At 51.2% G+C, this 135,134-nt stretch overlaps 1 protein-coding gene and 3 long non-coding RNA genes across 5 annotated transcripts; 3 read left to right on the forward strand and 1 right to left on the reverse strand.

The window, feature by feature from the left end:
• Positions 1 to 23,609: 23,609 nt before the first annotated feature.
• LOC102575793 (zinc finger protein 135) lies at positions 23,610 to 82,256 on the forward strand. Its single transcript, XM_059725444.1, has 7 exons — positions 23,610 to 23,784; positions 23,892 to 24,518; positions 24,619 to 24,829; positions 26,023 to 26,195; positions 76,381 to 76,507; positions 77,112 to 77,231; positions 79,209 to 82,256. The coding sequence occupies exons 2-7, from the start codon at positions 23,925 to 23,927 to the stop codon at positions 81,371 to 81,373; spliced, it is 3,390 nt and encodes a 1,129-aa protein (XP_059581427.1). The 5' UTR covers positions 23,610 to 23,784; positions 23,892 to 23,924; the 3' UTR covers positions 81,374 to 82,256.
• Positions 37,505 to 48,171, forward strand: LOC109282778 (uncharacterized). Its single transcript, XR_009461446.1, has 2 exons — positions 37,505 to 40,300; positions 40,821 to 48,171. It is a non-coding gene; the product is annotated as an uncharacterized LOC109282778 (long non-coding RNA).
• LOC132249915 (uncharacterized) lies at positions 52,485 to 54,760 on the reverse strand. Its single transcript, XR_009461434.1, has 2 exons — positions 54,475 to 54,760; positions 52,485 to 53,695 (listed from the first exon to the last, which is right to left on the reverse strand). It is a non-coding gene; the product is annotated as an uncharacterized LOC132249915 (long non-coding RNA).
• Positions 65,671 to 71,405, forward strand: LOC109280534 (uncharacterized). 2 transcript variants are annotated; one of them, XR_009461393.1, is made up of 4 exons: positions 65,671 to 67,168; positions 68,737 to 68,959; positions 69,163 to 69,334; positions 70,525 to 71,009. It is a non-coding gene; the product is annotated as an uncharacterized LOC109280534 (long non-coding RNA). The 2 variants fall into 2 exon arrangements; XR_009461392.1 differs by lacking the exon at positions 70,525 to 71,009 and adding an exon at positions 71,044 to 71,405 and having other exon boundaries at positions 65,672 to 67,168.
• Positions 82,257 to 135,134: the final 52,878 nt, after the last annotated feature.

Consider the following 135,134-nt stretch of genomic DNA (forward strand, 5'->3'; position numbering starts at 1 on the left):
AGCTAATTGCATGATTTCACAATGATTTCACACTTAATTTAGAAAACACAATTTTATTTTAAGAAATGCCATAAACATCAAAAACACATTAACTATATATATAAGGAACAATACTCTAAATGCACTTTTTTAAAACAATTACAATTACAACTAACTATATAATTTGAACCTTAAAAGTTATTACTATATTGTACTTACAATCCTAGAATTCCAAGAAGCCAAACACCTAAATATGGTTTCATTCCTCAGTAGTACGGTTCAATGGGCTGGCCTCTGCAGCGATAGGAACAAGTCCGCTTCCTTCAGTCCCACTGGGGTGCTCCGCGGCTTCAGCATGAATGGGAGTTCTTGTTCACAGAGAGGGTGGTTGAGGTGATCGGCTTGATCCGGCCTACACTTGTGATTCTTCCTTCGTTGTTCTGCAAGTGAGGTTACCACCAAATTGGGACTGTAGGTTACAGTTTTTATTGGGTGAGTTGCCATCTTGGGCCCCTCCTACCCAAACCTGTCACTACTCCCAAATTTGGGCTCAGATCCTACTGTTAGAAATTGTGCGCAGAGAAGGGGGTTTCCTTCTCTAGCAACACAGGAAGCACAGCCTGTACCTTCAGGTGCCCACAACTTCCCCCATAGTAACTAAGCATGATAGACAAGCTTAACGGTGGACCTGTGCCTTATTCGGTAATTTTTTTTTTTAATTGTATTGTGATTGGATCTTACACTGCAGGTGGAAGAAGAGTTATGCAGTACTAGTAATTTTCTGCTAAAGCTTTGCTCATGCGAAAATCTCATGTAACGAGAGAATATAAATACGTGTGTGAGAGTGCAACGGGGGCCCCTCTGCCTTTCTAAGGTCGGGGGACCTTCAGCTGAATAAACTGGAAAGACCACACCCTCGTCTCCTGCTTATTTGAGTCTCAGCTGGGAAATGAGCCCCGTTGGGGTCAGGAGCATTCACAGGTGTTCCCTTACCAGGTTGGGAGCTTAAGCAAATAATTTCTCCGACAAATTTGGCGAGCCAGCCAGGAGCACCCAGCTCATCACATCACCGCTGCCGCTTGAACCCAAACCCCGGCTGGCCATAACAGAGGTGAGTTCACCATGGGAGTCTTGGGTTGAGGCTGTGGACATGGTGGGACAATAAGGTGACTCCTTCAATTTTATTGGCATGGTGTGGTCTTTTATATGTTGTGTATGTCTTGTCTAATGTGTTATAGGCCAGTCTGCTCTCTGGTTCCTCAAACCTGGGCACACAGGCAATTTTAGTTAATTGCCCGTTTGACTCTTTTGAGCCGATAAATCTGTGTGGTGCATTTTATGTCTCTATTTGCGCACTGAGGAACCATCTCTGTCTCTGACCTTCTAACTGGATAAGTCCTCCAACCTGTTTGAGGCATCCTAGAACCTGCCTTTCCAGATTGGTTAGGTCTAGGGTAGCCAAGAAAGCAGGGTCCTTGGGGAGATTTATAGTGTATCAGGTTATCTGGGAAAAGGGACGTCCGCCAAGAGTGATGATGGGACAAAAACAGTCAATTCCCGCCAGGAGTCCTCTTGGAAAATTGTTAAGTAACTGGAATAAGTTATCTGGACATGGCCAATTGAGTAAGAAGCACACTACAGCCTTATGCACTAGTGTCTGGCCTGGCTATACTTATAAGAACCCCGACCTCCAGTGGCCAGTATTCGGATCCCTCAGTGTAGATAAATTAAGGTACCTCAAGGGGTTCCTAGAGGAACCCCATCCCCGACAAATGGATTATTAGTATCCCAAATTGGGAAATAAACTGAGATAATCATGAAAGAGAAAGATTACAATTAGCTAGACAGACCTTGTTAGAAGGAATAAACAGGGCAGGACGCAAAACCACTGACTGGACCAAGGTGACTTCTGTGGTACAAGGTCCAAATGAGCATCCACAAGATTTCTACAGCAAGCTGCTGAAAGCCATTGCAACCCATGGAGGAAGTTTCGACATACAGGCGCTGCAAAATCAAACCATTGTAACATCCACATTTGTAGGGGGTTGTATAACAGATATTAAAAAATTACTATTAATTAATAATAATAATTAATAAGTATATAATAATTAAATAACTATAATTATAACGATATAATTATTAAGTATAATTATAATTATATGATAATTATTAATAAGTATAATTATAATTATATAATGATAATTAAACTATAGTTATTAATATTAATAAGTAATGACTATTATAAAATGTAATAACAATTATTATTATTGTTATAGTTGTAATATTATATTATATTAAAATATAAACCTGATTGGAACACAAAAACTATACAACAATTAGTAGATTTAGCTAATCATGCCTTCGATTGGAGACTGGAAATTCAAAGAGCTGAAAAATTAAAAATAAAACAACAAGAAGCTAAATTTTTGTCTGCTGCTCTCAGCTCTCAGTTCCAGTCGAAGAAAAGAGGAAAAGGCAGAGGAAGTTATAGGGAGTACCAAGGGAGGCCTAATACCCCTAGGGAACCGGCCCCCGATGATATGTGTATTTATTGTAAACAATTAGGGCATTGGAAACGAGAATGCCCGAACCGCCCTAGGGGACCCCCGCCTTATGGAGGAAAAAAGGAGGGAACCCAGGGAAATAACCGAGCTGCAAACATCAATCCTACAGACCCCTGGATCCAAGGCTTGCAACAGGACATAAATTTCTCCCAATGAAATGAGGGGAGGCTCTTCCACATGATGTATCTGAGGGAATCTTCATCTTTTGAGTATACCTGTGCCTCTTCATCCCCTTATGTCCCACTTCAAGTAGCAGGAAAAATTTATAAGTGTCTTATAGATACAGGAGCAGATTTATCCTCGCTGGGAGAATCTCCAAAAAGGGCAGGAATTGCGGTCTCAGGAATTAAAATAATTATGGGAGTAACTGGGAAATCTATGCGAGTGCCCCGTGGTGCTGAGACACAAGTGCAGATAGGACCCTTGACTATTAATCATGCCTTCCTATTAGCTGAGGGAACTCCAGTGCACCTCCTGGGAAGAGATTTCATTCCATGAGCTCAAGCATTCACTCATGGTCACTCCAGTCCTAGGATCACCAGACTACCAGAAACCCTTTGCCTTATTCACTCGTGAGAATCGAGGCATTGCTTCAGGTGTCTTAACTCAGCCGTGGGGAATTTCCAACCGTTCCATAGCATACTACTCTGCTCAGCTAAATCCTGTAGCAAGGGCAGCAGTTCCCTGTCTCAGAGCAGTCGCAGCTGCCGCCGTGTTAGTTCAAAAAGCTCAAGATTTAGTGCTAGGATACCCTCTTGTGGTTCAAGTGCCTCATGCGGTGGAAGCTCTCCTATTACAACACAACACCCAACATTTTTCTAACCAGCGTCTGAACAGATATACATCAACCCTCATCAAGACAGAATCCAAGGTTGAGGAAGTAGAAGGATTGTGGGTTAGGCTACATGGGGGGCAAGGAGAAAGGGATTTGGTGGTAGGGGTCTGCTACAGACCCCCACACCAAGGGGAAGAAATAGATGTGGGGCTCCTGAGGCAACTCTTGGAGACTATAAAAGCTAAAGAGGCGGTAGTCATGGGGGACCTAAACTACCCGGACATCTGCTGGGAGACGCAGACAGCAAGGTCCCACTGCTCACGAAGGTTTCTAACCTGTATACAGGACCTCCACCTGACACAGGAGGTACATGGTCCCACTAGGGGGAATGCCATACTGGATCTGGTATTGGCAACGGGGGATGACATGATAGAGGACCTCCAGATCAGTAGCCATTTGGGAGACAGTGATCACCTAATAATAGAATTCAACATAAGACGGCGAGTAGGTAAGGTAACTAGTAGGGTGAAAGTGATAGACTTTCGGAAAGCTGATCTCAATGCACTCAGGCAATTAGTCAAGGACGCACTGCAGAGTAGGAGTTTTGAAGGGATGGGAGCCCAAGAAGGGTGGCTGTGCCTAAAGGAAACAATCCTTCAGGCACAAAGCAAGACGATCCCCGAGCAAGGCAAAAGAGGGAAAGGGGCCAGGAGGCTTCCATGGCTGACCAGAGAAATCCAGGGCAGCCTAAGGGCCAAAAGGGGAGCACATAAAAAGTGGAAACAAGGTGAGATCACTAAAGATGAATATACCTCCTCTGCTCGTGCTTTAGGGAGGCAGTTAGGCGGGCCAAAGCTACCATGGAGCTGAGGATGGCAACCCAAGTAAAAGATAACAAGAAATTGTTTTTTATATATATTGGGAGTAAAAGGAAGGCCCAGGGAGGAATAGGACCCCTGCTAAATGGGCAGAAACAATTGGTGACAGACAGGGGGGACATGGCTGAACTCCTCAATGAGTTCTTTGCCTCAGTGTTCCTAAGTGAGGGGCACGACAAGTCTCTCACTGGGGTTGTAGAGAGGCAGCAGCAAGGCGCCAGACTTCCATGCATAGATCCTGAGATGGTGCAGAGTCACTTGGAAGAACTGGATGCCTTTAAGTCAGCAGGCCCGGATGTGCTCCATCCGAGGGTGCTGAAGGCACTGGCCGACATCATTGCAGAGCCACTGGCAGCAAAATTCGAATGTTCGTGGAGCACGGGCCAAGTCCTGGAGGACTGGAAAAGGGCTAATATGGTCCCCATTTTCAAAAAGGGGAGGAAGGAGGACCCGGGCAACTATAGGCCAGTCAGTCTCACCTCCATCCTTGGTAAAGTCTTTGAAAAAAGTATCAAGGCTCACATTTGTGAGAGCCCAGCAGGGCAAATTATGCTGAGGGGAAATCAGCACGGGTTTGTGGCGGGCAGATTGTGCCTGACCAATCTAGTCTCCTTCTATGACCAGCTTACGAAACGCCTGGACACAGGAGGAGGGGTGGATGTCGTATACTTAGACTTCAGGAAGGCCTTCGATACGGTATCCCACCCCATACTGGTGAACAAGTTAAGAGGCTGTGATGAGGATGACTACACAGTCCGGTGGGTGGCGAATTGGCTGGAGGGCCGCACCCAGAGAGTCGTGGTGGATGGGTCGGTCTCGACATGGAAGGGTGTGGGCAGTGGGGTCCCGCAGGGCTCGGTCCTTGGACTGATACTCTTTAATGTCTTCATCATCGACTTGGACGAGGGAGTCAAATGTAGTCTGTCAAGTTTGCAGATGACACAAAGCTATGGGGAGAAGTGGACACACCGGAGGGCAGGGAACAGCTGCAGGCAGACCTGGATAGGTTGGACAAGTGGGCAGAAAACAACAGAATGCAGTTCAACAAGGAGAAATGCAAAGTGCTGCACCTAGGGAGGAAAAATGTGCAGCACACCTACAGCCTAGGGAATGACCTGCTGGGTGGCACAGAGGTGGAAAGGGATCTTGGAGTCCTAGTGGACTCCAAGATGAACATGAGCCAGCAGTGTGACGAAGCCATCAGAAAAGCCAATGGCACTTTATCGTGCATCAGCAGATGCATGACGAATAGATCCAAGGAGGTGATACTTCCCCTCTATAGGGCGCTGGTCAGACCACAGTTGGAGTACTGCGTGCAATTCTGGGCGCCGCACTTCAAGAGGGATGTGGATAACCTGGAGAGGGTCCAGAGAAGGGCAACTCATATGGTCAAGGGCCTGCAGGCCAAGCCCTACGAGGAGACACTAGAGAAACTGGATCTTTTCAGCCTCCGCAAGAGAAGTTTGAGAGGCGACCTTGTGGCTGCCTTTAAGTTCATCACGGGGGCACAGAAGGGAATTGGTGAGTACTTATTCACCAAGGCGCCCCCGGGGGTACAAGAAACAATGGCCACAAGCTAGCAGAGAGCAGATTTAGATTGGAAATTAGGAAGAACTTCTTCACAGTTTGAGTGGCCAGGGTCTGGAACAGGCTCCCAAGGGAGGTGGTGCTCTCCCCTACCCTGGGGGTCTTCAAGAGGAGGTTAGATGAGCATCTAGCTGGGGTCATCTAGACCCAGCACCCTTTCCTGCTTATGCAGGGCATCGGACTCAATGATCTATTGAGGTCCCTTCCGACCCTAACATCTCTGAATCTATGAATCTAGGATATGAAGTACTGCTGTTAGCAGCAGAAAATGTGCAACTTCAGCGATGTACAGTTCTAAATCCAGCCACTTTACTTCTGAATCCTGAGGATGGGGACCCTCATCACGACTGCTGTCAGTTAGTAGAGGCCCAAGAGAAACCTCGTTCTGATTTATTAGATGTCCCCTTAAGTAATCCTGATTATGTGCTTTTCACTGATGGCTCTTCATTCGTTCGAGAAGGAATTCGGCACTCAGGATATGCAGTTGTTACCCATCATTGGGTATGGGAAGCGCAACCTCTGCCAGCAGGGACCAGTGCCCAGGCCGCTGAGCTAGTGGCACTCCGACGTGCATGTGAATTGGCCACAGCCTCCCAGGTCACTATCTATACTGACTCTAAATATGCTTTTGGGATCTGTCATGTGATAGGACAGTGGTGGTGACAAAGAGGTTTTATCACGTCCTCTGGTCATGCAATCAGTAATGCTACCAAAGTCCAAGAACTGCTAAAGGCTATCATGTTACCGGCTGATATAGCGGTAATACACTGTCCCAGACATTCCAGAGACGACTCTGAAATTGCTAAAGGAAACCATCTAGAGCTGCTACACTACAGACTAAAGAAAGCCTCCTCGCATCTCAAGTTGTTCTTCCACCCTTGTCTGTTGTTTATGACAAAATCCCAGCAGATGAAATTTCCACATGGACCCAAAAGTGGCAAGCTGTGCAAGGAAAGGATGGAGTGTAGCGTGTGCCAGACGGCAGACCAATTGCTCCTCGCACCTTGCTCTGAACTCTGGATCAAGATGCCCACAGATACAGCCACTCAGGAAAAGGAGAAATAGCAGAACAGGTCCTATCCACCTGGTTTGCCCCAGGTATACATTTAGAAGCTGCTCGAATAACTTTGCAGTGTTCGGAGTGCAAAGCCTTCAACAAGTACAGGGGGCACAAAAAACTATGAGGGGCCCGACCGTGGGCATATTTACCCTTTGAAAAACTGCAAATTGACTACATGGATTTGCCCAAGGCTGGAAATTTCAAGCACTGCCTAGTAGTAGTAGATCAACTAACAGGATGGCCAGAAGCTTTCCCAACTCGAAAAGCAGATTCAGTGGCAGTAGTTAAACACTTATTAAAAGAAATAATTCCACGTTTTGGCATTCCAGAAGAGATAAACTCTGACTGAGGAACTCACTTTACAGAAACTGTTTTAAAAGAAGTCTACAAAGTCCTTGAAATAACAGCACACTTCCACACACCCTATCACCCCCAGTCCTCGGGTCAAGTAGAGCGTATGAATCAGAGTATAAAATCCCTTTTAGGAAAGATCTGCTCCCAAACCAAATTAAAATAGCCAGATGCATTACCAATAGTGCTATTCGCTATAAGAACTAAACCCAAGCGACCTCTCAACCTGTCCTCCTATGAGTTGTTGTTTCATCATGCTCCTATTATATATAAAAAATGGGAAAATCCGCATGTTAGTCTACTTGGCGGAGATGAAGCTTTAACTAGTTATGTTTTATCCTTACAGGAGTCTCTCCAGTGTTTACACAGGTCAGCTGCTTTAGCTCAGCCAGTACCTTTGGACTGTAATCTTCACCCCTATCAACCCGGAAGCTAGGTTTGAGTAAAACAACACTGGCGAAAAAAAAAAACACGCCTTAGCTCCAGTCCGGGAAGGTCTATATCAAGTTCTCCTTACTACACACATTGCTGTGAAAATTGCCGAGAAAGAAAGCTGGATTCATCACAGTCACCTCAAACCTGGCACCGAACCCAGTTCTGAAAACAAGACATTGGCAAGTCACGACCAACCAACCTCTGTTCCGCCCCTGTGGCTAAAAAGAATCAGAGAATCGTGGACTGTCCAGACTCCTTAACAGGAATGCAAGAACATTTAATATACGTGTTTTTAGGATTACTTTGTATTACCTTTCTTGTAATATTTTGTGTTTGTATTTCACTGTGGAAGCAGGGGAAATTATAAGTTAATAATGGCATTTCAGTGGGTTATCCTGACAGGATTATTGCTCGGGGCGTATAGGACAAACGCCTATTTGTGGGAAAGTGATACAGAACAGGAAGGTCAGTGGAAAGATAATAGTTACCTGATTTCCACTATAGCCATAGCGCAGGCCCTAGATTTATCTGATTGCTGGATATGTGGCAAACAGCCCCCTTCCACTAACTTTCCACCCTATCCTTTAATCCCCTGGGAAGGAAACTTCTCTAGTCCAGAATGGGCTGATACAGATAAGATTGGAGTGAGTACCTGGCAAAGTAACCCTTGCTCTAAAGAAGTAGTGCTCTCAGATGCCATGTTATTGGCCCAAGTGTGTTGGAAAAGTCCTCATAGAAGAGGAAAGAGATTGTTAGGATGGCAGCCAGGTTGTAAACTAACCATTAATACCACACACCTAATATGGCCAAACAATACTGCGGTAGGGGCCAAGGAAGCTAAAAGAAAAGGGTACCTCCCCTGGAATGTCTCTGCCCCTGCAGCTCCTTACAGCTTCCTTATGTATGGTGGTTTATGGAAGGTTCTATAAAATGCTCCACTTCTAATAAAACTTGGACTTGGAGCCATAACTGTGCCCTATCTTGCATACATGGCCCTTCAAAAAAACAAAACAAAAACGGATTGATCGTATGTTGATAGCCTTACTTCTCAAAGTAGGTCAATCTATTGCCCTGAAAACCCTCACCCCCACAATGCTCTGACAGGGCATTTTATTATTTGTGGTACCAAAGCCTATACCAGCCTACCACGGCTCTGGGCAGGGCGATGTACTTTTGGAGGAGCCTTCCTTGAGCCCGGGGCTATCATTGCCCGTTCAGAACTACCAATTGTCTGGCCAAAACGACAAAAACGGGATTGGAATAGCTTTTGGCAAGGTGCAGCCCATTTCATAGGTGTCTCGGCTCCTTTCTTTGGAAATTTCTATTTAGATCACCGCATCAGCCAACTAGCACATGCATTGGAGCTTGTTGCCAATAGCACAGCAGAGAGCACTGAATTATTGCAAGGACAGGTTTCTGCCAACCGTGCTATGACTTTAGAAAATGGCCTAGCATTAGACTATTTGTTAGCTAGAGAAGGAGGGGTATGTGCTTTAATCCCAGGAGGACCCTGCTGCACCTACATTCCTGACCACTCTGACAATATAACTGCCATAGTAAAAACAATTCAAGATACAGCACGACAGGTAAACTCTTTGCGAAGTTAGTCAGTAATGGAATGGATCGCCTCAAGTCTAGGAATGTGGGGAAGGTATATCTTAGAATACATTTTGTGGAGATTAGGAATTTTCTTAGTTATTATTCTAGTAATTGTTGTAATTAAAGCACGTGTAGTTCACCTTACGCAAAAAGTAATTAATCTCAAGGTCACGCAAACCTGGGAAATGGCCAGCAAGCCATAGGCCTTTGGCCATAAGGGGATTGTTAGAAACTGTGCGCAGAGAAGGGGGTTTCCTTCCCTAGCAACACAGGAAGCACAGCCTACACCTTCAGGTGCCCACAACTTCCCCCATAGTAACTAAGCATGATAGACAAGCTTAACAGCAGACCTGTGTCCTATTCGGTAAAATTGTTTAAGAGTCATGCAATACTAGTAATTTTCCGCTAAAGCTTTGCGCATGTGAAAATCTCATGTAATCAGAGAATATAAATACGTGTGTGAGAGTGCAACAGGGGCCCCTCTGCCTTTCTAAGGTCGGGGGACCTTTGGCCAAATAAACTGGAAAGACCACACTCTTGTCTCCTGCTTATTTGAGTCTCAGCTGTGAAACGAGCCCCACTGGGGTCAGGAGTATTCGCAGGTGTTCCCTTACCAGGTTGGGAGCTTAAGCAAATAATTTCTCCGACACTTCTCAACAGGTTTTTTGCTAGGTGGTCAGTTTGTCTTCCGCAAAAGAATATGCCCACTGAATATTTAGTTTAACATACATTTTGCTTCGGAAGATTTTCCATACCACTGCGGTGACCTTTCCTTTACAACCCCCTTTCAAAAGGCTTCTAGGGTTTTGATCTCTCAAAATGTTTGCTTAAGGGTCATTCTCTGGTCCTAAGGATAACTTGTTAAAGGCCTCTAGATATAAGATGCAGGAGCCAAGACTTTAAGCACATTTGTTGTAAGATCAGGTAAAACAGGTAATGAACCTAGATAAGAAGATGAACCTTGCTCTTTTGTCCAAACTGGCTAATGGGCAGCTATTACAAGCATTCAAACTATTACATTCAATATGACACAAAGCAGCATGCACAGGGAGCAGGGGCCTGCTATCCCAAGTCTGCTTCCACCCAAATCACACTCGTGCTTTCCTCCACACATGGGGCCTGCTTGAGCCCTGGTTCATGCATGTGGAGCCTGGGGTGGGGGCAGCAGGGATCTCAGAGCCCTAGCAAGTGCAAACAAGGGGGTCTAGGCCCACAGGCCAGGACACAGAATATTTGAACACTCATGGCGCGTGGGCCAGGTTCCGGAGACTGGAAAAGGGCCAATGTGGTCCCCATTTTCAAGAAGGGGAGGAAGGAGGACCCAGGCAACTACAGGCCAGTCAGTCTCACCTCCATCCTTGGCAAAGTCTTTGAAAAAATTATCAAGGCTCACGTTTGTGAGAGCCTGGCAGGACAAATTATGCTGAGGGGAAACCAGCACCGGTTTGTAGCAGGCAGATCATGCCTGACAAATCTAGTCTCTTTTTATGATCAGGTTACGAAACACCTGGACGCAGGAGTAGGGGTTGATGTCGTATACTTAGACTTCAGGAAGGCCTTCGATACGGTATCCCACCTCATACTGGTGAACAAGTTAAGAGCTGTGACTTGGATGACTACACAGTCCAGTGGGTGGCGAATTAGCTAGAGAGTTGCACCCAGAGAATAGTGGTGGATGGTTCGGTTTCGACCTGGAAGGGTGTGGGCAGTGAGGTCCTGCAGGGCTCGATCCTTGGACCGATACTCTTCAATGTCTTCATCAGCAACTTGGACGAGGGAGTGAAGTGTACTTTGTCCAAGTTTGCGGATTACACAAAATGTGGGGAGAAATGGACATACCGGAGGGCAGGGAACAACTACAAGCAGACCTGGACAGGTTGGACAAATGGACAAAAAACAACAGAATGCAGTTCAACAAGGAGAAATGCAAAGTGATGCACCTAGGGAGGAAAAATGTCCAGCATACCTACTGCCTAAGAAATGACCTGCTTGGTGGCACGGAAGCAGAAAGGGATCTTGGAGTCCTAGTGGACTCCACGATGAACATGAGTCGGCACTGTGATGAAGCCATCAGAAAAGCCAATGGCACTTTATCGTGCATCAGCAGATGCATGACGAACAGATCCAAGGAGGTGATACTTCCCCTCTATCGGGCGCTGGTCAGACTGCAGTTGGAGTACTGCGTTCAATTCTGGGCGCCACACTTCAAGAAGGATGCAGATAACCTGGAGAGGGTCCAGAGAAGGGCCACTCGTATGGTTAAGGGCCTGCAGACCAAGCCCTATGAGGAGAGACTAGAGAACCTGGACCTCTTCAGCCTTCGCAAGAGAAGGCTGAGAGGCAACCTTGTGGCTGCCTATAAGTTCATCACGGGGGCACAGAAGGGAATTGGTGAGGATTTATGCACCAAGGCATCCCCGGGGGTTACAAGAAATAATGGCCACAAGCTAGCAGACAGCAGATTTAGATTGGACATTAGGAAGATCTTCTTCACAGTTCGAGTGGCCAAGGTCTGGAACGGGCTCCCAAGGGAGGTAGTGCTCTCCCCTACCCTGGGGGTCTTCAAGAGGAGGTTAGATAGGCATCTAGCTGGGGTCATCTAGACCCAGCACTCTTTCCTGCCTATGCAGGGGGTCGGACTCGATGATCTATTGAGGTCCCTTCCAAGCCTAGCATCTATGAATCTATGAATCTATGACACGGCCCCCACTCCTGCCCCACAGATGCAGTCCCAGGAGGTGCTCCTGTTTCCACATGGCCTTGGATGTAGCCTGGACCGGAGCCACATCCTGGGCTGAAGACAGATGCCATGTCTGGGTAGCACCCACATGTTGGGAGGGGGCAGAGGCCATGGCACTAGTCAGCAGTGCCAGGGCCCAAAGCACATCTTCTCTCCCACAGGCCCAGTCTCCCTCAGCCCTTGCATACACAGAGCACACACCTTCTCTTATCCAGCCCTGGACTATCCTACTCCTTGCACACTCAGATCATACACCTGCTCTGCCCCCGGCCCAGACTCCCCTGTCCCTTGCACACTGAGAGCACACAGCTTTTCTCCCCCAAGCCCAAACCCCATTGCCCCTTGCACATGCAGAGCACATCCCTCCACGAGCATGGAGCCCTCTTCCTCCTCTCCAGCCTCGATTTCCCCAGAAGCAGGCAGCAGTGTAGGCCCAGTGGGGCTTGCACTGGGACAGCAGGAGCAGGCGGTGGCAGTTGCCTGGCACCTGACCCCTGCCCCCTCCCCCAGCTCCCCTTCCCCTCCCTCAGCTTCGCCGTCCAGTTGTGCTCACCTGGGAGCAACCTGTGGGGGAGGATTTGGGTTTGTGCCTGTCCGCCACCCTTTATGGGGTGTGCATGTGTGTGTGCATGCCCTCCTGCATGGGGGTGAGTGTGCATGCTGTCCTGCATCATGGGGTGGGCATGTGTGCACACCCTTTCTGGACTGCTGGAGGTGGTGAGCAGGGGTGGAGAGGAGGTGCAGGGCCAGTCTTCCCCTGTAGTGGGGTGCTGCAGCTGCAGACCACTGCTCCTAGACCTGTCTCTGACAGCCACAGAGAAGTGCTTGTCTCCATCTTCTCTTTTGATGCCCCAAGACTAGGGTCAAACCCCACTCAGTCCTCTCTTCTCCAGACTCAATCACCTGAGCTCTTCCACCTCAGCCCGTGCCACACCTGCCCCAGTTGAACACATATCTCACAAGGGGGGGCAGACACTAGCATCTGCATCAGGTCATTGCATACCCCGCCCTGCCCCATCTGGTGCCCCCCACCCTGCAGGGCATGGGCAGTAAAGCTCCCAGATCCAGCCCTGCCCCTGACTCTGCAGGGGTGGGTGGTGCAACCCACCAACCCCCAGAGGAGGCAAATTCAGTCTGATTTTCCCATACTTGGCTGGACAGCCTGTGCCCAATGCCACACCCCAGGCCCAGCACACACCACCTGTCCTGATCCTTATACCTCCCCCAGCACCACATGTTGTGGAGATGCTGGCATGGGTGCTGGCAGCAGTGTGGAGAACCTGCTCTCCCAAGGGGGAGACACCCCTCTTAACCTGGCAGCATGCATTGACTGCCCCCCACAACCCTAGTCACCTCCGTGGTGCAGATGGGTGGCTGTGGAGGGTGAGGGCAGGAACAGGGCAGACGGGGCTGGCTCGGGGCACCTGTTGAGCCAGTTGCCAGTCACTAGCCCAGGGTTGCTCACCCTGTGGCGCTGGCTCAACCAGCTCCGGGTCCTGCTGTGGGAAGAGGGCAGAAGTGGGTGGGAGTAGTCAGTCAGGGAGCAGCAGAGTGGGTAGATCAGACCACCTCCTGCTCCCTAGGGTTAGCAACGTGGATATAAGTCCAGGCCTCTTACTTGATTAAGAGGAGAGACAAAGAGAGAGAAAGAGAAGAGAAAAGGATGCTGATGCTATGAATTTTAAAATGTTCTAAGATAATGAAAAACCTTCATGCCTTGTTTTGTCTGTGTGTAGATGGTAACCTCCTCCTTTCTAAGAACCAAAAAAAAGCCCCAGAACACTGAGCCTCCCTGGCTCACTAAGGATGTCTGGGAATGCCTGGTTGCCAAAAAGGCGGTGTACACCTGGTGGAAAGGCGGGGCGATCTCCAAAGAGGAGTGTACCTCTACCCTCTTGGGCCTGTTAGGAAAGCTAAGACAGACATAGAACTAGGATTAGCTTCCAAGATCAAAGATAATAAAAAGTCCTTTTTCAAATATATAGGGAGGATGAAGAAGGCGCCAGGAAATGTGGGGCCCCTGCAAGTTACGTTGGTGCAATCTGGTGGTTGAGCCAGAGGAGAAGGCAGACCTCTTTAACAAATTCTTCACCTCCGTTTTCTTGTGCAGGGACAGGGTCTCCCTCACTGTGATTCCAGACAGACTCAAGGGGAACGCCTCCAGACCTAAGGTTCAGGACAACCAGGTTAGAGTGCTACTGGAGGGGCTGGACGTGTTCAAGTCAGCAGGTCCAGATGCTCTCCACCCCAGGTGTTGAGGGAGCTAGCAGGGGTTATTGCTGGGTCCTTGGCACAGCTTTACGAGCGCTCATGGTGCTCGGGCCAGGTGCCAGATGATTGAAAGATAGCCAATGTAGTCCCCATCTTTCAAAAAGGGAGGAGGGAGGACCCGGGCAACTATAGGCCCATCAGTCTTACCTCAATCCTGGGGAAATTCTTTGAGAAGATCATCAAGGAGCACATCTGTGATGGGCTGGCATCAGGGATGATGCTCAAGGGCAACCAGCACAGTTTCATTAGGGGCAGGTCATGTCAGACCACCCTGATTGCCTTTTACAATCAGGTCACAAAAGCATTGGATGCCCTCAGGGCTTGGTCTTTGGGCCCGTGCTGTTCAATTTCTTTATCAGTGATTTGGATGATCGGGTGAAAAGCAACCTGTTCAAATTTGCTGATGATACCAAAATATGGGCAGAGGTGGGCATGTTAGCAGGGAAAGAGAGACTGCAGAAAAACCTGGATAGGTTGCAGGGGTGGGCTAACAAAAACAGGATGTGTTTCAATCCTGACAAGTGCAGGGTGCTGCACTTGGGCAGTAGTAACCAGCAGCACACTTATAAGATGGGAAACTCCCTTCTTGAGAGCACAGAGGCAGAAAGGGATCTTGGAGTCATTATTGACTTCAAGATGAACATGGGCCGACAATGTGAGGTCACGGTCAGCAGGGCTAACCAGACCTTATCATGCATCCACAGGTGCATCTCACGTAGGGCCAAGGAGGTGATCCTCCCCCTCTACGCGACACTGGTCAGGATGCAGTTGGAGTGCTGTGTCCAGTTCTGGGCACCCCACTTCAAGAGGGATGTGGACAACATTGAGAGGGTCCAGAGGAGGGCCACCCGCATGATCCGGGAACAGCAGGGCAGACCCTACAATGAGAGGTTATGGGACCTGAACCTGTTCAGCCTTCACAAGAGAAGGCTGAGGGAGGACCTGGTGACCGTCTATAAACTCACTAGGGGGACCAGAAGGGTTTGAGGGAGACCTTGTTTCCCCTAGTGCCCCCCGGGATAACAAGGAATAATGGCCACAAGTTATTGGAGAGTAGGTTTAGATTAGACATCTGTAAGAACTACTTCACAGTCAGGGCGGCTAGGATCTGGAACCAACTTCCAAGGGAAGTGGTGCTGGCTCCTACCCTGGGGGTCTTTAAGAAGTGGCTTGATGCCTACCTGGCTGGGGTCATTTGAGCCAAGTTTTCTTCCTGCCCAGGTACGGGATTGGACCTGAAGCTCTGCAAGGTCCCTTCCGACCTGACTTCTATGATTCTATGATTCTATGATAACTGTTCCCAAAACACAGTGTTTGTTTCTGAATAAGTAAACTGCTTACGTGTGACAAACGAATGATCAACATCTTTCTGTTTCTCTCAAGGTTGCTTTGTCTGAACCCTGCATCTTTTCTTGCTCTCTAAAGTATAAATACACTTGTAAACTTGTAGAGGTCAGAGTTCCTTTGAGAGCTCTCCCTGCGATCACTTGTATAGCTCTAAATAAACCTAGATGGCTCTGCCAATTCTGATACAACCACAATGCAAAGTTTGATTTCTTCCACAGTTTGGTGCCGTGACTCGGATAGAGGCACCCAGAGTGATCGGTTGAGATACAGACCGTCTCCTCACTGATGCCCTGGCGCCAAACTAAGGTAAGAGACCTTTTGAAATCTCTATTGGGGCTTTTCAGTGAGAGACTGCCTGTGTGTCTTCCTGCTTGTTGCTTGAGGCTTACCCTATCTGACACTTTTGCTGCCAGAATTGCCAGACCCACTATGTAAGTAGGAACTGTGAGTAGAAAAGAGTTTGAAACAGTGTTGCTGTTGTCAGTGAATGTGTTTCCCCGTGTGAATTGAGTTACGTTCTGTAAAGAACTATGAGGTCTTTCTGAAGCTAGGAGAGGAAACCTTGTGCAGCCGCCCTGAGGACACCAGACTTGTTCTGTGTGCTCTTCGAAAGCAAGGGTGCAAGGTGGAAACTCTTAGACTGAAGGAGATCAGGGTTGTGTGATGAATTTTCCCTACCCCCACTCTCATGAATGAGCCATGTCTAACAGTGAGTAACTCCATTGTGTGCCAGTGCTGCAGAGTCTTGTCTTTGGACATTAGCCACAGCATTTCTGTGCCACTAGCATATCTCATGACCTGACCGGACACCCTCAATAAGCCTCTCCTGTGTGAAAGACCTGTGTGAATTAAGCTTAAAAACATGGGGAGTGGAGGGTCTAAAGACGTACCAGCTCTGCCAGCAGGGACTCCAGCATTGTACATGTACACACACTATGGCCATAAGAGTTGTAAGTTTCTAGGCAAATGGAATTGGTATACCAGAGATGATTCTAGCTTGCAGTTTCCCCTGGAGGGAACATTTGATTTAAGCAAAATCCTTCATGTCCGTGGAGCCCTTGAGTCAAGAGGCAGTAAAACACCACAGACTCACTGGGACACAATTTTGATTAGTATGCAGAAGCTTCCAAAAGACATCAAGAATCTCAAGTTCAGAGCCTTAAGGACTCCCAAAAAAAACTAAAATCTCAGATAAAGGAATTAAAACAGAAAAATGCACCAATAGGGGATCCCCCATTAACAACATTATCAGCACCAACACAACTTTATCCACAATTGACTGAGAATGAATCTGCAGAAGACATAATTGATTTTTTTTAGTGTGCCACCCCCATACCAACCCCAGGAGATCTCTCAAAGGGCTTCCTGAAGTCTAAGTATACAATGTCATCCCCTACCCCTGCATCCAGGTGTTTTGTAACCTGGTCATAGAAAGAGACTAGGTTAGTCAGGCAGTCCCAGGAGATCTCCTAAACCCTGTTAAGCAATTCCCCAATATCAGGAAAGAGCCCCAGAAGTTTAGAGAGGAACCGGAAATTGTAATCAATTGTTATGATCCAATGTGGGCAGATTTAAACCAATTAATGAGAAGTGTTCTGCCCTTCAAGTTCCGTAACTGCCTCATCGCACAGGCTAATTGGCTTCCTCAAGACCCCAGAATGGGAGGTCGCTCAGTAGGTTCCCAAGAATGCCTTTTTGAGACCGTGCTTAAAATCTGCCCCAGGAAAACTGACTGGGCCAAAACAAATAACTGTAAGCCAAACAAAGGAGAATCCCCAGCAGACTACATGGATCACTTGAAACTCATATTTGAAAGACAGTCTGGCATTGAAGATGCAGCTGAAACTGCCCCAGAAGCAGTTGCCACTTTTGTCGAAGGACTTCTTTCTAAAGTCCAGAAAGAGCTGTGTATAATTGCTGTAGGTTGGCAAACTAAGATGCTTACACAATTAGTCACCATTGCTAATCATTGTACAGCCTGCCAAGAAAAGAAAAAGGTATCCACGGAAACTAAGCTAATGTCTTTACAAATACAGACTTTAAGCAGAGGGAGAAGCTGAAGTTTCTATTGAGGACAATTCAGAGGCAGGGGACGTGGTCATGGGATGGGACAAGGAGAATTTCAGTCCCAAAATAATGACAGTTGTTATTATTGTGGCCAACCAGGACACTGGAAGGCAATGCCCTCGCCGGCCTGGCCAGCTGGAGATGACATTTAACCAGCCACCACCTCCTCTCACTCAATTTTCTGTCCCAAATCAAAAAGCCTCCTCTTAGGACAGCCTGAGGAATGATAACATCATCACAGCCCCGCTTCTCTCACTTAATCAAGAGGATCCCTTTGTTTCCTGTTTAATATGTGGCACTCCTACAAAATGTTTAGTAGATACCGGCACAAGTCACTCTACTTTCCGAGCTGAAGAATTTTCTACAGCCCCCCTCTCTGCTGTTGCAAACGCTGTAGGAATTTCTAACCAGATAGTTCCTCATCCTGTTTCCCGACCCTTACATGTTTCTCTTAGCCCTGCTTCTGATCAACATGCTTTTCTCCTCAGTCCTTGTTCTCCTGTTAATTTGTTAGGCAGAGATTTGCTTTGTAAACTCGGCTGTACTATTTATTGTTCTCCTCATGGTGTTTATTTGGATGTTCCTTGTGTTAATGAAATGGCTGTACATGCTACTCTAGCTAGCTCACCTCCTGAGCCTGAGTTCCCTAATCTTTCTGTGTTACAAGAGGAAATCATAAAGGCTGTTCCTCCATTTCTCTGGTCCCAACATGCTAATGAAGTAGGGCAAATCCATACTGCCCAGCCTGTAAAAATTAGATTAAACCCAGCTAAGCCATTACCTAAAGTTGAAGAGCCCTCGTAATACACCTATTCTTCCTGTAAAGAAACCTAGAAAGAATACCTATCGCTTTGTACAAGACCTCCGTGCAGTAAATTCTGCAGTTTTACCTACTTTTCCTGTTGTACCAAATCCAGCCACTATCTTGTCCTGTATTCCTCCTAATGCCTGTTATTTTACTCTTGTTGACTTGTGTTCTGCATTTTTTTCTATCCCTATACACCCTGATAGCTGGTTTCTCTTTGCATTCACCTATCAGGGACTTCAGTATACCTGAAATTGATTGCCCCAAGGCTATACTGAATCCCCTTCTCTTTTTCCTCAAATTCTGAAGAAGGATTTAGATGATATAATATTTAAAGAAAAGTCTGTGCTTGTGCAGTACGTTGATGATCTGCTCTTAGCATCTACCTCCCTTAAAGCCTGTAAAGCTGATTCTTTAACTCTCTCTCCTCTCTTGCCCTAAAAGGCCGTAAGGCATCTAAAGAAAAGCTACAACTTTGTCTCCCTCGTGTCCACTATTTGGGTCGTGATATTTCTGCTGGAGAACGACTGCTTTCTTCTTCCAGGAGAGAAGCTATTCTTAAAATCCCTAGACCAACTGCTGTGTCCCAGATGCGTACTTTCCTAGGCATGGCTGGCTACTGCCGCCAGTGGATACTTGGCTGTGCCTCTATAGTCAAGCCACTGCAAAACTTGGCTCTTGTTAATACCCCTAAGCCTTTGCCCTGGACTTCGGAAGCCAAAGCCACTTTTGCCTCTATTAAACAAGCTCTGTCACAAGCTCCTGCCCTAGGCCTTCCTGATTATACTAAACCATTTATTCTATTTTGTCATGAAAAAGATGGATTTGCACTTGCTGCGCTCACTCAAGCACATGGAGACAAGCACTGTCCCATTCCTAATTATAGTTCTGCTCTTGACCCAGTTGCAGCCAGACTTCCTCCATGACTTCATGCTGTAGCTGCAGCTGCCAGTATTGTTGAACTGTCCTGTACCCTTGTATTAGGTTCTACCCTTACTGTTGCTGTCCCACATGCTGTAGCAGCCCTCTTACTAAAAACTATAACTCAACACCTTTCAAATGCTAGATTGACTAAGTATGAAATTTTGCTGTTTTCTGCTGGAAATATTACTTTAACTAGATGCCCTGTTTTAAACCCTGCCTCCCTGTTGCCTACTTCTTCAGATGGTGATCCCCATGATTGTATTGCTGTTACAGCCCACCTAACAATGCCCCACACTGATCTAAAGGACAACCCCTTGCAAAACCCAAATCTAGTATTTTATGTTGATGGGTCATGTCAAAGAAACTCAACAGGTTCTCTTGTTGCAGGATATGCAGTATGTTCCCAATATGATGTTATAGAAAACCATCACTTGCCCAATGTGTATTCAGCTCAAGTTTCTGAGCTTGTGGCCCTTACCAGGGCTTGCACCCTAGCCTCTGGTACCTCTCTTCATATTTACACTGATTCTCGCTATGCCTTTGGTATTGTACACAATTATGGTCAACTTTGGAAGCAAAGAGGCTTCCTCATGTCAAGAAGTGCCAAAATTAGTAATGGTCCATATGTAAATGCCTTGTTAAATGCTTTACAGTTACCTTCTGCTGTCGCTATTATTAAATGCCAAGCTCACCAGAAACCTTATGATGATGTTACATGTAGAAATGCTCTGGCAGACTCCACTGCCAAAGCTGTGGCTATTTCCACTTCCCAGGCTACACCTGTGTTTTTGTCTATCTTGACTAACCAGTCTCCATTGGCAAGTCTTCACAAAGCTGCCTTCCTCCAAGATCAGGCTCCAGAACCAGAAAAATATACATAGAGACTGGCTGGGTGTTTGTTACACCCTGCTCATTTGTGGCTCTCCCCGGACAGCCACCTGTTTGCCCCAACGGTCCTTCTTCCCTATCTTGCTCGCATATACCATGGCATAGCACACATGAGCAAAGGGGGGATGACAGAAGCTGTTAAGCTTGATTGGTTTGCTCCAACTTTTCCATCTGTGGCTCAACAATACTGTTATACCTGCCCTTTTTGTCAAGTCCATAATGTGGGAAAAACTGTAAAAACAAAAAAATCAGCACATCCCCCACCTTGGGGGCCATTTTTAAATTTACAAATAGATTTTATTTAAATGCAGAAATGTTGTTCTTATGAATATGTTCTTGTTATTGTATGTATGTTTTCTGGATGGGTAGAAGCCTACCCATGTGCAAAAGCTGATACCATCACTGTGAGCAAAAAGTTGCTCAGAGACTTTATTCCAAGGTTTGGTATTCCTTTATCCATAAACTCTAAAAGAGGAACTCATTTTACTGGGCAGATAATGAAAGAAGTTTGCAAAGCCCTGCAAATCCAGCAGCACTTTCATTGCCCGTACCATCCCCAGGCCTTGGGCCAAGTAGAACGCCAAAATGGCATTTTAAAAAATAAACTGGCCAAAATTTGTACTGAAATTCACTTGAAATGGCCAGATGCACTTCCTATAGCCCTTATGAGTATGAGATCTACTGTCAATCGAAAGACTGGGCTTAGCCCACATGAAATCCTGATGGGAAGACCCATGAGGCTCCCTGCCTCCATACCTGCTGCCTCCCACTTTTGCGATATACATTTACTTGATGATACTATTCTAGACTACTGCACGGCACTAATGAAGTGTGTCAAGGCTTTTCTTTCACAGGTACAAGCAGCTCTCCTCAAAGAACCAGATGAGCCATGCCAGTCCATCCTGCCTGGTGACTGGGTCCATGTAAAAGTCCATCAATGGAAGTCATCGCTGGAACCCCACTGGAAAGGCCCATTCCAGGTACTCCTGACAACCAACACTACAATAAAGTGTCAAGGACTCCAACCGTGGATCCATGCTTCACACACTAAGAAAACATCAGCCCCGTTAGACTTAGAGTCTCCTCCATATCAACCTTGTAATCAGCCTCCACAGACTGGTAGTGAACCTAGCGCCTGCCAACAGGAGAGCTCAAGACCAGTAGTGAGCCAAGCACCTACTGGCGAAGAGGATTTGCCACTACAGAGCGAAGAGGATTTACCACTACAGAACAAAGAAACTGTACCCCCACGACACCTCTATGCCCTTTGGGAAAGGAAAAAGGCCTCTACCTAGTTCCTGGTTCCCGAGGTGGGGTTGGTTAGTCGTGACTTGGGTACTTTTCAGTCTTTCCTTTTGGATCATCTTATATGAACTTAAAGACTCAGCAGCTAAAAGAAACTTTGTAAATCAGACTAGACTTCAAAACAGGTTGAAAAGATCACTCCCACACTGGCATGCTCACCAAAATGCTTTTCTTCAACTGTCTTATCAATATGCAAAGGACTTAAATGTTTCTAAATGTTGGGTATGTTCCCACTTGCCTCCTAGTACAATGACAGGGGTGCCCATGATTGCTTTATCCCTTAATTGGACGACTTTTGTGATATGTATGATAAAATAGTGAAAAGGTAAAAAGAAAGAAAAATTAGAAGTTAAAAGACTCATGGCTATAAATATCTAATATGTTGGGCCAAAAAGGCCCAAAAGGGGGGAATGTGGAAATAAGTTTAACCAGGCCTCTTACTTGACTAAGAAGAGAGAGAAAGAAAAGAGAAAAAGGTGCTGATGCTGATGCTATGTGTTTTAAAATGTTCTAAGATAAGGAAAAACCTTCATGCCTTGTTTTGTCTGTGTGCACATGTTAACCTCCTCCTTTCCGCCGAACAAGAAGCTGATAACTGTTCTGAAAACAGTGTTTTTTTCTAAATAAGTAAACTGCTTATGTGTGACAAACGAATGATCAACATCTTTCTGTTTCTCTCAAGGTTGTTTTGTCTGAACCCTGCATCTTTTCTCGCTGTCTAAAATATAAATACGCTTGTAAATTCGTAGAGGTCAGAGTTAGACCTCAAATGCTTAGTGGTCTATCTCGCAATCGAGGGGTGGACTGTAATAGTAAGCGCTTTGCAACTAGCAAGAGCTCTGCACGCTGATTCCATCGTAGGCCGGTGAAGCGGCACGTAGCCTCCTGCTCCGTGAGCGTGACCGAACCATGAACCTAAACAGTAGTATGCTGTAATTCAGCGGAGTGTGGTAAACACCAGGTGTGGTGGATCACGACTCATCCCCTGATTCCTAGCTTGAGATAAAGTTATTTATTCCAGACTATATAAACTGTACATTCTTAAATTAGGATGGGTTCCTCAGCTCTGGCAAGAGATCGGGCTTGCGCGCAGCCCAGCACAGGCTATCGCATCCCCGGAACCGGGGCGCTCCGGGGCCAGAAGAACCATGTGAAGTGGCAGCTGCCACCTAAGGCCGATGTGAAGTGACCGTCCTCCCTGCTCTGCTCGATCGCCTGCCTCTGCGAGTATCCATGAATAAAGCTTTGCAAGAGTGAAAACAATGGTATGTCCTGTGTTCAAGCGCGGAGAATCTTCTGAACCCAGTAGTTCATCCTAAGACATTCGTTCCGTCTATCTGTTGTTACCATTCACTGTTAGCTCTTTATTACTGTACTTGCTGTTTGTCGCATTAACCTGTCTGTTAACTGTTGTATGCTGAGCTACAACTAAATTTGCCTTTGCTTCACTCCCAACTCGCCTCCTCGATCCCGAGCCCAGCAGCCCAACGGCTGACACACTCAGGGCGCCTCGCCGGCCTGTGCCCGGGCATGTAGGGGACACGTCTCCCACACCAGCCAGACGCAGCTGTGCCCAGGCAGCCAACATCTGTGTGGCAGGACTGCCGCTCTCCCAGGGCCCAGGCTGACGATCTGCATGCTCACTCCCGCGTTACCCCTCCGTGGTCACGGGCAGGAGCGCGTGGGGTTGCTCTACTCCGCGCTGGGGGAGGGCGGGCTGCGCTGGGCAGGGCGTAAACGCCGTCCGCGGGTCTCATTTACATCATTTGCATATGCAGATGAGGGCGGCGCTGAAGCTGCTCTCCAGGGGGAGAGGGGGGTCCAACAGGCTGCTGGCTCCCCCAGTCGCGGGGGGCGGGGCTTGCACAGCAAGCGGGGAACAGTCAGGTGCTGCCCCGCCCCGAGCAGAACGCGCTGCGGCGGGGAGGTGGCTTCGTCCCGCCCCGTCCCTCCTCCTCCCCTTCCCCGCCGAGCCCGGGTGCGGGGTCCCGCTGCGCGCGGCCCGGCCCGCGGTGGCAGCGCTGAGGGGTAACGGGGGGGATTTTGGCAGCGGGGGTGACCTTATCTGTAGGGCTGGTGCAAGAGGGAGCAGCCGATGGGCTGGGGAAGGATTGAGAGCTGCGGCTGACCCGTTTCTCCAGCCAGCCCGTTGCCCGCATCCTGCGCTGGGGCCGGAGGGGAAGGAAGGACGGCTCCGACACTGCTCAGGGTGCGGTGATCAAGAGCATCAGGGCCGGGCAGACCACGGACTGGGGCAGGGTTACGGTCCCGGGTCTTCGATCCATGGTGAGATTTCTGCTGTCTCCTTTCCCACAGGTGTTCCTGGAGACTGGACACTCGACAGGCGCCATGCACGACTGTACAGAGGGCGAGAGCCCAGGCCCCCGGCTGGTGAGACCCCTCCTGGGGAGATGTGGCTGCTGCGCTGGAGCCCATGGCAGCCGTGGGCCTCCCCTTCACGGCCGGAGCTGGAGGAACGGGACCCAGGAGGCGTGCAGGCAGGGGCTGAGGGTGCAGAAGTCCCTCGTGTCGTCCAGATCGGAGCCGGTCCAGCACCAAGAGCTGTGGGGGCAGGACGCGATGCAGGCCATGCAGCCCCCTTGCGAGGCCGAGCTGCCCTCCGCGACCCCACAGCTGGCAGCGCGGGATGAGCTCCCCACCCCAGAGCCCTGGCGCCAGCTCTTCCGTGGCCTGTGCTACCGGGAAGCCGAGGGCCCAGGGAAGATTTGCAGCCGCCTGCGGGAGCTGTGCCGGCGCTGGCTGGAGCCCCAGCACCGCAGCAAGGAGCAGATGCTGGAGCTGGTGGTGCTGGAGCAGTTCCTGGCCATCCTGCCCCCGGAGATGCGGAGCTGTGTTTGCAGGTGCCGCGTGGAGACCTGCGCCCAGGCCGTGGCCCTGGCCGAGGGGTTTCAGCTGGGAGAGGTGGAGGACGAGAAGCTCCAGGTGAGAGCATTTGTTTGCTGCCATCTGCACCTCCACGTGTTGGGGGATGTTCCCCCCCCCAGATCCCGGCTCCCCAGTCACACGTGTATCTCGTCCCCAGGTCACCGTGCGTGTGAAGGTCGAGGAGGGGTCCTCAGACAAGATGCAGCCCGTGGGGGCCCTGCCGGAACCTGGTGATTCCTGGGGGCAGCAGCCGAAGGCCCGTGGTGAGGACAGGCCTCTGGAGGAAGCAGAACAGCGGGAAACCCCGGGGCCTGAGGATGAGCTGCCTCATGTCACCAAAGAGGAGCCCCCACCCAACCCGGAGCCAGGTCCTTACCAGCCTTTTTGATGTATGAGCTTAAAATGGGCTCAACACCCAAAGAGCATCACTTACCTCCCCACACCCCCCGCCATTATTAGTGTTGGTGATAGAGTTTAGGTCAGTTGAGTTTGGGGGACAGCTAAATAGAAAACAGGGCTGGGAGTGGGCTCACAGGCTCCAAACAAGTGCTGCATGGGGGGACAGCAAGCGGAGCAGAGCGGGCACTACCCGGTGGCTCTTGAATGAGTCCAAGGAGCCAGGGGCAGGTGAGGTGCGGGATGAAGTCCTGGCATGCAGTTAGGAGCCTGAGCGGCTGTCCTGCGGTTGGGGTGAGCGGCTCCAAAGCCCACCCCTGCCCGGGACAGGGCCGCAAGGTTTGTACCTGTGTGCCTGGGGTGGGACAGGACTCTGGTCCCTGTGGGTGGTCCGAGGCCCAGGATCTTTCTCACTGCCTGCACCGCTGCTCTCAGAAAGATGCTTTAGGTGACTGTCTCTTGCCTTGCTGCCATGGTCACAACCAGTGATCTATTTGCTGTTCTAATGAATAGTGTTGTAATAATATCAGTCAATAAGAGGCTGGTGCAGGTGATGCGGAAATGAGTCCCCAGTGGCCTCTGGTTGGGCCAGGTGCAGTTCACCCAGGCCTCTGTCCTGCTGCAGATCCCCGGGACAGGGGAGACCTGGGAGCTGTCAACACGTGGAGGGTCCCCAGGCAGGTGCCCCGGACCAGGCCCTTCCCCAGATGAGGTGAGGAGCGGTGGGTCTCCCCTTCCTAGTGGCAGGAGGCCCCGTCCCCCGGTGCAGAAATCTCTCTGCCAGAACAGTTTGATGGGTCCGTGCTCCAGCGGGTCGGCAGCTCTTGTTCTCCTGGTGCCCCTGGGAGCATTTCACATGTCCTGGTGTAGACTGACCCTGCATTTCCTGCCCAACCCCAACACATGGATGTTACCCAACACCAGCATCCCTACAGGTCCTTTCCCAGTGAGCAATGTCACGGTGCCATGATCGCCACCGGCGCTGGGGCAATTCTAAGGGATTGTCTCCAGCCTCTTGCTAGTGGAACAGTGAGTCTCCCTTCTCTCCACTCTTCCACACACTGCAGCCTCCAGCTCCCTTCATCCCAGGCCAGTCCAGGAGACGAGCAGGGCTTTTCCCTGTCACCACCCCAGGGCTCACCTGTGCACTGTCTTCCACCCGCAGGCGCTGGGACCCTGAGCAGAGCGGATCAGCAGCCTCCCAAGGAAGGGCCTGTAAACCTGGAGCTGCAGAGACCCTCCCCAGGGACATGGGGACAGAGCGGCTCCCTGACACCTGGGCTGGGCCAGCTGCAGGAGGGGCAGGGCAGGCCGGCGAAGCAGGGGGAGAGCATGGAGGTGAGCAGAGCACAAGCTTGATGTGGAGGTGGGAGTGCAGCTGGCGCAGAGCCCAGGAGGAGCCAGGGGTGCTGTCAAGAGTTTGGGGAGCAGAGACCAGAAGAGTGAGCAGGGGTGCTGGCACGGGAAGGCCTGGTCAGAGTGCAGCCAGCCAGCACCAGGGAACCCGGGGCAGTGGTCTCTACAGCTGAGCCCAGCAAGTCCTCTCCTGCCTGGCTAGGACTGGGGAGCACAGAGGGTCTCTGCAGTCAATGCCAGCAGGCTCCCCAGCCCATCAGTTTGGCAGGAGTGAGCAGCACACCTGGCTGCTGATTATCTGTGTCAGTGTGAGGGAAGCAGAAGCCAGGATGGATTTGCAGCTTACAAACGACCTGTATCAGAGGCGCAGCACAAGTTTTTTCAGTTCCACACTCATTTGAAAAATTGGAATTGAAGGATATGCACAGACCAGACTATTAAATAGAGAGAGTCTTTTAAATACCAAGTGCAGGGGGGCAGCATGGTGGGAAGGGAGACAGTGCTGGGAGAGGGGGTGTAAGTAAAGACCCCCCCACACAAAGGGGACACAGCAGCTAATCCAGTTAATCGGAGAAGACTCCACAGTCCCTGTGTGGACTGTGCGTAACACAACCCAGCCTGCAGATGATTTCTGGTTGCACAACTCCATGTGTAAGTTTGTGTTGAAGTGTTTGGTCTATGGACAGCTGCTCTGAGGTCAGCACTGGGAAGTCCAGGGAGGTGAAAGTGTCCTGCCACAAGCCTTTGTCTCTTCCTGGACCAGATGTCACCAGCAAGGCCAGGGGACAGGGTGGGGTGCAGGGTGGGCACCAACGCGGGGGGGTGGGGGGGTGGAGGGCTATGGGTTGGGAGCAATTTTTTCTTTTATGAGAGAATTTGCACTTTTTAAACTGAAAAAAACCAGGATCCTTGTATATCATGTGTCAGCTGAGTAGAGTACCCGTGCCTGTCCTGGCTAAGCATGCAATGCCCTGTAGTGGAGAGTGAGTGCAGACAGGGCTGGGTGGGCTGGGGGCAGCTGGGACAGGAGACACTGATGCTGTAACACTTGTGCCTGCAGCTCCGGGAGGCATTTGGGGACGTGGCAATGTATTTCACACGGGAGGAGTGGGAGCTGCTGGAAGAGGAGGACAAGGGGCTTTACCGGGACCAGATGCTGAGGAATCACCAAACCCTCGTTTCCCTGGGTAAAGCTGTGGTCCTTGCTTTGCCCTGGAGCCATGTGAGCTCTGGAACGGTGTTGTCTTCTTCCTGGTTTTGACAGTTTCATCCTCGTGAACCTTTGGCCGGTGGCTTAAATCCTTTTGTTCCATAGTTTCACAGTTGGTCAGGTCGGAAGGAGCCTTGACAGATCATCACGTCTGATCCCCTGCCATGGCAGAGCACTGGGGTCAAATGAGCCCAGCAATGTGTTCATCAAGCCTCCTCTTAAAGACCCCCAGGGTAGGAGCCAGCACCACTTCCCTTGGAAGTTGGTTCCAGATCCTAGCTGCCCTGACTGTGAAGTAGCGCCTCTGAATCTACCCTCTGCCAGCTTGTGACCATTATTTCTAGTCACTCCTGGGAGTGCTCAGGGGAACAGGGACTCCCCCAATCCCTGCTGGTCCCCTCTGATTAGTTTGTAACAGGCCAGTAGATCCCTGCTCAGCCTTCTCTTGTGGAGCCTGAACAGGTTCAGGTCCCGTAGCCTTTCCTTGTAGGGTCTGTCTGCCTGCCCCCTCGTCATGTGGGTGGTCCTCCTCTGGACCCTCTCTATGCTGTCCACATCCCTCCTGAAGTGCGGCGCCCAGAACTGGATGCAGTACTCCAACTGCAGCCTGACCAGTGCCGCATAGGGGGGGAGGATCACCTCCTTGGCCCTGCTCGAGATGCATCTGTGGATGTATGAGAAGGTGTGGTTGGCCTTCCTAACCGTGTCCCCACACTGTCGGCCCATGTTCATTTTGGCATCAATAATGACTCCAAGATCCTTTTCTGCCTCTGCACTGACAAGAAGGGAGTTCCCCAGCCTGTAGGTCTGCTGCTGGGTCTTCCTCCCCAGGTGCAGCACCTTGCACTTGTCAGTGTTGAATCTTCCTGTTCTCATCCGCCCACCCCTGTAACCTGTCTAGGTCCGATTGCAGCCTATTCCTCCCTTCTAGCGTGCCCACTTCCCCCCCCCCCCCCATCTTAGTGTCATCTGCAAATTTGAACAGGGTGCTTTTTACTCACTCGTCCAAGCTGGTGATGAAGATGTTGAACAGTGCGGATCTGAGGACCGAGCCCTGGGGGACCCCACTGCCCACATCCCTCCAGGTCTAAATGACCCATCCACCACCACTGTCTGGGTGCAGCCCTTGAGGCAGTTAGTGACCCATCTGACCGTGTAGATGTGGATGCCACAGTCCCCTAGTTTTTTTAATGAGAATGGGGTGAGAGTTAGTGTCCAAGGCCTTCCTGAAGTCCAGAAAGACTACGTCCACTGCTACCCCTGTGTGTAAGGACTTTGTGACCAGGTCATAGAAGGCCACCAGGTTGGTCTGACAGGACCTGCCTCTAATGAACCCGTGTTGATTGGCTCTAAGCATAAACTCCTCTGCCGACCCCTCGAGGACAAGTGTCAGGATATTTCTCTCAAAAAGCTTCCCCAGGATCGAGACTAACGGCCTATAGTTGCCTGGGTCCTCCTTCCTCCCTTTTTTGTAAATGGGAACCACAGTGGCCCTTTTCCAGTCCTCTCACACCACACCAGAGCACCATGAGTGCTCGTAAAGCCATGCCGGGGTCCCGCAATGACCTCTGCTAATTCCCTTAGCACTCGGCGGTGGAGGTCGTCAGGACCAGCTGATTTAAATACGACCAGTCCCTCCAGAAGTTCCCTGACTAGATGCTCCCTGCTCTGTCCATGATCTCACTGCTCCCCTCTGCTCTGTCCATGGTCAGATGTCTCACATTTCAGACTTGTATATATTCCTCCTTCATTTGATCCAGCCCCCTTGATAACATGATTTCCCATTGCCTTCTCACCATGACCATATCATTTGCCATTCATTGTGCCTAAAAATGCATTAACAGCTGTTCCTTGGGCAGTTATTCTGATTTCCCCCCTCTCTTGCCTAGTGTGTCCTGTCCAAACTCATTTCCACTCATTTGCCTGGAATTGCACTGGTGTTTGCTTCCTATGCCCATACGTCCACTACCTGGATGAAAAGGGCCATCCTCTTCCCCCTGCTATACCTTCCCTTTCATCCTAAATGTCCATCCTCCCTTGTCCTTCAAGTCCTTAGTCTAATCCTTGACTTCATTGGCTCCATTCCCCAAATTTCAGTTGCTTATTCTGCATCCAGTACCAGTGGATAAACTCTCTTTAACCACTGCCCAAACAGGGTATCAAGGCCCTGCCCCTAACTTGATCTGCTGCATCCAGCGAGGACAGGTGAAGCTCTGGGTCTGTGGTGATGAGGACTGTGGGGCACTCTCAAGGTCAGAGGACGTGCTGCCAGGTGAGTTTGTGGCTGTCCCCTCCACCCGACTCCCCTCTCACAAATGCTCCACGCCCAGGGTGAAAGGGAGCCTGGAAACTACAGACCTGCCCTGTGCTGCCATTTCAGGGTGCTGACCTCAAATAGCTTATGCTGTCATGTGTGCAGACGGGTGTTGTTCCACCCCCTGAAATTCAAACTGTGGAAACTGTTAACAACAGGATTGTTTTCACCAAAGACCCCCAATGTTTGACATGGCCCCTTGCTGATTTAATATCAAATAAACCTTAATAGTAATTATTACAAGTTTTGTCCTTGTAATACGACCTGACAAGTGGCTTCATTAGACATTACAGCAGCAACCTTTACTGGTGCCGGCTGAGTGTGGGAGATGTTTGTTTCTGGTTTTCCTGCTGTTCAAGCAGAAATTGTACGACCACCCCCCCAGCTCCCCAGAGTAAGAGCATGCACACAACCCCCTCTTCCTTTGTCCACTACTTTAATAACTTTCTCATGCCAAATTGCCTAATCCCCAAGTTCCTTACCAGCCAAACAGTTTTTCACCAGCGATAATTATGGGTAAGTCTTTTAATTTCCTCCAGTACTCAAATGATGGTATTCTTTAATATTTAAGATGGCTTTCTGGATCAGACAAACACCCCATGATCAGGGTTTTTGGGGACCAGACATGTTCTCAGTAATTCTACCCCTTGTTGTTTAAAATGGAAACAACACTTTCCTTGTTGTTTCAAATGGATTGCTTTGTGCCACGGGAGCACTCCCAGTGCCCCTCTGCCATGCAAGATGCTGGAGAGATGCTAAGGATCAAAAGGAAACCAACAAAAGGATGACAATAAAAACAAATGGTCAATCCGTCCTTCTCAATTTTTGACATGACTGATATTTTTGAGGCCCAGGAGGCCATGCTCCAGGGATGTACCATTTTCTGTAGCCACTTTGCAGATATTCCAGAACCCATCCAGAACTTGTGCTTACATTTCCTTGTCTAGCATAGTTAAACACCACAGCCACTTACAGCAATAACGGTAGACAAACACAGCCGCGCAAGCAAGACAATGACTATGCAGAACACAGTGAAGCTCGAATCTTCTTTGTACCAAGTGAACTTCTTGATGATTCATTGCTTGTCTACATCCTGGAAAACACAAAGACAAAAAAAGGGAAGGGCTAAACCCCCTTTAAGTTTGTTCATGTCTGTCGCAGCGCACCTCGCTGCCCTGCTCCTAGAGAGGGGAGAACTGCTGGGGAAAAGCCTTAGCAGAGATAATGAACACAATTGCAGGTTGCCAGGGTAACTTATGAGAGTCAGCTGATCCTGAGGGGGCAGGGCCTGGCTCCTGTAAAGCCTAGAGCCAAGGCCAGGCTGGCAGTTCCCTGCCAGCAACCAGAGGGGCAGGAGCTCCTGGAGCTAGGATGCGAGCACTGCAGGAACCGCGCTAGCTGAGGGAAGGATGGCAGCTCTGAGAGGTTTGAGCACCATGGTTTAGCCATGCAGCTTTGAGTTAAGTTATGGCCAAGAGGCTTGTGTTTGTTTTGTGGTTGTTTATTACACCGGTGGTTTAGGTGAGGCTAGAAGGGGTTGGAGGAGGCCTCATAGGGACCCCCAGAGGGGTGGGGGCCCCAGTGCCTGAGGAGGGCGCAGTGTACTCATAAAGGGACCCACGGTGGCGTGGGGCCCTAGCGCCAAGAGGGCACATTATCCTCATAGGGACCCCCAGAGGGGTGGGGCCCCTAGCGCTTGATGAGGGCGCAGTACTCATAGGGGGGCTCACAGGAGTGTGAGGACCCTGGCGCCAGTAAGGGCGCAACTTGCGGGGTGTGTAGATCCCAGTCCCAGATGGGGGGTATTTCGAGGAGCCCAGCATGGGCATGGCGAGCCCCGGAGAGGGGAGCGCACTTTCGAGGAGCCCAGCGTGGGCACAGCAAGTCCCAGAGAGAGGGATGATTTTTATTAGGAAGCCCAGGGTGGGCATAGAGAGCCCCAAACAGGGGGTGGTATTATTAAGGAGCCCAGCGGGGGCCCAGAAGGTCCCAGAGAAGGGGCACCATGTGAGAAGCCTGAGAGGGGGCACCATGTGAGAAGGCCAGAATGGGCATGATGATCCCGGTAACAGGCTAGCACTGCAGAAAACCCAAGAGAAGGGCAGGGTGCTGCGGTGGTCCCCAGGAAAAGGGGATAGCGGTACAGCGTCCAGAAAAAGGGGAAGCAGCGCGGTGGGCCTGAAAGACCGGAGGCTCGATATAGAGTCCCAGAGCAGGCAAGGGTCCCTGAGCAGGACAACACTTTAAGAGAAGGCCCAGAGTGGGCACCGGGAACCCTAAAGAGAGGGTAGGATTCAAGAAGTAGCCCCAGCGAGGGGCAGTATAGTAGACAGGGAGCCCAAGAGCGGGCTAGATTACAGAAGAGGCCCGGGAGAACAGGCAGGTATGTTGACAGTCCAACGTCTGGTACATCTGCGAGGCTTGGGGCGTGGTATTAGGGGTTGGTAGGAGCCACGCATAGCCCATAAGGCTAGGGTGTCTGGAACGCACCCAATGTACAGGGTGACCCCCCCCAGTGGGTCCTGAAGAACACGGGGACAGAGGTCCCGATACGCCGTGCCCAAGGCGGTATAAGGCAGCCTCCCAACATATACTAAACAGCACAGACGTGGCAGACGAGAATAGAGGGTGCCCTTGGGCCGGCCTTGACACGGTGAGAGGGACCTTAAGGAGATCACGGCCCTCCTGGAGGACCTCGCTGTGACAGTGTCATGGGATCATTTTTGACACTGGCTGGTTTGAACCCTCACTCTGGCCCTGGCCCTGCTGGAGCTCCTTCACAGATTCCACTCTTTGCAGCTGCAGAGGCTGGTTTGTTTTGGTTTTTTTTTTTTTTGCAATCTTTTCTATTTCAAGGGACAGCTGCTGCCAGGTGTACCCTGTAACACACTTTCCCTCCTTGGCTTTCACCAGGGGTTTTCTGTTGGGGTAGGCTCCCCCTGTCCTTTTCCCAGCCAAAAGTAGCCCACAAGGCAGTGGGAGCCAAGGTTTTCAGGTGCTCTGCACTCACCTTTCTCAGGGGTGGCAATGTGGCATTTTGTAGAGACTGCCCTGCCACAGGTACCTCCACCACACTAACTAGTCCCAGGATGGTGTAGTATTTGGACCTTACCCAGGACTAATCTTTAGGCTCTTCTGCCCTGGTTATCTTCACCCATCATGGGCACAGTCTCTCACTTCTGGGCTTTTGTTGGACAAGAGAGAGGCTGGGGCTGTCCCTGGTGTCTCCTGGTCCGGTTGACCTGGAGCACCGGATGTGTGTCATCCTGGGCTCAGGCTGCATGAAGTGTGTTGGTGGGATGGGTGGGATTCAGAAGATTTCATGTTGTGGGGGGAAGTGAATCCCCCACTGCTTGCACCAGAAACTCCCCTGTGCCATTTCCTCTCTGGGGCCCCGAGTGTCACAAAGCCTGAAGCTCAGCCCAGAGTCCGTGTGTGGGTTCGTGCCAAGGCCTTTGTCCCAGTGCAGCTTCCTGTGATGTGGAGGCTGCCTAGGATTCATTAGCAGAGGAAAGTTCCATGGGCTCATTCCCTGCACCAGACATTGCCCCTGAAACAGGTAGGTAGCAGATCACTGCTCTCAATCCTCCACTCCCAGAACATTTTTTGGAGGGATAATGCATGAAACATGATGGGTTTTGCTACCAAGCAGTGTAAGGCAGTGCTCATCACACACTCCTGACTGGTGACAAGCCCCAGAAATGCACCCTGAGACTGTTCACCCTTGTACCCAGATGCTGCTTTCAGGACTGCCAGAGACCAAGGGCAAGATGGGTCTCACCAAAGCACTGGGGCTTGTGGAGCATGTCAGCCCAGTCAGGTGGAGGGCTCAGCACCATCTCCCCCTGGACCCACCAGTGCTGTGGGATACAGCAGCCCTTTGAGAGCCTCATTTTTCCTTTTATTAGATCCTCCTGGTTTCATCCTCAGCCTCTTAAAACATGAACCTATTCAGGTACAGTCCAAACGAACGTGTCCCGTGTGTTTGTTGGAGCAGTGCCTGAGGTGATGGGGCTGAGACCTGGGCCAGAAACCTTGAGAGTCTGCCTCTTAACTCCACCAAGTAGGGAAGATGAGACTGGCACAGGGACCTGGCACTGCCTCACCCCCAACACTTGGGCCTTTGGCCAGAAGACCTAGTTTTCTTGGGAAAACACAAGTACCAAGTCCTGTCCTGCTCTGAGGCCCATCCCAGCAGAAGGAATAGCAGTGTTTGCCCCTTGGCAGCAGGGCAGGGACTAATTTGGTGTTTCTTCCTCCCATGCAGGACATGCCTGGTTGCTGAGCAGAACTGAGGAGCAGGCTGCTGAGGAAGGGCCTGGGAAGCTGAAGCCACCATGGGCTTCCCTGGGGAGAATGGGTGAGGTGGATTCCCTGAGCCCAGAGAAGGACCAATGGAACAAGGGTCAGGGGATGCCCCAAAAGCAGGAGAATGTAGCAGTGAATGTGGTCCCATCTCTAGTTGGGCATTGGAGTGAAGAAGGTAAAGAAGCCAGTAAAAGCCCAAGGTGCAGGGATGAATATGTCATGCTGAGACAGCTGGAGAGGCAGAAAGCAAAGGTGCACTGGAGAGACACACTGCATGCAAGGCAAGGCAGTGTGGGGGGCCTCAGAGGGAAGCAGGAGCTCACTTCCAAGCCCAGGTGGAGAGCCCACTACTGCTCTCAGTGCAGGAAGAGTTTCAGCTGCCCCTGACTCCCAGCTCTGCACAAGATAAGGCATGGTGGGGAAAAGCCTCATGTACACGCCACGTGTGGGAAGAGCTTCACCTGCCTCTCAACCCTGGCTGCTCACCTCCAGATCCATTCTGGACAGCTCCCCCACCACTTCACCAAAAGGGGGAAGAGCTTTGTGCACAGCTTGGAGCTGCTCAAAACCCAGGTTGTGCACAGGAAGAAGAGTCAGTACTGCTGTGTCACATGTAGTAAGACCTTCACCCATTTCTTCTCCCTGGTTCAGCACCGACGTGCACTTGTGGAGGAAGACACAACTCTGCAACGAGTGCAGGAAGAGCTTCATCAGCTGGCAAGGCCTGTCCCAGCACCGGCGTGTGCGGAGAAGGCAGCAGCCACACAGCTGCACAAAGTGTGGGAAGAGCTTCAGGCAGCCCTCCAGCCTGGCCAGGCATAGGTGTATGCACACAAGGGAGAAGCAACATCATTGCTCTGTGTGTGGGAAGAGCTTCATCTCCTCTTCTAAGCTGGCCCAACACCGAAGTATCCACTCAGGGGAGAAGCCACATCAGTGCTCTGCGTGTGGGAAGAGCTTCACCATCCCCTCCACCCTGGCCCAGCACCAGCGCATCCACACCGGCAAGCAGCCATATCATTGCTCTGAGTGTGGGAAGAGTTTCAGTTATCCCTCCACCCTGGCCAAGCACAAGAGCATTCACATGGGAGAGAAGCCACATCAGTGTGATGAGTGTGGGAAGACCTTCAACCAATACGCCAGCCTGGAGCACCACCACCTCATTCACACAGGAAAGAAGCCATATCAGTGCTCTAAATGTGGGAAGCGCTTCAGTTATTCCTCCCACCTGGCCAGCCACCAGCGCGTCCACACAAGGGAGAAGCCATATCAGTGCTCTGAGTGTGGAAGAGCTTCACTTGCTCCTCCCACCTGGCCCAGCACCAGCGCATTCACACAGGGAACAAGCCATATCAGTGCTCTGAGTGTGGGAAGAGCTTCACTCAGTCCTCCCACCTGGGCCTGCACCAGCATGTGCACACAGGGGAGAAGCCATATAAATGCTCTGAGTGTGGGAAGAGCTTCACCCAATCCAACAACCTGGCCAAGCACCAGAATGTCCACATGGGGAAGAAGCCATATCAGTGTTCTGAGTGTGCAAAGAGTTTCAGCATCCTCTCCAGCCTGGCCTGGCACCAGCGCATGGACAAAGAGGAGAAGACACATCAGTGCTCTTAGTGTAGGCAGAGCTTCACCTACCCCTGCAGCCTGTGCTGAACACCAGTGCATCTACACAGGGGAGAAGCTACGTCGGTGCTCTGAGTATTGGAAAAGCTTCACCCATCTCTGCCACCTTTCCTGGAATCAGCACATGCACACCCAGAAGCATCCCTAATTCTGCCAGTAGTGCAGGAAGGCCTTGGAGATGTCTGCCTGCTCATCACCCACCAGTCGTGCATTCAGAGAAGCACCCTCATGCTGGTGGCCTGCAGAAAGATTTCCCCCAGGCTTTGTCCCTTGTACGGTAGAGTGGAAGACGAAAGCCCAGGTGCTGGCCCAAGATATGGTTGTGGGGGGCAGGGGGCTAAGAAGAAACACCTCAGGCTGAGGTCAACACTGAAGTGGGAGGAGGAGACGAGGAGGAGATGATCTTTGCATCAGCCTTGGAGCCTGTGCATTCCCCATCATTCTCTAAAAGTACTCCCAGGGGAAGAAGTGCCTTCATGCTAGGTTGCCCTCTCCCAGACATCTGACTTCAGATGACACCCAGGGACTTTCCTTGGCTGCCTCCCAGCTTTCTCCTTCCTCATGGTACAGGGGTTCTGGTATATGAGCCCCTGAGTTGCAGGGAGGAGTGCATTTATGGCTGGGGAAGCATTCCCTACCCTCCTTCCTGACCTCACATTTCCTTACCACCACATCACCCCTCTTCCAGACCTGCCCGTGCCCAGTGGGGTTTTCTAGGAGCTGCTTTTACCACCTCCTGAGCCTTATTGGCCTGTTTTGCTTTTCAACCACTGCAGAACGCTGCATGACGGGGGCTGTACTGCTTCCCTGCCCTCCTCCCCTTGGTTGTATTCTCTCTCATGCATTCCCTGCTACTAAAGTAACAGAACTGGACATGCCACCCCTGTGGTTGATCTCTGTGTCTTCTCCCAAGCTGTGCAATGGGAACACACCCAGCCCCACAACCCTTTCCAGGGCAGATCTCTCTGTGCCTTCCCAGCCCCTTCCCTTTCTAAATGATTCACCACAATCCAGAGGTTGTTGCTAACCCTTGCTAACCACCCTGCTACTGCCACCCACTTCTGCCCTCCTCCCACAGTAGGACCCAGAGCTGGGTGAGCTAGCACCACAAGGTGAGCGACTCTGGGCGAGCAACTGGCTCAACAGATGCCCCAAACCATCCCCACCTGCCCTGTTCCTGCCCTCACCCATCACAGCCACCCATCTACACCGCGGAGGGGACTGGGAGAGTCGGGGGCAGTCTGTGCATGGTGCCAGCTCCAAGGGGGTGTCTCCCCCTTGGGAAAGCATGTTCTCTACACTGCTGACAGCAACCCTGCCAGCGTCCCGGCAACATGCAGTGCTGGGGCAGGTATTAGAGTCAGGACAGGTGGTGAGTGCTGGGCCTGGGGTGGGGCATTGGGCGCAGGCTGTCCAGCCAAGCATGGGGGAATCAGGCTGAGTTTGTCCCCTCTGGGGGTTGGCGTGTTGCAGAGATGCCAGCAGCAGAGTTAGGGGCAGAGTTGGAGCTTGGGGTATTACTTGCAAGAACCTGACACACATGCTGGTGTCTGCCCCATTTGGGATCTGTGTACCCCTTGGGCAGGTGTGAAGGGAGGCAGGGTAGGTAGGGGTGATACCTCATTGCCTTGCAGGGGGCATCATCATTGGGGGAGCACAACTCCACCTGGGGCATGTATGAGGTACACCTACGGGGGGGGGGTCAACACTTACCCAGGGCAGGTGTGATATGGGCTGTAATGGGGCAGAGGGTGCTATACCACCATTGTGCAGCAGGGGGTGCTGTGGGGGTGTCTGTGCTCACGTGGGGCAGGTGTGGGGTGGGCTGTCATGGGGTAGGGTGATGGGTGGACCCCCATCTCTTCCTCTCTCTCCTTCTACTTTCACTTCCACCTCTGTGCCCAAAAAAGCCCAAGCCCAACTGGTGACCCCACTCCCTGCAGCCCCAGGGGATCTCCAGGGAGCTCAGCTCCATCTCAGGGATTGCTCCTCAGCCCCACAATGGATCCGACCCCCTGGTCAGACCAGTACAGACTGGGGAGCTTTGCCTGCCTTTATAGTGTGATCCCGGCCTCTGCCTGGGATCCCTGGGGTGTGCATTACCAACCTGTGGCAGCAGCAGGAGGATGAGCACCGTGGCCCCCCTGCTTTTTCTGGGGCAGGACCAGGTGCGAAGTATGCTGCCGTGTGAGGCTTGTGGCACTTTCGCTTAGTGCGATGATGGGTTTGTTTGGACAGGGCTGATTCTGACTCAGGTGGCAGCTGGACTGGAGGTGAGCTCTGCAGGCCCCCTCAGCCCCTCTCTTCTAGCATTTCCATGATGAGAATGTCCCCTAGAGCCGTGGCTCCCAACCTTTTTAGACTGCGGACTGGCAAACCACGAACGAAAGCAGAACCTTTCATAGATGTAATTGCATAGACATTAGGGCTGGAAGGGACCTTGTAAAACCATTCACGTCGGCCCTCACATTTTCCATTTATTTCTTCATGGTGGCTGGCCATGGAGCTGGTGCGCTTATTGAACTTTCTGCAATCACTCCCAGGTCTATTTCCTGTGTGGTAACAGTTCACGTGGAGCCCGTCATGGTGTCAGTCTCATTTATACAATTCTCATTCAAATGTGTTCCTGGCCCATTTCACTCAGATCATGACCCAATGTCCAACAGAGTAGGGAAACTGAGTCGTGGGCGACCAGTGCAAAGCCCCACGCTTGAGAGGGAATAATTGCACTCACCAATCCAGCCTGAGGAACGTATAGCCGGGTTGTAGCCCTGCAGAGATGACCTGGGGGGTGGCAGGGGCCATGAGCTGGCTCCGAGCCAGCCATGTGCTTTAGTGGTAAAAGAAATCAGAATCCTCCTGAGCAGCATGAGCAGGAGTGCCCCTTGCAAACCAAAGGCAGGGATCCTCCAGCACTGGGGAGACCTCCCCTGCAGTCCTGGCTCCAGTTTGGGACCCCACACTTCCAGAAGGAGGTGGAGAGGTTGGAAAGAGGCCAGCAAAGAGGGACCCAAAGGATGAGGGGCCTGGGAGTCAGGGGGGGTGGGGAGAGGCTGGAAGAGCTCAGTTGCTTGAGTCTGGAGAAGAGAAGACTGAGAGGGGTTTGACCCCAGTCTTGGGGCAACACCAGAGAAGATGAAGACTGGGATTTCTGCATGTCTGTCAGGGACAAGACTGGGAGCAGCGGTCTGCAGCTGCAGCAGGGGAAACTGAGGCTGGAGAGGAGGAGGAATGGGCTGGCAGTGCCCCGCTGGAGCTACATAAGGGTTCATTGAACTCAGGAGATGCCAGGCAGAAAGTCTACCCCCACTACAAAAGAAGACTGGCCCTGCACCACCCCTGCTCACCACCTCCAGCAGTGCAGAAAGGGTGGACACACATGCCCACCCCATGATGCAGGATAGCATGCACACACACGCACGCACACACACACACACACATACACACACACACACACACACACACACACACACACACACACACACACACCCTCCCCCCATGCAGGAAGGTGGGCATAGAAACACATACAAGCCCTGTGCAGAAAGGAATGCATGTGTGTGTGAACACACATCCTGTACAGGAAGGCAGACATGTGTGCACCCCTGTGCAGGGGTATGGGGACACCCTCACATGCAGGAGGGCATGCACACACACACGTACACCCCCTGCAGGAGGGCAGACAGGCACACACCCACCCCCTCCACCACAGGTTGCCCCCGAGGTGGGCACAACTGAACAGCAGGGCCAAGGGAGGGGAAGCAGAGCTGGGGGAGGGGGCAGGGGTCAGGTGCCAGGCCACCCCCTCTTTCTGCTCCTGCTGTCCCAGTACAAGCCCCACCAGGCTGGCACTGCTGCCTGCTGCTGGGGAAACAGAGGCTGGAGAGGAGGAGGAGGGCTCCGTGCTTGTGTGGAGGGGTGTGCTCTGCGTGTGCAAGGGGCAATGGGGTTTGGGCCTGGGGGAGAGATGATGTACACTCTGGATGTGCAAGAGGCAGGAGAGTCTGAGCCTGGGGGAGAGCAGGTATGTGATCTGAGTGTACAAGGAGTAGGGTAGTACAGGCCTGGGGAAGAGAAGGTGTGTGCTCTGTGTGTGCAAGGGGCAGGGGAGTCCAGGCCTGGGGGAGAGAAAGTGTACTTTGGGTGGGAGCAGATATGGGGACGCAGGCCCCTGCTCCCTGTGCATGCTGTTTGCTGCAGCTGAGGCTGGGTGCCTGGGGACCATCCTTTCTATGCTGGAGGGAGCTGAGGCTCAGGCAGGGCTGTCCCGGGACTGGCTCTGAGATGTATCAGCTTCCCCTTCCTCTCCCCGTGGTGTCAAGTCATCACTGTTAAAATACTGCACAGCTTTTTGTTGATTTTTACCAAGTCAAGGAACCAAACACCTCCCATGCTAAGAAAAGAAAAGAAAAGAAAAGAAAAGAACCTGGCTGCCAGGGATCAACTGAGCAACTCCTCACCTGAAGGTTCTCTGCCAAGAAGGATCTGGAGGGACACTCTGCACTTCAATATGTATCCAGGAAGAGGCAATTGCCATTCCATACATGTGGTGTTACACTGACAAGTGAATTTCAATAGTATTCTGCTTTGTCGTGTGTAGCCCCAACAGATCCCAGCCAGCGGTGTTGCACGGTATGTACATCTAAAATTTCTAAGCATTATAACAAAGTTCCTTTGTGAAAACACCAGACATGAGGAATAGGCGGAACATTTTTTTACACAATATTTACAAGTGTACAATGGTGCCCTTATCTGAGGATTCAGGGCTGCCATGAGGAGGTGGGAGGTAGGACTGAAGCAAGGACCGGAGGGGCACGGGACTTAGTCTAGTTTCAGAGCTCATAAAAAGCCTTAGAAATGATGTTTGCACAAAGTTTTTGTTACAATGTGGACATTGGGGTTTTTTTAAGGGGGAACATTTCCTTCATATGAAAATCCATCTCTCCAATGCAGGAATTAATATTGAGATGAATTACAGCATTCTGTGTGTTTCTGACATTAATATATAGCAGCTGGTGTTTTTTTCTTTAAAAATGTTTTTCTGGTGTTTTTCTTAAGCATGTTTTTCTTTAAACAAAGCATTTTTTTTCTGGAAAATGAAATATAATTGCACATCCACAGAATATAATGTGCCTTCCTTCTATATTTTCAGGTCAAACACTGAAGACGGAGCCAGTGGCTGTCTTACAGGAGGTCTTGCAGGAGCACTCCTCAGAGAGGTTTGTTTGCCCATTCTGCTGCTTGTAAGACTGATGAACCCTGTGAGCTCCTAAAGCATCTAGGGTGATGGGACACACAGGGCTGAGGGAGAAGCTTGCATCCTTAAAGAGGCAGAGTGTGACTCCAGTGTTGTTGTTGTTGTTGTTATGTTATGTTATAGCCCAGGGGCTTATATTTAAGTTGCTAGTTGAAACTGGTGGACCGGACCGAGGCTTTTGGGGAGAAGGAGGCCTCATAGGGGCACAACACCACACAGAGCCCCAGCACCAAAGACAGCATGCAGACAGGGCTGGAGACAGTCCAGCGCCAGAGAGGGCAAACAGACAGGGCCAGAGAGAGCCCAGGGCCTAAGAAGGTGCTGAGACAGATCCAGAGAGGGTGCAGAGACAGGCTGGAGAGAGCACACAGACCAGGCCGGAGAGAGCCCAGCGCCAGAGAAGCCAAACAGACAGGGCTGAAGAGAGCCCAGCATGGAGAGGGTGCACATACTGGGCTGGGGAGGGCACACAGACAGGGCTGGAGAGACCCCAGGGTGTGAAAACAGGTGTCAAGGGCCCAGTGATGGCAGAAGGCTGAGCTAGATTAAGGCCTCAGAAGTACAAAGTTCGAATATCACCTTTGAGGCATGGGGCATGGTAAAGGGCCAGTTTTGGAGCCACACATCTAGCCCATGAAGCTCAGGGTGTCTCAAGAGGCATGGACTTTGAATAAGTCCCAGCAAGGGATCCATGGGCAGCAGGATCTGCTGTGGGGGAGCAGAAACTTAACCACATAAACTCATGGGCAGCTTCCCATCTTATTATTTCAACAAACAAGATGTGGCAGATGAGACTAGAAGGTGCCCGCAGGGTGAAGCTGGCACAGTCATGGAGTCCCAGGGGCATCACAGCCATCCCCGAGGACCCAGCATCATGACAATGAGAAAGATACCAGTACATTAGGGCTGTGCAAAATTTCACCAGCAGTTTCATTTTGACACTATTTCAACTAATTCCAAGGTTGAAACAGCAGAATTGAAATGAAAAAAGGGCTTCAAAAGAGCCTAGAAACAAAACAAGGCTAGTCAAAATGTTTTGACCATAGCACTGGGAATGGGAAGTCAGGCCAGCTGGGCTGACTTCCCATCCCTGAAGCAAGATTGGGCTGGGACAGGAGATCAGCCCAGCTGGGCAGTGCTAGATCCAGCCACCGACAGGGAGTCAGCGCAGCAGCGCTGACTTCCCATCCCCGGTGCTAGATATGGCTGGGGATGGAAAGTCAGCCCAGCTGGGCTGACTTCCCACTCCCAGGCTGCTCTAGTGTCAGGGATGGGAAGTCAGCCCAACTGGGCTGACTCCACACCACATGCCCTACTTAGTGATGATGAAGGGTCAGCTCAGTTGGGCTGAACCCCACCCCCCCCCCACACACACACACACACACTAGCACTGACCCCCTCCCCTAGCCCGCTCTAGTGCTGGGGATGGGAAGTCAGACCAGCTGCACTGACTCTGTGTCCCCAGCCAGATCTAGCACTGGGGATGGGCAGTCAGCCCAGTTGGGCTGAAACCACACAGACAACCTACCTAGGGTTGGAGATGAGAAGTCAGCTCAGTTGGGCTGAGCTCTGCCACCCCCTGCACACCCCAGCTGGGCTGACTTCCCATCCCTGGCACTAGATCTGGACAAGGATGGGAGATCAGCCCATCTGGGCTGACTCTCCATCCCCCACCCGCTGTAGCACTGACTGCCTGCCCCCCGCCCAATCTAACATCAGCAATGGGAAGTCAGCCCAGCTGGACTGATATCCACCCCACCATCCCATTTAGTGCAGGGATTGGGAATTTAGCCCAGCTGGGCTGACTTCCCATCCCCTTCACCCGATCTAGTGTCGGGGATGGGGATTCAGCCCAGATGGGCTGATTCTCCCCTGCCTCTCCACCACCACCCAATCTAGCACACAGTTTGGCGAGTTAGACCAGCTGGACTGACTACTAACCCCCTACCCACTCTAGTGCTGACTCTCTGCTCCCAGCCTGATCTAGTTTTAGGGATGGTGAGTCACCCATGCTTTAAATGTGCATGCGGCCCAAGAAATTGGCAAGGCATTCAATGTTGCAGGTGACCAGGTTTTGGAAACAGCAATGCACAATCTGCTCCCAAAATTAAGGAAGTGGAAGTACTTTTGGATGCCTTTGACAAAGCCCAGGAGGCAATACATGAATCTTGCTTCCATTGTGCTCCAGTGTACAAGCACGATCACAGAGGGAAACAGGGACTCATATCTGGAATCATTTGCCGAAACATTGCCTTGGTTTGCCAATTTTGAACACGTGCATTATCTCAGATGGGGATGTGTTTTCTTGGTGGACATGAAGCAACTGAAGAACACAGCAGCTGAAGTGCATGCTGGCTTCCAGTCCAGTGACTTCGTTCTCCAAGAAACAAACCGGAGGTTCAGCCATGTTCCAGATGACCAAGGACTTGAGCATGTAAACAACATTTGGAAAATCACTGGAGGACTGATTGGAATAAATCAGAGTCACCCCTCAGTCAATGGGGTTTGACGTAGGTAGAGCGAACCAGGCCTGCCAATGACACCAGAAAAATGCTTGGAGTAATAAAAGGAAGAGGGACCACACAAAGAATTGGGGAGAACCAGAAGTCAAAGGGATGAGGATTGTGTTAAAAAGCTGTCCACTGAGTTCAAATTATTCAGTGTTGAACAGGGAATCCCCAGAGCTGGATTGCCTCACTACTGGTGACATTCCCAAGAACCAATTATACAAGCCCTCCTGAATGAACAACAGTTAGGACAAAACATCGTAGAGACATTTGTCACTGCTCAATTTGTTCATAAAACTGTCAGTATACATGCACCAATCCCAAAGAAAAAGTTTCAAACTCTTGCTTCCATATATACAGTACAGGTAGCAACAGAAAAACTGAAATAACAGACCTGAGTCATGAGAGCTCATCGTGATCTTTTCAGATGCCTACTTGTATCTATGGATGCTGGCAGGGATATTGCTGTCGAGAACCTCCTGCGGCAAGAACTCTGCACTGTACCGCTATCACTGACTACAACAGGTGGAAACGTGAAACCAGCAAACAAAGCTCAACTACTCTCCATTTTGGAAGAGAATATTTTGCAGCCAAGTTTGAAAGAAACCCTGACTCCAACACGTGTAATAATTGATGGTATGGCTGTGGTTCAGGCCATGGGAAAACCCAAGGACGCAGTGACCTTTGGAGACTATGCGGATGCTTTTGCGGTGAATGTGATGTCCAATTTCAAGGAACTCTGCAGCAGGGTAGATGCTGTGTTCAATTGCTACACAGGCCCATTGATCAAGGATGTTACTGGAAAGCTTTGAATCATGAAAGGAAGGGAAATGAGAGGTGAAATGAGCAGCAGGGACATCATGTTGCCTGTGCAATGGAGAATATTCCTTGAATGCAAGGAAAAGGAGGCATCACTTGCTATGTTCATCAAAAGGGAATTCTTACAGCAAGCATCACATGGTGACAAAGAGCTAATAGTCAGTGGTGGTAATGATGGTTATGCTGCCTCCTCAACTGGCAGAAACCTGGCCCATCTCCACTCCACACAAGAAGAGCAGACACCTGTGTGATCTTGCATCTCTCTGAGACAAAGTCAGAAGGCCATGACAGAGTCCTGGTCACAAGCAGTAGATGTCCTGTTGCTACTGTCTGCATTCTGGCCAGTCTCAGCAGTGAGCCATGGATGAAAGCAGGCACATCAAAAACTCAGTGATGCATTGCTGTGCACAAGGTGGAATGCTGTGCTGAAGGAAGGGATAGGCTGCTGGCCACCACAGGGTGCGATACCACAAACCAGGTTGCATGAATTTCTAAGAAGTTTGCTTGGAAGATCTTCTGTGAAACTCTGCATCTCCTGTCTCAGTTTGGAGTATCTCACATGCCAGATGCCCAAGTGCTGGCCAGAGTCAAGGAATTTGCATATAAATGGTATGAGCCTACAAGGGAGACAAATTCCATTCACACTCTGCAATGTGCTCTGTTCAGAAAGGGAAAGAAGTGCAAGCTTGAAAACCTGCCACCAACACAAGGTGCACTTCTTCAGCACATCCATTGCACCCACTAACAAGCCTTAATTTGGCCAAATGCAAGGGTGGCAAATCCACAGATTCCAAGTCCCACAGAAAGTGGATGGCACATCCACACTGGAGTACTGTGTCCGTTCTGGAGTACTGTGTCCAGTTCTGGACACCCCACTTCAAGAGGGATGTGGACAACATGGAGAGGGTCCAGAGGAGGGCCATCCACATGATCTGGGGACAACAGGGCAGACCCTAAAATGAGAGGCTACGGGATCTGAACCTGTTCAGCCTTCACAAGAGAAGGCTGAGGGGGGACCTGGTGACCATCTATAAACTCACTAGGGGGGACCAGAAGGGTTTGGGGGAGACCTTGTTTCCCCTAGCGCCCCCAGGGATAACAAGGAATAACAGCCACAAGCTGTTGGAGAGTAGGTTTAGATTAGAAATCTGTAGGAACTACTTTACAGTCAGGGTGGCTAGGATCTGGAACCAACTTCCAAGAGAAATGGTGCTGGCTCCTACCCTGGGGGTCTTTAAGAAGCGACTTGATGCCTACCTGGCTGGGGTCATTTGAGCCCAGTTTTCCTCCTGCCCAGGCAGGGAGTTGGACCTGAAGATCTACAAGGTCCCTTCTGACCTGACTTCTATGATTCTATGACCATGGCACACTGTTGCCTCTACTGATGACAACAAAAGGCCTTACAGTTGAGTGCTTGGACATCACAGCCTGTGGATGTAAAGCAAGTGGATATCAATGTGTTACAGGGCATTGTTTGTGCCCTAGACTCAAACTGGGATGCACAGCAGCTTGCACATGTGTGGATTGGCTCCAAAACCACACAATAATGACCATGACAGTGACTAGGTTTATGCATGAATTGAATGCTTCCAGCGATATGGTTTAGAAAATGTAATGTTTACTTGAGGATCAGATTTTAATCCAAAAATTAAAAAATCAACCAAGAAACATTGTCTGTTACTTGGTTGATTTTCAGACCGCTAACTCCAGGAGCTCTAGTACTCATTAGGCAGCATGTTATAGCCTAAGATCATATTTTGGTGACATAAGAACATGAAATGGATACTTAATTTTCCCATATTTAAATTCAACATCAGCAAATACGTATTAGTTAATGTTGGAAACCCACAGACTGCTGTAACTCATCTCAGTAGTGATTCCTGCAGTGGATTTTCTGATCAAGGACATGTTCCCCTATTACAAAAAAATCCACATCCACAATGTAACAAAACATTTGCACAAACTTCATTTTTTCAACCTGACAGCCTGTATCAGACTAACAAATAGCAATGTGACATAGGAGGTCAGGGGAAGGAAGACAAGCTCTTCACATTCACTGGATGAGGGTTGGAGTTTCAGGTGACCATGAAGCCAGACTACAACAAGAGGGAGATGTTCCCCTTTTTTGATGCTGTGAGAGGGGAGCCATGATAATTCCAAAGAGTAACAACTTTAATTTTGCAACTCAGTTTTAAGATAAAGTGTCAAATTCTCCATCATACTTATATTAATGTAATGAGGGATTCTGCTGGAATTGGACACAAAAATGCCCAAGAGAATGCAGGAGACAATTACACCTGGGCTGCAGACAAAAGACTACAACTTTTGATTTAAAAATGATACCTTTTAGTAGACCAACTGGAAAATCGCAAGAAAATTGTCCTTTTCTGCAATTTTCTTTTGCTTTCTTGTGATTTCCCAGTTGGTCTAATAAAAGGTGTCATTTCTGAACCAAGAGTTCTAGTTTTGTGTATGTCTTCTTGTCTCAGACCAACTCGGCTACCAGGTACACTCGTGAAACCCGGGCTGCATGGAGTTTTTCTACTAGATTCTCCATTTCAGTTAAAAGTGCAGTATTGTTTATGTTTATAATCAAAATAGTTGGATAAGAAAAAACCGTCACATGAGCAACAACTTGTTTGATATAAAGTTGCCCCCCGATGCACCATTACACATGTAGAAGCCCAGTTCGTTCCTACAGGCTCTACCATTGGAAGAGATCTTTGCACCATGCTAGTCCTTCTAATACTCAGGGGGTGACCTGACTGTATTATACCTTTTACAAACACATGCATTTAGGCTAGGTACAGACATTCAAAAAGTCCGAGGCAGACTTGATCTGAGTTCTGTGGTTGTCTGTACGTGGAATCGTTTAGATAGGAAAGGTTGAAGGAAGCTTGTAGCTGGGATAGTACAGGAAGTGTGGAGATGCCAGGACAGTCTATTATCTTTCATTGGATCAACTGGAGAGTTGGGAGAGCTGTTGAGCAAGCTTTTGGGCTGGGAAAGGGCACCTGGTGCCCAAAAGTTTCCTAGCAGCTCTCCCAACTCTGCACTTGGTCCAATAAAAGATATCACAAAAAGTCCGCCCTCACTATAATTCAAGCAGCATTGCACAAACTGTTTGCACAAGCCCTGGGGACTGCTCTGCCCAGCAGCACAGCACCTTTATCCAACTGCCAATTTGAAGATACCATATAGACTAACTGAATCAGTGATACAAAAGGGGCTTCTCTCCTCTGCCCTCTTCCTGGACCTCAGACAAATACATCTCACTGCTCCATCTGCTAATGTTTTAGACTTTCCGAGCAGCACTTTGGCAACAGCAGGAAGCAGACTGCCACACCGCAGGAGGAGTGGATGGACTTGTTTCCTTTTTGACCCTGCTGATGGTTTAGGAATATAATCTATACCAGGGATTCACAACCAGGGTGCCATGGCATGCTTGGGTGTTGTGGAATTAAGGGTGCTACTCAATAGTACCACTCTTAGCCATGCACACACCAACACAGGATTCACAGACAAACCCAGAGATTTCTAGTAGGAAGCCCTAATGTTGAAGAAAACTGTTCTTGCCAGCTCTTCTTCTCTTCCAAACCCACAATGGGTGATTTGGTTAACATGCATGTCACAAAAGGACTCATGCAAGGAGGATCTTGCATAAAGCACTGAATTTCCATTTACAGGGCTGACGTTATGAAGGGTGAGCGTGCAACTTAAGTGAACAGCGTTTGATTAACACATACAAATCCATAGACCTTCCATCAGGCTGTAGGCATCACAACCATAGCAGAGATGCAAGACCTCTAGGAGTAGAAGTGAAAGAACATTACAGGCAGTGATAGTCGAGCTTTTGACCATATTTTTAAAATATATGCTACCACAGCTGTAAATTAATAAAAGTCTTGGTGGTTTTTGGATAGTCTGAACTGTTATTAGAAACTTTGGGAGAAATGTTCTGCTTGTATCAGACATATGTGTTATATTCTTTTAATATTACAGTGATTAAAACTTTTATAATATATAACAAAAATATATGATTAGAACAGACTACAAATTCATTCTTGAGAAAGACAGAGGCTAAATAAGTCTTCTTACCAGGAGAGGGTTTCTTTGACTGCTTCAGTTCAAAGGCCTGGCAATTCTTTTCAGACACTAAAAATATGAGTCTTTGTGTCACAATGAATTTGTTGCCACCAAGATCTGACTTTGTTTGGTTCAATGAGATTAATCCCACCCCAGATATGTGGACACACTGAAAAAAGTGACAAGAAATAAATGTGATTCCCCAGGAAATGAAGACAAAGGCCATAGGCAGGTAAAGTGCCTGTATAAGAGCATAGCAAAGGGGAGCGATTGTCAGAGACTTGACAGTGACCGCAGGATGAAGATAGGACACTCGGTTAGATGCCCAAAATCTTTATAAAGTAATGCGAGGATGTGGGAAACAAAGAGGAAGAATCGGAGGTCCTAGTACAAGCCCAGAACGATGATGTAACTGGGAACGTGGAGACATGGTGGGATATTTCCCGTGACTGGAGTACTGTTATGGATGGTCACAGCTTCTTCAGGAAGAACAGGCAGGGAAAAAAGGAGGAAGTGGTGCCCTAACAATAAGGCAACGTGCATGTATTGTGAGGTATGGTATGAACTGGGAGGTGGGCCAGCTGAAAGCCTCTCAGGAAAGGTTACAGGGGAGGAGGATGTCACGGCAGGTCTCTGCTACAGGCCACCAAACCCAGAGGAGGAGGCAGACAAGGTCTTCTCTCAACAACTGAGGGAAGCTTCCACTTCGCAGGACCTGGTTCTCCTGAGGACTTGAATTATATTGAGACCTCCGCTGCGAGGGAGACACAGCAGTATACAGCTGTGCACAACTCCCCCAGCCTGGTCGGAGTGGAGCTATTTGCTTTGGGGCTTTTTAAATACGGACATTATTTCTCATTCAAAAGCAAACCAGATTGGGTGTATGGGATACAAGACGATGCAGCAGAAGGGCCCACCTTGTTCTCTGTGAGGTTCAGATACACAAAGTTAAACACTTTGTCCCACGCGTTTGTGATTTCTGAATTGCAAGTGAAAGGCGTGTCCGATTCTGGATGCCAAACACAGCCAAATAAAGGCCCCTCATTTGATAGGAAAACAGTCCCTGTATTTCTGAGCAGACTGAGATGGGATGAGCTCACACAGGATAAATACAGCTTGGGGAGTAATGCAAGTTGTTCCATAGTGTATTTTTCAACCGAGTTTTCATTTTCTATATGTGTTATATTTAATCCGTATTTTGGCATATGTACATAAATCCGGCAGGCTTCTAGAGATCATGCTATCTCGTGAGCTCCTGACACATTAACCAACATTGAAATTTGGCAAATCTCCACCCAGAAACATGCATGTGCTTCCATTAGGCAGATGAGCAGAGTGACGCCCAGATAGCAAGTGACTGCAGCTCAGCTCACAGTTTGCACAGAAAGTTGATGGGAGATGTAGGAACAGAGCCCGGGAGTCCTAGCTGCAATGTCACTGCCTTAAACCACTGCGGCCCATCCAGACAAGCAGGGATGCTTCTTTCCCCAGGGACAAGTAGCACCAGCACACCCGTCCCTGGGGAATGCCCATGTCACATGCACTCTGGCACATGGCAGGTTACCCCAGGGTGGGGTGGAGGAGGCTGGGGCCACAAACTGGGCTGGTCCCAGCAGCCTTATTTGAAGTCCTGGGGGCTCCGGGAGCTGCAGCGATGGTGCTCCTGCATCTGGGAGCCTGGCTGGCAGCCACAGTATGGCTCCAGCCAGCCAGGTTCTGGGTTTGGGTGGCAGTGCATCGCAAAAGCCCTGTGCTGTAATGTATCCTACGTGACTACAACTCGTGTGCTGCCCTGATTTTTTGAAAAAGGGGTTTTTTGACCCCGGGATCTCAGTGCAGGGAACACAGGCAGCAGCACTGGGAACACGTGTGTGCACTTTTTATATTTCCAACCCCTTCTCTCTCTTTCCCCCCCCCCCCCCCAGCGTGTGTCTCACCCACTGACTCCTCAATCTACATTTTCACTGACTACCTGTCTTGTATGCACACCAGCCCAGCCACTCACTTCTTTACTTTTCTTTCCATCCAGGAAGAGCACACACCAACTGCTGAAATTTCCTTAGCCTGATGAAGGGTTTTTGAACTCGAAAGCTTGCTTAATAATTGTTTTCCAACTATTTAAGTTGGTCTAATGAAAGATATCAGATTCACCCAAAGAACCTTGTCTGCCTATGTCTTTAGACCAACACAGCTACAACCTATACCCCTTTTTATATTTGACATTCTTTGCAATGAAATGCATGATATCTGACTCTGCAGGACCTCACCAGCCACAGACAGCTTCTGTAGTGCAGAGTAAATGTGCTTGTGGTTTCCATGATGTCTTTCTTCATTTGTCCCAGCACTGTGACTGGGGGTTGTTCTTTTTCCTGGGTTTCCTCCAAACATCCTTTCTTTGAAATGTGGCTTCCTTTCTTCACATCCAGAATTGCTGCAAAGGAAAATGTAGAGAAGAAGTTGTCGAACTCAGTGAAGAGGCTATCTATCATGTGGGAGAAGGGGGATGCTGGGACAGGAAAGGAGAGGCATTCTCTAGGAGAGATTGTTGCTAAGGGACATATCATAAAGGGTCTCTGGTTATCTAACAAGTACATGACAAATCATGTGAATCCCTTTTCAACTTGTCCTTATCCTACCTATCTTTTTTGTCTGTATGATGAGGATGCTTCCCTGTCTGCATTATGGGTTTTTCTTTCTGGGCCACATCATTCTTGTCTTTCATGGTTCCTGTGTGATTGCCCTTCAGTTTCCTTCTTCTCAATGCTGGAAGCAAGCAAAAGATGTGACCTTTTACTCTAAAGCTAGCATCTAAAGAGAGAGCCCTGCTCCTGCTGCAGGTTGCTAACCATCTCGTCACACCCCTACAACAGAGCTCCTTGAATGACTGCTGAGGATGGAACCTGTTAGGCTAACTAGTTCAGACAGGCAGGAACATTTTTTGCATAGCACCTTGTTTCATCAGATGTTATGCTGCAAGTTGTTGCCCACAAAAATTCACGCCCCTCTGAGCCAGTTAATCTCCAAGGTGCCATCTTGCCCTACTTTCTACTTGACTTAGACTGAAATCCCTGATCATCATCACAAAGACTGATCAACTTTTAAAGGCTGATCATAAAGAACCTGAAGGAATATGCAACTCCAAGGATTTATATTGGACAGTAGGAGCAATACCAAGTAATGAGCAGTAACAACAATAAAACCAGTCTTGATGGGGTCTTTCCTGAGGTATGAGGTAGAAAGAAGTCAATCTAGCTAATTATTGCAAGTGACTTATCTCCATCCAGGTCTCTTGACCCTGAAAGATGCCAAAGATCAGTACTGAAGCCTGAACAGCATGTGTTTGGATCTGGGCCATACCATAACCATGCCACGACATTACTGGACTCCTGTGTAGCGTATCTTCTCCATACACCACTCACTTCAGAAACCCCCATCCTTCTCTCATGGATTCGGTTCGTACTCTCAGACACTGGGAGCAGAGCTCCCTTGGTAGCCCTGTCTGCACAGGGCTTAGACCCCAATGCTAGGTGCTAACAATCTGCAGCAAAGTGGGAGCTGAGCTGAACAAGCCAGTCAGCAAAGTGGAGAGGAAGCCACTTGGAAAGGCCAGAGGTCTAGCCTTATGGGAAGGAGAAGGTATTTGTCCACAAGCTGATTCTCTTGGCATTGTTGAAGAGGGTCTTGGTGAGTTTTGTTTCACAGGCTTCTGCTGTAACAAGAGAAAATACAGATGACTCCAGAGATGTCAGCAAGCAAATAACAAACAAGGCAAACTGCCCTTCTTCTACAAGAGCAACCTGCTCCTGGTGCCCAAAAATCCTGGTACGAAACTCTCTCTCGATAACAGTCATCCTTGTTGAAGTTTTGTGGCCCAGTCTGTGGGCTCCTTCCATGGTAAGAGAGCGTCTAACAAGAGACAAGGAGCAAAACTCAGAGAAAGACATTGTCTGGGGATTCAGAAGATCCCAGCTCAGACTATGCCACAGACTTCTTTTGTGTCCTTGAGCAAGTCACTTAAGCTCAGACCCTCCAACATAGTGATGCATGCAACATTGAGTGATTGCACTGGGAAGCAAGGATAAAAAGGCCTTTGAGGATCTGGGCCTAGGAACAGAGCACATTACAAAGTAACATGGAGCCAAACACATTGGGGTGTAGAGGGATGTATTTTTAGAGCATAGGTTGAAACTACGGAATGTCCTGGAAAAGCTGCTACACAGAACTTATCACAGAGCTCCACACCAGCAAATGCCAAAACAGCCCCAGTTAGAAAAAAAAGCTGTCCCAGATCTCAGTGAATTATTGATGGTGCTTCACATGAGTTCATTCATGGTGGTTCTTCCACTAGATTCTCAATTTCAATTAGGAGTACAATCTGTTTTTTTCATAATGAAACTGTTCAAACCACAGCTAGATTGATACAAAGATACCCAATACACCATTAGATACGTAGAAATATAGCTCACTCCTATGAGCTCGACCAGGAGAAGAGGGGTGCGTTCTGTCTACACGGGTTGAGAGCCACTGATCTACACCATCCCTCCTCGTTGCAATGCAAACACCGTGGCACTGGCAGAAAACTGCTTTCTTTCCAAACAGATACCACTGTATCTGTACTTCTAGAAACCACTGTTCTTGCCAGCTGTGTTTCAAGCTGATCCCATAACAAATGATTTGGCAGACTGTAGGCATTGTGATAATAGCAGAGCGATGAGATTCCAGGAACAGAAGTGAGAAGAACATTTCAAACAGAGATGTTCTGACTTGGGACAGTATTTTTAAAAAGTATACAACCAACCCTGGCTGTGAAGACATCGAGTCTGGACAGAGTCTAAGCTGTTGTTAAAATCTTTGGAAGGAATGCTCTGCTCATCTCAGACACAGCTGTTCTTACAGGCACGCCCCCCCCCCCCCCGCCCAAATTAATTTTCATTGTGGTGTGTTAAAAATGAAGTCCAAGGAAAGGCAGAGGCTGTAATCAGTCTTCTTACCAGCAGTGTGCTTTTCTCTTTGTTTCAGCCCGTAGGCCTGGCAAAGTTTCTCAGAAAGGAGAAACACGGGTTTTTGTGTTACAAGGAATTTGTTGCCGCTGAGATCTAACTTGATTCGGGCAAATGGGAATATTCCCAGCCCAGGTATCTGGACACCCTGAAAAAAAGTAGCAAGAAATAATGAGGGTAGGAAAAAAAGTCTTCTGGAAGAGGTTTGCCATGTCACATGTTATATCAGAGCAGTGTGATGGTGATGTGGTGATCTCTGAACACATCCGTGTTTCCTGTGCAGAAGAGCTGGTTTGGTTCCACCTGAGCGCCCTGCGGCAGGATGGGATATTTCATAGGTTTTTCCTCTCTCTTCCCTCTGCAATTGAAAAGTTGATGTAGTAACATGGGAATCAATGCAGCTAACAGAGAGGAGGTGGGGGGCAGGGGGCAGGTTTGCTGGCACTGGTCCAGCCTGGAGAAAGGAGTTGCGACTGTGACATCTTCAAGCAGGGGTGTATAGCAGAGCTACCCACCCCTTAGGGAGGGATTTTCTGACTTAAGCTCTGTGAAGGTGTCTGAAAATTGGGACACCCAAACTGAGGCAACCCAAGTCACTTGTCATCAATGAAATCTTGGCTCTGAAGTTGTACATGGTCACACAGCAAGCCAGCAGCAGAGCCAAGGGTGCAGTCTTGAGGTCCCCCTCGATCACATGAGCTGTCAGATCCATTTAGCAATCTGAAAGAAGTTCTAGGAGCAGGAAAGATGATTACCCCGGCTTACAAACATTCCCCCTTCCTCCCCCCCCCACATTGCACACTAGCCCATTCACAATCGGGTGTGCTTTTACAGGGGCTCCTTTACAATTCTCTCCCACCTTTCCAAATGCCATATCTCCCTGCTTTGCACTTTATTTAAGAACAGAAATTCTTCTACAAACAGATCCTTACTGCACAGCAAGTCAGGGGAGAAGGAGGCACAGCTGGGGGGGGGAACGAAGGGGTGCAGCGGGGGGGGAGAAAGGAGGAAACAGGGGGAGAAGGGGGTGTGAAAATAAGTGACTAAGAGGAGAGACAAAGAGAGAGAAAGAGAAGAGAAAAAGATGCTGATGCTATGTGTTTCAAAATGTTCTAAGATAAGGAAAAACCTTCATACCTTGTTTTGTCTTGATATATTAAGCTCTGTGTGCAGATGTTAACCTCCTCCTCTCCTCTGAACCGGAAGCTGATAACTGTTGCCAAAACACAGTGGTTTTTTTCTGAATAAGTAAACTGCTTACGTGTGACAAATGAATGATCATCTTTCTGTTTCTCTCAAGGTTGCTTTGTCTGAACCCTGCATCTTTTCTCGCTGTCTAAAGTATAAATATGCTTGTAAACTTGTAGAGGTCAGATTTCTTTTGAGAGCCCTTCTTGTGATCGCTTGTATAGCTTTAAATAAACCTAGATGGCTCTGCCATTTCTGATACAACCACAACGCAAAGTTTGATTTCTTCCACAGGAGGGACAAGGAGGGATGAAGCCCCCACCCCACTGTGGGACTCAGTGCCTCCCCAACACCCTCCCAGGTGAGGCTTGGAGGGAGAACGGAAGAAGGCCAGTGGGGGGAGGCACTTCCCCCCTCCCCGTTCCCCAGTGCCTGGATCCCACGGTCCCGGCCTCCCACACCAGGCTGGGCTTGCCCCTGCCCCCACAGTGAAACACGCAGCCCCCATCATGTGGGGGTTGAATTTTAATTGGAACAGTAACAAGGAGCTGAGAGCACCCTCCCCCCTCCCACCACTGCACTCGGGGTCTGATGCTGCGATGACTCCTTCCCGGCACCACTACACTTCAGTGTGGCCCCCCAGCACCAGCCGGTCCTGATCTGGGAAAAACCCAGTGCTACAGTTTTGCTACAGGTGTTAAAAAACGGGACATAAATGCAGTGTTAGAAACACACAGGGCTATGCTTTCCTTACACAGAAAGAAAACATCAGTCATATTTTTGCTACTAACCATAAAAACACCCTCAAACGTTGCTAGAAAGCGCACACCTTGCAGTCAGGAGAAGTGGCACTGAGGTTTTCTCCATTGTTTCGAGTCCCTGGAAGTGGTACTGGCTTTGGCCTGCATGGTTTGGCCCCCCACAGAGGTGTCAGCACCGTGGCAAGGGCGGGTGAGCCCTCGAGAGGGGCCAGAAGAGCCCACTCGGGCTCACAAAGACTGGTTTAAAAAGGAAACCGGGAGGACGAGAACGAACAGCCCCCGGGCTGGAGTGAGATGGGGACAGGGCGTGCAGTGTCCAGAGACACTGCAGAGATGGGGGCTGCACAGGACCCCAAGGGTCACATCCCGTCTGACCCATGCCTGGGGCAGGATCAGCCCATCCAGACCAGCCCAGACAAACCCTGTGTCTGGCCTCTGAGCTGCACAACACGGCACCAGACATTGCACTTGCCCCAGGAAAATGAGGCTGAGACTGCCAACATCCTGCTGCTGCAACCTTTCTCAGACTTTGTAGGATCAGCACCACCTGACCCCAATCCCCACCTCCTTAGCGGTTATAGAAACACATGTGTGACGGCTTTGTCATGCCAAAATCAGTTTAAAAATCCAGGACTAAGTTAACTCCCTACCATGCTCCAGTCCTTCATAGAAAGGGAACATATCAGGCTCTGGAGCAGAGCAGACCTGCTGCCGTCCGGCTGCCTGGGGTGCACGTGCAAGGGCAGGCTCTGGGGACACTGCTGCTCCAGCTGCGTCTCCCGTCCTCCTCCATGCAAGTGTATTGCCTAGATGTGAGGAGATGGCTGGAAACTCCCAGGACACGTACGCAAAACCCAGGTGTCTGGGGGACACAGACCAGCCTGCCCCCCAGCCAGTCCCCCCCACCAGCCTGCTTGTCCCAGCCGGCGCTCCTAGACATCACTGCATAGCAGCAGGTGCACCCATGTCCCCCTTCCTGTCCTCAAGGTGCTCGCCCAGAGCCGCACCAAGAGCCCAAGGGGGCAGAGAGCAGGGCAGCAGCAGGGCGCATGGGGGGCTCATGCCTCCCCCCAGACCAGACCAGACCAGACCAGACCAGACCTGGGGCACCAGGCTCTGCAATGGGGGCAGCATGGTTCATTCTGAAGTCAAGAGCAGATGGGGCCAGACCCAGGTCCCCCTCCCAGCCCCAGCACAACACTCACCCAGGCTCAGCGTTCACAGTCAAGTTGGCCCACGTGCTGTGGTGAGCCCTCAGCTGCTCCTGCAGGGAGAAACAAGATGGTCTGTGGTGCTGGATGCCCACCCCAGAGCCAGCTGCATCTCAGTGCTGGTTCTCTCCAGGATACCTGCCTTGCCATGTCACAGGACATCAGCTGCCAATCTCGCCCTTGACAGAAGATGACATGCAGAGCAGTTGGGTTCCTGGGCTGAGCTGCAGCTGGCTCTGGGGTGGTGTTGGGGCTGGGTATAATGGGGTCAGTACTGTTAACCCAGGTGTCCAGGCTCCCAGCTTCCTTGCCCTGAGAGTCCACTGCATGGTGTTTGGGTCATGCTGGTTCCCATTCTTGCCATAGTACAGTATCAGTGTGACCAGCATCCCCAGCATCTCTCATGCAAAGCAGACTGGGAGGAGAAGCAGGTATCAGAAGAGGCAGCGAGTGCAGCAGAAGCAACTCCCTGCCACCCGGGTTCCCCGGCCCAAATCCCACAGCCAGGGGCTATAAGGGACCCCAGGGTCAAGTGCACCCCAACTCCCACCTGAGGGGCCCCATTCACCCCCACCCTCCAGCCCCTTTCTACACTTGCCATCACCCCAGTGGGGTAGCGAGTGGGGGGCGCAGGCCAGAGAGGTTGGGGCACCTGCCACGTTCCAACTGCCTGGCGGGTTGTGCTGTTCTTCAGCCATTCCAGCCAGCAATCACAACTGGCGTGCCACAGTGGTAATTCCCCCGTGGAAGTGTCCTGGGGTGGGAGGTGGGCCCCGCACAGGCTGATTTGCCTTGGGCCCCGCTCTGTGTTTGGATTGCCCCGGGGGGGCTGGAGTTGCAAGTGCAGGCGTTGGCCCCCTGGGCACCAAGGACCCTCAGTATGCCACTGTGTCACCCCCAGGTCTCTCCCCTGCCCCTGCTCCGGAGACAGCAGGGGGGCCGTGACTGCCATGTCGTGCTGCTGCCGAGGGGTCAGGGCTGGAGACGCTGCAGAGAACCAGGCCCAGGACATGCCCCTGTTGCAGAGGCAGGGAACCCCCCAGACCAGGCCAGGCTGAGCAGGGGGCAAATGCCTGCCTGAAGTAGAAAGCCCCCTTTTCCTCTTGCCTGCATTTGCTCTCCCCCCTTTGGATATGTTTCTCTTCTTCTACCTTTTCTTCCTTCCTCTTTCTTTCACTATAAGATAAGGAATTGTGTTTTTTGCACGTGTCTATTTTGTATCTCCCCTTGTATTTTGGTATTTTTATCTATTTGTGTGCCATGGCATTACTCTTGTAGCTTATATTTTATACTCTTCACCTTTTAACTAAATGTGTTTAGTTGCAGAAGTAAGTTATACACTGTAACAATGTTAACAAGGGCAGGAATCAAACTGCTGCTACCCTGTATCAGGCGGGCCCTGAAAGAGCGAGCGAGTCAGTGATTGCATGTGTAACACAGTAGCAAGATTCAGTAACAAGGGTCAATTAACACCTATGCAAAACGCAGATCAGCCAACGGAAGGAATCAATAGGAGACAATGTAGCAACCCAGAGTTCTCTCAACCTCACTGTTCAAGGGCTAGACTCCTCAGTCTGAGTTAATCAACGCCGAGGATCAACTTTTGGGGCTGAATATCTCCAGATCGACTGCTCCCAGAGCCCTATTCATGACAGTGGTAAATTAATCAAGTCATCAACGGACTTCCAAACCTGCACCTACATGCGGACGACCCCTGGGTCTGACAGATGCCATCCAATAGCCACTGAGGGGAAGTCCCACAAGGGTCAAAGACCCCTGGATTGGGAAAACCTGAAAATTGGGGAGTCACCAAAGTCTGCCAGGAACAGATAAAAAGCAGTGAAAAGTGACCTTCAGCGGCGCCCTCTTGATCTCCAACTTGACTGTCTCTAGTGGGTTATGGAATAGAGAAAATCCCACACAATTTACTGATTCGTTTTGATGCACTGGCTGGGGGAGTAGTTAGCTGATTGCACGATTTCACAACGATTACACACTTAATATATACAACACAATTTTATTTTAAAACTCTTTGCTACGTATATAACACTGCTTAGCTTTAAGAAACACCACAAACATTAAGAACACAATAATTACATATATCAGAAACAATGCTCCAAATACACTTCCTTCCCAAACAATACTATAAGAATTAGTATTACAAAAACAACTACAATTACAACTAAAAGTTAAATTTGAATCAATACTATTATTTTTCATATTATACTTACAATCCTAGAATTCTGAGAAGCCAAATACCAAAATATGGTTTCATTCCTCAGTAGTACGATTTAATGGGTTGGCCTCAGTAGTACAGTTCAATGGAATGGGCTCGCCTCAGCAATACAATTCAATAGGCTGGCCTCAGCAGTGATAGGACTAAGTCCCCTTCCTTCAGTCCCTTTCAGGTGCTCCGCGGCTTCAGCGTGAACTAAGAGATTCGTGTTCACGGAGAGAGTGGTTCAGGTGATCAGTCTGACCCGGGCTATACTCGCGATTCTTCCTTCGTTGTTCTACAAGTATAGTCACCTTCAAATTGGGACAGTAAGTTACAGTTTTTGTTTTCCCTGATTTTCGTGACTAAATAGCATAATTATTTGACTATGACATTCTACATGAGGTATATGTCCAGCATCTGTGAATTTTTTCTTTAAATTTGTTACAATAAGTTGTTCAAAGGTACTGGATTCATGAAATTGTGTACAGGTGATGAACTGTAATCTAGCTTGGATTTTCCTCATGTTAGAATTAGTGATATTTTCATTTCAATTAATGTTATGAAATTTTGCATTCTTTGTGTAATGTTTTTTGTAATGGTTACATGTGTAGTGGCAAATCCCAAAAGTGACATGAATTCAGGTTTTACTGTTTCTTCCCATTCTTTATCTTGATTTTGCTGTGCCCAGTCCGTCCAGACTGACCTGAGTTTTCTTTGTGGTTGTGTGCAGTTAATGTTATATGTAATGCGCATGGTAGTGCGGGAATATTCAGGAGATTTTAAATGCCAGGCTATTGTGCTTTGTTCTTGGTGCGGTGGATCCCTTATAATTAAGAGATAAGGTAATATCCCTTTTCTAGTATGTACTATAGTCCGACACCAAGTGCTAGTGGTAAACAGGCCACTGTTCTGGACAGTGTTAGGTTTCCAGAAAAGTTTATTCCACTTACATTGAATGATACCATAGGGGTCTACTGTAGCATTTTCAAATAACCCTACTGGTATAATAGTTAATTTTACCCCAAATACACCTTTTTCTGGGTGTGTTCTCACAAAACCCCATGGTGTTGGATAGTACTCAGTTTCATTTATCCCTGCTTCTGTTAATTTAATGCCATATGGATATGGTCCATTAATTATATCATGAGGATTTAATAATTGAGAGGGGTTCCATGGTCCTTCCCAAGGAATATTACATTTAAGGGAATAACCTGGTATTGTGAGATTCCATACATCAGCATTATATCCCAGAATCACATTGGGTGGTCTATGTACTGGTCTGCATAATGTTGCATTGGTCAGCCACATCCAGTTTTCATCTCTGGGATCATTTTCATCCTTGATCTCCCACTGATGCCACTTCAATCCTTGACACCTGTAACAAAATTAAATGATTGCTTAGGTCCTTGTGAGGCCTAGCTTCGTGAGGTTAGCCAACTTTGGTGTACTAATATTGTTTGATTTTCCTCAGTTAAACAAAAATAAGTGTTGGGATGTTTCCCCAGTTGATCAATTACACCTTTTGTTACTTTTTCTTCTTTGGGTAGGTGTTGCCACACTTTATCACCTTTTTTATACTTATACGTCCACACTGGAAACTCTTTCTTTTCGTATTTCAACCACATGGTCTTATCATTGTGGTGGGAGAAACCTCCCTAAGGTCCGTTGTTTAGCTGTAATTTGATTGACAGACAACGCGGGTAAAGAAAGACAGCTGTTTATTTGCTCGAGCAAAGACCATAAAGCCAGCAAAAGGCAAAATGGCCCCCCCTCAAGGGTGAGGCGATCTTTTATACTTCTTACAACAAAGCAAGACTATATGGTTAACAAAAAGCAATACTTGGGGCGGTGCTCTACAAAGCTTTGTAACAGCATATTTCTATTAAGCTGAACTAGCACTTTTTAAAAGCTAAAAGTTAAGTAACAGTAACATTGTTAGCAAAACCTTACACAGTAGAAGATACTTTTCAAGGACACAACCAGTAAGCTCAAACAATGGTTTCTCTATTTTATCTTACTTTTAGCTGTAGCTGATTTTTTTTTTAGCACACAGACACAGATTCACTTTTTAACTCAGAAAATGCTTGTTGCAGTTAAAATGATTACTTGACACAAGCAAAGGCCTAGCTATCATTCTGCCTTGTGGTTAGCTGCATTACTAGGCCACAGGTCATGCCTTGTATTCAGCTGTAAAGCTAATACTTCTTAAAAATCCAAATTATTGTAAACCTAACAGTATGCTTTCAGAAAACTATTCTATTTCAGGGCAATGACAAACCTGCGGACTACATCATTATTGCACTGAATTAAGGTTACATGCAATACTGCATCCCAGTTTTTAAAAGAAATTGATTTTAAATTTGTTTTCAATTGTGTCTTCAAAATACCAATGTGTCTCTCCACAACCCCATTAGATTGTGGATGATAAGGAGTGTGCACATGGTGTTCTATATTGTTAATTTGGCACCATTCAGTAAATCGTTTACTTTGAAATGGCAGACCACCATCTGTAGCAATTTGTTTTGGGATCTTCCATGAACCACCAATTTTTTCTAATCCCTTTACAACATCATTAGCTGTGGTATGTTTTAGTGGAACACAATTAATCATTCTTGTTCCTATATCCACTACTACCAGTCCACTTGGGAACCTTTTTGCATCTGTTAATGGCCCCATTAGATCCACTTGCCATGTTTCACCTGGGTTGAAATAGTCACTTTTAAGATAATTATACGCATACTGATTTTTGGGTGAAATTTTGAACTGGTTACATACTTCACACTGTTGTCTAATTCTTTTCCTTAGATTATAGGCATTTATTGGCCCCCATCCATTAACTTCTAAAATTCGGTTTTCCTGTACTTGGTTCCAATGCCCACTGTATTCATGTAACCATGTAAGGTATGGTTCTAATTCAGCTTCTTGGTTCTTTTCTATGCTAGAATTTTGTACTTCTTTATCCAAAGCTTCATGATGTTGGTTAGTATTTCTTGTATGACTTTTGGTGTGGGTAACAAATGTTGGGATTCTACGTGTAGTTAACACCTTCAATATATTTTCCCAAATTTCTAGATGTACTACTGGCTTAGCTCCCTTTGTTAGCACTTGCCAAATGTACTTACTATCTGTTACCAGCTCCCAGATGTCTGAACCATAATTCAACATACAATGTTGTATTAATGCTTGCATCCCCTTCAATTCTAATAATTGGGCATTGCAGTTATTAATGTTATTGGTTAGGTGAGTTACCTGACACTTGGTACACTTCCAACCAAATTTATACCCATTTTTGGTTGAACCATCACTGAATCCCCATCCTTCCATAAACATGCCTCCATCGTGTGTCCATTGTGGCATTATTTGTTGGCTGTCATTTGGGATTGTTCGCCCTTGCCAATTCTTTCCCCAGTTTTGCATCAGGCTAGAGGCTAACTTTTCCCAGGTGTTCTGATTTCCTTCAAAATCAACAGGTGGAGCATTAAGATTTACAAGCTCTCCCCCTGCAGGATGGTGGATCTTTGCATTCTCTGTTAACTCTCTGCTATACCTTTTGTAACAGTGGTGTAACCCAAGTAATACTTTACCTAAAGTTCCATATCTAGCTTCAGATCCTTTAAGTGTGAGACATCATAAGTCTATCACGTTACTTCCTTGGACTGCCTTTCCACTTACGCAATCTATACCTGTCCTGATGTATAATTCCATTGGTAACTGATTATGTATTCGATGTAAAGTTAATTGTTTTGAACTTAAATCTGCTACTATTCTTTCTACTTGGCCTTGAGCTGCTGCTGACCAGTGCTTACTTTTAATTGCTGCCCTGATTAGCTTGGTTTGTACTGTGGCATTTTCAATCCAGTCTCTTAACCAATTAATAATTCCTAATACTGCTTGCATTTCAGTTACAGTCTTTGGAGGTTTTTCTATTGCTTTCTTTAAAGCTGTTACCCATTTATCTTCTGGGGTTATTTCCTTTTCATTCATTTTTCTCCCCAAGAAGGTGAAACTTGTAGCTGCACATTTTGTTTTATCTGAATTTACCTTCCAACCTTCCTGAGTTAAATGTTTAATTAACAGCTTTAGGGTTTCATTAACCTGTTTCTCAGTGGGTCCAGTTATTAGTATGTCATCTACATATTGCCAGATCTTTATTCCTTCAGCTATATAATTTGTGTTTGCCTGAAATTTGATAAGCGTTTTGCCTATACAACTATTAGCTATAGCTGGTGAATTTTTATACCCCTGTGGACATACCTTCCATCGGTATGTGTTCCCAGTAAGGTTCATATTTAACAAACCTTCTTTGTCATTTATGGGGATTGAGAAAAACATATTCTTCAAATCAGTACTTGCTCCCCATGGGTGTTCTTCTAAGTTTCTAATAGAATACAATATTTCTTGTGCAGTGTGATTTTGCATAATACGCACATCCTCTATTCTTAAATTTATTTCTCGATAATCTACTACTAATCTGACTTTCCCATTGCCCTTGTCTATAGTCCATGCAGGACTAACATATTTGCCTGGGGTAGTTAATTCTATGGCTCCTTCATCTATTAGCTCTTTTATTAATACTTGAGTTGGGCCTGATAATGAGTCCTTAATTTACAATTCAATAGGTTGGCCTCAGCAGTGATAGGACTAAGTCCCCTTCCTTCAGTCCCTTTCAGGTGCTCTGCGGCTTCAGCGTGAACTAAGAGATTCGTGTTCACGGAGAGGGTAGTTCAGGTGATCAGTCTGACCCGGGCTACACTTGCGATTCTTCCTTTGTTGTTCTACAAGTATAGTCACCTCCAAATTGGGACAGTAAGTTACAGTTTTTATTGAGTGAGCTGCCGTCAGTGGGCTCCTCCTACTCAACCTGTCATTACCCCCAAATTTGGGCTCGGATCTTATTCAACAGATTCTTTTGCCTTTGTTGAGCATTTTAAATTACCTTTGGGAAACTTCCATATCATTGCAAATGCCCTTTTCTTACCAATCTGGGCAAAATGCCTTAGGGTTTGATCTCTCGGAATTCAGGATATTTGCTCTCTTTGTAAAAGACTTCTAAAAGATTCAAATTAAGACTTTAAACAAAGTCTGGACCTTTTGCACGTAGTCCCAAAACAATGACTTGGATAAGGAGATAAATCTTATCTTCTTCCTGAAACTGGCTAATGGGCAACCATTACAAACATTCAAACTATTTCATTCAATATGACAGACATCATCCCAGCCGAGGCTTTGTCTACCTCTGTCTTAAACACCTCCAAGGATGGAGACTCCACCACCTCCATGAGAAGCCTGCTCCAATGCCTCACCACCCTCCTCCTGAGAGTTCTTCCTAATATCCAAACTCAACTGGATCAGCCCCTTTCATGAACCACGCCTGTCCCTGGAGGGTAGCGGGGCAGGGCAGCCGCTCGCAGGGGGTGGCGGCAGGCAGCCGCAGCAGTGTCAGCCGAGGGACGAGCAGTGTGTGTGGTGTTTCCTCCGCGTTATAAATAAGGTGTTTTGCAAGCTGAGGGGCAGAAGGGCGGCAGCGAGCCCCGGGCAGCACCGTGCAGGTACAGGCGGGCAGCGAGGAGCCTGCCTGGCACGGATAAACCTCCCCGGGAGGGGAAGGCGGGCAGCCCCAGCAGAGCCCACCCATTGCCCCCAGCTCGTGCTGTAGGCGGGACCGGAGCCGCGGGCGGCGAGTGCCAGCAGGTCGCGCTGGGCCTCAGCTCTCCCCCCTCGGCCCTGTCTTCTCTCAGCAAACCCAGGGGTCCGGCCCCAGCCACCTCCCCAGCCCTGCTGTCACCCCAGTCTCTTCAACCTCTGAAAACCCCGGGGTCCGAGCCCCCAGCCCCCAGCCCCCCACCCCACCAAGCCATTCCCCCGCAGGTGCCGGAGAAGCACAGCATCCGGCCCCTAGCCCCTCTGCTCCCCCCAGCTCCTCCCCCTCAGAGGACCCAGGGTCCGGGTCCGGCCCCCGCGCACCAGTGGTACCGTGCGCACCCGCGCTGCTGCAGCCCGACACGCGCGAGTACGAGAGGCGGGTGGGGCCGGGCGGGCCGGATCAGCGCATGCAGAGCGGGGTCACGCGGGACCGGCCGGGTGTCTGCGGGCCCGTGGGGCGGGGGCGCGCTGGGGCGCGGGCAGAACAGTTTTGTCCCGTGATCCCGCTCGGGGGCAGCTCCTCGCCCTTCCGGGGCCGCAGACACCCGGGCTCACACCCCGTCCCACTCAGGACCGGGTCCGAGCGACCCGCTCGGCAGCGCCGAGGCCGAGTCGGAGCGCGGAGCAGACCGACCGCCCGGGCAGCGCCGGCCCCGGCCCCGGCCGCACTGAGCGGGGCCGCGTCGGGGTCGAGCTGCGCCCGCTCACCCCGCCCGGCCCGGCCCCGCACACCAGCGCCCCGCACCCCGCGCCGGAGACGCCGCCCAACCGCTCTCTTCTCCTGCCCGGCCCGCCCCGCGGAAGGGCTCGGGTCGCGCGAGGCCGGATCGGGGGCGCGGAGCGAGGGGGCGGTAGGGCCGCCAGCACTGGACGGGACGGGACGGGGAAGAGCCGGCTGGGTGCGGGGCAGGGCAGGGCCGGGAAGGAGGGACGGGACCCACCCCGCAGGGCACAGGCCTGGCCGGGAGGGGCCGCACACCGTGTCCCACCGCCCAGTCGTGCTGCCCCGCACCCCCGTCCCCGGCACGGCGCCGCACAGCCCCGCACTCGGCCCACCCCGCTCCGGGGCAGGGAGCCGTCGTGAGCCCGCGTCGGGCCGGGGTGCCCTGCACGAGGGGAGGTGCTGGGTGCCCTGCCCGGGGTGCTGCGCGGAGGTGTGGCTCCGGGAGCAGGCAGCTCTGTGCTGAGGTCTGCTGTGTGCGCGGCGCTTGGACTGATCCAGCCCCGGGCTGCCCTTCTCCTTCCCACAACTCGGACAAGGGGGGGGGGGGGGTCGTAGCAAGGTACTGGGTGCACTGGGGGATACCGGGAGGGTATTGGGACATACTGGGGAATACTGGGAAGCACTGGGGGTGGGGAGCACTGAGGTAATGTGCAATCCTGGGAGCCTACTGGGTGGCTTAAGAAGATACTGGGAGACACTGGGCATAATGGGGAATCCTGTGAGTGTCCTGGGAGGCACTGGTGAGGGAGCACTGGCAGTAATGCAGGATCCTGGGAGGGTACAGGGAAGCACTGAGGGATACTGGGAAGCACTGGCGGGGGGCACTGGGGATAATGGGAGATCTTGAGATGGTACTGGGAGATACTGGGAAAGACTAGAATCTTTTGGGACATACTGGGAGGCACCAGGGAAGGGTACAGGGGTATTTGGGAGATACTGGGAGGCACTGGGGGATACTGGGATGTACTGGGAGTGGGGGTAATGGGAGATCCCAGGAGGCTACTGGGAGATACTAGGCAATAAGGGGAGGAAGGAGGGCCTGGGAAACTATAGGCCAGTCAGTCTCACCTCTGCAGGTCTCACCTCTGCAGGTCTCACCTCTGCAAGGGGGTGCAGCCTCCTACCTGCACCCCCTTGCAGCCCAGGTCCTGCCGGAGGAGATGTCCCTGCTGCACCAGAGCCCCCCCCCCAAAGTCACAGAACAGACAGGGGTAGCCTTTGGTGGGGGGTCTCAGCCATGCCAGCCCCCTCCCCATGACAGGCACATCTGGGGGTGCCGGGACCTGCCACTCACTAGTGCCCAGGGGCCAGGATGGGCAGGCGAGGCTGAGGGAAGGGGGGGGGGGGGGGGGGGACCCTGTTGCATGGGGCTTTAAACCTGGTGCTCTGAGAATTGACGCAACACTGGGTTGATGAATAGCAGAGCGGCTTGTCTTAATAACTACCAACACGCTACAAAGCTGAGCGGCAGAAAAAGCCTCTTTCCCAGTATCAAATGAGCTATTAGTCTTGGTATTATTTTAGCTGACCCACGCAGGCAGGAGGCAATTCTTGTACTGCCTCAAAGCCTGGGTGCTTCACCTTTGGCTGGGTGCAGGACAGCTGCTTGGTCTTCCCTGGACTGCACGTGCCTTGCTGGCAAATCTGCTTAGTTCATATACTGTTTAATTGTCCAGCTTTGAAGCATTTTCCCTTGATGGTTGGCCAGTCAAAAGTCTGAACAAAACAGGGAAAGGGTACCATGACATTACAGCTGTTAAATTGCCTGGCTCGTTTTGGATTTGTCTAGGTGTGAAGACGTGTGTTTCTCTAAAGCCGCTGCAATTCTAGATTAATTACAGGTGACAGGTTTTGAGTGGTTGAACAGGATGCTTAGAGGCAAAACTGGCTGGACCATCAGGCTCAGAGAGTAGTAACCAATGGCTCAATGTCTAGTTGGCAGCTGATGTCAAGGGGTGTGCCCAGGGGTCCGTCCTGGAGCTGGTTTTGTTCCATATCTACATTAATGACCTGGAAGATGGGAAGAGTGCACCCTCAGCAAGTTTCCAGATGACACCAATCTGCGGGAGTAGTGGATGTGCTGGAGGTAGGCCTGGGATTCAGAGTGACCTCGAGAAATTGGAGGATTGGCCCAAAAGAAATCCCATGAGGTTCAACAAGGACAAGTGCAAAGTCCTGCACTTAGGACTGAACAATCCCATGCACTGGGACAGGCTAGGGGTGACTGGCTGGGCAGCTGAACAGGACCTGGGGGTGACAGTGGACAATAGCTGAACTGGAGCCAGCAGTGCGCTCTTGTTGCCAAGAAGGCTAACAACATCCTGGGCTCCTGCATTGGCAGGAGCGCTGCTGGCAGATGGAGGGCAGTGATTCTTTCCCTGTGTTCAGCACTGGGGAGGCCACCTCTGGAGTCCTCTGTCCAGTTGTGGGCCCCTACCCCCACTACACAAAGGATGTGGACACATGGGAGAGAGTCTAGCGGAGAGTAATGAAAATAGCTGGGGAGCTGTGGGACAGGACTTGTGGAGAGAGGCTGAGGGAACTGGGCTGACTGAGTCTGGAGAAAAGACAACCGAGGGGGATTGAATAGCAGGCTTCACCTCCCTGCAGGGGGTTGCAAAGAGGATGGAGCTGGGCTGTTCTCCGTGGGGGCAGATGACAGGACAAGCAGGTGGCTCAGAGTGCCAGGTGAGGCAAGAGTGCCTGGCCCGGCCTAGCACCAGCGCCATCTCTACCAAGGCAGCCATGGCCAGCAGCACCCATGTACAGCAGTGTCCTGGGGGAGAAGGAAGGAAACAGGGGGACCGGGCCCCCAAGCACCCCCAATTCCCAGACCCGCCACCAAGCTGCAGCACGGGAACCTGAGGTTGGATATTAGGGAGAATTTTCTTACAAAGAGGGTGGTGAAGCACTGGAACAGGCTCCCCAGAGAGATGTTGCAATTACATAACACACCTCCCCCCACCAAAACACACTGGTATCCAGGACACACACACACACATGTGCGTGCGCGAGAGTGTCCAGACTATGCCCTCTGGCTCTGTAGGGGCTGGGCAGCAGGGGACAGATGTCTGCCCACCAGCAAGTCTCCTTGCCCCTCTCCCTCCCCCCGGCCCCATGTGGAGCTCCCAGCCAGCCCCACATAGCAGCAGCTGGGCCTGCCGTCTCCTTCTTGTCCTGCCTCCAGCCCAGAGCTGCATTAAGAGACCTGGGGGGAGGTGGGCACAGAGGAGGGCAGAAGCAGGGCCCATGGAGGCGCACACCTCCCCCTAGACTGGGTGCACTGGGGTCTGTGGTGAGCTGGGGGGCCGAAAGCAGAGGGGGGCAGACCTGAGACCCATCCCCACCCCTGAGCCAAGCAGGACCCTTTAGCCAGGGGTGGGAGCCAGGATTGTCATAACACTGCTCCTGCAGGAAGTAGTTGAGATGGTGCCAGGAGGGGCACCCACCCAGAGACTGCTGCACTGGGGTCCTGTTATACCCAGCCTGGTGCCCACCCCAGAGGCTGCATGGTCTCAGGCCCTTGTTATACCTCGCTGTGACTGCCCACCCCAGAGCTAGTCGCACCACCCACCCATTTCCCTCCTGCGTGCATACCTGTGCTGCCTTAATGCTGATCCCCCGCCCCCCCGCCCCCTCCCGTCTTGTTGACAGCACTTGAAACAGTCTGAATAGTTGAGATGGATGGCTGGAGTGGTCGGAGATGGTCCTTGTGTGGTTGGTCACTGTGGAAGAAACTGGAGAAGTAGCTGCAACCTTAGAAGACGTGGGAGCTGCAGGAGATGGAAGGAGGGGGAGAGTTCAGGCAGACGTGGACCGCCCCCCACCCCCCCACAGCACCCCCAGGCAGCATGTGGGGTGAGACCCATCCCAGCAGGTAAGGGAGCACTGGGACTGTGTACAGCAGGGGACTAAGATGTGGCTGGCTCTGGGGTGGGCACTGGGGGCTGGGTATAACCAGGCTTCCCAATGCAGCTGGCTGTGGGGTGGTGCTGGGACTGTGTATAATGGGGTCACCCCCTTGAACCAAGGGGCTCAACTCCCCCTGCTCCAACCAACTAGTCTCCCTTCCTATCCCAGAGTTGGGGGAGAACCCAGGGGTCCGAGCTGTCAGCTCTTCGCCTCCCCAGTCTTTACAGGGACTGAAAGAAGGCACCAGGGTGTGGATCTTCTGTATAGGTGTCCCATTTGTTCCTGATGTCTTGGACAGCACCAGCGTTACCAGTATCCCCAGCACTGGGAGGGGAAGCAGGTATTAAAAAAGGCAGAGAGCAGCAGAAGCAGCTCCCTCCCTGCTCCCAGACACCTCGGTTCCTCGCCCTAAATCCCTGAGCCAGGGGCGGGAAGGGACCTGCAGAGGCACCTCCAGCCCAAGCCCTGCCTGAGGCAGCAGGATCAGCCCTGTGTAGCCCAGACACCCCCGGCCCTGTGCTGGGGCAGTGATATCTGGGGGGTGTACAGCCAGCACAGCTCAGCATTGCTCCATCCAGGTGATCACCCTGCCCCAGACGCCCCCAGAGAACTGGAGGAGCTGGACTTGGTGGCTGGGGCCTGCAGCCCTAGGGGTGGGGCTTGTGCATGGGGAGGGCATAGTGGGGGTCCCTTAGGGGTGAGAGAGGCACGGGCAGAGCTGAAAGGGCAGGGGATGCGGGTCAGGAGTGGGGGGCACCAGCAAGGCTGGGGCGGTCAGGGGCAGCAGGTCGGAAGTGAGGGGCACCGGTAGGGCTGACTCAAGTTTCCATCAGCCCTCCCCTCTGCGTGTCCCCGGCCCCGGGAAATGAGAGGAGGCGATTGGCTGCTCACTGCCCCAGGGGCGGGGCGGTGGCAGCGCGGTCCTAGGTGCATCACTGACACTTTAATTGCAGTTTGGGGTGATTTGAAAATGGTATTTGTTGTAATGCAAGTGAAAATTAAAATTAATGGGTTAGATTATATGATTTTTACAGGCAAACTGAAGATTTGTGCCTGCAGGGTTCATGACAGGGGTGCGGAGAGGAGACTGGGGCGCGAGAGCAGGGGCCCAGATGCCTGGGTCCTTGTGGGGCCAGGGCGGTGCTGAGGGCCTGAATGCCTGGGATCTCTGAGGGATGGGCTGGGGGTGAGATCTCGGGGCCCAGATGCCTGGGTCCTCAGGGGCTGGGGGTGAAAACAGTGCATTGTTGCTTCTGGCTCTGGAGTCTAGGGTAGGAATCAATCAGTGTTTAGACCAAAAAAAGCTCACTAAAAAGCATTTTTCCAACTCCTTGAGTTGGTCTAATAAGATATTGGAAAGTTCCGTGTGTGGGGGGGGGAGATCAGAGCTGTAAGGCCATCTACGTATGCATGTGACCGAGCCTCCATCCCCTTCGTTCTCTTCCCTTTCCTGTTTTTCACCTTTTGCTTCTTTCTCCTTTTCTCTTTTCTCCTTCCCTTTTTCTCTCCCTTTCCTTTCTCCTCCTCCAGTGGGTGCAGTCGTCTTCCCCCAGAAAGGACAAACAACATACACACACACACACACACACACACACACACACTTCTCACATAACACAGCAACACACCAGGGGTGACACGACTGCACGTGCACAGTGCCAGGCTTACATGCGCGGGGATGCAGGGTGCTGGCGCTGCGGGAGACTGGACAAGATCTCATGGCCATACACATGCCATCCCCCCTGTGTCAGCTGGGGTTTGGCTGAAAGCCTGGGCGCTGTCGCAGGGAGATGGGCACCTGGATGCCATTGGCCGCCCTGTTATGTGTGCCCGCCCCCCCGGGAAATGGCAGGAGGTGATTGGCTGCTGCCGGCCCAAGGGGTGTGGTCACTGGCAGTGTGGTTCCATGTGTAGATCTGGGTGTGGGCAGATGGGTGCGGGGGCATAGGGGCAGCCCGGGGGTGGGCAGGGCCAGGGGTAGCGAGGTTGGGGCATGGGAAGCCAGTGGTGATGGCCCCACCCGGCCCCACCCTGCTGTCCCTGCTGCTGCAGGCATCCCGGCTCCGCTCTCTCTGTGCCCGTGGGACATGGCTGCACCGTGTGCACTGCTCGTCCTGCCCGTGCCCGTGGCAGCCACAGCTCTGCCCGGACCAGATCCTGAGCAAGGGAGCTTCCCGGTGATCCCTCGGACAGCGTTGGTCGGGGACACCTGACTTCGCTGGAACAACTTACCGCGCACCTGGCACAGAGGGACTGCCAATAAGTTGCCAACCCCATGTGGGAACTCTTTGTCATCTGTCTATCTGTTGTTATCATTCACTGTTAGCTCTTTATTACTGTACTACCTGTTTGTTGCATTAACCTGTCTCTTAACTGTGGTATGCTGAGCTATCGGTAAATTTGCCTTTGCTTCATTCCTGACTCGTCTCCTCGATCCCGAACCCAGCAGCCTAACGGCTGATACACTCACGGCCCCTAGCCGGCCTGTGCCAGGTGATGCAGGGGAAATGCCTCCCACACCAGCTAGACGTGGCTGTGCGTGGTCAGTGAACGTTTGTGTGGCAGGACAGCTGCTCTCCCAGGGCCAGGGCTGACTACCTGCACTCTCACTCCTGTGTTACCCCTCCATGGACACGGTTAGGATGGCTGTTGGGCTCTGACTCCTGGCTTCCCGTCCTATCCCGGGTGGGGTTGCTCTGCTCTGGTGCACATTACCTGGTCCCCCACGTGGTGGAAGACTAGACCCCTCCACCGGTGTGGACTAATTGCCTGGGGGTTTTTTGTCCGCACCACAGTGATGAATGTGTGCGGTCTCAGGGCAGCACAGGGCTTGGGCCCAGAGGCAGCTAAGGAGCAGGCAGGTCACCCCAGGCTCCTGTGCAGCGCCCCCAGGCAAGAGGAGCCTGTTCCTCTGTGCCGTGGGCCCTGCAAGGGGCTTGGTGTGGGCGGGGGGCCTCTCCCTCCCGGAGCGGTCAGCCGGCGATGGGCTACGCGGGGGGGCGGGGCTGGGAGCCGTTTGCAGCCCGTACGTGTGCTCGGTCCGGGCCGTGGCCGCGTCCACACCGCGCTGTCACGTGTGTCTGCGCCCCGCCCCCCGACAGCATGTGGGGGTGGGCTGCGCTGGGCAGGGGGTAACGCCGTCCGCGAGTCTCATTTACACGCGATCTGCATATGCAGATCAGGGCGCCGCTGAAGCTGGTCCCAAAGCGGGGCGGGGTCCAACGGCCTGCTGCCTTTTCCAATCGCGGCGGGCAGGGCTTGCAAAGCAGGCCGGGAAGGGCCAGGAACCTGTCCAGAGCGGTACGTGCCGCGGCGGGGAGGCGGGTTCGTTCCGTCCCGCCCCTCCTGCTGCCCCGCTGAGCCCGGGTGCGGGATCTCGCTGCGCCCGGCCGGGCCCGCGGAGGCAGCGCTGAGGGGTAACGGGGGGCGGGGGAGCTTGGGGCCCCGCAGGGTTGGGAAGGAGGGCCCCGCCCCGCGTGCGCGCGCACACGCTCCCCCCACCCCACAGAGATCTGGGCTGGCACATGTTCCCCTCCCCCCCCCCCCGGACCTGCCCTGCGCTCCCTCTCCCCTCCCCCTGGGGCCTCCATCCACCCCACTCCGCCCCACAACACCTCTCCCGCCCCCCGCCCCTCCACACACGTCCCTGCAGGGAGCTGCTCTCCAGCCTTTCCCAATGTATTCATGGCCGGGTGCTTGTGTGCAGGCGTGCAAGTGCCCTGGTGCCCCTGTGTCCCGCTTCTACCAGCCCCTTCCACACCTACATGCTGCCTGCCTGCAAAGGGAAAGCACAGGTTCCCATCCCTCTACACTTTGTGAATTTGGGACAAACCCTGTCCTGGGGTCATGCAGCCAACTACCAGGATTTGAGGTTCCTCTTTGGGCACTGTCCCACTCAATCAGGGAGCTGGGATCACCCTAACTGCAGGGCTGGGGCAGGAGGGAGCAGCAGGGCTGGGGAAGGGGTGGAGAGCTGCAGCTGCACTGTTTTTCTGGCCAGCTTGGTGCTCGCATCCTGCACTGGGGCTGGAGGAGAAGAAAGGAATGGCTCCGAGACTGCTTCGAGTAGGGCGGTTGGGAGCATCAGGTCTGGGCAGACCTCGGGCTGGGGCAGGATTATGGTCCCGGATCTCAGATCCATGGCCAGATTTCCACTGTCTCCTTTCCCACAGGTGTTCCTGGAGACCGGACACTGCCGACAGGCATCGTGCACAAGTGTACAGAGAGTGAGAGCCCAGGCCCCTGGCCGGGTGCGACCCATCCTGGAGAGACGTGGCTGCTGCACTGGAGCCCGTAGCAGCCGTGGGTCTTCCCTTCACGGTGGGAGCTGGAGGAGCAGAACCCAGGAGGTGTGCAGGCAGGGGTTGAGGGTGCAGAAGTCCCTTGTGTTGTCCAAACCAGTACTGGGGCCTGGAGTCTCCAAGGTGGTCGGCACCACAGCCAGTAAAGCAACAGCTGCAGGACGAGCCAGTCCAGTCACTTGTGTCATCCAGGCTGGAGCCAGTCCAGCACCAAGAGCTCTGGGGTCAGGACGTGATGCAGGCCATGCAGCCCCCTTGTGAGGCCGAGCTGCCCTCTGCGACCCCACAGCTGGCAGCGCGGGATGAGCTCCCCACCCCAGAGCCCTGGCGCCAGCTCTTCCGTGGCCTGAGCTACCGGGAAGCCGAGGGCCCACAGAAGATTTGCAGCCACCTGCGGGAGCTGTGCCGGCGCTGGCTGGAGCCCCAGCGCCGCAGCAAGGAGCAGATGCTGGAGCTGGTGGTGCTGGAGCAGTTCCTGGCCATCCTGTCTCCGGAGATGCGGAGCTGGGTGTGCGGGTGTCACGTGGAGACATGTGCCCAGGCCGTGGCCCTGGCTGAGGGGTTTGAGCTGGGGCAAGCGGAGGATGAGACGCTCCAGGTGAGAGCATTTGTTTGCTGCCATCTGCACCTCCACGTGTCGGGGGATGTTCCCCACCAGATCCCGGCTCCCCAGTGACACATTTATCTCATCCCCAGGTCACCATGCGTGTGAAGGTCGAAGAGGTGTCCTCAGACAAGATGCAGCCCCCGGGGGCCCTGCCGGAGCCTGGTGATTCCTGGGTGCAGCAGCTGAAGACCCATGGTGAGGACAGGCCTCTGGAGGAGGCAGGAGGTCTGGAAACCCCAGGGCCCAAGGTCAAGCTGCCTCATGTCCCGAAAGACCCTAACCCTAACCCCGCCCAACCCAGAGCCAGGTCCTTACCTGCCTTTTTGATTTGCGAACTTAACATGGGCTCGACACCCAAAGAGTAGCAGTTACCTCCCCACACCCCCTGCCATTATTAGTGTTGGCTACGGGGTTTAGGTCAGTTGAGTTTGGGGGACAACTAAATAGAAAACAGGGCTGGCAGTGGGGTTGTAGGCTCCAAAAAAGTGCTGCACGGGGGGATAGCGAGTGGAGCAGGGCAGACAGTAGCTGGTGGCTCTTGAATGAGACCAAGGAGGCAGGGGCAGGTGAGGTGCGGGATGAAGTCCTGGTGTGCAGTTAGGAGCCTGAGTGGCTGTCCTGCAGTTGGGGTGAGAGGCTCCAATGCCTGCCCCTGCCCGGGACAGGGCCACAAGGTTTGTCCATGTGGGTGGTCCGAGGCCCAGGATCTTTCTCACTGCCTGCACGTGGAGGGTCCCCAGGCAGGTGCCCTGGACCAGGCCCTTCTTCAGGCAAAGTGAGGAGCGGTGGGTCTCCCCTTCCTAGTGGCAGGAGGCCCCGTCCCCCAGTGCAGAAATCTCTCTGCCAGAACAGTTTGATGGGTCCATGCTCCAGCAGGTCAATGGCTCTTGTTCTCCTGGAGGCACTGGAAGCATTTCACACATCCTAGAGTAGAGTGACCCTGCATCCTCCCCTCCCCCCCAACATACGGACGTGACTGAGCACCAGCATCCCTCCAGATCCTTTCCCTGGGAGCAATGTTACGGTGCCATGATCACCAACGCACAACAGCACTTCTAGGGGCTCATCTCCAGCCTCTTGCCAGTGGGACAGTGAGTCTCCCTTCTCCCCTCTCTTCCACACACCCACCCTCCAGCTCCCTTCACCCCAGGCCAGTCCAGGAGACGAGCAGGACTTTTCCCATGCCACCACCCCAGGGCTCACCTGTGCACTCTCTTCCCACCTGCAGATGGTGGAACCCTGAGCAGAGCGGATCAGCAGGCTCCCGAGGAAGAGCCTGTAAACCTGGAGCTGCAGAGATCCTCCCCAGGGAGACGGGAACAGAGCGGCTCCCTGACACCTGGGCCAGGCCAGCTGCAGGAGGGGCAGGGCAGGCCTGCAAAGCAGGGGCAGAGCATGGAGGTGAGCAAGGCACCAGCTGGAGGTGGGGGTGGGAGTGCAGCTGGGGCAGAACCGAGGAGGAGCCAGGGGTGCTGTCAAGAGTGTGGGGAGCAGAGAGACCTGAAGAGTGAGCAGGGGTGCTGGCACGGGTAGGCCTGGTCAGAGTCCAGCCAGCCAGCACCAGGGAGCCTGGGGCAGCGGTCTCTACAGCTGAGCCCAGGAAATCCTCTCCCGCCTGGCTAGGACTGGGGAGCACAGAGGGTCTCTGCAGCTGATGCCAGCAGGGTCCCCCCAGCCCATCAGTTTGGCAGGAGTGAGCAGCACACCTGGCTGCTGATTATCTGTGTTAGTGTGAGGGGAGGCAGAAGCCAGGATGGATTTGCAGCTTACAAACTAACTAAATCAGAGGCACAGCACAGGTTTTTTCAGTTCCACACTCATTTCATAAGTTGGAATTGAAGGCTATGCACAGACCAGACTATTAAAACTATTAAATAGAGAGAGTCTTTATTATACCAAATCCAGGGGGTCAGGGTGGTGGGAAGGGGGACAGTGCTGGGAGAGGGGATGTAAGTGAAGCCCCCCACACACACATAAAGGGGACACAACAGCTAATCCAGTTAATCGGAGAAGACTGCACAGTCCCTGTGTGGACCGTGCGTAACACAGCCCAGCCTGCAGATGATTTGTGGTTGCACAACTCCATGTTCAGGTTTGTTTTGAAGTGTTTGGTCTAAGGACAGCTGCTCCGAGGTCAGCACTGGTAAGTCCAGGGAGCTGAAGGTATCCTGCCACAAGCCTTTGTCTCTTCCTGGACCAGATGTCACCAGCAAGGCCAGGGGCTGTGGGGGGGAGTGTGGGGCACCAGCAGGGGTGGGGGTGCTATGGGATGGGAGCAGTTTTTTTCTTTTATGAGACAATCTGCAGTTTTTAAACAGAAAACCAGCATCCCTGCATATCATGTCTCAGCTGAGTAGCATACCCCGTCTGTCCTGGCTAAGCGTGCAAGGGGCTGTAGTGCAGAGTGAGTGGAGACAGGGTCATGGGGGCTGGGAGCAGCGGGGACAGGAGACACTGATGCTGTAATGCTTGTGTCGGCAGCTCCGGGAGGTGTTTGAGGACGTGGCAGTGTATTTCACACGGGAGGAGTGGGAGCTGCTGGAAGAGGAAGACAAGGGGCTTTACCGGGACCAGATGCTGAGGAACTACCAAGCCCTCGTTTCCCTGGGTAAAGTTCTGGTTCTTACCTTGCCCTGGAGCCATGTGAGCTCTGAAGTGGCGTTGTCTCCTCCCTGTTTTTAAATCGCATCCTTCTGAACTTTTGGCTGGTGCCTTAAATCCCTTTGCTCCCCATGACTCTGTCCATGATCAGACCTCTTACACTTCATACTTGTACATATTACTCCTTCATTTGATCCAGCCACCTTCCTTAGAGTCTTCCCCCTTGATAACATGATTTCCCTTTGCCTTCTCACCATGATCATATCATTTTCAATTTATTGTGCCTAAAAATGCACTACCAGCTGTTGCTTGGGCAGTTATTCTGATTTCCCCCCTCTCTTGCCTAGTGTGTCCTGTCCAAACTCATTTCCACTCATTTGCCTGGAGTTGCACTGGTGTTTGCTTTCCTATGCCCATAAGTCCACTACCTGAATGAAAAGGACCATCCTTTTCTCCCTACTATGCCTTCCCTTCCAGCCTAAATGTCCATCCTCCCTTGTCCTTCAAGTCCTTAATCTGATACTTGAGTTCATTGGCTCCATTCCCCAAATTTCAGTTGCTTATTCTGCATCCAGTGCCGGTGGATAAGCTTTCTTTATCCACTGCCCAAGCAGGATATCGAGGCCCTGCCCCTGACTTGATCTGCCGCATCCAGCGAGGACAGGTGGAGCTCTGGGTCTGTGATGATGAGGACCGTGGGAAAATGCGGAAGTCAGAGGACGTGCTGCCAGGTGAGTTGTGGCTTTCCCATCCACCCGACTCCCCTCTCACAAATGCTCCATGCCCCCAGTGAAAGCGTGCCTGGAAACAAACAGTCAATCTGCCCTTCTCAATCTTTGGTGTGACTGATATTTCTGAGGCCCAGGAGGCCATGCTCCAGGGATGTACCATTTTCTGTAGCCACTTTGCAGATATTCCAGAACCCATCCAGAAGTTCTGCTTACATTTCCTTGTCTAGTGTAGTTAACACCACAGCCACTTACAGCAATAACAGTACACAAATACAGCCATGCAAGCAAGACAATTACTATGCATAAGACAGTGAAGCTTGAATCTTCTTTGTACCAAGGAAACTTCTTGATGACTCACTGCTGGTCCACATCCTGGAAAACCCAAAGACAAAAAAGGAAAGGGCTTCACCCTCGTTAAGTTCATGTCATGGGATCTCTTTTGACAGTGTGGCTGGCCTGGCCCTGGCCCTGCTGGAGCTCCTTCACAGATTCTCCTCTTTGCAGCTTGAGAGGCTGTTTATTTAGCAGTGTTTTCTACTTCAAGTGACCGGTTCTGCAAGGTGTACCTGCCACACACTTTCCCTCCTTGGCTTTCACCAAAGGTTTTCTGTTGAGGTCAGCTCCCCCTATCCTTTTCCCAGCAAAATGAAAACCACAAGGCAGTAGGAGCCAAGGTTTTCAGGAGCTCTGCATTCACCTTTCTCAGGGGTGGCAACATGGCATTTTGTAGAGACTGCCCTGCCACAAGTACCTCCACCACACTAACCAGTCCCAGGATGGTGTAGTGTTCAGGCCTTACCCAGGACTAATTTTTAGGCTCTCCTGCCCTGGTTACCTTCACCCCTCATGGACACAGTCTCTCACTTCTGGGCTTTTTATGCCCCAGCCATTCTTGTTGGACAAGAGAGAGGCTGGGGCTGTCCGTGGTGTCTCCTGGTCTGGTTGACCTGGAGCACCAGACGTGTATCCTGGTCTCAGGCTGCATAAAGTGTGTCGGTGAAGTGGGTGGGATTCAGAAGATTTCATGTTGTGGGGGGAAGTGAACCCCCCACTGTTTGCACCAGAATCTCCCCTGTGCCATTTCCTCTCTGGGGCCACGAGTGTCACAAAGCCTGAGGCTCAGCCCAGAGTCCGTGTGCGGGTTCTCGCCAAGGCCTTTGTCCCAGTGCAGCTGTCTGTGATGTGGAGGCTGCCTGGGATTCAATAGCAGAGGAAAGCTCCATGGGCTTGTTTCTGGCACCAGACATTGCCCCAGAAACAGGTAGGCAGAAGATCACTGCTCTCAATCCTCCACTCCCAGAACATTTCTTGGAGGGATAATGCATGAAACATGATGGCTTTTGCTGCCAAGCAGTGTAAGGCAGTGCTCACCACACACTCCTGACTGGTCAGAAGCCCCAGACATGCACCCCGAGGCTGTTCACCCTTGTACCCAGATGCTGCTTTCAGGACTGCCAGAGATCAGAGGCAAGCATCGCAGATGGGTCTCATGAAAGCACTGGGGCTTGTGGAGCGTGTCAGCCCAGTCAGGTGGAGGACTCGGCACCATCTGCCCCTGGATCCACCAGTGCTGGGGGATACAGCAGCCCTTTGAGAGCCTCATTTTTCCTTTGAGCAGATCCTCCTGGTCTCATCCTCAGCCTCTTAAAACATGAACCTGTTCAGGCACAGTCCAAACTCACGTGTGCCACATGTGTGTTGGAGCAGGGCCTGAGGTGATGGGGCTGAATTCTGGGCCAGAACCCTTGAGAGTCTGCCTCGTAACTCTACTGACTAGGGAAGATAACACTGGCACAGAGACCTGGCACTTCCTCACCCTTAGCACTTGGGCCTTTGGCCAAAAGACCTAGTTTTCTTGAGCAAACACAAGTGCCAAGTCCTGTCCTGCTCTGAGGCCCATCCCAGCAGAAGGAATAGCAGTGCTTGCCCCTTGGCAGCAGGGCAGGGACTAATCTGGTGTTTCTTCCTCCCATGCAGGACATGCCTGGTTGCTGAGCAGAACTGAGGAGCAGGCTTCTGAGGAAGAGCCTGGAAAGCTGAAGCAACCTTGGGCTTCCCTGGGGAGTATGGGTGAGGTTGATTCCCTGAACCCAGCAAAGGACCAATGCCACAAGTTTCAGGGGATACCCCAAAAGCAGGAAAATGTAGCAGTGAACGAGGCCCTGTCTCTAGTTGGGCATTGGAGTGAAGAAGGGAAAGAATCCAGAAAAAGCCCAAGGTGCAGGAACAGATGTGTCATGCTGAGACACCTTAAGAGGCAGAAAGCAAAGGTCCCCTGGAGAGAGACACTGCATGCAAGGCAAGGCAGTGGGGGACTCCTCAAAGGGAAGCAGGAGCTCACTTCCAAGCCCAGGGGGAGAGCCCGCTCATGCCCTCAGTGCAGGAAAAGTTTTAGCTGCCCCTCACGCCTGGCTCTGCACAAGATAAGGCATGGTGGGGAGATGCCCCATGTACGTGCCACGTGTGGGAAGAGCTTCACCTGCCTCTTGACCCTGGCTGCTCACCACCAGATCCATTCTGGACAGCTTTCTCACCGCTTCAACAAAAGGGGGAAGAGCTTTGTGCGCAGCTTAGAGGTACTCAAAACCCAGGATGTGCGCAGGAAGAAGCATCAGTACCGCTGTGTCACATGTGGTAAGACCTTCACCCATTTCTTCTCCCTGGTTCAGCACCGTCGGATGTACTTGGGGAGGAAGATGCACCACTGCACCGGGTGCAGGAAGCACTTCATCAACTGGCAAGGCCTGTCCCAACACTGGAGTGTGCGGAGGAGGCAACAGCCACACTGCTGCACGAAGTGTGGGAAGAGCTTCAGGCAGCCCTACAGCCTGGCCAGGCACAGGTGCATGCACACACGGGAGAAGCAACATCATTGCTCTGTGTGTGGGAAGAGCTTCATCTCTTCTTCCAAGCTGGCCCAACACCAGATTGTCCACACAGGGGAGAAGCCACATCAGTGCTCTGAGTGTGGGAAGAGCTTCAGTTATTCTTCCAATCTGGCCGAGCACCAGCGCATCCACACAGAGGAGAGGCCATATCAGTGCTCTGAATGTGGGAAGAGCTTCAGTTATGCCTCCGAGCTGGCCCGGCACCAGCGCATCCACACTGGTGAGAAGCCATATCAGTGCTCTGAGTGTGGGAAGAGCTTCACCCAGTCCTCCCACCTGGCCCGCCATTACCTCATTCACACAGGGGAGAAGCCACATCAGTGCTCTGAGTGTGGGAAGAGCTTCACCCAATCCTCCCAATTGGCCCAACACCACATCACCCACACAGGGGAGAAGCCATATCAGTGCTCTGTGTGTGGAAAGAGCTTCAGTTATTCCTCCCACCTGGCCCAGCACCAACGCATCCACACAGGGGAGAAGCCATATCAGTGCTCTGTGTGTGGGAAGAGCTTCAGTTATTCCTCCCGCCTAGCCCAGCACCAGCGCGTCCACACAAGGGAGAAGCCATATCAGTGCTCTGAGTGTGGGAAGAGCTTCAGTTATTCCTCTTCCCTGACCAAGCACAAGCGCATTCACATGGGAGAGAAGCCATATCAGTGCTCTGAGTGTGGGAAGAACTTCATTTATTCCTCCCAATTGTCCCAGCACCAGAGCGTCCACAAAAGGGAGAAGCCACATCAGTGCTCTGAGTGTGGGAAGAGCTTCAGTTATTCCTCCCACCTGGCCCAGCACCAACGCATCCACACAGGAGAGAAGCCATATCAGTGCTCTGAGTGTGGGAAGAGCTTCACTTGCTCCTCCAGCCTGGCCCAGCACCAGCGCATTCACGCAAGGGAGAAGCCATATCAATGCTCTGAGTGTGGGAAGAGCTTCACCCAATCCTCCCACCTGGCCAAGCACCAGCGCATCCACAGAAGGGAGAAGCCATATCAGTGCTCTGAGTGTGGGAAGAACTTCACCCAATCCTCCCACCTGGCCCAGCACCAGCATGTCCACACAGGAGAAAAGTCCTATCAGTGCTCTGAGTGTGGGAAGAGTTTCAGCATCCTCTCCAGCCTGGCCCGGCACCAGCGCATCCACACCGGGGAGAAGCCATATCAGTGCTCTGAGTGTGGGAAGAGCTTCACCCAGTCCTCCTCCCTGGCTAAGCACCAGCGCATCCACAGAAGGGAGAAGCCACATCAGTGCTCTTAGTGTAGGCAGAGCTTCACCTACTCCTGCAGCCTGTGCTGAACACCAGTGCATCTACACAGGGGAGAAGCTACATCGGTGCTCTGAGTATTGGAAAAGCTTCACCTATCTCTCCCACCCATCCTATAATAAGCACATCCACACCCAGAAGCATCCCTAATTCTGCCAGCACTGCAGGAAGGGCTTTTAGATGTCTACCTGCTCAGCACCCACCAGTGGTGCATTCACACAAGCACCCTGATGCGTGTGCCCTTGGAAAGAGTTCCCCCAGGCTTTGTCCCTTGTAGGGTACAGTGGAAGTCCAGATTCCAGACGCTGGCCCCCAAGGTATGGTTGTGGGTGGCAGGGGGCTAAAAAGAACCACCTCAGGCAGAGGTCAGCCCCGATGTGGGGGGAGGAGGCAAGGAGGAGATGATGTTTGCATCAGCCTTGGAGCCTGTGCATTCCCCATCATTCTCTAAGAGTACTCCTAGGGGAAGAAGTGCCTTCACGCTAGGGTGCCCTCTCCCAAACGGCTGACTTCAGATGACACCTGGGGACTTACCTTGGCTGCTTCCCAGCTTTCTCCTTCCTCCTGGTACAGGGGTTCTGGTATATAACCCCCTGAGTTGCAGGGAGGAGTGCATTTATGGCTGGGCAAGCATTCCCTACCTTTCTCCCTGACCTCGCCTTTCCTCACCACCACATCACCCCTCTTCTAGACTTGCCCATACGCAGTGAGGTCTGCAAGGAGCTGCTTCTGCCACCTCTCGAGCCTTTTTAGCCTGTTTTGCTTTTTGGCCTCAGCAGAACTGTGCACCACAGGGTGCATGCTGCTCCCCTGCCCTCCTCCCCTTTGTTGTATTCTCTCTCATGCATTCCCTGCTACTAAAGCCCCAGAACTGGACATGCTACCCCTGCCATTGATCTCTGTGTCCTCTTCTGAGCCATGCAATGGGAACAGACCAGGGCCCACAACCCTTTCCAGGGCAGATTTCTCTGTAACTTCCCAGCCTCCTCCCTTTCTGAATGATTCACCACAATCCAGTGGTTGTTGCCAGTCCTTGGGAACAGGCGGTAGTCTGATTTACCCACCCTGCTGTTGCCCGAGTGGCTGCTGTCACCCATTTGTGCCCTCTTCCCACAGCAGGACCCGGAGCTGGGTGAGTCAGCACCACGGGGTGAGCAACCTTGGACGAGCTACTGGAAACTTGCTCAACAGGTGCCCCAAGCCAGCCCCGTCTGCCCTGTTCCTGCCTTCTCCCACCACAGCCCATGAGTGTGGTGCACCTGGGGCAAGTGTGATAGGGGCTGTAACAGGGCATAGGGTACTATACTGCCATTGTGCAAGATGGGGTGCTGTGGGGGTGACTGCTTACCTGAGTAGGTGTGGGTTGGGCTGTCATGAGGTGGGGGAATGGGTGGACCCCCATCTCTTCCTCTCTCTCCTTCCAGAGTTTGTCCCCTCTGGGGGTTGTTGGGTTGCAGCAGCAGCCCCTGCAAAGTCAGGGGCAGGGCTGGAGCTGGGGGCATTACTGCCCATGCCCTGCAGCTGTGGGGGTCTGCACTGATCTGATGCAAATGCTGGTGTCTGTCCCACGTGGGATCTTTGTTCACCTGGGGCAGGTGTGAAGGGAGCTAGAGTTGGTAGGCGTGATACCTTATTGCCCTGCAGGGGCTTCATTATGGTGGGGTGGTACAACTCCACCTGGGATATGTGTGAGGTACACCTACAGGGGGGTCGACACTTACCTGGGGCAGGTGTGATAGGGGCTGTAATGGGGCAGAGGGTGTTATACCACCATTGTGCAGCAGGGGGTGCTGTGCGGTTCCTATTGTCACTTGGGGCAGGTGTGGGGTGGGCTGTCATGGGGTGGGGGGATGGGTGGACCCCCATCTCTTCCTCTCTCTTATTTGTACTCCCCACCCCTGTGCCCAAAGAAGTCCAAGGCCAACTGGTGACCCCACTCCCTGCAGCCCCAGGGGATCTCCAGGAGGCTGTGCTCCATCCCAGGGATTCCTCCTGAGCACCATGATGGATCTGACCCCCTGGCCAGACCAGTACAGACTGGGGAACTTTGCCTGCCTTTCTAGTGTGATCCTGGCCTCTGCCTGGGATCCCTGCGGTGTGGATTAACAACCTGTCACAGCAGCAGGAGGATGAGCACTGTGGCCCCGCTGCTTTTCCTGGGGCAGGACCATGTGCGATGTCTGCCTCTGTGTCAGGCTTGTGGCAGTTTGGCTAAGAAGTGCGATGATGGGTTTGTCTGGGCTGGTTTGGACAGGGCTGATTCTGACTCGGGTGGTGGCTGGACTGGAGGTGACCTCTTCAGGCCCCCTCAGCCCTTCTCTTCTAGGATTTCCATAATGAGAACATCCCCTAGAGCTGTGGCTCCCAGCCTTTTTAGACTGCGGACTAGCAAACTGTGGACTGAAAGCAGAACATTTCATAGATGTAACTGCATAGACATTAGGGCTGGAAGGGACCTCGTAAGACCATTCCATTCCTCATCAGCCCTCACATTTTCCATTGCTTTCTTCTTGGTGGCTGGCCATGGAGCTGGTGCTCTTATTCAACTCTCCGCAATCACTCCCAGGTCTCTTTCCTGTGTGGTAACAGTTCACATGGAGCCCGTCGTGGTGTCAGTCCCATTTATACAATTCACTTTCAAATGTGTTCTTGGCCCATTCCACTCAGATCATGACCCCATGGCCAATAGAGTAGGGAAACTGAGTTGTGGGCGACCAGTGCAAAGCCCCACACTTGGTAGGGAATAATTGCATTCATCAATCCAGCCTGAGGAATGTATAGGCGGGTTGTAGCCCTGCAGAGATGACTGGGGGGGGGGGGGGGGGGGGGGGGGGTGCCAGGGGCCATGAGCTGTATCCGAGCCGGCCGTGTGCTTTGGTGGTAAAAGAAATCAGAATCCTCCTGAGCAGCATGAGCAGGAGTGCCCCTAGAAATCCAAAGGCAGGGATCTTCCAGCACTGGGGAGACCTCCCCTGGAGTCCTGGGTCTGGTTCGGGACCCTGCACTTCCAGAAGGAGGTGGACAGGTAGGCAAGAGGCGAGCAAAGAGGGACCCAAATGCTGAGGGGCCTGGGAGGCAGGGGCGGGGCCGGGTGGGACAGGCTGAAAAAGCTCAGGTGGTTGAGTCTGGAGAAGAGAAGACTGAGTGGGATTTGACCCCAGTCTTGGGGCAACACCAGAGAAGATGGAGATGGGCATTTCTCCATGGCTTTCAGGGACAGGACTAGGAGCAGTGGTCTGCAGCTGTAGCAGGGGAAACTGAGGCTGGAGAGGAGGAGGAATGGGCTGGCAGTGCCCTGCTGGAGCTGCAAGGGGGTTCAATTAACTCAGGAGATGCCAGGCAGAAACTGTGCCCACACTACAGGGGAGACTGGTGCTGCACCCCCTCTCCATCCCTGCTCACCACCTCCAGCAGTCCAGGAAGGGTGTGCACACATGCCCACCACCTGCAGGAGGGCAGACAGGTGCACCGCAGGTTGCCCCAAAGTGGGCACAACTGAACAGCGGGGTCAAGGGAAGGGAAGCGTAGCTGGGGGAGGGGCAGGGGTAGGGTGCCAGGCCACGCCCTCTGTCTGCTCCTGCTGCCCCAATGCATGCCCCACTGAGCCGGCACTGCTGCCTGCTGCTGGGGAAACCGAGGTTGGAGAGGAGGAGGAGGGTTCCATGCTCGTGTGGAGAGGTGTGCTCTGCATGTGCAAGGGGCAATGGGGTTTGGGCCTGGGGGAGAGGTGGCGTGCACTCTGGGTGTGCAAGAGTCAGGGGAGTCTGGGCCTGGGGGAAAGCAGGTATGTGATCTGAGTGTACAAGGAGTAGGATAGTACAGGCCCGGGGAAGAGAAGGTGTGTGCTCTGCATGTGCAAGGGCTGGGGGAGTCTCGGCCTGGCGAAGAGGAGGTGTGTGCTCTGTGTGTGCAAGAGGCAGGGGAGTCCAGGCCTGGGGGAAAGAAGGTGTGCTTTGGGTGAGAGCAGACTTGGGATAGCAGGCCCCTGCTCCCTGTGCATGCTGTTTGCTGAAGCTGAGGCCGGGTGCCTGGGGACCATCCTTTCTATACTGGAGGGAGCTGAGGCTCAGGCAGGGCTGTCCCGGGACTGGCTCTGAGGTGTATCAGCTTCCCCTTCCTCCCCCCACTGTGGTTTCAAGTCATCACTGCTAAAAATACTGCACAGCTTCTGGGGTTTTTTTTACCAAGCCAGGCAACCAAACACCTCCCATCCTAAGAAAAGGAAAGGAAAGGAAAGGGCCGGGCCGGGCCGGGCCGCCAGGGATCAACTGAGCAACTCCTCACCTGAAGGATCTCTGCCAAGAAGGATCTGGAGGGACACTCTGCACTTCAATATGGATCCAGGAAGAGGCAATTGCCATTTACACTAGTCTAATGTATGTACAAAGGACAAACCAGAGTACAGGGCAGGTTCATCTTAGAAAACTGATCCATTTTTTATCTGCAGATCCAGAGTCTTTACCTGCACCCATCAGCCTGGCACATGAAGGGCACATGTCCTCGCAGCCCACCCCTGGGCTCCCTGTACGCTATTGCAGGTCTCCTCCACTCCATCTGCCTCGGCACATTTATTCTGGTGGGAACCTGACAGGCTTCAGTATCCAAAAGGAGGTGTGAGGAGAAGAAAACACCAGGTTTAGAGAAATCCACTTGCGGAAGAGAAGGGCAGGGGCTTTTGGACATCCACGAGCCATCAGGTGAACAGTGAATAAGTACACGGCGAAATACAGGTGTCGTTCCCCTGATGCACATCCAGGAAAGCAGGCTGGTATCTGCTCTCCACCCCAGCCCAGGAGCTTCAGGTGTCAGGAGCAGGGGATGCAGCGACCCTTCAGTGCAGCTGGGTTTTATGGTACAATCGTGTCGTGGCTGTAAAGTCCAGGCAGGCAGGGCTACAAGAAGGGACCTTAGCACCTGAACCACCCACAGTCTCTTACCTTCACGTGGCTGGTGATGGGCTGGAGGAGCCCCCTGAGCACAGGACACTCTGCTTCCATCACAGCCTCCATCTCCCAGCTCCATCACACCAGGGGATGCAGGAACTGCTGCAATCTCACATCCAAAGCCAAGAAGAGTCACCCACAGCTCCCACCTCTCACTAAACTCTCAGCAGCTCTAAAAGAATAAAGTACAAATAAAAAGGCAAGCTACAGGCAGCCAACACAGTAACTGCATTCCTTAGCTCTGCATGCGCCTGTGCCAAAGAAAACTCATCTCAGTGGTACTAGTCAGTCCTGCTCCTACCAGCAGCTCCCAAGAAACCCCCCAAAATGCCCTGAGATTTAAAACCCAGCTGTTTTTACCCGTCCCCCACTCCAACAAAATCCACCGTGGGGCAGAACGGATCGTGCCCATGGGCAGGATCTGACCTGCTATTTTGATTGACACCAACACAGTAAAACAGGAGGCAGAAAGAAAAGCAAAGCCCTGAATGCACCAGACCAGAGAGAGAAGTCGAGCACATCTCGGTGGGATGCCACAACCCGAGGGCTGCAGGGGGACCAGAGCTGCTGCCCGCACTGACCCCAGCCCAGCCCCGGGCACATGCAGGACAGCGGACACCTGCCTGATGTGGACGGCGCAGCCCCACCACAGCCACCTGCCTACACCCACCTCATCCTGTCTGGACTGGCCCAGCCCAGGGGGCACTTGGATGGGGACCCGGGCAGGACATGGGCAGAGGGGGAGAGCTGTAGATGTAGTTCTAGATCTTGGTACAGATGCACCCCTGTCTCCTCCAATATAACAACACCATGTCTGTGCCTCTCTGTCCCCACGTTCAGGAGCCGTGGGGCAGGGGGCAGGAGGGCTGGGGGCTGCAGCCGGGGGTGGGGAGAAGTTTGCAACCCAATACCCGCTCCCACTCGAGGGCTGCAAACCCTGCACCTGCTCCACCAGGCACCCTGGGCACTGTGAGGAGGGGCGTTTGCAGCCGGCAAGGCCCGGATTCGTGTTCATGAAGAGGGTGGTTCAGGTGATCAGTCTGATCCAGGCTACACTTGCGATTCTTCCTTCAATATTCTGCAAGTGAGGTTACCTCCAAATTGGGACAGTAGGTTACAGTTTTTCTTGAGTGAGTTGCCATCTTGGGCCCCTCCCACCCAAACCTGTCACTACTCCCAAATTTGGGCTCAGATCTTTCTTAATAGATTCTTTTGCTTGATAATCAGTTTCTTTGGGGAATTTCCACACTACTGCAGTGACCTTTCTTTCCAACCTCTTTTCGAAGGCTCCTAGGGTTTGATTTCTCGGAATGTGGGATGTTTGCTTAAGGGTCGTTTTTAGGTTAACCTTGTTAAAGGCCTCTAAAGATAAAATTCAAGAGTTAAGACTTTAAGCAAAGCCTGAACCTTCCGCACGTAGGCCAAAACAATGGCCTAGATAAGAAGATGAATCTTGTCTTCTTCCTGAACTGGCTAATGGGCAACTATTACAAACATTCAAACTATTACATTCAATATGACACAGGTGAGTGCACACGTTTGTGTGTACGTGGTGTGCATGCATGTGTCTTCATTATGTGTGTGCATGTGCAGGTCTGCATACATGCATGTGTCTGCATGCATGTTTGCACTTGCATGCATGGCTGTGTGCTTGCATTTGTCTGCTCGCTTGTGTCTGTGTATGTGCATGTGTGTGCAGGCATGTATCACCGTGCGTGCATGTCTGCATGCATGTGTTTGTGTATGCATGCAGAAGTCTACATCCCTGCACTAGTGTGTGCTTGCATGTGCTTGTCTGCATTCATGCAAATGTGTGTGTGCATGTGTCTGTGTGCACGTCTGTGCATGTCTGTGTGCATGATGCATGCATGCATGTGTGTGTGCATGTGTTTCTGTGTGCATGCACGGACATGTGCCTATGTCCGTGCATGTTTGTGAGTGCATGCATGAGTCTGCATACATGAGCACGTATGTGCTTGCATGTGACTGTCTGCATTCATGTGTCTGCATACATGTGTGCATGTGTCTGCATGCATATATGTACATCTGCATGCGTGAATGTGTATGCATGCATGTGATTGTGTGTACTTGTGTGTGCGTGCACATGTCTGTGTGCATGCATGAATATACACGTCTCTGTTCATGTGTGCATGTCTGCATGAATGCATGTGTCTGCGAGCATGTTTGTGTGTCCATACACGACCGCATGCATGCACAAATGCATGCGCACATGTCTGCTCGCATGTGTCTCTGTGTGTGCAAATGTGTTTGCATGCATTTATCAGTGTGTTTGCATGTTTCTGTGCATGCATGTGTGTGCGTGTATGTACATGTAGTTGTGCACACATATGTCTGCATGCACATGTGCACATCTGCATGCATGTGTGTGTGTTTGAGTGTGCGTGCACATGTCTGTGTGCATGCACGAGTGTGTGCTTGCATGTGTTTGTGTGCATGTATCTGTGCATGCATGTGTGCATGCAAGTGTCTGTGTGTGTGCATGTGCGTGCATATGTTTGTGTGCATGCACACATCTGTGCATTCATGAGTCTGCATTTGCATGTGCCTGCATGCATGTGTATGCACGTGCATGTATCTGCATGTGTGCATGTCTGTGCGCACGTGTATCTGTAAGTGTATGTGTACATGTGTTTGTGCATACAGATGTGTGCTTGCATGTGTCTGTGTGCATGCATGTGAGTGTGTGCATGTGTGTATTTTTCTGTGTGCATGTGTGTGCATGTGTGTGTGCTCCTGCATGTGCATGTGTCTGTGCAAGCATGTGTATGTGCATGAGTCTGTGTGCATGCTTCTGTGTGCATATGTGCATGTGCCTGCATGTGTGTGTGCATGCATGTCTGTGTGTGTGTGCGCATGCATATCTGCATGCATACGTGCATATGCATGTTTACGTGTCTGTGTTTATGTGTGTATAAATGTACTAGCATGTTTGTGCATGTGCTCATCTCTGTATGTGCTCATGCCTGTCTATGTGTGTCTGTGTTCATGGCAGGAAGAGTGTATTCGTGTCTGTGTCTACGTACAGAGAGTCAGTGTGTAGAGTGCATGCCTGTCTGCATGCGTGCGTGCATGCGTGCGTGCATGTGTGCGTGCGTGTGTGTGAGCATGCATCTGTGTTCATGGCATGGAAAGCATGTTAATGTCTCCACGTGCAGAGTGAGTAGAGTGCACACCTGTCTCTGTGTACATGTGCATATGTGTGTGTGTATGTGTCTGTGTTCATGGCAGGGAGAATATGTTTGTGTCTGCGTGCCCATGTGCAGAGAGATGGTGAGTCTTGAAGGACACATGCTCACGACGGTGAAGGGAGCACAGCGGTGGTGGCGGGATAGCGGTGGTGCTAAGTGGGAGCTCCCGCAGATGGCACTGGCAGCACTCAGGGGGTGGGGGAAGGTGGCGAGTGCTGACCAGGGGGCAGCGACCACCCACAGACCTTGCCGGCAATGTTGGCAGTGCCTTTTTGTAGGGGGTGCACCTCCACGCTCAGAGGGTACATGTACACCTGCGTGCACCCCCTACACATCGCACCTGTGATAGTAGAGTGTGTGCCTGCCTGTGTACACACCTGTTTGTGTGTGTGTGTATTTGGCCGTAGTGGGGGTTGAGGGGGGTGGTTAGGTAGCAGGGAGAAGAGGAGGGCATTTGCCCCCCACCCCCAGCCCGGCAGGGTCCCCCCAGCCTCCCCAGCCAGCACCAGGAGGGGAAGGGCCCCTCCCCCACTCCCCTGTCTCCCAGGGCCCCAGTACACATTAACCCACGGGAGGGGCAGATCTGGACCCTGAGCCCGTCATTGCTGATGGGCAATTTTCTAATATTATCTCTAAATGTGCAAGTTAAACATTTCATTTAAAAATCTGTTTCATGCCAGCTAGGGAAAGCACACGTGTGTTCATGTTTGCTTGGAAGTGTCAATAGGAAATATCCCGTCCACCTCTTGGAGCTGCAAGTCTGCACTGCCCATGACATTGAAATCTACCTGATAGAGGCAGTTTTGCCAGACATTTCACTGTACCTGGCACTTAAAAAAAATGCAAGAAAAAACCTGGCAGACATACACAATGGCAAATTTCAGCCCTAAAGTGAGGTATACATTATGACAAGGAGTATTGGGTCCATTTTTATGAGTATTGCGTCCAGTTTTGGGCACCGTACTTCAAGAAGGATGCGGATAGAGTCGAGAGGGTTCCAGGGCGCCCACTCCTATGGTCAAGGGCCTGCAGGTGTAGCAGAAAGCCCCCTTTTCCTCTTGCCTGCATTTGCTCTCCCCTCTTTGGATATGTTTCTCTTTTTCTACTTTTTCTTCCTTCCTCTCTTTCACTTTAAGATAAGGAATTGTGTTTTAAAGTTTGTATGTGTGCATTTTGTATCTCCCCTTCTATTTTGGTATTTTTATCTATTTGTGTGCCATGGCATTACTCTTGTAGCTGATATTTTATACTCTTCAGCTTTCAACTAAATGTATTTAGTTTCAGAAGTAAGTTATACATTGTAACAATGTTAACAAGGGCAGGAATCAAACCTCGGCTGCCCTGTATCAGGCTGGCCCCTGAAAGAGAAAGTGAATCAGCGATTGAATGCGTAACATAGTAGCAGGCAGCATTTTAACACCTAGGAAAACCGCAGATCAACCAACGGAAGAAATCAATTGGAGACAACGTAGCAACCGGGAAATGTCTAAACGTCACTGTTCAAGGGCTAGAAGCCCTGGTCTGAGTTAATCAACGCCAGGGGCCAACTTTTGGGCTGAATATCTCCAGATCGACTGTTCCCAGAGCCAAATTCAAAATTCATCAATGGACTCCCAAACCTGCACGTACATGTGGATGACCCCTGGGGCTGACAGATGCCATCCAGTAGCCACCGAGGGGGAAGTCCCACGAGGGTCAATGATCCCTGGATTGGGCAAACCTGAAAATTGGGGAGTCACCAAAGTCTGCCAAGGACCAATAAAAAGCAGTGAAAAGTGACCCTCAGCGGCGCCCTCTTGATCTCCAGCTTGACCAGCACCCGACCTGTCCAGCCAGAAGGACCAGCCGGCGACCCCCCTTCTGGAGGATAACACCACGCTGGAAGAAGCCTCGACTGCCCATCGACAGCAGACTCCAGCGCCTGTGGGATAAGTATACCCAACTCTTGAGCTCACTACTGTGTTTGTGCATGTCTGTGTGTGTGTGTGTGTGGGGGGGGGGACCAGCCCCAAGGTTTATGATTTAACTTCATTACAGTGTTTCAATCCACCTAATAAATGTGGTGGGAGAAAACTCCCTAGGGTTCATTGTCTAGCTGCATAGGAACCAGACAACACGGGTAAAGTTTTACTGCAGTATATTTGCTCGAGCAATGACCATTAAGCCAGCAAAGAGGCAAAATGGCCCCCCAAGGATGGGGTGATCTTTTATACTTTTTACAACAAGGCAAGACTACAGGATTAACAAAAGCAATACTTGGGCGGTGCTTCACAGATCTTTATAACAGCATATTTCTATTACGCTGAACTAGCACTGTTTAAAAGCTAAAAGTTAAGTAACAGTAACATTATGATACCTTAGCAAGAACTTGCAGTGGTAGATACTTCTTAAGGACACGATCACTGTACTTAGAACAATGGCTTCTTTGTCTTATCTTGTTCCTTGTTGTAGCTGATTTTACAGCACACAGACACAGATCCACTTGCTGCATTTTACTCAGAAAATGCTTAACACAGTTAAAATGATTACTTGACACAAGCAAAGGCTTAGCTATCATTCTGCCTTGTGGTCAGCGGCATTGCTAGGCCACAGGTCATGCCTTGTATTCAGCTGCAAAGCTAATACGTCTTAATAATCCAGATTATTGTTAACCTAACAGTATGCTATCAGAAAACTATTCTATTTCAGGGTAATAACAAACATGCTCACTACATAAACCAGAATTTTAAGGATTCTGAGTTGGATATTTGTAGCCAACACAGGCAAGGCCCTACGAGGAGAGACTGAGGGACCTGGACCTCTTCAGCCTCCTCAAGAGAAGGCTGAGAGGGGATCTTGTGGCCGCCTGCAAATTCATTAGGGGACACAGCAAGGGATTGGAGATGCTTTCTTCACCAGGCACCTCATGCGGTAACAAGGAACAATGGTCACAGACTGACAGAGAGCAAATTTAGGCTGAATATCAGGGAAAACTTCTTCACAGTAAGGGTGGCCAAAATTTGGACTGCACTCCCAAGGGAGATGGTGCTTTCCCACCTCGGGGGTCTTTAAGAGAAGGCTGGATAGGCACCTGGCTGGGGGCATCTGGCCCAGCGCTCTTTGCTGCCCAGGCAGGGGTTTGGACTCGATGGGCAGGGGTCTGGACACTTCCAGCCCAAATCTCTATGAAATCTATGAAATCTGTTGACATACCTTCCGACCCGAGCATCTATGAATCTGTGAATTAGTGCTTAAAGTATACCATTTTATCAACCTGCAGACCTAGGAGACTTCACATTTTCTCATGAGAGCACACTCTACTAATATCCAAGGTGTTTAGCATGTGGGCACTACTTCATAGTTATTTTTTTAAATGTTTGAGATGAACTGATCTCTCCAAGCTCACAAAATGACTTTTTATTCTTCTACTTTGTCATATTGAATGAAATAGTTTGAATGTTTGTAATAGCTGCCCATTAGCCAGTTTAGGAAGAAGACAAGATTTATCTTCTTATCAAGGCCATTGTTTTGGTCTATGTGCGGAAGGTCCTGACTTTGCTCAAAGTCTTAACTCTTGAATTTTATCTTTAGAGGCCTTTAACAAAGCTAGCCTTAAAATGACCCTTAAGCAAACATCCCACATTCCAAGAAATTAAAACCTAGGAGCCTTTTAAAAGATTGGAAATAAAAGTCAATTCAGTGATATGGAAATTCCTCAAAGTAATTAAATGATCAACAAAAGAAACTGATTACCAAGCAAAAGAATCTGTAAAGAAAGATCCGAGCCCAAATTTGGGAGTAGTGACAGGTTTGGGTAGGAGGGGCCCAAGACGGCAACTCACTCAATAAAAACTGTAACCTACTGTCCCAATTTGGAGGTAACCTCACTTGCAGAACAACGAAGGAAGCATCACAAGTGTAGGCCAGATCAGACTGATCACCTGAACCACCCTCTCCATGAATACGAATCTCTTAGTTCACACTGAAGCTGCAGAGCACCCGAAAAGGACTGAAGGAAGGGGACTTAGTCCTATCAGTATTGAGGCGAGCCCATTGAACCATACTACTGAGGCCAACCCATTAAATTGTACTACTGAGGAATGAAACCATATTTAGATGTTTGGCTTCTCGGAATTCTTGGATTGTAAGTATATCATGAAAATAATAGTATTAATTCAAATTTAACTTTTAGTTGTACTTGTTGTTTTTGTACTACTAATTCTTATAGCATTGTTTGGAAGGAAGTGCATTCGGAGCATTGTTTGTGATATATGTAATTATTGTGTTCTTAATGTTTGTGGTATTTCTTAAAGCTAAGCAGTGTTATATGCATAGCAAAGAACTTTAAAATAAAATTATGTTGTATGAATTAAGTGTGTAATCATTGTGAAATTGTGCAGTCAACTAACTACTTCCCCAGCCAGTGCATCAAAATGAATCAGTAAATTGTGTGGGATTTTCTCTATTCCATAACCCACTAGAGACATACTTCACCCCCCTTTTCCAAACAAGGCCATGGAGCCTGTATAAAAAAATGTATCCTGTGTTTCACTCTTATGTGACAAAAGGGATTTTATCTAATCTTCTTATGCCGCTGCTTTTCTCCCTTTAGTAGCACACCAAGAGTTCACTGAGCTGTAAAACATGGGACTGGAAGAGACATTGGGGCCGTCTAGTCACCCGCTGCTCAAGGCAGGATCACCCCCTGCAAACCCTTCCAGCCAAGCATCAACCCTGCTTTTTGTCACAACCCAAGGATGTGATTTTTGTTTTGTGTGTGCTTTGACACCACTGAATTATTTTCCCGCCAAATTGTAGCTTTCTTTGCAGTGTGCATTTCATCTTTGCAGCACAGAAATGCACGGTGCAAAGAGTTCCTGCCATTTGTATTATAATTTGAGCCCCATTATTGGCTTGCGTGAAATTATTCACACGTGGTGGCTAGTGATTGGCTTGCTAGCTGTATAAGTAGCTTAAGTGGTTTCCGCCCAAGTTGGAGGACTCTACGAACACCAGGAGGAGGAGACTTCACGCTGTGTGAAGATCTCTAAGAGCTGCAGAGCCTATCGGACCCAGCGCATTTCAAGCAGGCAACAGAGGTCTGATCAGCCTCTAGCCTCTCCCCGTCGCCATTCGCAATCCTTGACGTATCCCTCTCCCTGCATGCAAAAGGATCCACGGAGCCTTGACAACTCCATGGGAGTGATCCGAATATTGTCTGAGTCCTCAAACGAGGATTTAAGTGGAGCTGTGCCTGGGAAACTGTCCAGCCTACACCGCGACCATCTTCGGTGTAAGTAAACAATCTTGAATCAACCACTAAGCGTCCATGCCTAATTCTAGTGTGTCGCCTGTTTTCTCCGACCCAGCGTGCCCGGGCTGCTGGCCACAGCCCGCACGGCACGAAAAAGGGCCCGGATCGCTTCCGGCCCACACACTTTTATGCATTGGCAAGCATGGAGATTGCACAACTCTCTTGGTAGCCTGTTTCCATGCTCAAAAACTAAAATCACCCTCGTATAGTGTGACGTCAGTGGGCCTCATGTCCGGTACCACCCTTCGTCTGGTAGCCCCTCCCCCTCATCGCGCCTGCCACGACTTGGATGTTAAGTGATTCAAAGGAGGGGTTCAGTGGAGATCTTCTGCCAGAGGGGCTTGCCCGACGTGAAGGGGGGTACTCACGGTTGGGTCCTCAGATGTTCCACGGGGCTCTGCCACCCCTACACCCCGTCCACTTGCCAACCGGTCACTTGTTGATGAGGTGGTCATCCTCCGCTACTTGCAGCCCTTCTTACTGACAGGCCTCCCCGAGACCAACGGTCATCTTCAGGCGGCCTGGCTCAGCCTCCACCTGACCTGGCCGCTAGCTCAGGTCCTTTCCTTTCTTCTCTCCCCTGTTCTCAAAAATACTGCTCCTCGGGAATGGGGGAACTTCCCGAGTTGCCGCTCTGATCCCAGCAACCCCTGGGAGTCACTCCTCCTGCCCCCACCGGGGCTTCTGGCTCTCGCCTCAGCTGCTGGGCTGATGCCCAGTTGCCTGCCTGAGGCTCTGGTTTTGGGGAAGCCACAGCAACGTGCTGCACGCCTCCTCTCCCCTCCTCTGGCTTCCCCCCTACCGCGGGGTTTGTCAGGGCTTTTAAACTTCCCGCGGCAGCCACAGTGGCTGCCGCGATTGGCTCAGCTGCTCCCCTCATCAGGAACAGCTGTTTAAACAGCTGGCATAGCGCCAGCTCGCGCGGCCGTAATGGCGGCCGCGTCTACTGCTGCAGTCCCAGCTCCGATGCCACCATCCCTCCTGGGGGTGAGTAGCCCAGCCCGTGGCTTTCTTGAGGGGGTGTTGTTGCCCCCCTATCCTGCCTATCCTCCACCTGCACCCATGACAGCGGCCCGTCGCCATCACATATAGTGTGAAAGGTCTTATATCAAACCTAAATATCCCCTGCTGCAATTCTTGAATGGCTCTGAGTCTGTTTCTGTGGCTGAAGAAAACAGGACACGTCTCCATCCTCTCCATGGCCACCTCTCGGGGATTTGAAGACATCGAGCTTTCAAGGACTAACCTTACAACACAGTCGTTCAACCAAGATACATCCATCTTCCAGTCCATTCATCTAAAAAGAAAGAGATACTGCCATTGTCGCTAAGGAACCAGGCAGGAAAGGTAAAATCAGGACGGTAGAGAAGGAGCATTCCCTGAAGGTGCAGTAAGCACATGATATCCATGAAAGAGCCTTGTTAGCCACCACTTTGGTGAAAGGGCTGTTTGACCAAAGGCAGAAGAGGGAGGTCAAGGACACGGCTCTGCTTAAAGAGTTTGCCCTTCAGAAAGGGAAAGGGTTTTAAGGGGAACTGAGGGAAGTTGCCCATGAAAGCGGTAAATTGCTGAAAGACTGGGAAGATCCACACCACCAAAGGGCCAACAGCAGGCAGCAAGTAATCCAGTGTATTTCCCCCAGCTCAGAGCTGGGGAGCCAGTGGGAACCAGTGGGAGCACCCCCCCTCCCCAGCCTACAGAAATAGAGGTTACAGTCACCGCAGGGCACACGTGTGAGACAGACCTGGGCCATATGTTCTTTGTGCACAGACAATAAATGGTATTAGTTAGGAGTTGTTGTTGGAGTCCCTTTCCTCATCCGCTGTCACAGTGTCCTGGAGGGAAACCCTTGCAGGGTCCAGTCCTGGTTTAAGTCCCTCTTTGTGACTACCATCGGGTCATGTGCAAGCCAACCCCTGGTCTCACACCCAGTGGCTGATGCAGTGGTGTGGCAGGAGACGGCCGAGAAATGCACGTGGGGAGACCTGGAGAATGTGACACGCAACACAATGGCCCCTTCTAGAACTGGCTTGTCACTGTGTGGCTCTTGGAGATGCTCACAGCAGTTGAACTGCTCCCAAGCCAATGCTGGTTGGGGGCCAGGTCACAACTATGTCTGTGCCATGGCCCTGACCACAAGGGTAAGCGTGGGCACCCGGCTGAGTATGCTGCCCAGTGGGCAATGAGGGGGTGTTTGCACCCACACTTGGGGCATCCTAGGGGTGGGGGTGACTTATGGCTGGGGGTATTGTCACATTTATACTTTCATTTCTTTCCTAAACGTGACTTCAGTCTGCTTCAGTACAAGCCAAGGACTGAAGTCTGCAGTGTGCTTGACTGACATGGGGGTGGGTGGGGAGGTGCTTGGAGCTATGGTATTTGGCTGGGCAGGCATGGTGAGGGGTTGCAGCAGAGTAGGCAGTGAGGATGCGGATGTTGCTTTAGGGTTACCATATTTCCAGGACCAAAAAACAGGACACCTGTCACATGGTGGAGAGGGGATATGATGGGGGTGTGGGGCAGTGACATGCCAGTGCCCTGTCCCTGCTTATGCTGTTGCCCCTCACTGCCAAGCCACAGCCCGCGCTAGCAGTTTCTTCCAGCAGTTTCAGCTGCCTGTCGGTACGCACAACGCAGGCGGTCCTGAAGCTGTTGTGCATATTGACCATGAGTCAAATGTTGTTGGTACACTCGTTCTACCCCAAAGGACAAATCTGTGAGTAACCGGGGCTTCCTCCCGAACATGAGTAAATACGGACTGACCCCCATTGCATCATTCCTAGTAGAGCTGTAGACATGCATCAGGTATGCGATATGCTGGCTCCACGCAGCCTTCTGTTCCTGCTCTAAGGTACCCAGCATGTTCAAGAGAGTGCGATTGAAGTGCTCAGGTTGGGGATCACCTTGGGGGTGGTAGGGTGTAGTCCTCAATTTCTTTATGCCACCCACTGTAAGTATTTCACACAACAATCGGGCTCTCAAAATCTTGCCCCTGGTTGGAGTGGATTCTTGCAAGCAGCCCAAACACAGAGAAGTACTTTTCCCACAGTACTTTGGCAACCTTTCTTGCTGTTTGATCTCATGTACAGAAGGCCTGGGTATATCGGGTGAAGTGGTCTGTCACAACCAGCACATTCCCCTTTTGGTGCCTCTCCCCTTCTATGGCTAGGAAATCCATGCACAACAGCTCCATGGGTTTTGAGCTCTGGATGGTGTGTAGATATGCAGTTCGAGCTGGCAGGGTCTTCCACTGCACACACTGATCACAGTTTGAGCATTTAGTCCTTATGACTTCAGTCATTTGGGGCCAAAAGTACCACTTACAGGCAAGGACCAGGGTGCGCTCCACCCCCATACGCCCAAAGTCATCATGCAAGGCACATAATGCAAGGGCCTTCTACTTCTGAGGGAGGACTGGCTGGCAATATTTCCATCCTTCTGGGTCCTGCACCTCCCAATGTAGCACTCCATCAAACAAGTGAAGCCTTTCCCACTCCCTCAACAATAATGCTGCTGGGGTAGCATTATTAAGGGTCATGGGGTGGGTATTCCCTGATCTCCAGGCATGCAGCACCTCTCACACATCTGGGTCCTGTTCTTGCGCTGTCCGCCATTCTGTGGCCGTATCCTGGGGCAACGAGGAGGGAGCCAGCGTGGTGTACTGAACCCAGGCCTGTGGGATCCCCTCGGGGCAACCCCAACTCCTCAGCCAAGCAAATGGTACTTTCCCTCATCCCTACAGGGTCTTGTAGCTGCAGGTCACAAATAGTCTTCACTGTCTCGGGGCTCCAAACACTCCTGGGGTTGCTGGGGAGTTGTCGAGACAGGGCATCAGCATCCATGTTCTTTCGTCCCACTCGATAGTGCAGGCTGAAGGTGTAGTTGGCTAGTGCTGTGATCCAATGTTGGCCAGTCACATCCAACTTAGCACTGGTGAGCACATAGGTAAGGGGATTATTGTCTGTTCACACCTGTAAGGTAGTCCCATACAGATAGTCTTGGAATTTCTCAGTGACGGCCCACTTAAGGGCCAGGAATTCAAGCTTATGTACTGGGTAGCGCATCTCACTGGGTGCCAATCCTCTGCTGGCAAAAGCCACTAGTTGCCGGTGTCCATCATGTTCCTGGTACAGTACAGCCCCCAGTCCTGACAGGCTAGCATCCGTGTGCAAAATATAGGGGCGGTAGGGGTCAGCATATGCCAGCACAGGTGCCTGAGTCAACCGCCGGATCACCTTCTGGAAGGCATCTTCACACCGTGAGTCCCACTGGGGACCAAAGGGCTTTGTGGGGCTTTGTGTCACAGGAAGTCCATTTAAGCCATTGTTTTGCAACTTCTTGCGAGGTGACTTTCCCACCTGGTGTTCGAGAGTCAGGGCATTTAAAAATTAAGTTATTGTAGCATAGTCTTTAATGAATCACCAATAGAAACACACAAATCCCAGGAACCTTTTCAATTCCCTAAAGTTCTTGGGTCAAGGCCAGGTGGTCACAGCACTTACTTTCTCCAAATCAGTACTGACCCCTTCCTGTGACACAATATGTCCTACGTACTTCACAGAGGCCTGGCAGAACTTACATTTATCAATGGCTAACTTAAGTCCAGCGGTCTCCAGCTGATAGAGTACCCAGAGTAGCTGTTCTTCGTGTTCCTCCAGGGTCTTTCCAAAAACAGTAATATCAACTAAATAAACCAGTACTTGGGTCATATGCATATCCCCAACCACCTTCTCCATTAGCTGCTGGAAGGTGGAAGGAGCCCTAAATATCCCTTGGGGCATTCGCTCAAACTGATAGAATCCCAAGGGACAAATAAAAGCAGTCTTCTCTTTGTCCTCTTCCCGCACAGGTATCTGGTAGTAGCCACTTCAGAGGTCTAGTACTGAAAACCATTTGCTGCCTACTAAATAGTTCAAAGCCTCCTGCACCCGTGGGACAGTGTATTGATCAGTGATGGTCCGCGTGTTCAAAGTCCAGTAATCAATACACATACGGAGTTGGCCGTTCTTCTTCCACACAATCACAATGGGAGAGGCATACGGGCTCTTAGATTCCGTACTGATGCGGTGGTCCCTGAGCTCCTGTAGATGACGTCTTACTTTCCCCCATCTCAGCAAGGGGAATGCACCAAGATCTTTCATGAAAGGGTCGTGGGTTGCTCAGATGAATGTGATGCTCCATCCCCTTATCCTCCCCCACATCCCAGTCATGCAGGGAGAAAACACGGGCTTGAGCCCAAGTTTGTCCCTGAGCTGAGCTTTACAGGCTTGAGGCACCAGGGAGTTCCCAAAAAAGAACCTGAAGGGTCAATTGGAGGGGGCATTCCCTCCTGCTCAGGGCTCACCACTTCAGCTCACTTTATCAAGGCCACCTTCTGCCCTGGGTGGACCACAATATCTTTCAAGGTTGGGTTAACCACTATCACTGTAACCGGGTCTTGGTTGAGCCCTTTTGTCTCGATCACGCCATCAGGGACCCTCAGTGTACCAGGTCTCTCTCTCCCAGTGGGGGTCTCCACTGCCAGCAGCTTATTCTTTTCAGCCCTCTCAATCCAATTGCGTACAGCAGGCAAAGCCCATTGGCCCTTTCCAGGGACTCACTGGGGCTTTGCTCCAGAGAAGTGCAGGGTCCCTACAACCTCAGGGTGACCCCACATTTCTCTATGCTTCCATCGGTCATATGCCTCTGAGCACAAAGCATGCATCGTTAACCGCTGTTGGTAACCTGGGCCAGCCTGTTGTTTACAGTAGCAAGCGAGAACCTGAAAAAGGCTGGAGTTGGTCCCTACAATGAGAGTGGCCCCTTTCATCCACCCTGGATCAGGGCACACTAGAACGATGGTTGACACTTCTTCCTCCACCTCAGCTACCTCAGCAGAGAATTTAAGCCTCACATTCACATGACCCCTGTAAGGATACTGTTCCTGGCTTAAGCCACAAAGTCCCAGCCCCGTAAGGGAAAGCAAAGGCAAGTGTCGCAGATGTTCCTCATAGAAGGATTCAAATAGGATGGTAACCTGGGACCCACTGTCTAGAATGACCTGGCACAGGCGACCATTCACCATCATGGGGACCTCTGCATGGGGTCCCACTAGCCCTTTGGCAGTGAATTTACTGAGGGTAATGTGAGGGAGTCTGTCTGGGTCCAGAGCAGAGCCGACTCCATTGCTCTGCCCCTTCCTTGTTTCCTGCTACTTTTCAAATACCATTTCAGGGTTCTCAGGCTGGGTGCACTCCCAAGCCATGTGCCCCGGCTCCCCACATCTATAGCAGAACCCTAGGCCCTAGAGCAGATATGGGGCCAAGGTCCTCCCGAGGCATGATGACAGGGTGAGGTATGACCCTGGTGGGCGGGGGGAGGGGGGGGGGCTGTTCTGGCCACAGCAGCTGCTAGTGCTGGAGCCACCCAACAAAGTGCCCTCATGGGGAGCCACCACTAGCACCTAAGCCATGGGTCCTCTCTGGGGGAAAACATCCTCTGGGACCCACATAGTCTCTCTGAGTCTGGATATCTCTTCCTCTTCACAAATCTCTCGGAGGAGGTGACTGAAGTCAGGTGGGCTGCTCCTGCTCCCCTCTAAATTGAGGTTCTGGAGTAAGTCCTAGCTATACCATGCCCCAATACAAATTTGCTGGAGCCATATCTGATTAGTGTCGATGACACTAAGTGCTCCTTGGGTCACCAGGCATTGTAACACTGGCTCTAAGCAAAGGACATATGCTGAAAGAGTCTCACCCTTGTGCTGGAGAGTTCCCAGCAATTCGTAGTATGCCCCCCACATTCCCTGTGGGTTGGCCAAAAGCATTCTGAAGGACCTGCATGCATTGCTGGGTGGTGATAGTAGGGTTCCGGAGTTTGGCAGTCCTCACAACCCCAAAGGCAGGCTCCCTAAGGACCTCCAGCAGACAGCGTTGCTTATCCTCATCAGGTATTTGACAAGTCAGTAAAGTTTCTTGAATATGGGAGAGCCAAGAGTTGAATCCTTCTGCCCCTGCAGGGATTGGAAGGGTTCTCGAGAAACTCTGGAGTCTCTTATAGGCCACCTGGTCACTGGAGGAACAGGTCACCTGCCGCAGAATCTGCTGGAAAACCCTCACCCATTCCGGGATAGCCTCAGTACCAGAAGTTTGCCCCACTCCCCCCTGCACAGTCCCATCACTCCCAGAGGGTATGGCAGACTGGTTGGCATTGGACATGTCTCCTGGTGGCTCTCTCTCTCTCTACAGGGTTACACAGCACTTGAATAATATTCTAGCACCCGCTATGCGGGGATTCCAGATGAGCCCCCAAAATGTAACACGGCGGTACTCCAAAAGGTACCCCTCCCCAACTGAAAGGATCAAAGCAGGTGCACAGGTGCTGTGGGAGGTGTAGGGACTCTCCTCCCCCTATAGAGCAGAGCCAGATCACTAACGGAGACTTAACCATATACCTTTTAATGAGCAAACATACTGGGTGTCATGACCCAAAGGGTATGATTTTGTGTGTGCTTCGGCACTGCAGAATTATTTCCCGCCACGTGGAGCTTTCTTTGCAGGGTGCAATTCTCAGTTGCATAGAGAAAACCCTGGTGCAAAGGAGTTCCCGCCACCCGTATGTAAATTTGTTTCCCACTATTGGCTGTTTCTAAATTATTCCCACGTGGCGGCTAGCGATTGGCTTGCTAGCCATGTAAGAGGTTTGAGCAGTTCCGCCCAAGTTGGAGGACTTCACATCCATCTCGTGAAGAACTCGGGAACCAGCAGCAGGAAGGAGAGGAGTCAGCACACGTGTGTCCCGCACGCACGTGTGCCCCTTTTACCAACTGACTGACCGGACACGGTGGCGGCAGCAGCAGCAGAGGAATCGGCAGCGGGAGCAGCAGCAGCTGATCCCCCGAAGGTAAGTGGGGCGAAGGGACCCGGCGCAGCTGAGCCGGATCCGGAGGGGAAGCCCCCCGGGTCCCATATAGCTGAGCCGGTAGGGAGCAGCGCTCCCGAGCCGCGCGGCGCGAACAGAGCGCGCAAACAGGCACGCTCTGTAAGAGCACGCCGGCGTTTGCGCAGGTGTTCGCGCCGGCGGGAGGGCAGGAAGGGCCAGGAGTGAGACTCCTGTAGGGGTAGGGCGTAGACACCGCACAGGTTTACAAACAGCAGCTTATAGAATGGTGTCTACGAGGAGTGCTGCTAGGGCCCCTGCCCAGGGGGACAAGGCTACCCGGGGCAGGTCTGAGGCCTCCACCCAGACCGAGCCCATGGGGGAGCTGATGTCCCCCTACCTCCTGGCCTGTGGGGGATGCCCAGCAGGGCCGGGGGGGGCAGAGATTGGGGGCCCCCACACCTGTCTAGCAGGTGCCTGTCTTAGGGCTCTGGAGGCGCAGGTAAGGGAGCTCCGGGAGGAGGTTAGCAGGCTGAGGGGGATCAGGGAGGCAGAGGATGAAATTGACAGTTATTTTCTTTCCCTGCAGGCCCAGGCACCCAAGGAAGAAGCAGCCCGGGGACTGCCCTCCGCAGCAGAGTGGCAGATGGTCACAGCCAGGACCGGAGCAGCTCGCAGTGAACCGGTACCAGCTTCTCCAGTCCGACTGGTGAACAGGTACGAGGCCCTGGCGACCCTGCAGGAGATGGAAGGGGAGGAGGAAACCCTTGGGCAAGAAGAAACACCACGTTCTTCACACTCCGAACACATCAAGAGATCCACGAGGACCCAGAGGAGGAGGCGACGAGTGCTCGTCATAGGCGACTCCATCCTGAGAGGTACGGAAGGACCCATCTGTCGCCAGGACCCCTCGGCATGAGAGGTATGCTGCCTCCCTGGAGCAAAGATTCGGGATGTGACGGTGGTAATCCAGGCCAGGATCAAGCCCACCGATTACTACCCCATGGTCCTAGTCCATGTGGGTACTAATGATGCAGCCAGAAGAACCCCCGATCACCTGATGGCGGACTACAGTGCTCTGGGCGGCGTGCTGAAGGAGTTCAGTGCGCAGGTGGTTTTCTCTTCCATCCTACCAGTGACCGGACGAGGAAGACAGCAGGAGAACTGCATCCGAGAAACCAACTGGCGGCTTCGGCAGTGGTGTCTCGAGGCAGGCTTCGGCTTCCTGGACAATGACCCGCACATCACGACGAGGGACATGCTCAGCTGGGATGGGCTTCACCTGTCCCCCAAAGGTAAGCGTGTCTTTTCTACTAGGTTGGCGGATCTCCTCCGGCGGGCTTTAAACTAGGCTCGTCGGGGGGAGGGGAGTACGAGGGCAGGGGAAGCTGTGGACCACCAAACCATGTGGCACCCACAAGGACAGCCCAGCCCGAAGAAGGAGAACATTGGAAACCTGAAAGCCATGGGAAGACCAGCACTACAGAACAGGTAAGAAACAAGAAAGTGAGAAACAATGAGCCCCTTGGGACTCGGAGTGGGGGGGCAGCAAAGGCACCAGTCGCAGGGCTCAGGTGCCTATATACTAATGCTAGCAGCATGGGGAACAAGCAGGATGAATTAGCGTTCCTGCTTGCACTAAACACCTATGACTTAGTGGGGCTAACAGAGACCTGGTGGGATTCATCCCATGACTGGGCGGTACATATTGAGGGCTATAGATTGTACAGAAAGGACAGGTCAGGGAAGAAAGGGGGGGGGGGTTGCACTTTATGTCAGTGAGCAATATACATCAACCCTCATCAAGACAGAATCCAAGGTTGAGGAAGTAGAAGGATTGTGGGTTAGGCTACATGGGGGGCAAGGAGAAAGGGATTTTGTGGTAGGGGTCTGCTACAGACCCCCACACCAAGGGGAAGAAATAGATGTGGGGCTCCTGAGGCAACTCTCAGAGACCATAAAAGCTAAAGAGGCGGTAGTCATGGGGGACCTAAACTACCCGGACATCTGCTGGGAGATGCAGACAGCAAGGTCCCATTGCTCACGCAGGTTTCTAACCTGTGTACAGGACCTCCACCTGACACAGGAGGTACACGGTCCCACTAGGGGGAATGCCATACTGGATCTGGTATTGGCAACAGGGGATGACATGATAGGGGACCTCCAGATCGGTAGCCATTTGGGAGACAGTGATCACCTAATAATAGAATTCAACATACGACGTTGAGTGGGTAAGGTAACTAGTAGGGTGAAAGTGCTAGACTTTCGGAAAGCTGATCTCAATGCACTCAGGCGATTAGTCAAGGACGCACTGCAGAGTAGGAGTTTTGAAGGGATGGGAGCCCAAGAAGGGTGGCTGTGCCTTAAGGAAACGATCCTTCGGGCACAAAGCAAGACGATCCCCGAGCGAGGCAAAAAAGGGAAAGGGGCCAGGAGGCTTCCATGGCTGACCAGAGAAATCCAGGGCAGCCTAAGGGCCAAAAGGGGAGCACATAAAAAGTGGAAACAAGGTGAGATCACTAAAGATGAATATACCTCCACTGCTCGTGCTTGTAGGGAGGCAGTTTGGCGGGCCAAAGCTACCATGGAGCTGAGGATGGCAACCCAAGTAAAAGACAACAAGAAATTGTTTTTTAGATATATAGGGAGTAAAAGGAAGGCCCAGGGAGGAATAGGACCCCTGCTAAATGGGCAGAAACAATTGGTGACAGACAGGGGGGACAAGGCTGAACTCCTCAACGAGTTCTTTGCCTCAGTGTTCCTAAGTGAGGGGCACGACAAGTCTCTCACTGGGGTTGTAGAGAGGCAGCAGCAAGGCGCTAGACTTCCATGCATAGATCCTGAGGTGGTGCAGCGTCACTTGGAAGAACTGGATGCCTTTAAGTCGGCAGGCCCGGATGGGCTCCATCCGAGGGTGCTGAAGGCACTGGCCGACATCATTGCAGAGCCACTGGTGGGAACATTCGAACGCTCATGGCGCACGGGCCAAGTCCCAGAAGACTGGAAAAGGGCTAACGTGGTCCCCATTTTCAAAAAGGGGAGGAAGGAGGACCCGGGCAACTATAGGCCAGTCAGTCTCACCTCCACCCTTGGTAAAGTCTTCGAAAAAATTATCAAGGCTCACATTTGTGAGAGCCCGGCAGGACAAATTATGCTGAGGGGAAACCAGCATGGGTTTGTGGCGGGCAGATCGTGCCTGACCAACCTAGTCTCTTTCTATGACCAGGTTACAAAACGCCTGGACACAGGAGGAGGGGTGGATGTCGTATACTTAGACTTCAGGAAGGCCTTCGATACGGTATCCCACCCCATACTGGTGAACAAGTTAAGAGGCTGTGATGTGGATGACTGCACAGTCCGGTGGGTGGCGAATTGGCTAGAGGGTCGCACCCAAAGAGTCGTGGTAGATGGGTCGGTCTCGACCTGGAAGAGTGTGGGCAGTGGGGTCCCGCAGGGTTCGGTCCTTGGACCGATACTCTTTAATGTCTTCATCAGTGACTTGGACGAGGGAGTCAAATGTACTCTGTCCAAATTTGCAGATGACACAAAGCTATGGGGAGAAGTGGACACGCCGGAGGGCAGGGAACAGCTGCAGGCAGACCTGGATAGGTTGGACAAGTGGGCAGAAAACAACAGGATGCAGTTCAACAAGGAGAAATGCAAAGTGCTGCACCTAGGGAGGAAAAATGTCCAGCACACCTACAGCCTAGGGAATGACCTGCTAGGTGGCACAGAGGTGGAAAGGGATCTTGGAGTCCTAGTGGACTCCAAGATGAACATGAGCCGGCAGTGTGACGAAGCCATCAGAAAAGCCAATGGCACTTTATCGTGCATCAGCAGATGCATGACAAATAGGTCCAGGGAGGTGATACTTCCCCTCTATAGGGCGTTGGTCAGACCGCAGTTGGAGTACTGCGTGCAATTCTGGGTGCCACACTTCAAGAAGGATGCGGATAACCTGGAGAGGGTCCAGAGAAGGGCAACTCGTATGGTCAGGCTCCTGCAGACCAAGCCCTATGAGGAGAGACTAGAGAAACTGGACCCTTTCAGCCTCCGCAAGAGAAGGTTGAGAGGCGACCTTGTGGCTGCCTTTAAGTTCATCACGGGGGCACAGAAGGGAATTGGTGAGTATTTATTCACCAAGGCGCCCCCGGGGGTTACAAGAAACAATGGCCACAAGCTAGCAGAGAGCAGATTTAGACTGGACATTAGGAAGAACTTCTTCACAGTTCGAGTGGCCAAGGTCTGGAACGGGCTCCCAAGGGAGGTGGTGCTCTCCCCTACCCTGGGGGTCTTCAAGAGGAGGTTAGACGAGTATCTAGCTGGGGTCATCTAGACCCAGCACTCTTTCCTGCTTATGCAGGGGGTCGGACTCGATGATCTATTGAGGTCCCTTCCGACCCTAACATCTATGAATCTATGAAAGTCCCAGAGGACTGGAAAAGGGCTAACGTGGTCCCCATTTTCAAAAAGGGGAGAAAGGAGGACCTGGGCAACTATAGGCCAGTCAGTCTCACCTCCATCCTTGGTAAAGTCTTTGAAAAAATTATCAAGGCTCACATTTGTGAGAGCCCGGCAGGGCAAATTATGCTGAGGGGAAACCAGCACGGGTTTGTGGCAGGCAGATCGTGCCTGACCAATCTAGTCTCTTTCTATGACCAGGTTACGAAACGCCTGGACACAGGAGGAGGGGTGGATGTCGTATACTTAGACTTCAAGAAGGCCTTCGATACGGTATCCCACTCCATACTGGTGAACAAGTTAAGAGGCTGTGATGTGGATGACTACACAGTCCGGTGGGTGGCGAATTGGCTAGAGGGTCGCACCCAAAGAGTCATGGTGGATGGGTCGGTCTCGACCTGGAAGAGTGTGGGCAGTGGGGTCCCGCAGGGCTCGGTCCTTGGACCGATACTCTTTAATGTCTTCATCAGTGACTTGGACGAGGGAGTCAAATGTACTCTGTCCAAGTTTGCAGATGACACAAAGCTATGGGGAGAAGTGGACACGCCGGAGGGCAGGGAACAGCTGCAGGCAGACCTGGATAGGTTGGACAAGTGGGCAGAAAACAACAGGATGCAGTTCAACAAGGAGAAATGCAAAGTGCTGCACCTAGGGAGGAAAAATGTCCAGCACACCTACAGCCTAGGAAAGGACCTGCTAGGTGGCACAGAGGTGGAAAGGGATCTTGGAGTCCTAGTGGACTCCAAGATGAACATGAGCCGGCAGTGTGACGAAGCCATCAGAAAAGCCAATGGCACTTTATCGTGCATCAGCAGATGCATGACAAATAGGTCCAGGGAGGTGATACTTCCCCTCTATAGGGCGCTGGTCAGACCGCAGTTGGAGTACTGCATGCAATTCTGGGCACCACACTTCAAGAAGGATGCGGATAACCTGGAGAGGGTCCAGAGAAGGGCAACTCGTATGGTCAAGGGCCTGCAGACCAAGCCCTACGAGGAGAGACTAGAGAAACTGGACCTTTTCAGCCTCCGCAAGAGAAGGTTGAGAGGCGACCTTGTGGCTGCCTTTAAGTTCATCACGGGGGCACAGAAGGGAATTGGTGAGTATTTATTCACCAAGGCGCCCCCGGGGGTTACAAGAAACAATGGCCACAAGCTAGCAGAGAGCAGATTTAGACTGGACATTAGGAAGAACTTCTTCACAGTTCGAGTGGCCAAGGTCTAGAACGGGCTCCCAAGGGAGGTGGTGCTCTCCCCTACCCTGGGGGTCTTCAAGAGGAGGTTAGATAAGCATCTAGCTGGGGTCATCTAGGCCCAGCACTCTTTCCTGCTTATGCAGGGGGTCGGACTCGATGATCTATTGAGGTCCCTTCCGACCCTAACATCTATGAAACTCTAAGCGCGCTGTGGAGCCTAACAAACTCCACGTGTGTCTTATAGGAGGATACAGGGGCCTGATCAACCTCTAGCCTCTCCCCGTCACCGCACGATCCCTCGACGTACCCCACCCTGCGCGCTCGTGGAGAGTCACCTTTTGGACTCTCATTTCGGTCATTCCACAGAGCCTAGCAAACTCCGTGAGTGGTATCCAGACCTCTGTTCATGTTCATTTAGCGGAGCCTAGCAAACTCTGCTTGTGTGTCTTTGGTGGAGCCTAGCAAACTCCGCTTGTGTTTGTCTGTAACTGCAACTCAAGAAAGTTTTTCCTGCCTGCACCGCAACCACCTACGGTGTAAGTAAAACAATCTTTAATCAACCGCTATACGTCAGTGCCTAATTCTAGTTTGCCGTGCCGACCGTTTCCCCGGCCCACGTGCCCGGGCTGCTGGCCACAGCCCCTTGGCCCCGACATGGCGACGAGGATGGGATATGGGGAAAGCACGATGGAACTAGAATTAGTTGAGAATTGCCCTTGGCGAAGTGGGAAACGCGATGTAGCAAGCGTCGTGGAACTGGAGGCTCATATCGCTTACCACCAGGTGGGCAGAACGGGTGAAAGGTTTATCAGCGGATGCCTTTCGCTGAAGGGAGAAGAGGGAGATTCCAAAGACGGAGCCCCAAGAGAGAGGGAAGTGTATCTTCACCCCGTGGCATTCGGGTGTATAATGAATGATGAGCAGGTCCTGTTTAGGCCCCTCAACACTGTGTCCCTCGCCAGAGTCAGCCCGGCAGGTGCAGTAAACCTGACCCTCACCCGGGAGTGTGCCCGTTGCCTAAGATGTGCTCGGGAGAGTGAAGAACCAGTGCCAATCGACCGGTTCACCCCCTTTATGCTGGTGTCTAGATTGAGGGGTCGCAAGCTTCCATCCGAAGCTCCGCAAAGATCTGGAGACGGAGGAACGCACCACAGATGAGAGGGTAACCCCGAGATATGACAAGGGGGGGAATGTTAACTGCAACTTTCCATACAGTAACTGATCTAATGCAGAAAAATTTAAGTTTGAAAGCCCAGCTGCGTATGGCCGTTCAAGCGGTCAAAGAGGCGGCTGCAAAAGAAAATCTTGAGACACCACTCCAAGATGGTGCCGAGTAAGAGGGAGACCGCGTGGAAGAACCGGAAAAGAAGGGTGGAGCTTCGGAGGAACTCGCGAGAGTTCGGCCGGCGACCCCGCCCACCAACGCAGCGTCGCTTCCGGTGACCACGCCTTCTTGCCAACGGAAAGGAGAATCCAGCGGAGGAGTGCATCCGCCCCTCCTGCCTGAAACAATAACAGCAATGACTCCCGAAGTAACAGCTCAACCTGTAGCAACAATCAGCCCAGTGACTGATGCACAAGATGGAGTTTGTGCCACCACGAGTCGCATTCGTGCTTGGATGGAGTTACAGGAGCTGTACAAAGAATCTGAAATGGAATCTGATGAGGCTATAGTCTCATGGCTGGGACTCATGTCCATGGAGTTTGAGTTTAACTAACTGCCCTATTGTGTGCGGGTTTTTGTAAATATTTTGATATATGTTAACTTATTTTTTGAGAGTTTTGTTTACAGGTTCAGAACTCAGAGTGCGTGGTGGAGAGAAGCCCTGAGAAACAGAAGGATAACATCATCGGCAGAAGTGAGGGCTTGACGCGCGACTTCGCCATGACACCCACTGAAGCCCTGATCGTGCAATTTTTGTCATGAATCTGGTTATGTGTGTATGTATTTGTGCCAGCTATTATTTAATTCAATCCCTGGAGGGCGAACTTCTTATGTTAGCTGATTTTGTGTTTACCTGTTTAGTTCAACGACCCGTTATAAGAGCTACTGGCGACCCGAGTGACGAGCATGTGGTATAATTCAGCTGTGCCTTCAGCAAGGGGGATGTCATGACCCAAAGGGTATGATTTTGTGTGTGCTTCGGCACTGCAGAATTATTTCCCGCCACATGGAGCTTTCTTTGCACAGTGCAATTCTCAGTTGCATAGAGAAAACCCCGGTGCAAAGGAGTTCCTGCCACCTGTATGTAAATTTGTTTCCCACTATTGCCTGTTTCTAAATTATTCCCACATGGTGGCTAGCGATTGGCTTGCTAGCCGTATAAGATGTTTGAGCAGTTTCCGCCCAAGTTGGAGGACTTCACATCCATCTCATGAAGAACTCTAAGCGCGTTGTGGAGCCTAACAAACTCCGCTTGTGGCTTAGAGGAGGATACAGGGGCCTGATCAACCTCTAGCCTCTCCCTGTCGCCGCACGATCCCTCGACGTACCCCACCCTGCGCGCTCATGGAGAGTCATCTTTCGGACTCTCATTTCGGTCGTTCCACAGAGCCTAGCAAACTCTGTGAGTGGTATCCAGACCTCTGTTCGTGTTGTTTAGCGGAGCCTAGCAAACTCCACTTGTGTGTCTTTGGTGGAGCCTAGCAAACTCCGCTTGTGTTTGTCTGCAACTGCAACTCAAGAAAGTTTTTCCTGCCTGCACCGCGACCACCTACGGTGTAAGTAAAACAATCTTTAATCAACCGCTATGCGTCAGTGCCTAGTTCTAGTTCACCGTGCCGACCTTTTCCCCGGCCCACATGCCCAGGCTGCTGGCCACAGCCCCTCGGCCCCGACACTGGGAACATAACAGGCATAACCCATATGATATAGGGGACACTGCAATGCACCGAGGGGGCAGGATTCAACAAAGGTTAGACACTCACAGTTATAGACATATTCATCCAGTTGATAAAAGACAGGGTTAACAAAATATGAAACACAGACAGCACAGCAAACAATACTGGTTGGCAAATTCTGAAAGGCACAAAATAGAAAATGTCAAATAACAAGGAATATAGGGCCTAGGTACCTGGAGGGGAAGAAAGCGGGAAAATGCAATGACCCCTTTCCACTGCAAGAAAGATTTCTCCCTGTTACTTCACTTGTAGCAAAACCCCCAGTTTCTTTTTTTATTATTATTTATTTATTTTTAAATGCATTCCGTCCCCATCCCCAATCATTTCTGACTTTTTCCTCTCACTGTCTTTTCCCTATAGATAAATATAAGTAAGCTAAGACATAGGATAAGCTTTAAACATTTTTATTTTAGTAGCAAGTTTTTGGTTTTGGATATCCACCATTTTATATTGTATTATTATTAGGTTTGTTTTGATTTTTACTGTTGTATATTGTATTATCATCATTTTCATACTGATTTTTGTTGTTTCGTATGGATATTGTATGGTTTAGGCCTGTGTTTGTAAGTGAACCAAAGTCATGTCAAGTTTCCATTTTATGTGTCAAGTCTCCATCTTCTGTCCTCTGCCTGGGCATCCCATGTTGCAACTGTGTGAGTCACGTACCCCTCCCATGTAAATTGGTTCCCCGATGAATGAGTGTGATGGTAAATGATAGAAATACAATGGTAGCAGGCCTCTACTGAAAGGCCTGTAATGACTGGGCCATCACCTTAAGTTGATTCACCCAGGAACCACGGACCTCACCCAGGAACAGAGACAAGACCAGCATTTGAAAGACAAAAGACCCTCCAGAACCAGCAACTCTCATCATTACAGACACCCGAAACTGCACATCCCTGCATGGTGCACACATGCTCAGTACACCAGGGGCTGACCCTTGCCTGGGCATGCCTCCTGTCACTAAGGTCACACAAGGTCTGCTCCTATAAAAAGGGGCAGTGAAGACAGACCCAGTGGGAATGTCATTTCCATCTGGACCAGCACCATGCCATACCACCTATCCACCCAGAGGCCCTGCCGGTGACCCCCCTCTGGACAACACCTACTGGACAAGGACCCCTTCCAGCCTGGATAGGTAGATATTACCTGCACACCTCCTCCTACAATTTGGACTCTCTTTCTCTCTGTGTGTCTCTCTCCTCATGGGCTTCAGCCCCTGCACCAAGCCTCTCTAACCCCTGCTGCCATTGTGTGTATGTGTGTGGGGGGAGGGGTGCAAGGGAATCCAATTTGGCATTGTGTCACCATTTCTCCTGTTCAATAAAAACACTATCATTTGCAACCCCAAGTTGGGTCATGTTTTACTGAATCCCAGTCCCTTCCTTATCTTAAATTCCAGCCTCATTCTCTCGCTCTCTCAATTTCAGCGCCCACTCCTCTCCACTAGTTTCTCAATCTCTCAATTCCTACTGCCTTTTCCCTGTGACTTTCTGCTGCCTTTCTCTGCTTTCCTGCTGCATTTCAGTCTCCCTGTTGCTTTTTCTGTGATTTTCTGCTGTCCATCTCTCTGTTTTCAGGTCCCGGTCCCCCTCCCCCCCACACTGCAGCTTCCCAGACTTCTCTAGCTGCCCCAGAGCCATCCTATGGCTCCCCCACACCCAGAGCCCCTCTTTAACATGCACACTTTCCCTTAGTCCCATTGTCCCCTGTCCCTATCTACCTTTTCAGCTTCCCCATAGCTCTGGCTCCAGACCCAGCCTCTGTGCTGGCATGGTTCCCTGTTCTGCATGCTTTGGGCATTGTCTTTTAATCATTTAAGATCTAAGATCAATTAACCTAAAGTTACCCCCGAGCCTCAGTTCTTCAGCCCAGGACCCTCTAGTCTACCAGTTCTAATCCTGGTCTCGGTGACTTTCATTTCCAGTAACTTTAACTCCCTGCGCTTCTACTTTCTTACCTTAACCTTTTCCCAGGGATCCCAAGTACACCAAGCACATGTATACATACACATCACAACACCTAACTTAGGAACTCACCTGTGTGTATGTGTAGGTGGGTGGTAAGTGTGTGAATTAGTGAATACACATATATATACATATATAGATATCATTGTGTGTGTGCCTGTGTGTGTGTGGTATATAAATTAGTAATCCATGTATGTGTATTGGATGTGCAGGTGTTGGTAACTGGTTACTGATTCTGTCTAAATATGGTGTGTGTAGTATATATAGGCTTAAACTGGTGATAGGTGTGCATGAACCTACACTGCTTATTTTGAATGTGTGTGTATCTGAATTGCTAGTGTGAGTGTGTGTATGTGTGTATACATATATATATATATATATATATATGGCATTGTGTGCATGATATATGAATTAGTGATCTGTGTCTAACTTTTGGGGTGTATAGTGTATGTGCTTGAACTGGTGATAAGTATGCATGTGCCTAGGCTGGTTTGGGTGTGTATGTCCCTGAGCTGATAGTGTGTGTGTATGCACCTAATTGATTTGTGTGTGTTGTATATGTGCAATTGTGTCACACCCTCCTGTCTAACAGCACAATATTGAGATCCTGAGAGTTGGCCTGACCCCCCAGGGCAACACACTCATCACAGATGGGACTTCAACCCAGATCTCCCACATGGTAGGCAGAAACACTACCACACAGCCACCAGTGCTGGTAGCACTGCTTCAAGCTGCAAGGGGTCTTGGCTTTCCAGGAGCCCAGGTCTCACGTCACACTGCTTGGTCTCTTGCTGGAGGAGCTGGAAGCAGAGCTGAGAACCTCTCAAGTCACTGCTCAGATCCTTGCTGGAGCTGGGCAGTCTCTCCTACTGGCCGCAGCCTCTCATAGGCGATCCTGGATCCCAGTGGGGAGCCTCTCCTGCCATCCGCACACTGCGCTGCTGAGGGTCCAACTGCTGCCTGCAGGACCCGATCCTTCAGGTGCTTCTGGGGCAACTGCTCCCGCCCACTGGCTCAGCTCTTACCAGCTCTTTGAAGCTCCTTCCTTGTGGTCCCTCACTGGTCTTCCTTGAGTCAGCCATGCTGCCCCTTTTATCCACCTCCAGGTGACCCAAGGAGCCAATCAGGGGACATGGAGAATGAGTCTCTGGGGCCTGGTTGGTGAGGAAAGGGAATCCCAAGTTCTCCAATCATCTTTTGCTCTTTCAAAACCCCTGGGCTAAGTCACTGCCAGCTAGCCCATCACACCTGTTTTTACTGACTTTGTTACTGTAGCTGGAAATCAAATAAAGAAATCAAATTAATTGTAAGGGGCGGCATTTACATTTTTATAGTTTAATCTTTCATTTCCTTATCACTACAGTGAAGAGCAGTGACCTGATGTGGTGTGGACCACACAGGCCTTTGCAGCATCACAAACTGGGAACTGAAGGGAGTTCTGGGTTTTGCCAGCGTCCCCAGGGACAGGGGCCCTGGTCACTGGCATCATGCAAATCCCATGGACGGTGACTGTAGCAGGTCCTGGAGAGCAGGGCAGGCTGGGGCCAGCACCTCTGGAGAGCAGTCACTGAACTGCCAGTGCCACAGCTGCATGTTTCTGTAAGGGGATTTTGCTTTCTGCTACAATTATCTGTGGGTTTGTGTGTGTGTGTGTGTGTGTGTGTCAGCAGGCCCCTTCCACAGTCATTTCTCAGTAACCATTTTTAATTTCAGTTTTGCAGCTGCTGGGAGTGGCTGGAAGTAGGGTGCCGGACCAGTGATCCTCAAATTTATTCAATAAACAAGAGGATGATGAAAGGTGCTTCCCCCAAGGCCTCTGGGCCAGGACCTCCTGTTTGGATGTGGGGTAGCCCTTGTAGGGCTGGTCCTGCTGGGGATCAGCCCCAGGAAGGAGCATGGAGCGCAGCCCCAGCACCGGAGAGGAAGACACGGCCCAGCCGCGGTGGTCTAGCACTCAGCAGGTAGGGGAGGAGGGGCTCTGGGGAGGAGGGCCATGCTCGCTCTGAGATATTCACACATGGGCCCACTGACCACTCATGGGAACTGTCAGCATGGGAGGGACCCACTGGGATGGGCAGGCACCACTCAGTCCAAGTCAGAGCCAGTGACACACTTGTGACAGGGTCCTTCCCCTGCACCATCCCAGGCCTGTGGGACTGGCACAGACTTAACCTAAAGGGTCCCAGGGCAATGGCCTTGGCTGGTCACCCCCAAGACCAGTCTGGCTGGCTATGGGTGTGCAGAGGTGCCTTTGACTGTTTCCCTACACTAGTGTGGCCAGCCCATGCATGTGTGCCACAAGGGGCATGGGCAGTGTCTGGGTCTGGCATGTGAGCCTGGGTGCGAGGTAAGGGAAGGTGCTGCAATGGAGGCAGAAACATGGGCATCGCAGGGATCAGAGCAGAATTCAGGGAAGGTCTGGGTCTAACTTGTGGCACTTCAGCCAAAAGGGTGGTGACCACCACTGCCCTGCATGATGTCCTCCAGCGTGTGCTATGGCTCTTGTGCGTTAAGAAGCCTGTCCCTGTCGTGAGATAATTGCCGGGGAGAAGGGCAGCTGAGGAGGGGCATCCTGAGACCAGATCTGTCCCTGCTGGGTGATCAGGGCTATCACAGCAAACAGGGACTTCCCCAAGCCATCTGTCTCTGCCATTTTGACCCCTGACAGCATGATCTGTTTTAATGGCTACACAGAGCCCTTTTCAAAATACCAACAACCACGACATCTGGTTCCCACCAGCAGCCCAGAGCAGGGCCTTTGTCCCAGGCATGGGGTCACACTGGTGTCTAGATGGAGCAGGATGAGAGATGGTATCGGCCCTGGATGGAGCTGGGACTCAAGTGTCCCATTCTCACCATGGCCAGGCTTGTGCTCAGTCTGACTTCCCTCCACTCAGAGGGACAGGACCAAGAGCTGGAGAGGAGTTGGGTGTGAGCAGGCAGCTCCCCATACGTGGGACCCAGAGGCCCCAAGGGCCAGCTCTGCCCACTGTGCCCTTGGGTGGAGGACGGGACTGCTCCCAGGGAGATCAACTGCCAGGGATGGGCACTGCAGGGACAGGGGCACTTTTTCCCTCTGGGGACTTCCCTGTCTCTCTTTCCGTGCTGTTGTGGATGGGAGGGAAGGGGCTGTGGTGGGAAGCGGATGAGTGTTTATGCAATTTTGCAATTATGCAATGAGTCTTTATGCAATTTTGATTATATTGGATATATAGTGATATTTGTATATATGTCGGATATATTGCTTTTGATGTGATTTCTCATATATTGATTTTGAATTGAGAGGCAAACCCCTGTCTCTGGCATAATGCAAGGCCCCACTCTTAGACAAACTGAGCTGTGAGGAGCGTGGGAACTTTTCACGGGTATTGATGCAGACACAAGAGTCCTAATCCCTGCATGCAGTGTTTCACTGGATTTTCTCTCCAGTTTCCAACCCTTCTGTAATAAGGGGGAAACACTGGGGACTCTGGGCTCTTCACCTGTCTTCCTTATCATCAGCCAGTTCACATGCCATTAGCTGTATCCAGGGGATGTTTGCTGATCTCCTCGCTTATCACTCTTTCTGTATAATTAAAAGAATACACTTAAACAAATGCAGTGTGTTCACAGGTGACTGGTAGGGGAGGCACCAGGGGGGGTACATGTGCTCCCCTGAAATTGGCCCCCGACTCAGCACTGCTCAGGACGAGGCAGTTTTTTTGCTGCTTGGGCCGACAGCATGTGTGGCGGGGGTGGGCACCAAGCCACACCACAGAAGTACAGAGTGGATGTGGGCCTTTTGGGCCGCCCACAAATTGTGCCCCCCCTCCACCTTCGGAAGCCCCAGTCACCCCTGAGCGTGGTTATTAGTGACAAGATAACACATCTGATATAGAGACCCAACCAGGACACCTTCCTTAGACCAGAAGCTGTAGCCTGGGCCAAGGCTGTTGGAGCGGAGGCCAGTTCATCTCTCTCCTTCAGTGCCTGCGGTGTGTATTTCCATGCCCTTCACCACCCCTTGCTGGTGACTATGGCCCAACCCTGGATGCAGCCAATACCAAGCACCCAACCTCTTTCAGAATAAGCTCAGAGGGAAGTTGCACAAAGGCAGATTCACCAGTACAATCTGGGTATGGACGTGCTACACATGGCTCGGCTGCTGGGCCACACCGCCTGTCCTTTGGTCATCCTGGCTGTCCTTTGGTTATGTAAGCAACAGAGTTGAGCAGCATGTGTCCATGGCAGGGGTTAACTCTCACCACTATGCACCCCACCGTGGCCACTACCTGTAGCATGGCTGCTGCTGCTGCTGCCATTTACCTTACCACCACCACTGGTTGCCCCGCTGCCACTGTCCCAGTGCTGTGTCCAGACCCATCCCACAAGTAATCTTGCAGTCAGCATCTGGCCCAGATGGTGGGCTGAGTTTGAAGCCCTGGTCTAGACCTAAAGCAGGATTTGTCTGTTCCTCTCCAGCACTGGGCTCTGACCCCCCATGTCTCTGCTGATGGTCACCAGGATGGAGGGATCCAGATGGTGTGTTGATCAGCTGGGTGGTACCCAGAGCCCAAGGTGCAGTGGAGAGATCACCATGGGCAACCATTACCACCAATCTCTGAGAAGATTTTCAGAGACACTGCCGGGCTGTTTCACACGGAGGTTTCTGTTGTGATCATGGAAGAGTCAAACCAGAACATGACCTGTTCTGTCAGGAGCCTGTTCCTGAACCAGGAGAAAACAGCGGCCATCAGTATTGTAGGTCAGTGCCTGCCACACTGAGCACGGCGTTGGGGTGGGAAGGGGTGATCACTGCTCATGTGTCTGACATGTAGTGAGCCGTTTCCCCGGGCAGCACAACAGCCTGTCTGTTCTGCTCTCAGCAGGGCTTACAGCAACACAGGAGTTTGCAATGACACCAACATCAGGACTCAGGCCAAGCGCCCCGTGGCTGAACTGAGAGCTGGGCCTGGGTGAGCCAGGTGGGGTCAGGCAGTAAGTCCTGCCCAAGGTTTGCAAATGCCACTTAGGACTGGGGGTGCCTCAGTTTTGGGCACCCCACCTGAGACACCTGAGGGAGCCTGGTGTTCAAAGGCAGGTGCTCAGCATGTCTCCATTCCCAGACCCTCTGGAGCATCCCAGGCTGTGTGTCCAAAGTCACTGCTCACTGCTGCTGCTGCAGGGAACTGCACAAAACATGAAAATCCAGAACATGAATCTTGAACTTAGAGTAGCTGGAATTAGAAATGAGGTGCAAGTTGTGAGCAGGGCAGGACAAAGCCCTAAGACACACTCCCTTGGGCTGGCCTGGATCCTTCCTTTCTGGGTGTGCTTGGTTCCAGCCAGGAGGTGCATCTCAATGGCAGGCTTTAGCCAAGCACCAGTATTGCTTTAGGCAGACCTGCAATACTGGGCTCAGGGCAGGGGAAAACCAGGTCATCTGTAAATACCTGTGTCTAAAAGGGGTCGGATTAGGCGCTCCACAGCCACCTGAACCCTTCCCTGCTACATGTGTGTGCTCTGACTTTTCCTTGCAGAGCCCCACAGTGCACACAGGGTCTTCTGGGTCCACAAGGAGACTCAGGGGTGCAGCTCCCTGGGTGCACAGTAACATCATGGTCACTCATGCAAGAATCCCATAGTTCCCAGTTCCTGGTGAGAGGGTGTTGCCCTTCTACTCAGGATCTAATCAGTCACCTCATTTCAGGTTAGGAAGGAATTTCCCCTGTGATATTAATGGTACAGATCATGTCAGGATGGGTTGCATTCCTCTGTAGCCAGGGGCGTGGGGGCAGACAGAGGGCATGGTTCTCTTCCTTGGATCTCTGAAGTGTATTTAACAACCTTGCAGTGCCAGGATATAGAGACTGTCTTTGTCCCCTGCTTTATTTATGTCATGTGAGGGTGTTCGTGGGGTCCTCAGGCTGTGTCTTTTACCTGTGCAAGAGGACTGTTTGCGTAGTGTTTGGAATAGGCTAGACAAGCGCTTGTATGGGATGGGTGGGGCAGGGATGATCCTGCCTTGAGCAGGGGCTGAGACTAGATGAGATGTCCTGAGGTGCCTTCCAGACCTACTTTTATGATTACAGGAGCCCATGTAATTCTATTTTCTCTTCAATCCCCTAATAATAATTATTGTCCTTACTGTGTGGTCACAGCTAGAATGACATGGTGATAGCAAAGACACAGGGTCCATGCAGCACTGTTCATCTCAGGGCCTCTGGTTGCTGCAGTTACTGAGATCACTGCATGGTTCACAGGGAGCATGAAGGGCCCTCACCAGTGCATTGGGCTGGAGGCTCAGAGAGTAATTTGGCTGGAGGCTGTGAGTGCCCTGACTCACTCTGTGCAGGTCCAGAGCACTGGGAGGGGAGGGAAGGAGATACAAACCCGGAGGCAGGACTAGGCTACCAGGGAGACAGGAGAAGGGGCTTTCCATAAGTTTGGGACTGCTCATCATCCTGTGCTGTTAAAGCTTCACCCCCAGGCAGAGATCCCAGAGTGGCCCCCTTCCTCCCACCACAGAACAGGGGCCCCCCAGGCATGGCACAGTGCGAGGGGCTCTGGAGCAGTATGTGCTGCTTTGGGCTGTGCGGCTTCATGTGCAGAGCCTGCACAGCAATCCCAGCATAGTGACATGCTGCACCACACAGACACCCCCTGAGAGACCTCACTGCTCCTTGGGACACATCCCCTTGACCCTTCACTTGGGGCTGCACTGCCCATGCTATGGCTCTGCTCCCAGGCTGCTCCTGGTACCTGGACACACTCTCCTGGCAGGCCTCTGGTGCAAGTTCTGACTTGGGTCCAGTTCTACTTTAACCATGAGAGTTAACATGCTCACACCCCTTGGGAGAAGACTGTGAATGGGTTTGGTGTTGGTCCATTGGTAGCTGCTGGGATGAGAACGCAGCAGCAGGAATCCCCTGAGGGCCACAGCTGCACATGGCCGGCAAAGCACCAGGGACAAGCTGCTGGGACAGACAAGGGGAACCTGGCTCCCCGGCCAGCATTTGCTCTGTGCCTGGAGCTCTGCAGGGGAGAGTGTCTGTGGGCTGCATTGACGGCATTCAAGTACCTAACTACTGCCTGCGCCCCTGGGGTTGGCCTGCACTGCCTAGCATGAGGGGTCTCACTGAGATTCAGGACAACTGCACACTGGCACGGAGCTCAGCTTTCAGCCTGGACTGAAGAAACATTGTTTGTTTTTAGTGACCTGCTGGGTGAGAAGCCACTTCCCATGAGGGTCCCATGATGCCCTGAGGAAGGGGAGGTCACTATCTCTCTTCCCTCAGGCTGGCAGGGGCTTCTGTATCCAGGGCTTTTGCTGCTGGGTCTGGTTTATTCCTGCAGGACAGTGGGTGCATTAGCTGGTCTGGAGCTGGGCTCCTAGTGCACTAAGCATGAAGCATGGAGGAGCCCTTTTGGCCTGGAATCCATCAGGAGGGTCCACAGGAAAGCCACTGCTGCCCCCAGCCCTGTGCATTTACTCATGCAGGGCTGCCAAGTGAATGACATTTTCTCTTGCAGGTCACTTTTTCCCACGGGTCTCCCCCTGGATTGTGGCTCCGGCTGTCATTGTACTGATCGTGTTGGTTGCCATTGTCCTGAGCATTTTCTACTTCTGCTGTGCAAAAGGTAATGTGGCAAGGTGGGGAGAGGAGAGCTCCTGTGAGATGGGACAGGACAGGATAGACAGGGTCTCCTTCCACTGCTCTAAAAGGAGCTCTAAGCACTGGGGATGGACTGAAGCTGTGGGAGCAGTCTCTGAGCAGGCCAGACCCCACATCTGAGCCAGGAAAGGGGCCAGATGGATTCACAGACCTGGAGCTCATTGAGGAACCCAAACCAAACCCTGAAGCAAGCTGTCCCACCAGATCAGTGCTTCTCAGCTGGAAACATGGATGAAGAGGGAGGAGCTCTGTGCTGGGCAACTATGAACGTGTTTGTCCTGTTCCCTGCAGACAGAGCAAAAGGGAAAGGGTCTGGTAAGAGAGGAGGTTTTTGGTGCCAAATCCTGTCTTCTGAGGCTGGTAGGAGCTGTGGATGGGCAATGTGGTGCTGAAGAGAGTCAGTAATTCCCTCCCCAGTGCTAGGGCTGCTCATCCCAAGATCCTCCCGCAGGAACAAGCTGTAGTACATGTTGATGTACTAGTGTGTCCTGTAGTTGCTCCCTGCTGCTTTCCCATGTTTCCAAGGGTGGTATTCAGTGAGGAGGAATCTGTCCATGGGTGGGGGTGGGATCTTAGAGCCAATGATGTCTGAAGTGACCCACTGTCTACAGTTGACATAACACAGAAATCGCACTTGGGACCCGCAGGGCCATTCTCAGACATGGCTGATGCTTGGGCCTGGCTGCTCTAGCTCCAGCTGTGCTGAGCAGTGACTGTCAGACATGATGATGCTTTCATGTCCTGCTGGACTGTATCCCAGGGCAGGCACCACATGGGGACCAGCTCCAAGTGGAACACCAGGGGCCCATCCCCACCTCCTTTACTAAGCCCAGGCTGATGTGAACATCTGCTGAAAGAAGGCCCCCCTCCTCCCTCCCTTCATGACATGTTTCCTCTTCTCTGTTACCAGTGGCATGTTCTCCCCTTCATCCTCACAGCTGCGGGCAGGGACTAGCCACAAGGCCAGGGGTTGGCCTAGGATGGAGTCCACCCTGTATCCAGCCCAGGTCAACGCCTCACTCAGTTGACCCACTTCACCTTCCTCAGCCCCATGCCAGGAGCCAGGGGGAGCTGGGTCAGCTTGGGGCATGGGCATGGAAAGGAGCAGGAAAGGGAGTGGGGCAAAGGGACACAGGGGTGGAAGGGCCCACGCAGGCCTCTCACTCCAGTCCCTTACCACCACAGGCAGCCACAAAATGGACATTTAGCCAAAAAGGCCCACAAGAAGATCCACCCTGGCCTCTGCCCACTGAACTGCCACAGAGACCTCTGACCTGGGGACAGTTACCCTTAGGGGGAATATCCCACAAGGCTGTAAAACCTACTGTCTGTCCCAGAGCAGAAGAGAGAAGGGCTCCCCAACACCTTGGGCACCTGCAAGGGCCAAGATTTTGGGGGCAAAAGATGTCTGCTGACCCCAGTAAGTGGAACCGACCACCTCACAGTCCTGGCTACCCTGACCTGGGAGATCACTCCTACCTTCAGTACCAGCAGGGACACCAGCCCTCCTGGGCCAGTCTCCCTCTGCTACATCATCACCTTCAGTGACCCCTGCCACAAGGTCAGGAGTAAGAGGGGACCAGGCAGGGGGATGACTCCTTTGGAAGAGACTTTTATAACAGGTCCTAGAGGGGATAGGAAAGAGTGGAGCAGTTTGAACCATGCCCTGGAGGCCAGTTATATGTGCTACTGGAAGGATGATTCCCAGAGACACCACAGGTTGAAATCTCACCTCTCTTGCACTTTTCTCCCCAGTGGTCCAGCAGTCTGAAGTAGAGAGTGAAAAGGTGAGTGCCAGGGGCATGTGGGATGTGTTAAAGAGTGTCTGTGACAGTTTCCAGCAAAGATATGATTGGAACTGGGCCAAAGCTGAAGCAGACAAGAGCTCTGACCTGAGCTGAAGGGATCCCATGACCCCATGTAACACCTTTCACAGCACAGGGAGCCCCTCACTCACCCCAGGGACATAGATGAACCTGCCAGTCCCAGGGGAAGTTGTGCCGAGCTCTTGTCCAGACATGGAAGAAAGGTGCTTTCTTCAGTCCCATTGGCTTAGTCAGGCCAGCTTGGGTCTGTGCACAGCCATGCAGGGGACAGAGCCAAGAGTGTTCACGTGATTATGGCAGGGCAGATCACAGCCTGGTTTGTATCATAGTATCATAGTACTTAGGGCTGGATGGGACCTAAACAGATTATCAGGTCCGACCCCCTGCTTTGGGCAGGAACGGGTGCTAAGGTCATATCGCCCCAGCCAAATATCTGTCCAGCCTCCTCTTGAAGACCCCCAGGGTAGGAGAGAGTACCACCTCTCTTGGGAGCCCATTCCAGTGCCTGACAGCTTGACCAATGCTGCATAGAGGGGAAGTATCACCTCCCTGGACCTGCTTGTGCTGCATCTGTAGGTGCACAACAAAGTGTGGTTAGCTTTACTGATAGGGCTATGCAAAGCTTCAGATCATGATTTGGATTCAGAGATTATTTGGATGATTCAGAGGCTGAATCTATGAGTCCAAATCAAATTGCTGAAAGTTGTAGGCTTTCCGAATTGATTCAGAGCTTCCGAATCAATTCGGAAAAGATTTGGAGATTTGGACATAGGGTATAATGGGGAATCAATTAAATAGCTATAACTTTGTTGTCTTTTGGGTGATTCAGAGGACACTTGCAAAAACTGTAGCCTCTGCTGCGAGCATGATATGTGCCAAGTTGCAAGGAGATAGGTGCAGGGGCTTCTGACAAATTTCACCTTAAATTTCTGAAAGCAAAACTCATGTCACGTGTATGTGTTAAGGCACAGTGGTGTGAAAGCTGCAGGAATGGTAGCCCCTGCTGAGTCCACAAAGCCTGCCACATTTCAAGGAGATGGGTATAGGGGTTTGGGATAAACTTCACCCCAAATGTTTTAAAGCAAAACTCATGTCACATGTATGTGTTAAGGCACAGTGGGGTCAAAACTACAGAGGTGGTGGCCCCTGGTGATATCACAAAGCCTGCCAAATTTCAAGGAAATAGGTGCAAGGGTTTGAGGGAAACTGCACCTCAAGCTGTGGACAAGCAAAACTTGTAACATGGGTGACACGTACAGGGCCATCTGAACCCCAAGCCTGTAGGCTTGAGCCTGCATGTAGGATGCCCACCAAAGGATCTGGAAGTATCTGAAGCTCCAGGTGGGGGTGGAGGATGTTTGCTGGTAGCAGGGCCACATATGGTTCTTGAATGACTCACAGATTTGGAATTGATTTGGCTGATTTGACTTGAGACATGAACAAAGTTATAGATAGTTCATTGATTCCCCATTATACTCTATGGACAAATCTCCGAATCGGCTCTGAATCTTCTGAAGTGAATCTCTGGCATCTGAATCAGCTGAATCTGAATCCAAATCTGAATCAAATAGTTCCCTATTCGCACAGGCCTACTTACTGACCACTTCCTCGCATTGGCGGCTTATGTCTATCCTGGAGTCAACAATGACTCCAAGATCCCTTTCTGCCACCGTGTTGACAAAGAGGGTGTTTCCCAGTCTATAGGTGTGTTGCCAGTTCCTTCTCCCTTCCCAGGACCTCCTCCATTTCCATTGCAGACGCCAGCTCTGTTGGTGGGAGCAGAGGATGGAGACCGGGGTCTTTCAGCATTGTGGCTATTAAATCGGGGCTCCCTGAGCCCACAGCTCTGAGCAGCCCTCACCCACCTGGTCCACATCATTGCAGAAGACATGGAGTCCTGACCAGTACATAGTAGGATCCTGCCTCACATGGGATACCCTGGGCTCTGGCCTGTTACCAAATTTGCCCATCACTTTGGGGTGTGCTCATTTATTAGGGATACATTTCTAGGGTCTTGGTAATTCTATCAATGTGCTGCTTGTGTTACTTGTGTTTCTATACAAAGCTGTATATCTCCCTTCTGCAAGTCCTCACCCCCCATGGAGCTATCTTGCAGGACTCAGTTTCAATGGGTTTGGGTTCCTCCAGTCACCAGATCAGTCATACACACAAACACACACAGATTAACGTGACACACCTTACCCGGTGGGGTTGATAAGCATGGACAGGCTGACATCCTCATATGCCAAGAATCAGTTCCTCAGAGCAACAATAAACTGCAGTCAGACACAAGCAGGGTTGTGCCCCAGGGCTCGGTTCTTGGGCCCACGCTGTTCAATTTCTTTATCAGGGATTTGGACGACGGGGTGAAAAGTAACCTGTTCAAATTTGCTGATGATACCAAAATTTGGGGTGAGGTGGGCACATTAGTAGGGAGGAAAAGACTGCAGAAAGACCTGGATAGGTTGCAAGGGTGAGCTAACAAAAACAAGATGCGTTTCAATACAGACAAGTGCAGGGTGCTGCACTTGTGCAGTAGTAACCAGCAGCACACTTATAAGATGGGAAACTCCCTTCTTGAGAGCATGGAGACAGAAAGGGATCTTAGAGTCATCATTGACTCCAAGATGAACATGGGCCGACAATGCGAGGTCATGGTCGGCAGGGCTAACCGGACCCTATCGTGCATCCACAGGTGCATCTCAAGTGGGGCCAAGGAGGTGATCCTCCCCCTCTACACAACACTGGTCAGGCTGCAGCTGGAGTACTATGTCCAGTTCTGGGCACCCCACTTCAAGAGGGATGTGGACAACATTGAGAGGGTCCAGAGGAGGGCCACCCACATGATCCGGGGACAGCAGGACAGACCCTACAATGAGAGGCTACGGGACCTGAACCTGTTCAGCCTTCACAAGAGAAGGCTGAGGAGGGACCTGGTGACCATCTATAAACTCACTAGGGGGGACCAGAAGGGTTTGAGGGAGACCTTGTTTTCCCTAGCACCCCCTGGGATAACAAGGAATAACAGCCACAAGTTGTTGGAGAGTAGGTTTAGATTAGACATCCGTAGGAACTACTTCACAGTTAGGGTGGCTAGGATCTGGAACCAACTTCCAAGGGAAGTGGTGCTGGCTCCTACCCTGGGGGTCTTTAAGAAGCAGCTCGATGCCTACCTGACTGGGGTCACTTGAGTCCAGTTTCCCTCCTGCCCAGGCAGGGGGTTGGACTTGAAGATCTACAAGGTCCCTTCCAACCCTACTTCTATGTTTCTATGATTCTATGAAGCACACAGGTAAACAGAATACCTCTGAATCTGGCTGGGTGTCCAGTTGACACCTTCATGGGCCAGCTTTCAGTTCATTAGGGCACATCTGAGTCAAACTGGGTCAATCAGCCTGTACAAGCTGATGCCCTTATGTGTTTCAAACTCAGCACATCCCAATCTTTAGCCTTTTGATGAGCAGACCCCACAGTATTTTTGGGCTTCACAGGGATCTTTAGCTTAGGTAAAAGAAGTGTTGCCGCAGAGTAAGTGGGGAAGGAAAGTAGAGAAGGAAAAATACACCCAGTTACTACTAGTTTGACTATAAAAGTTATTTATTGCTAAGTATATGAAATATATAATGGTACTAGTAATCATAGACATGCAAAGGAAAACAAACACAAACAATTACAATACTACCCTGGTTTCACTAAGCATTTGGGGAAACTTAGCTCAAGCTTAAGTAATACAGTTCAGGTTCAGAAATTTATGCCTAAAGAGAAAAGAGAGAGAGAGCTGGGATCTCACCAGTCCAAGGCACTCAGGTTGCAATGCTGACAGGTAACATTCTTAGCACAGTCCTTGAAGGGAGATGATCTGTTTCTTCCAGCTTCAAGAACAACAGCGGATGGTGACAGAAAGACTTTTTCCTCTTGAAGCACACACACTGCTGCTTTTTCACAGATTTTTATACCCTCAGTTAAGCTTCTTCAAAGCATTCTCAATAGTGTAAATCATTGTCTTTTCTATTGACAAGGGGTTATCTGGTTTGGAACATTTCAAGAAACTGATTGATAATCTGGCAAACATAAGGTTAGGGAGTAACCAGACAGTTAGGAGACATCTTGAAATTCCTATGGATAGCAGATATACTGATGGGATATCTCATGGTTTCCTCAGAAACAATAGATAGCTTGCAGCATCAGGGTTTTGGATTTTTACTTGTTGTGAACAAGTCTCAGCTTAACATGACTTCCAGATCTTACTATATTCTTTTAACAGACTTAAGACAATTATTGAAGTGTTCATAACCTTTTGTGGAGAGGACTTCCACCAGTCGTCCCAGGAAAAGTATGACAACACTTGTGATCAGGGCTCCAACGGGCTGGAAGCTGTGATGAACATTTTTACCATTGTTCAAATGTTGCCCATACCCCCTCTGACTTGGTCTCTTTGCCTCAGCATTCCCTAACCCAGCAACTGAGTTTTAGTCAATTAAGTTTAAATAGCCCTCTTACAGTGGGACCGGGAATGTACGGTCCGAGATGCCTATTAAACTTTTACTTCTGTTGGGGGGGGGAGTCCTTTGTAAATCCAGATTAGAATTGGTCTGATAAATGCTGAGCTGGGTGTGTGTAAATGTGGGCTGATTAGCATTTGGAACACAGATTCCCCATCATGCAGTGCTCCCCTGCTTTTCTGATCCCAGAATTCACTGCAGTCTTTGCTTTGGGCTTTCTGTTCTCCATCTCCCATGTAAATGAATGGTCATCTGGTTCCATCTTGGATGCAAATGAAACCTAGGGCAGTTGTTTCACTCTTGTCACCCTTTTCTGGAGGGTTTTAGGTGCGTCTTCCGCTGCATCTTAATTGTCTTTCGTAATCAGTCCTTGCGGGGGGGGGGGGGAGGGGGAGGATTCTTTGTGAGTCAGACAGGCTGAGTCCTGTGCCAAGGTTCCCCAAGAACATGGAACTGAGAGGTAACAGACCTTTCCACCCATGGTCATCTATGTCACAAGTTTTGCCTGTCAGCAGCTTTAGGTGCAGTTTCCCCCAAATCCCTGCACCAATCTTCTTGAAACTTGGCAGACTTTGTGGCTTCACCAGGGGCCACCATCCCTGCAGTTTTGACCCCACTGTGGCTTAACACATACACGTGACATGAGTTTTGCTTTCAAGGTTTTGGGATGCAGTTCCCCCCAAACCCCTGCACCCATCTTGAAACTTGGCTGGCATTGTGGCCTCTCCAGGGGCCAGCACCCCTGCAGTTCTTACCCCCCTGTGGTGTAAAACATACATATGACATGAGTTTTGCTTTCAAGAATTTGGGGTGCAGTTCCTCCCAACCCCTGCACTGGTATTCTTGAAACTTGGCAGGAGTCATGCTCTCAGCAGAGGCTACCACCCCTACAAGTTTCATCCAAATCAGACAAAAAACAAAGTTACCTGTATTTAATTGATTCTTCATTATACCCTATGGCCAGATCTTGGAGGTGGCTCCAAAGCTTTTCTGAAGCGGTTTGGAAGCTCTGAACTGCTTTGGAAAGCCCAACAAAGCTAGTGCTTCAATCTGAAGCACAATCTGAAGCCTCACACAGCCCTACTGACAGCTTCTTTCACCCCATCTGGAGGGGCAAAGGGTTTGGGGACCTACGTGTCCTGTGTCCAAGGGGAACAGTGAGGGACAGACACTGTGTCTATAGGTAGCAATGGAAAAGTCATTGCTTGTCATTCTTCATCACTGTGTCCAGTCTCCATCTGTGTAAAATGTCTCATCTCATCCTGTTTGTTTCAGAGAGGGGCCATGCAGATACAGATAACTTTTCTTCATGAATTTCCCCAGGGAGCGAAGGGGGGAGTCTCATGTTTTTCAGCTGGTGTCCCAGCAGCTCTTCAGGGCTCCCTCTCCCTTGGAACAGAAGCTGCATGTGATGTGTGCTGAGGATCCTTAACAAACCTCATCCTCCAGCACCCCCAGCCCTCTGCTCTGTCCCACCCCTGTGCAATGCTGCATGTGAGCCCCAGGGCAGGGCTTGTCTCACATGCAATGGGCTAAGGGGCAGCATGCATGGGGGGTGGGGAGGAGGGGATGGCTTAGCTGTGGTAGGAGAGGAGGGATGCTGAAAAATAGGACTTTCAGGATTTAGGGAAGGCTGAGTCATGCAGGCAGGGAGGAGCAGCATTTGGGAATGGGAGTGTGGGGGGCACATGCAAAGTGAAAGGAGAGAGGAGTCTGAGACCCACCCGAGACTGTTGGGCTGAGTGAGGGGTGCGGGTGCTGCAGAGTGCAGTGAGAGAGAAGGAGCAGAGAGGAGGTCTGGGAGGGGAGAGGGGCAGTTTTCTTTGGCCTCCCTCAGTCTGAGGTGAGCAGGACACAGCTTAGAGCAGAGGCTAGTGAGACTGGCCAGGCTGGGGTGGGGTGAGGTGGAAGGATGAAGCCCAGGGGCAGGGGGTGGATTTGAGAGCTGTCAGCCATCATGCAAGGGATACCTGAGTATAGATTTCATAGATTTCATAGACATTAGGGCTGGAAGGGACCTCGGGAGATCATTGGGTCCAGCTAGGGTCAACGGATCCCAGCAAGATAAGCACCCAAACGCTTCTTAAAGGAGTCCAGAGTAGGTGCTTGCACCACCTCTGGAGGGAGTCTATTCCAGGCCTTGGGGCTTGGACAGTAAAGAAGTTTTTCCTTTTGTCCAGCCTAAAATGGTCTTGGAGGAGCTTGTGACCATTGGTCCTTGTCATCCCTTGGGGTGCTGTGGTGAACAGACGTTCCCTGAGATCCTGATGCACTTCCCTGATGTACTTGTAGGCTGCAACCAGGTCCCCCCTGAGCCTGTGCTTTTCCAGGCCAAAGAGTCCCATGGCTCTCAGCCTCTCTTCATAAGACCTATTCTCTTCCCCTCTGACCATGCATGTGGCTCTCCTCTGAACTCTCTTGAGCTTCTCCACATCCTCCCTGAATTGCAGAGCCCAGAATTAGATGCAGTACTCCAGCTGCAGCCTCACCAAGCCTGAGTACAGTGGGAGGATGACATCCTGAGATTTACTTGAGAAGCATCTGTGGATGCAAGCCAGAGTTTGGTTTGCTTTACAATCTGTGACATCACATTGGTGGCTTATGTTCAGTCATGACCTCCAAGTCTCTTTCAGCCGTGGTGCTAGCAATGTTACATTTGTTGGTATTGAATATCATCAGGTTTGTATTTGCCCATATTTTGAGTCTATCAAAGTCAGTCTGGATCACCAGCCTATCCACAGGTATGAACATTTTGAGGGCCCATTTGAGAACTGTCAGCACCTGATGTGAGCTGAAGATGATGTGAAGTGATGATTGGTGTGAAGGGAGAAGGGCAAAAGAGGGAAGAACTCTGGAGAAACCCCTCAGAAGATAAGAGAGGGAGGAAGAGAGGGCAGCCACCCTGGAAGAGGTGGTGGAAGGGCAGCCAGGGTGGTGGGAAGTGCTTGGGAGCCCAGTGAGGACAAGGCATGTTGCTGGAGAGGGGCTGGAAGGGGTTGGGGTGTCCTGGAACCAGGGAGCCCTGCCCTGTGCCCAGGTGTCTGTGCAGAGCCTGGTGAAGAGGATGTCCCCAAGGCAGCCAGGACAGCAGAGCCAGTTCCTGCCCACACAGCACATGGCCCCTGGGCTGGACTCAGCTTGATGTTTGGAGCACAGATCTCTGCAGTGTCTGTCCATGTCCTCAGGCAGGGAGAGGCTGCTGTGCCAGGGACTGGGCCAGGGAATTTGTGGGAATCTGGGTTGATTCTTGTTCTCTTTCACTTTGCAGCAGAGTATGAGGCAATGAAAGGTAAGTGCCTTTTACTGCCTTACTGTCACCTTTCCCCTCCCCAGATGCTGTGTGCCTGGCACTGACTGACCCAGAGGCCCCATAGGCTGGGATCCAAAGTCACTGCAGCCCCCGCAACCATCCACGCTCACCCAATTTCCATGTTGAATCCTTATACACTCAGCCCCTGCACTTTCAGCCTCTGGAGCCTGTGCAGAGCCCAGGGATGCCCCTGGTTCCAAGGCTGTAGGCTCCCACATGGGTGCATGTCTTGTGTCCAACAACCCCCTGAGTGTTGGGACCTCACACTGCAGCTGCCTCTGCCCTGGCACCAGGTCTGACCCCTCAGCCTCTTTTTCACCAAGGCTTAAGCACAACTTTTCCCCAAGGCTGCCAAGGTCTGAGTCTTCTGTGTATATGTGATGGGTAGATCATGGGCACACAGAGATCTTGCACAGAGCACCCCCCTCACACACACACACACTCTTCACTTAACAGCACAGGAAATGCATGGGCTGGACAAAGATAACAAGCTCTGCACGCATTTTCCTCCCCACCTGCCTTGGCTCTAGGGAGCACCCTTGGGGCTGGGGTTGGGGCCTCTGGGATCCCTCTTGACCTTTGGACCACAGAGTCCTTCAGCTCAGCTTTCCTGACCTCAGCTAGTTCCACAGCCAAACCTGCCCTCCCTGGCCTGCTTCTGTCTTGGTACAGCAAGATTCACAACAATGCCCCCTCTTATCTTGGGCTCCTGGAGGGATACACCAGCTCACTGCATGGTCCTATGCCTGATCCTGTGCAGAGATGAGCCCCCTGCACTCCACTGAAATCAGCAGGCTGTCAGAACCCCATTGGATCATGAAGTACTCATGGACATGGTGGTGAAGGGAGGAAGTGCGACCTGAGCTGGGCCCAGATGCACTCCAGCCCAAAGACTGGGGCTCAGGGTGGTAGTCAGAAGTTGGTTGTGCTGCCTGGTTCTCAGGCTGCTGCAGAGGCTGCACAGACTCCACCTGGCTCCTGTCCATGAGGAGGAGCCATGCACATATTGCCCTGTGGGGTCAGGCCAACTCTCAGGATCTCAATATTGCACTGTTAGACAGGAGGGTGTAACACAATTGCACATATACAAAACACACACAAATCAATTAGGTGCATACACACACACACTATCAGCTCAGGGACATACACACCCAAACCAGCCTAGGCACATGCATACTTATCACCAGTTCAAGCACATACACTATACACCCCAAAAGTTAGACACAGATCACTAATTCGTATATCATGCACACAATGCCATATATGTACACACACACACACACACTCTCACACTATCAACTCAGATACACACATGTTCAAAATAACCAGTCTAGGTTCATGCACACCTATCACCAGTTTAAGCCCATACACGCTACACACACCACATTTAGACAGAATCAGTTACCAGTTACTAACACCTGCACATCCAATACACATACGTGGATTACTAATTCATATACCACACACATACACAATGATATCTATATATGTGTATATATATATATATATATATATATATGTGTGTATTCACTAATCCACATACATACTACCCACCTACACATACACACAGGTGAGTTCCTAAGTTGGGTGTTGTGATGTGCATGTATGCATGTGTTTGGTGTACTCGGGATACCTGGGGAAAGATTAAGGTAAGAAAGTAGAAGTGTAAGGAGTTAAAGTTACCAAGACCGGGATTAGAACCAGTAGACTGCAGGGGCCTGGGCTGAAGAACTGAGGCTTGCGGGTAACTTTAGGTTAATTGATTTTAATTGATTAAAAGACAATGCCCAAAGCCCACAGATCAGGGGACTGATGCTGGCACAGATTCTGGGACTGGAGCCAGAGCTACGGGGGAGCTGAAAAGGTAGGTGCTGGAGAGGGAAAGTGTGGCTGTTAAAGAGGAGCTCTGGGTGTGGGGGGGGGGGGTCATAGGATGGCTCTGGGGAAGCTAGAGAAGTTGCAGGGAGGGGCAGTAGGTGCTAGGAGCTGGAGAAAGGCTCCAGCTGCTGGAGAAAACTGCAGGAGCTGGGAAGCATCAGGGGAGGGTGGGAGAGCCTGAAAACAGAGAGATGGACAGCAGAAAATTACAGGAAAAGTGGCAGAAGAGACTGAGAGGCAGCAGGGGCAGTGGGAAAGCAGAGAAAGGCAGCAGAAAGTCACAGGGAAAAGGCAGTAGGAATTGAGAGGAGATCGGGAAACTAGTGGAAAGGGGTGGGGGCTGAAATTGAGAGACAGAGAGAGAGAGAGAGAGAGGGAATGAGGCTGGAATCTAAGATAAGGACGGGACTGGGATTCAATAAAACATGACCCAACTCGGGGTTGCAAATGACAGTGGTTTTATTGAACAGGAGAGATGGTGACACAATGCCAAATTAGTTCCCTTGCACCCACACACACACACACACACACCCCCACACAATGGCATCAGGAGTTAAAGAGTCTTGGTGCAGGGGCTGAAGTCCACTAAAGTCCAGGAGGAGAGAGAGAGAGAGAAAGAGACAGAGACAGAGAGAGAGAGAGTCCAAATTGTAGGAGGAGGTGTGCAAGTAATAGCTACCTATCCAGGCTGGAAGGGGTTGTTGTCCAGTAAGTGTTGTCCAGAGCAGATCGCCGGCAGGGCCTCTGGGTGGATAGGTGGTGTGGCATGGTGCTGGTCCAGATGGAAATGGCGTTCCCACTGGGTGTGTCTTCACTGCTCCTTTTTATAGGGGCAGACCTTATTCATAGATTCATATATTCATAGATTCATAAATGTTAGGGTCAGAAGGGACCTCAATAGACCAACCCCCTGCATAGGCAGAAAAGAGTGCTGGGTTTAGATGACCCTAGCTAGATGCCTATCTAATCTCCTCTTGAAGACCCCCAGGGTAGAGGAGAGCACCAACTCCCTTGGGAGCCCATTCCAGACTTTTGCCACTCTAACTGTGAAGAAGTTCTTCCTAATGTCTAGTCTAAATCTGATCTCTGCTAGCTTATCACCGTTATTTCTTGTAACCCCCAGGGGCGCCTTGGTGAGTAGAGCCTCACCAATTCCCTTCTGTGCCCCCATGATGAACTTATAAGCCGCCACAAGGTTGCCTTTCAACCTTCTCTTGCAGAGGCTGAAGAGGTCCAGGTGCCCCAGTCTCTCCTCATAGGGCTTGGCCTGCAAGCCCTTAACCATACAAGTTGCCCTTCTCTGGACCCTCTCCAGGTTATCCACATCCCTCTTGAAGTGTGGTGCCCAAAATTGCACGCAGTATTCCAACTGCGGTCTGATCAGCGCCCCATAGAAGGGAAGTATCACCTCCTTGGTGACCCTTGTGTGACCCTAGTGACAGGAGGCATGCCCAGGCAAGGGTCAGCCCCTGGCATACTGAGCCTGTGTACTCCATGCAGGGATGTGCAGTTTCGAGTGTCTGTAATGGTGAGAGTTGCTGGTTTTGCAGGGTCCTTTGTCTTTCAAATGCTGGTCTTGTCTCTGTTCCTGGGTGAATCAATGCGAGGTGATGGCCCAGTCATTATAGGCCATTCAGTAGAGGCCTGCTACCATTGTTTTTCAATCACACTCAATCATTCTCATTCATCAGGGAACCAATTTACATGGGAGGGGTACAATGTATCATATTATTGCAACATGGGATGCCCAGGCAGAGGACACAAGATGGAGGCTTCACATATAAAATGGAAACTTGACATGACTTTGGTTCACTTACAAACACAGGCCTAAACCATACAATATCCATATGAAACAATAAAAATCAATATAAAAATGATAATAATACAATATACAACAGTAAAAATTAATACAAACTTAATAATTATACAATATAAAACAGTTGATATCCAAAACCAAAAACTTGCTACCAAAATTCGTGGTCATCTGGCCAGGTGCCGAGGGATTGGAAACTGGCTAATGTGGTCCCTATTTTTAAGAAAGGGAGGAAGGAGGACCCAAGTAATTATAGGCCTGTAAGCCTCACCTCGGTGCTCGGGAAGGTCTTGGAGAGGATCATCAAGGAGCACATCTGTGGGGGGGGCCTTCAGGGGAGATCATGCTCAGGGGCAATAAGCATGGCTTCACCAAAGGCAGGTCCTGCCAGACCAACCTGATTGCCTTTTACAACCAAGTAACTAAATCCTTCGATGATGGTGTTGCTGTGGACATAGTCTTTCTAGACTTTAAGAAGATCTTTGACACTGTCTCTCACCCCATCGTCATCAATAAATTAAGTGACTGTGGCATTGATGCCTGCACAGTTGGATGGGTAAAAAATTGGCTGATGGGGCACACCCAGAGAGTAGTGGTGGATGGGTTGTACTCAACCTGGTGAGATGTGAGCAGTGGGGTACCCCAGGGCTCGGACCTTGGGCCCGCACTGTTTAACATCTTCAAAAGCGACTTGGACGAGGGGGTGGAAAGCACTTTGTCCAAGTTTGCTGATGACACTAAGATGTGGGGCAAGGTGGACACACTTGAAGGGAGAGAGAGGCTGCAACTAGATTTAGACAGCCTACAAAAGTGGGCAGATAAGAATAGGATGGGGTTCAATGTAGACAAATGCAGGGTGCTGCACCTGGAAAGAAGGAATCCACAGCATACATACAGGCTGGGGAGTTCCCTTCTTGAAAGCACAGAGGTGGAAAGGGATTTGA

This window comes from Alligator mississippiensis, chromosome 1, assembly GCF_030867095.1.
Source record: "Alligator mississippiensis isolate rAllMis1 chromosome 1, rAllMis1, whole genome shotgun sequence".
Lineage (NCBI taxonomy): Eukaryota > Metazoa > Chordata > Crocodylia > Alligatoridae > Alligator > Alligator mississippiensis.

Excerpts from the sequence above, each read along its gene's own strand:
- LOC102575793 (XM_059725444.1), top strand. The coding sequence starts at position 23,925 with ATGCACGACTGTACAGAGGGCGAGAGCCCAGGCCCCCGGCTGGTGAGA. Across the intron at positions 24,830-26,022 it reads CCCACCCAACCCGGAGCCAG|GCGCTGGGACCCTGAGCAGA; the intron begins GTCCTTACCAGC and ends TTCCACCCGCAG. Across the intron at positions 26,196-76,380 it reads AGCAGGGGGAGAGCATGGAG|CTCCGGGAGGTGTTTGAGGA; the intron begins GTGAGCAGAGCA and ends TTGTGTCGGCAG.